At 40.5% G+C, this 144,179-nt stretch overlaps 3 protein-coding genes, 1 long non-coding RNA gene and 1 pseudogene across 10 annotated transcripts; 2 read left to right on the top strand and 3 right to left on the bottom strand.

Moving 5' to 3' along the window:
• The first annotated feature begins 28,981 nt into the window (after nucleotides 1–28,981).
• LOC125412122 (sialic acid-binding Ig-like lectin 9) lies at nucleotides 28,982–30,802 on the top strand. Its single transcript, XM_087900967.1, has 3 exons — nucleotides 28,982–29,816; nucleotides 30,061–30,339; nucleotides 30,503–30,802. The coding sequence occupies exons 1-3, from the start codon at nucleotides 29,366–29,368 to the stop codon at nucleotides 30,676–30,678; spliced, it is 906 nt and encodes a 301-aa protein (XP_087757093.1). The 5' UTR covers nucleotides 28,982–29,365; the 3' UTR covers nucleotides 30,679–30,802.
• A 424-nt stretch (nucleotides 30,803–31,226) lies between these two features.
• LOC148118270 (uncharacterized) lies at nucleotides 31,227–36,983 on the top strand. Its single transcript, XR_015736184.1, has 2 exons — nucleotides 31,227–31,339; nucleotides 35,339–36,983. It is a non-coding gene; the product is annotated as an uncharacterized LOC148118270 (long non-coding RNA).
• A 16,942-nt stretch (nucleotides 36,984–53,925) lies between these two features.
• LOC148118268 (CWF19-like protein 2) lies at nucleotides 53,926–83,462 on the bottom strand. Of its 7 annotated transcripts, XM_087901174.1 has the most exons (9): nucleotides 83,186–83,462; nucleotides 81,312–81,422; nucleotides 78,587–78,707; nucleotides 72,816–72,926; nucleotides 71,980–72,008; nucleotides 71,822–71,874; nucleotides 70,369–70,458; nucleotides 67,265–67,483; nucleotides 55,660–55,789 (listed from the first exon to the last, which is right to left on the bottom strand). In XM_087901174.1, exons 2-8 carry the CDS (start codon nucleotides 81,335–81,337, stop codon nucleotides 67,308–67,310), a joined length of 606 nt encoding a protein of 201 aa, XP_087757300.1. In that variant the 5' UTR covers nucleotides 81,338–81,422; nucleotides 83,186–83,462; the 3' UTR covers nucleotides 55,660–55,789; nucleotides 67,265–67,307. The 7 variants fall into 7 exon arrangements, 6 of the variants coding, with proteins under 6 accessions (XP_087757298.1, XP_087757303.1, XP_087757300.1 ...); XM_087901177.1 differs by lacking the exons at nucleotides 67,265–67,483; nucleotides 71,980–72,008 and adding an exon at nucleotides 58,294–58,348 and having other exon boundaries at nucleotides 55,609–55,789; nucleotides 71,822–71,941; XR_015736231.1 differs by lacking the exon at nucleotides 71,980–72,008 and having other exon boundaries at nucleotides 71,822–71,941.
• Nucleotides 79,010–80,222, bottom strand: LOC148118269 (isochorismatase domain-containing protein 1 pseudogene; annotated as a pseudogene).
• LOC146894770 (tRNA (carboxymethyluridine(34)-5-O)-methyltransferase ALKBH8-like) lies at nucleotides 81,338–135,619 on the bottom strand. Its single transcript, XM_087901180.1, has 8 exons — nucleotides 135,382–135,619; nucleotides 134,278–134,409; nucleotides 133,384–133,479; nucleotides 125,939–126,043; nucleotides 124,034–124,104; nucleotides 83,186–83,317; nucleotides 82,726–82,847; nucleotides 81,338–81,422 (listed from the first exon to the last, which is right to left on the bottom strand). The coding sequence occupies exons 1-8, from the start codon at nucleotides 135,536–135,538 to the stop codon at nucleotides 81,338–81,340; spliced, it is 900 nt and encodes a 299-aa protein (XP_087757306.1). The 5' UTR covers nucleotides 135,539–135,619.
• Nucleotides 135,620–144,179: the final 8,560 nt, after the last annotated feature.

The raw sequence follows: 144,179 nt of genomic DNA, 5'->3' as shown, positions 1-144,179 counted from the left end.
CACTTGAACGCATTGACACAGGAGACCACTTCCTAAATATAATCCCAACAGCACAGACTCTGAGAGAAACAATTAATAAATGGGACCCCCTAAAACTGACAAGCTTCTGTAAAGCAAAAGATACCGTCAGCAAGACAAAATGACAGCCTACAGAATGGGAAAAGATCCCACATCGGACAGAGGTCTGATCTTCAAAATATACAAAGAACACATAATCCAATAAAAAAAAAATGGAGTACAGACCTAAACAGAGAACTCTCAACAGAGGAATCTAAAATGGCTGAAAGACACTTAAGGAAATGTTCAACCTCCTTAGTCATCAGAGAAATGCAAATCAAAACAACTCTGAGATTCCATCTTACACCTGTAAGAATGGCCAAGATCAAAAACACTGAGGACAATTTATGCTGGAGAGGTTGTGGGGAAAAGGGAATACTTCTACATCACTGGTGGGAATGCAAGCTGGTACAGCCTCTTTGGATGTCAGTGTGGCGATTTCTCAGAAAACTAGGAAACAACCTTCCTCAAGACCCCGTAATACCACTTTTGGGTATATATCCATCCAAAGGATGCTTAATCGTGCCACAAGGACATGTGCTCAACTATGTTCATAGCAGCTTTGTTTCTCTTAGTCAGAACCTGGAAACAACTTAAATGTCCCTCGACTGAAGAATGGATAAGGAAAATGTGGTACATTTACACAAATGAGTGCTACACAGCAGAAAAAATAACGACAGCTTGAATTTTGCAGGAGAATGGATGGAGCTAGAAAACATTATTTTGAGTGAGTAACCCAGACACAGAACAACAATTATCACATGTACTCACTCATAGGTGGTTTTTAAACTTAAAGCAAAGAAAGAGATCCTACGAAATTACAATGCCAGAGAACATAGACAACAACAAGGACACTAAGAGAGACTTACATAGATATAATCTACATGGAAAGTAAAAAAAGACAAGATCTCCTGAGTAATTGGGAGAATGGAAACCTTGGGGGAGGTTTGAAGGGAGCAGGGGAGAAGCAGGGAAGGGAGCAGAGAAAAATGTAGAGGTCAATAAAAATCAATAAAACAGGAAAGAGGCATACAGTTGTTCTTAACTGAAAAGTAGCTTGTATTATTTGACGTTATAATATGTCATCAATATTTATCAATTTATGTCATTATTACTTACAACTCGTCACTTTAAATAGTTTTTAAGTAAAAGATTTAACTATCTTTGATACCTTTCTTCTTGAGCTCATAGTTGATGAATACAACACAATAAAATGGCTTTAATTTTGAAAATTAATTTGAAAATGCACATCATATTTAACATGGTGGTGATAAGATGGAGATTCATGCAGATCGAAATGAACTCTATTTCTTTAGGTGTTGCCAAAAATGATGGCATTCTGTTATCAAATACAAACAGGCCCAAACTTTGACCCTAGGAAGAAAGATGGAGCCCTGCATGTGATTGGTTCCCTGGCTGAGATTTTGTTGAAGAGTAAAACTATCAGTTTCTTTTTTCATATGTTGGAAGGTATTTGTGTAGTGTTTGTGTGATTGTGTATGTTCATGTGTATAGACATGTGGTTTGGAGGCCAGAGTGAGGTGCCTTCCTCTATGACTCCCCTTATTTTTGTTATTTTACTTTTAAGTGTATGGGTGTTTGCATATGCCTGGTTCCTGAAGAGCTGGAAGAAGGTGTCAGACTCACTGAAGCAGGAGTTAGGGATGGTTATGAGGTGCCATGTGAGTACTGAACTGAACTTAGGTTCTCTGGAAAAGGAGCCAGTACTCTTTACTGTTTAGCTATCTCTCTAGCTGCTGGTTCCTTATTTTTAGACAGATCTCTCATTATCTTGGAACTTACCAATTTCTAGACTGGCTACTGTGGCTGGTCTCCACAGGACTGAACAAGCCCTGGAGAGTCAGGTCCGTGATGCTGCAACCCACTCTAACACAATGGGTCTCTGCAGGGCTGGACAGCCCATGAAAAGCCAGACCTGTGACGAAGAGCTATGCCCTCCATGGGTGACCTCACCTGGGACAGACAGTCCCTGAAGAGCAGGGCCAGGGATGCTGTGCCCCCCCCCCCCATTTCCACAACTAGCCTCCATAGTACTGGAACGTTCTTGTGGAGCCAGGCCTGGGGAACCGAAGTCCCCTACTTCACAGCTGGACACCACAGACCTGGCGAGTCCCTGGGGATTCTTCCCCATGGAGCTGCATCTTCCTCTTGCATGTTTGCTCTCCTCAGGAGAGGACAGGCCCTTGGGCTCCAGTCCAGCTGTTTTCCCTCTTCCATGCCTGGTCTGTGATTCTTCCACATCTAGCCTGCCCAGGGCCTACCAGGGTAGGGAAGTTGCACGCTCTTCTGTGGCTTGACTCCCAATGGTAGGACAAGCAGTGTTGAGCCAGGCTGGGGAAGATGTGACCCCTCTTCCGTAGTTGGCCAGCACATGGCCCGAGAGTGCCTGGGGATCTGTGTCAGGTAACTGCACACCTCTCTTCCACATATTTCCTCACCAGAGGTAGCCATGCCCTGAGAAGTCAGGTCATATAAACTGCAAAACTTCTTCCATGGCTGACCTCCCCAGGGCCGGCCATAACCTGGGGTCCAGGTTGTGGAAATTTTGCTACCTCTTCCATGGCTCTCCTGAATACCCTCTTCCACAGTTGGCCTCTCAGGGCCTGCAAACCTGTGGAATCTGCATCCCCTCTTTCCATGGCCTGAAAAGCCAGGGACACTGTGTCCTTTCTTCCACAGATAGCACCACCAGCGCCTTCTAGGCTAGGAAATCTGTGCCCTGTCTTCAATGACTGGACTCCCCTGAACAGGACAGTCCCTGGGGAACCAGACCAGGGAAATTGCACCCCCTCTTCTATCCTGGCTTCAATTTGGCAGGCTATTCCTTCAGGAGCCAAACCAGGGAGTTGGCACATACTCTTCCACAACTGCCTTTGCTGGACTAGACATGCCTTGGGGTTTCAGGCCTTTGAAGCTATGCCCCTTGTTCCATGGCTGGTCTCCACAAGACAGGACAGGCCCGATGGAGCCAGGCCTGAGATGCTGTGCCCTGCTCTTCAATTGTTGACATTAGGAGGCCTAGACAGCCACTGGGGTGACCGCTGGGGAAGCTGTGACCACTCTTCCATGGCTTTCTTCTTCTTCTTCTTCTTCTTCTTCTTCTTCTTCTTCTTCTTCTTCTTCTTCCTCTTCCTCTTCCTCTTCCTCTTCCTCTTCCTCTTCCTCTTCCTCTTCCTCTTCCTCTTCTTCTTCTTCTTCTTCTTCTTCTTCTTCTTCTTCTTCTTCCTTTTTCTTCTTCATTTTTATTTTTATTTTTTTAAAAAAATTTCCACCTCCTCCCCTCCTCCCACTTCCTTCCCCTCTCCTTTTCCCAATCCCCCTCCCCTCCTTCTCCAGGCCAAAGAGCAGTCAAGGCTCCCTACTCCAAGGTCCTCCCTGCTCCCCCCAGGTCCAGGAAGGTGAGCATCCAAACAGACAAGGCTCCCACAAAGCCCGTCCATGCAGGAGAATCAAAGCCCAGAACCATTGTCCTTGGCTTCTCAGTCAGCCTCCACCGTCAACCACATTCAGAGAGTCCAGTTTGATCACATGCTCCATCAGTCCCATTCCAACTGGCCTTGGTGAGCTTTCATTAGATCTGTCCCACCGTCTCAGTGCGTACCCCTCGCGGTCCTGACTTCCTTGCTCATGTTCTTTCTCCTTCTGCTCCTCATTAGGACCTTGGGAGCTCAGTCCAGTGCTCCAATGTGGGTCTCTGTCTCTATCTCCATCCATCACCAGATGAAGGTTCTATGGTAATATGCAAGATATTCATCAGTGTGGCTATAGGACAAGGCCAGTTCAGGCACCATTTCCTCTGCTGCTCAAGGAACAATGGGGATATCTCCTTGGACACCTGGGAACCCCTCTAGAGTAAAGTCTCTTGCCAACCCTAAAATGGCTCCCTTAATTAAGATATATACCGCCCTGCTCCCACATCCACCTCTCCTTTATCCCAACCATCCCATTCCCTCAAGCTCACCCCATCCTCCCCTTCTCCCTTCTCCCCCCCATCTCCCCTTATTCCCACCTCACCCCCACTCCCGTGCTCCCAACCCCTGCTGGCAATTTTGTCAACTTCCAATATCCAGGAGGATAACTATATGTTTTTCTTTAGGTTCACCATCTTATTTAGCTTCTCTAGGACCACGAATTATAGGCTCAATGTCATTTATTTATGACTAGAATCCACTTATGAGTGAGTACACTTTCCTCTTTTTGGGTCTGGGTTACCTCACTCAGTAAAGTGTTTTCTATTTCCATCCATTTGCATGCAAATTTCAAGATGTCATTGTTTTTTTTACCGCTGAGTAGAACTCTAAAGTATATATGTGTGCCACACCTTCTTTATCCATTCTTCAATTGAGGGGCACCTAGGTTGTTTCCAGGTTCTGGCTATTACAAATAGTGCTTCTATGAACATAGTTGAACAAATGCTTTTGTAGTATGATTGGGCATCTCTTGGGTATATTCCCAAGAGTGGAATTGCTGGGTACTGAGGTAGGTTGACTCCCAGTTTCCTGAGAAACCACCACACTGATTTCCAAAGTGGTTGCACAAGTTTGCATTCCCACCAACAATGGATGAGTGTTCCCCTCACTCCACATCCTCTCCATCTTAGGCTTAAGTGTCTTCTGGCCACTTAAACTTCTTCTGTTTAGAATTCTCTGTTTAGTTCAGTGCCCCATTTTTTAATTGGGTTAATTAGCATTTTAAAGTCTACTTTCTTGAGTTCTTTATATTTTGGAGATTAGACCTTTGTCTGATGTGGGGTTGGTGAAGATCTTCTCCCAATCAGTAGGTTGCCGATTTGTCTTAATGACAGTGTCCTTTGCTTGACAGAAGCTTCTCAGTTTCAGGAGGTCCCATTTATTAATTGATTCTCTTATTGTCTGTGCTACTGGGGCTCTATGTAGGAAGAGGTCTCCTGTGCCCATGTGTTGTAGATCACTTCCCACTTTCTCTTCTATCAGATTCAGTGTGGTCAGATTAATATTGAGGTCTTTAATCCATTTGGTCTTGAGTTTTGTGCATGGTGATAGATATGGATCTACTTTCATTCTTCTACAGGTTGACATCCAATTATGCCAGCACCGTTTGTTAAAGATGCTTTCTTTCTTCCATTGTATAATTTTAGCTCCTTTGTCGAAAATCAGGTGTTCATAGGTTTGTGGATTAAGATCTGGGTCTTTGATTTGATTCCATTGATCAACATCCCTGTTTTTGTGCCAACACCAAGCTGTTTTCATTACTGTAACTCTGAAGTCAGGGATGATAATGCCTCCGGAAGTACTTTCATTGTATAGGATTGTTTTGGCTATCCTGGGTTTTTTGTTTTTCCATATGAAGTTGATTATTGTTCTCTCAAGGTCTATGAAGAATTTTGTTAGGATTTTGATGGGGATTACATTGAATCTATAGATTGCTTTTGGTAGAATTGCCATTTTTACTCCTCCCAATCCAAGAGCAAGGGAGATCCTTCCATTTTCTGGTATCCTCTTCAATTTCTTTCTTCAAAGACTTAAAGTTCTTGTCAAATAGATCTTTCACTTTCTTCGTTAGAGTAACCCCAAGATACTTTATACTATTTGTTGCTATCGTGAAAGGTATGTTTCCCTGATTTCCCTCTCTGCTTCTTTGTTCTTTGTGTATAGAAGGGCAGCTGATTTTTTGGAGTTGTTCTTGTATTCTGCCACATTGCTAAAGGTGTTTATCAGCTGTAGGAGTTTTTTGGTAGAGTTTTTGGGGTTGCTTATGTACACTATCATGTCATCTGCAAATAATGAAAGCTTGACATCTTCCTTTCCAATTCGAATCCCCTTGATCTCCTTATGTTGTCTTATTGCTATTGCTAGAACTTCAAGCACTATATTGAAGAGGTATGGAGAGAGTGGACAGCCTTGTCTTGTTCCTGATTTTAGTGTGATGGCTTTGAGTTTCTCTCTATTTAATTTGATGTTAGCTGTCGGCTTGCTGTACATTGCTTTTATTATATTTAGGAATGAACCTTGTATCCCTCATCTCTCCAAGACCTTTAAAGGGGTGTTGAATTTTGTCAAATGCTTTTTCAGCATCTAATGAAATGATCATATGGTTTTTTCCTTCAGTTTATTTATATGATGGATTACATTGATAGATTTGTGTATGTTGAACCAGTCTTGCCTCTCTGGGATGAATCCTACTTGATCATAATGTATAATTTTTTGGATGTGTTCTTGGATTCTGTTTGCCAGAATTTTATTGAGAATTTTTGCATCGATGTTCATGAGTGAGATTGGTGTGTAATTCTCTTTCTTGGTTGTGTCTTTGTGTGGTTTTGGTATCAGGGTGACTGTAGCTTCATAAAAAGAGTTTGGTAATGACTCTTCTGTTTTTATTTTGTGAAACACATTAAGGAGTATAGGTATTAGCTTCTCTTGGAAGTTCTGATAGAATTCTGCATTGAAACCATCTTGTCCTGGGCTTTTTTTTGGTGGGGAGGTTTCTGATGACAGCTTCTAATTCCTCGCGACTTACAGGTCTATTTAAACTGTTCACCTGGTCTTGATTTAATTTTGGTATATGGTACTTATTTTAAAAAGTGTCCATTTCTTTCACATTTTCCAATTTTGTGACATACAAAATTTTGTTTTTGTAGTAAGATCTAATGATTCTCTGAATTTCCTCAGTGTCTGTGGTTATGTCCCCCCTTTCATTTCTGATCTTGTTAATATGCTTGTTCTCTCTGTGTCGTTTGATTAGTTTGGCTAGGGGTTTGTCAATCTTGTTGATTTTCTCCAGAAACCAGCTTTTTGTTTCATTGATTCTTTTTTTTTTGAAAGTAATTTTATTAAATTATAAAAGTTTCCATTTCCGCCCCTCCTCCCACCACCCTCCCACTCCCCCCACTCCCTCTCCTCCTCCCTCTCCATCCCAAGAGCAGTCAGGTTTTCCTGCCCTATGGGAAGTTCAAGTTCCTCCCCCCTCCCTCCAGGTCCAGGAAGGTCAGTGTCCAGATAGGCTGGATCCGCAACATCCAGTATATGCAGAGGAGACAAGTCCCAGTGTCATTGTCAATGGCTTTTCAGAAAGACTCCGGGCCAGTCACATTCAGAGAATCCGGTCACAATCAGAGAATCTGGTTGGATCATGTCCTGGTTCAGTCCCAGTCCAACTGGCCTTGGTAAACTCTCATTAGATCCGTCCCCTTGTATCAGTGGGTGATCGCATCCCTCACAGTCCTTATTTCCTTTTTCATTTTCTTCATCCTTCTGCTCCTCATTTGGACCTTGGGGGGCTCAGTCCGGTGCTCCAATGTGAGTCTCCGTCTGTATTGCCACCCATCGTCAGATGAAGGTTCCCTCTGCTCTTGCCTTCTTTGCTCACGTTCTCTTTCCTTCTGCTTCTCGTTTGGACCTAGGGAGTTAAGTCCAGTGTTCCGATGTGGGTCTCTGTCTCTATCTCCATCCATCGCCAGATGAAGGTTCTATGGTGATAAGCAAAATATTCATCAGTATGGTTATGGGCCTAGGCCATTTCAGGCACCCTCTCTTCTGTCCAGAGAACAATCTGGGGATCTCTCCTTGGACCTGGGATCCCATTTATAATCAAGTCTCCTGTAAACCCTAAAATGACTCCCTTAGTTGAAATATATTCTTCCCTGATCCCATATCCATCCTTCCTCCCTCCCCCCATCCCAGGCCACCGAACTTTCCCCATTCCTTCCCTACTCCCTTCTCTCTAACCCTCTCCCCTTCCAACAACCCCCCCCCCCCCCCCGCATGCACCCGAGGTTACCTGGTACTCTTGTCTATTTCCAATCTCCAGGCGGATAGCTACATGATTTTCATCTTATTTAGCTTCTCTAGGATCATGAATAATAGGCTCAAAGACCTTTAATTATGGTTAGAATTCACATATGAGTGAATACACACCATATTCCTCTTTTTGGGTCTGGCTTACCTCACTCAATAAAGCGTTTTCTATTTCCATCCATTTGCATGCAAAATTCAAGATGTCATTGTTTTTTACCGCTGAGTAAAACTCTAATGTGTGTATATGTTCCACACCTTTCTTAACCATTCTTCTACTGAGGGGCACCTAGGTTGTTTCCATGTTCTGGCTATTACAAATAGTGCTGCTATGAACATAGTTGAACAAATGCTTTTGTAGTATGTTAGGGCATCTCTTGGGTATATTCCCAAGAGTGGAATTGCTGGGTCCTGAGGGAGGTTGACTCCCAGTTTCCTGAGAAACTGCCACACTGATTTCCACAGTGGCTGCACAAGTTTGCATTCCCACCAATAATGGATGAGTGCTCCCCTCATTCCACATCCTCTCCAGCATAGGCTATTGTTGGTGTTTTTGAGTTTGGCTATTCTGACAGGTGTAAGATGATATCTCAAAGTTGTTTTGATTTGCATTTCCCTGATCGCTAAGGAGGTTGAGCATGACCTTAAGTGCCTTTTGGCCATTCGAAGTTCATCTGTTGTGAATTCTCTGTTCAGTTCAGTACTCCATTTTTTAATTGGGTTAATTAGAATTTTAGTGTCTAGTTTCTTGAGTTCTTTGTATATTTTGGAGATCAGACCTTTGTCTGATGAGGGGTTTGTGAAGATCTTCTCCCAGTCGGAAGGTAGCCTTTTTGTCTTACTGACAGTGTCTTTGCTTTGCAGAAGCTTCTCAGTTTCAGTAGGTCCCAATTATTCATTGTTTCTCTTATTGTCTGTGCTCCTGGGGTTCTGCTTAGGAAGTGGTCTCCTGTGCCTATATCTTGTAGACTACTTCCCACTTTCTCTTCTATCAGGTTCAAAGTGGTCGGATTAATGTTGATGTCTTTAATCCATTTGGACTTGAGCTTTGTGCATGGTGATAGATATGGATCTATTTTCATTCTTCTACAGGTTGACATCCAGTTATGCCAGCACTATTTGTTAAAGATGCTTTCCTTCTTCCATTGTATACCTTTAGTTCCCTTGTCAAATATCAGGTGTTCATAGGTTTGTGGGTTAATATCCGGGTCTTCTATTCGATTCCATAGGTCGACTTCTCTGTTGTTATGCCAATACCAAGCTGTTTTCAATACTGTAGCTCTATAATAGAGTTTGAAGTCAGGGATGGTAATGCCTCCAGAAGTTCCTTTATTGTATAAGATTGTTTTGGCTATCCTGCGTTTTTTGTTTTTCCATATAAACTTGATTATTGTTCTCTCAAGGTCTGTGAAGAAGTTTGATGGGATTTTGATGGGAATTGCATTGAATCTATAGATTGCTTTTGGTAGAATTGCCATTTTTACTATGTTGATTCTCCCAATCCAGAGCAGGGGAGGTCTTTCCATTTTCCTCCTCAATTTCTTTCTTCAAGGACTTAAAGTTCTTGTTAAATAGGTCTTTCACTTCCTTGGTTAGAGTTACCCCAAGATATTTTATGCTATTTGTGGCTATAATGAAAGGTGATGTTTCTCTGATTTCCCTCTCTGCTTCTTTATCCTTTGTGTATAGGAGGGCAACCGATTTTTTGGAGTTGATCTTGTATCCTGCCACATTACTAAAGGTGTTTATCAGCTGTAGGAGTTTTTTGGTAGAGTTTTTGGGGTTGCTTATGTACACTATCATGTCATCTGCAAATAATGAAAGCTTGACATCTTCCTTTCCAATTCGAATCCCCTTGATCCCCTTATGTTGTCTTATTGCTATTGCTAGGACTTCAAGCACTATATTGAAGAGGTATGGAGAGAGTGGACAGCCTTGTTGTGTTCCTGATTTTAGTGGAATGGCTTTGAGTTTCTCTCTGTTCAATTTGATGTTAGCTGTCAGCTTACTATATATTGCTTTTATTATATTTAGGTATGATCCTCGTATACCCAATCTCTCCAACACCTTTATCATAAAGGGGTGTTGAATTTTGTCAAATGCTTTTTCAGCATCCAATGAAATGATCATATGGTTTTTTCTTTCAGTTTATTTATATGATGGATTACATTGATAGATTTGCGTATGTTGAACCAGCCCTGCATCTCTGGGATGAAGCCCACTTGATCATAATGGATAATTTTTCTAATGTATTCTTGGATTTGGTTTGCCAGTATTTTATTGAGAATTTTAGCGTCAATATTCATGAGTGAGATTGGTCTGTAATTCTCTTTCTTGGTTGTGTCTTTGTGTGGTTTTGGTATCAAGGTAACTGTAGCTTCATAAAAAGAGTTTGGCAATGATTCTTCTGTTTCTATATTGTGAAATACATTAAGGAGTGTAGGTATTAGCTCTTCCTGGAAGTTCTGGTAGAATTCTGCATTGAAACCATCTGGTCCTGGGCTTTTTTTGGTAGGGAGATTTTTGATAACAGCTTCTAATTCTTCACGACTGACAGGTCTATTTAGATTGTTCACCTGGTCTTGGTTCAACTTTGGTATATGGTACTTATCTAAAAAAATGTCCATTTCTTTTACATTTTCCAACTTTGTGACATATAAACTTTCGTAGTAAGATCTAATGATTCTCTGAATTTCCTCTGTGTCTGTGGTTATGTCCCCCTTTTCATTTCTGATCTTATTAATTTGCATGTTCTCTCTCTGCCATTTGATTAACTTGGATAGGGGTTTGTCAATCTTGTTGATTTTCTCCAAGAACCAGCTTTTTGATTCATTGATTCTTTGGATTGTTTTCTCTGTTTCTATTTTGTTGATTTCAGCCCTCAGTTTGATTATTTCCAGTCTTCTAGACCTCCTGGGTGAATCAGCTTCTTTTTTTTCTAGAGCTTTCAAGTGTGCTGTTTTGTCTCCAATGTGTGCTTTCTTCGTTTTCTTTAATTGGGCCCTTAGTGCTATGAACTTTCCTCTTAGCACTGCTTTCATAGTGTCCCATAGGTTTGAGTATGTTGTGTCTTTATTTTCATTAAATTCAAGGAAGACTTTAATTTCTTTCTTTATTTCTTCCTTGACCCAGGGGTGATTTAGTATTTGACTGTTCAACTTCCATGAGTTTGTTGGTTTCCTTGGGGTAGCACTGTTGTTGAATTCTAACTTTAATCCATGGTGGTCTGACAAGACACAGGTGGTTACTAATATTTTTTTGTATCTGTGGAAGTTTGCTTTGTTACCCAGTATGTGGTCAATTTTTGAGAAGGTTCCATGAGCTGCAGAGAAGAAGGTATATTCTTTCCTATTTGGGTGGAATGTTCTATAGATGTCTGTTAAGTTCATTTGATTCAATACCTCCAATAATTCTCTTATTTCTCTGTTAGGTTTCTGTCTGATTGACCTGTCCATTGGTGAGAGAGGAGTGTTGAAGTCTCCTACTATTAGTGTGTGTGGTTTGATGACTGCCTTGAGTTCTAGAAGTGTTTCTTTTACATAAGTAGGAGGCTTTATATTAGGGGCATAGATATTCAGGATTGAAACTTCCTCCTGATGAATTGTTCCTGTTATGAGTATAAAATGCCCGTCTCCATCTCTTCTGATTGATTTTAGTTTGAAGTCAATTTTTTTTTTGGAAATTATAATGGCCACACCTGCTTGTTTCTTAGGTCCGTTTGCTTGAAAAACCTTTTCCCAACCCTTTACTCTGAGTAGATGTGTGTCTTTGTGGTTGAGGTGTGTTTCTTGTAAACAGCAGAATGTTGGATCCTGTTTTCGTATCCAATCTTTTAGTCTGTGCCTTTTTATAGGTGAATTGAGTCCATTGATATTAAGTGATATTAATGACCAGTGGTTGTTGACTCCAGTAATTTTTTTTTGTGGGGGCGTAGTGGAGTGTATGTTTTTCCCTTCTTTGAGTTAAGCTCGTGAAGGGTCGCTAGCTGTCTGAGTTATTGTAGGCATTGTTGGCAATGTTGGATTCCTTGGGTTGCGATTTTCCTTCTATTACTTTCTGTAAGACTGGGTTTGTGGCTACGAATTGTTTAAATTTGTTCTTATCCTGGAATATTTTGTTTTCTCTATTGATAGTGAATGATAGCTTGGCTGGGTATAGTAGTCTGGGTTTGCATCCATGGTCTCTTAGTTTCTGCAGTACCTCTATCCAGGACCTTCTGGCTTTCATGGTTTCCATAGAGAAGTCCGGTGTAAGTCTGATAGGTTTACCTTTATAAGTTACTTGACTTTTTTTCCTTTGCAGCTCTTAATATTCTTTCTTTTATCTGTATGTTTTGTGTTTTGATTATTATATGGCGAGGGGATGTTTTTTTTTTGATCAAGTCTATTCGGTGTTCTGTATGCTTCTTGAACCTTCATAGGAATATCATTCTTTAGTTTGGGAAAGTTTTCTTCTATAATTTTGTTGAGTATATTTTCTGGGCCTCTGATCTGTAGTTCTTCTCCTTCTTCAATCCCTATTATTCTTACATTTCATTTTTTTATTGTGTCCCAAATTTCTTGAATGTTTTGTGATGAGAATTTGTTGAATTTGCCGTTTTCTTTGATCAGAGCATTTATTTTCTCTATGGTATCTTCAGACTCTGAGATTCATCCTTCCATCTCTTGTATCCTATAGGTTATGCTTGATTCTGTAGTCTCTGTTTGTTTACCTAGATTTTACATATCCAGCCGGCCCTTGTTTTGTGTTTTCTTCATTGCCTCCAGTTCAGTTTTCAATTCTTGAACTGTTTCCATTACCTGTTTGATTGATTTTTCTTGGCTTCCCAGTGTATCATTCAGGGATTTACTCATTTCTTCGAACATTTTGTTATACTTCTCATCCATTTCTTTACTCATTTCTTCAATCTTTTTGTTGTATTTCTCATCCAGTTCTTTAAGGGAGTTATTCATATCCTGTTTAAGGGACTCTATTGCTTTCATAATGGCACTTTTTTCCACTTCTTCTGAATTAAGAGGTTCAGGTCCTTCTATTGTAGGGTCATTGGGATCTGGTTATTTCATGTTGTTTTTTAGATTGTTGGAGGAGTTCTTGCCTTGGCGTCTGCCCATCTCTTCCTTCAAATGCTCTATATTGGATCTTCTGGTACCGGGTCAGGTTCCCTTGTTGGGCAGGGACTTCACTGACATTTTTCTAAACCTACTACGAAATTATATACAATAAGCACAAATATCCTATTCTAACTAGCTTAAGTCTTATATAATAAATAACTTGGCCGAATCATGAGAGGAAAGTAACTACATTTATATAGTCTTCAACCCCATCGAAGATCTGATAAAGGATATAATGTTACCTGAATAATTAGGAAGTGCAATCAAATAATTTCCAAAACATGCAACAAATCACAGAGACAACTGACTACCTGGGCAACCACCCAAAGTCACGTTTGCAGCATTGAAGCAACCAACTTTTTCTAAGGCCTAACGTAACTGACATACCATTTTCAAAGGCAAGAAACTTTTCAAAACTATCTTACCCTGTCTTGGCAGGATATGACAGTCCTGTTTTATCCATTTACAGATACTCTGTATCTCTATCAGTGGTTGAGGTATGGGCATTTCTTTACCCAAAGGCCAGTTCTGTCAAGAAGAAAGGTGGAGTGTCTTTGGTGCTCAACATTCTCTTGGGAATAGATCAGTGTTGTCTGGAGCGATTGTGTCTCACTACCTCGGAACTCTGAGTTAGATTAAAGGCCATTTTCTATAGCTCTTTGAAGAGGTTGAAGATTATCTATCTATACTGAATATAATCTCTATGTATCTAAAGAACCTGATTAGTCTAATTATAAATGACAAACATAGATAACTATTGATCTATATAATTCTCAATTATACAGATCTAACTTAAAGACTAAGATAATAAACAACTGTGCAATATATGAGGACAATATGACCTCCAAATGTAAACAATGTACAAGTATACATTGCAATATGGTAAATATGTATCAATACATAAACAATATGTGTATCTTAATCAGAGGTAGAAATGTACACTGCAATAGGGTAAATATACAATATTAATACAGTATATATTTATACATATATATATCAATACATAAAAATGGTTTAAACAGAGGTAAAAGCATGCATGCATGCAATAGTCAATATAATTTAACTTTGTATCAATATATACAAAAACAATAACTCATAAGTGCCAATCTATTATCCCATCATCCAATTATCCCTCTATTTTTCCCCAAAAAGATCCCTGAGCTTATAAAATTCCTTCCCCAACCCTCAACCATATACTAATTATAATCAACCCCTAAATGATGTCCCTAAACCCAAGGACAAACTTTACTGGGAAAGGGGACATTGTCCTCTAGAATTACTTCCAGCTGTCATGGGGGCGACATTCTTTCTGAGGGATCCTGTGAAAGTAAAACGATGGTTAAATTTCAAGATTAATGCCTGGTAAGATTGCAAATAGTCTCTGAGTATTTTGTGGAGGTCTGGCCAGAATGTTGTGAAAGATGTGCACCATTTCAGCTAACCAAGTTGGAATTATCTTATGCAGCTAATACTCAAAATAGGTCTTGTAGTAGTACTATCAGTATCATGACGTCATATCAACCAGGTGGAGTTGTTGTAAGGGGTCCCATCTTCTTCCTGGAAACTTCAAATGTCACTGCAGAAAAAACTCATTGTTCATTGTGGAAAATGTAAACATTAATCATATAGACATATACAGACATACATATATTCAATGAAAGGCATGATAGACATATTCAATGAAAGGTATGATAGATATGAAGAAAAGCGAAGATGTTTTCTAAACTCATACTTCTTTCTGTCCCATATCATGGCTCTTGACATGAGACAGAAACGCCAGAAACTCTGGGTTTTTCTTTTAACAACAGGCTTGGAATTAGAGAGGGACTGAGCCAGAGTCCAACTCCAAAACCAGCTCTATAAATTTAGAAATATAATATAGTATATCTTAGAGTTTTATACTTACAGAACCTGTTCAGTTTTCTTGATAGTCCCTATTGAGTAGTTATTTTTCCATCTGTCAGTATTCAAACATTCAGGGTCCCTTGAATTTTTCAAAGATGAGTGTTTTCCTGTGGAGATAAGAACAGAACCCTGCCCCCATTCTATATGTTTTTCTTACTACTTTTTGATTATGATCATACAAGATGATTTCCAAGAGGTTTCTCCTCTTCACATTGAACCTTTATTAATTTTGATGGTATCCACAATTTTTCTTCTGTGGAAACAAGAGCAAAGTGCGGGAGAATTGTCTGTATTCTGTCAATCATGTTTTAAATAAACACTGATTGGCCAGGCAGGAAGTATAGGTGGGTCAACCAGACAGGAAGTAGAGGTGGGGCGATGAGAACAGGAGCATTCTGGGAAGCAGGAAACTCGCTCCACATTCCTGCCCAGACCACTGAGAAGCAAGGTGTAACCTGCCAGCTGAGAAAGGTACTGAGCCATGTGGCTAATGTAGATAAGAACAATGGGTTAATATAAGCTACAAGAGTTAATAAGAAGTCTGAGCTAATGGGCCAATCAGTTTATAATCTTATGGAGATCTCTGTGTGATTTTCTTTGGGGCTTGCTGGTTGTGGGGTACCAGGCGGGACAGAAACCCCAACAAGCAGGCCCTCATGTTACACTCATCCATGGCTGGCGTGTGCCCCCTCTCCATGATTAACCTCCACAGAGTCCGCAAGCTCAGGTAAGCTGCACCCACCTCTTCCACATTTAGATTCCCCAGGACAGTACAGGCCCTATGGAACCTGGCTGGAGAAGCTGTGCCTGCCTCTTCCATGTCTGGCCTCACCAAAACTGGCCATGCCCTGGGGTGCCAGGACATGTAAGCTGCACCCCACTCTTCCAAGGTTGACTTGTCCAGGCCCAGCCAGGCCATGGAGAGACAATCCACAGAAGATGTGCCAAACTATCTTCCCACCGGCCACATCATGGTCAGCTGTGCACTAGGGAGCTATACTAGGAAAGCTGCACCCTTCATTCCTTGGTTAACCCATTCAGGACCAGATAGGTTCTGGGAAGCCAGGCTTGGGATGCCATCCATGCTCCTCTGTTCCATGGTTAGCCTCTGCAGGGCCTCTATGTCCCCGGGGAGTCAAGCAAGTGAAGGTGTAGCCCCCTATTCCTCAGCTGGTCTTGGCAGTGCCAGTTAGATTCCGGGGACCCAAGTCAACAAAGTTGCAATCCCCTCTTCCACAGTTGGCCTAAGCAGGGCCAAAAATGCCTTGGGGGTAAAGCTGGGTATGCTGTGGCTTGCTCAAACATGGCTAGCGTCTGCAGGGACAGACAGGCACTGAGAAGTAAGGCTGGAGAAACTGCACCCCTTTTCTTTCACAACTAGCCTCCGTAGGACCAGACAGACCTGTAAATCCATACCTGGAATACTGTCTGCCCCTCTTCCACAGTTGACCACAGCAGGTTCAGACAGATCCTGGGAAACAAAGCTGGGGAAGCTGTGCCCCTCTCTTCCTTGATGAGTCCCGCAGGGGAGGGCAGACCTTGGGGAGTCAATCTGGGAGTGTTCCACTCCCTTTTTCCACAGATAGCCTCTGCTGGGAAGGAAAGGCCCTGGGGAGTCAGGCCAGGGAAGCTGCACCTCACTCTTCCATGACTGGGCTTTGCATGGCCATATAGGTCCAGGGGAGCAAGGCTGGGGAAGCTAGACCCCATATTCCATGGCTTGCCTGAGAACCCTCTTCCTCAGTTGGCCTCAAAAGGACCATCCTAGCTCTGGGGTGCCAGGCCATGTGAACTGTGCCCCCCTCTTCCATGGCTGGCATATACCCCCTCCTTTATGACTTACATTGCCAGGACCTGTAAGACCAGGAAGCTGGGCCCCCTCTTCCATGGCTAATTACCCCTGGGTGTGCCAGACTAGCTAAGGTGTGCTCCCTCTTTAAAGGCTTCCATCCCAGGACAGAACAGTTCCTTGGGAGACATCCCTGGGAATCTGTGCCAACCTCTTCCATGACTGGCCTCTCCAGGAAAGCACATGCCCTGGGGAGCCAGGCCAGGGAAGCTGTGCCCCACTCTTTCTCGATTGTCCTCGTTAGGGCCGGCCATTGCCTGGGGCCAGGCCATGTAAGTAGCAACCCTTCTTATCAGCTGGCTTCCCCAGGTCCAGCCATGTCCTGGGGATCCAGGCCAGGGGCACTGTACTCCCCTCTTTCTCAGTTGGTCCTCTCAGGGCAGGGTTGGCCCTAGGGATCCAGATGCTGTGCTACCGTCTTCCACAGCTGGCTTCTGCAGTGGCACACAGAATATGGGGAGCCAGGTAGGGAAATCTGTGTCACCATCTTCCATAGCTGTCCCCTAAAAGACTGAAGAGGCCTTGGGGTCTATCTTTTCCACAGATCACCTCTACAGTGCCTAACAGGCCCTGAGGAGCCATGCTGGGGCACCTGTACCCCCCTCTACTATGTCTGGGGTCAGCAGAACCAGACAGGTCTTGGGGAGCCAGACCAGGGATGCTGCACCCTGCTCTTCCGTGGCTAGTTTCTATAGGGCATCAGGCCTTGGCCTCTTCCAAGGATAGCCTCTGCCTGTCCAGAGAGGCCCTGTGGGGGAAGCTTCACTTCACTTTCCATGATGGGTCTTCACAAGGCCAGACAAAGTTTGGGGAGCAGGAAAAGGATACTGTACCCCTTCTTCCAATGCTTGCCTCCACAGGGCCTGCCAGCCTGGGGAAGGTGCATACCCTCTTCCATGGTGAGCCTCCCCAAGACAGGACATGCTCTGAAGAGTGAGACAGGGGAAACTGTCACCTCTTTCACAGCTGGCCTTACCCGGCTTGAGAAAACCCTGGGATACCATGCCATACAAGCTGAACCACACCTTATGGCTTCCCTGGGACCAGACAGTCCTTAGTGAGTCAGGCTGGAAAATCTATGGCCTGTCTTCCATAGCTGGCCTCCATAGGGCCACACAGACTCTGGGGATTTAGACCAGTGAAGATGCACCCCCTCTTGCTCAGCTCACCTCCGCAGGGTTCACCAAGCCCTGGGGAGCTAGGCCATGGCAGCTGTGCCACTCTTCCATGGCAGGCCTGTACCCCTTCTTCTATTACTGGCATCACCAGGAACTTTAAAATTGGGGAAGCTGTGCCTCTTCATGCCTCCTTGCAAGCCCGAGAAGCTGTGCCTCCTCTTTGATGGCTGACTTCCCAGGACAAGCCAGTGACTGGGGAGTCAGGCAGGGGTAGCCGCACCCCACTCTTCTATGGCTGTCCTCTGTGGGGCAAGACAGGCTCTGGAGAACAAGGTCCAGGAAGCTGTGGACTCCTCTTTCATGGCTGGACTCACCAGAGCCAGCTGTGCCCTGGGATTCCAGGCCAGGTAACCTGTGACCCCTCTTCCTCTGCTGGTTTCCTAGGGCCAGCCATGTACTAGGGGGGCAGGTTGGAGAAGATGTGCCTCCTCTTCCACATCCAGCGTCCTCAGCATCTTGCAGACTGGGGAAGCTGAGCCTGCTCTTCTCCAGCTGGAGTCATTAGGGCCAACCACGACCTGGGGTGCCAACCCATGTAATATGCACCCTACTCTTCCATGTCTTGCCTCCCCAGTGGCAGTCATGTCCTGTGGAGTGAGGCCAGAGCAGCTGTACCCCCTCTTCCACAGCTGACCAATGCTGGGCCAGCCATTCCCTGGAGAACCTGAATGTGGATGCTCCACCCCCGTCTTCCATGAGTGGCCTCTGCAGGGCCAAACAAGCCCTGGCAAGCCAAGCGGGGAAAGGTCCACTCAGTTCTTTCATAGATGGCCACTGCAGGGCTGGAAAGACCCTTTGGAAACAAGTGGGGGAAACTGTGCTCCCTTCTTTCAGGGTTGACCTTCACAGGGTCACACAAACCTTGGGAGCCAAGCTTGGTTGGCTGTTCCCACCTTTTCCATGGCTGGCATCACCTATGCTGGCAATGCCCTGGGCTGCAATGCCATGAAATCTGCATCCCCTCTTCCATGAATGGCCTGAGCCCCCTCTTACACTACTAACTTCCTCACAGCCTGCAGGCTCATGGAAGCTGCACCCTCTCTTCCATAGCTAGCCTCCTCAGGGCCTGCCAAGCCAGGAAAGGTGTGCCTCATCTTCTGCAGCTTGCCTCCCCAAGACAGGACAGGCCCTGGGGAGCCAGGAAAGGAAATCTGCACCCCCTTCCATGACTGGCCTCACAAGGGCTGTCCAAGACCTCGGGTTCCAGGCAATGTAAGCTGTAACCTCCTTTTCCACAACTGGCCTACACAGGGATGTGCAAATTATTGTGAGCTTGGCTGGGGCAACTTGATCCCCCTCTCCCATATCTGGCTTCTGGCATGCTGCACAAGCCATGTGGCGCCAGGCCTGCATTGTTGGGACCTCATTCATGACTGACCTGTACCACATTTTCCATGGCTAGCCACCCCAGGGCCTGCCAGGAGAGGGAAGCTCTTCCATGGCTTTTCTCCTAGGACAGGACAGACCCTGAGGAGGGAGCCAGACCATGTGAGCTGTGCCTCATCTTCCATGGTTAGCATCCATTGGGCCAGCCATGTACTAGGCCATGTAAGTTGTTCCCCTTCTCCCATGATTTCCCTGAAACCCATTTTCCATTGCTGCACCCCTGGGGCCTGCAAGCCAGTTGAAGCTGCTCTCTCTTCCACGGCAAGCCTCCACAGGGCCCACAAAACTGGGGAAGGTGTGCTTCCTCTTCTGCAGCTGACATCCCCAAGACAGGACAGGCCCTGGGAAGCCAGGTGGGGTAAGCTGCAAGCCTCTTCCATGACTGGCACTCCCTGGACCGGCCATGCCCTTGGGTGCAAGGTGAATGCTGCATCCCCTCTTCCACTACTGGTCTCTGTAGGGCATGCAAGTCCCTGGAAGCTGTGCCCTCTGCTATACTGCTGGCCTCACCAGGACAGGACAGGACAGGTAAAATATACCCCCTTTCCACGACAGGCCTCACCAGGGCTGGACAGTTCCTGGGGAGTCATGACAGGGCAGTCACCTCCCTCTTCCATAGCTGGCCTCCACAGGACTGCATAGGTCCTGAGGATTCAGGCCATTGAAGATGCACCCCCTCTTCCATGACTGGGATCCCAAAGGCCCTATAATACCAAGGAAGTTGCAACAATGAATAAATGTGATCTCTTGAAAACAAAAAGCTTCTGTAAAGCAAAGAACACAGTCAATAAGACAAAAAGGCAACCTACTAAATGGGAGATCTTCACCAACCCCACATCAGACAAAGGACTGATCTCCAAAATAAATAAAGAACTCAAGACACCAGACATTAAAATGCTAAATAACCCAATTAAAAAAATGGGGTACTGAACTAAACAGAGAATTCAAATGGCCAAAAGATACTTAAGGACGTGTTCAAATTTCTTAACTATCAGGGAAATGCAAATCAAAACAACCCAGATACCATCTTATACCTGTCAGAATGGCTAAAATCAAAAACATTAATGATAGCTTGTGCTGGATAGGATATGGATTAAGGGGAACACTCATCCATTGATGGTGGGAATGCAAACTTGTGCAACTACTTTGGAAATCAGTGTGGCAGTTTCTCAGAAAATTGGCAGTCAACCTACCTCAGGATCCAGCAATACCACTTTTGGGAATATACCCAAAAGATGGTCAATCATACTACTAAATCATTTGTTCAACTATGTTCATAGCAACATTATTTGTAATAGCCAGAACCTGGAAATAACCTAGATGTCCCTCAATGGAAGAATGAATAATTCTTTCTAATGTGGCTCATCTACACATTAGAGTACTACTCAGCGGTTTAAAAAAAAAACCAATGACATCTTAAATTTTGCGTGCAAATGGATGGAATTAGAAAACACTATCCTGAGTGAGATCACCAGACCCCAAAATATGAATATGGTATGTACTATCTTATAAGTAAATACTAGCCATAAACAAAGGATATTGAGCCTATAGTTTATGATCCTAGAGAAGCTAAGTAATAAAGTGAACCAAAAGAAAAACATATATAGATCCACCTGGAAATTTGAAGCAGACAAGATCGCCTGGCAAAACTTGGGATCATGGGGGAAGGGGTAGAGGGAAGAGAAGAGGGGGAAGGAGAAGGGAGAAAGGGAGGGTTGGGGAGAGCTTGGGGAAGTGGGATGGTTGAGATGGAGGAAGGACAGATATGGGAGCAGGGAAGGCGATATCTTAATTGAGGGAGTGATTTTGGATTTGGCAAGAGGCTTGGCTCTGGTGGGGTTCCCAAGAGTCCACGGGGATGACCCCAGCTAGGACCCTGGGTAGTGGAGGAGAGGGTGCCTGAACTGGCCTTGTCTCATAATCAGACTAATAACTATCTTGAATGTCATCATAGAACCTTTGTCCGGCGACAGATAGAGACAGAGACAGAGACCCACATCAGAGCACTGGACTGAGCTCCTAAGGTCCAGTTGAAGAGCAGAAGGAGGGAGAACATGAGCAAGGAAGTCAGGACCATGAGGGGTTCACCCACTGAGACAGTGTGCCTGAAGCAATGGGAACTCACTAACTCCAGCTGGACTGGGAATGAACGAGCATGGAATCAAACTGGTACCTCTGAATGTGGTTGACAGTTGGGGCAGACTGAGGGGCCAATGACAATAACACTGGTATTTGTCTCTACTGCATGTACTAGTTTTTTGGGATTCTATTCTCTTTGGATGCACACCTTGCTTAGCCTGGATGTAGTGGGGAGGGCCTTGGACTTCCCACAGGGCAGGGTGCCTTGCCCTCTCTTAAGATTGGAGGGGGTGGGGGAGAGGGTGTGGGGAGTGGGAGGGAAGTGGGAGGAGGGGAGGAAATGGGAATTTTGATTGGTATTATTTTTAAGTAATAAAAAATAATAAAAAGAAGGAAGCTGTACCCTGTCTTCTATGGCTAGCCTCCTCAGGGACTCTCGGGACAGGGAAGCTGCATACACCTCTCCCATGGCTGGCGTTTCCAGGACAGGACAGGTCCTGGGGAGTCTGTCTAAGCAAGTTGCTTTCTCCTCTTCCTCTCTGTGGAAGGAAATGGCCTCTGCAATGAAGTACAAGCCATGGGAAACCAAGCGGGAGAATCTGTGTCCCCCTTCCACAGTTGGCCTCTTAAGGGCTGGACAGGCCATGGGGAGCCAGGCCAGGAAAGGTGTACACACTATTCCTTATCTGGCCTCACCAAGGCTGTCATGCCCAGGGCTGGTCATTCCCTGGGGAGTGAGGCCAGGGAATCTGCACAACCTTCTTCTATGTCTGCACTATGGAAAAAGTGCATCCTCTCTTCCACTTCCGGCCTCCATAGGTCAGACAATTCCTGGGGAGCCAGAACATGGAAATATCACCCCCTCTTCCATGACTGGCCTGTCCTTCCTCTTCCAGTACTGGCATCCCCAAGACCTGCAAGACTGGGTAAGTTGTGACCCACTTCCACGGCTAATATTCCCAAGGACTACAAGGCAAGGGAAGCTGTGTCTCTACTTCAACAACTAAACTCCCAGGACAGAACAGGCCCTGGGGATCCAGACCAGGGAATCTGAGCTGTAACACCTGATTCTGTGTTACCCCCTCAGTACAGTTCGCATGCCACTGTACTGTATGCGAGTCCAGGCAAGGAACTGGAGATTGAAAGAAACACACAAGAGACCTGGGTCATTCGAAAGGAGATCAGCTGAATGCCGTTTATTCAATTTAGGGGAAAACCTATATACCTGGCTGCTGCATAAGGATTTCCTCCCAGGCAGGTGGGAAATTACCATACTAAAGATGAAACAATACCCTACAGCTAATCACCAGGCTAGGGCAGAGGGAGCACAGGAACAAACAGGATGCTTAGCTGGCTAACCAGAAACTGTCCTCAAGATGCACCCCAGGAGCAAGGGTAGACCTGGGCCCTACACTGAGCTCTCCCTCTACCATGGCTGGCCTCCCCAACCATGGACAGGCACTGCAAAGCCAGGGCAGAAAAGTTGTACAACCCTCTTCCACAGCTGTCTTTCACATGGCCCAATAGGCTATAGGGAACCAGTCTGTGAATCTGTGCACCATTCTTACATGGCTGGACTCCTCAGGGAGAGTCAGGACCTCGTGGGCTAGGCTGGGGAGCTGTGCTATCCTTCTTTAATGTCTGGCCTCTGAAGGTCTGGAATGGACCTGGGGACCAAGGCCAGGGAAGCTGTGATCCACTTTAATGGCTACTTCAGGTCTGGACAGTCCCTGGGAAGCCTTGCTAGGGAAACTCTGTTCCTTCTTCTACAGATGAACTTTTCAGGTGTGCACAGGAATGGGGAGCCTGGCAAGAGTTTCATTACAACCTGTTCCACAGATGGCTTATGCAGTCCATGCAGGTATGGATAATGACAGTTCCTATCACTGCTGGCCATAGCATCTGTGGGTAGAGATGGATCAGGACAGTGACAGCCCCTATCAATACTGACCATAGATTCTATGGGTAGAGATGGGTTAGGGTAGAGACAACCCCATCAGTGCTGACCCTAGTGTCTGTGGGTAGAGATGGGTCAGGACAGGGACAGTTCCCATCAGAGCTGACCACAGTATCTAGTGGGTAGAGATGTGTCAGGATAGTGAGAGCCACATCAGTGCTGATAATTGTATCTAGTGAGAAGAGATGGGTCAGGGCAATGACAGCTCCCATCAGGGCTGATCATAGTCTCCTTGGGTAGAGATGGGTCAGGATAGTGACAGCCACCATCAGTGCTGATTATAGTATATGTGGGTAGAGATGGGTAGGATTTTCATCTCTCAGTGTTGGTGGTCATCTGTCAAGGTATAAAGTTGTCATATGACAGGGTAAAGAGATGTCATCTGTATAGGGTTTTCATCTCAAAGGGTTGCAATTTGACAGGGTATAGGGGTAATTGCCATCTGTCAGGGAATAGGATTGTCATCTCTCAGGGTATAGTGTTGTCATCTGTCAGGGTACAGAGTTGCTTGTGTTCTACAGGGTATTGGGTTGTCATCTTTTAGAGTATAGGGTTTGTTGTCATCAGTCAGGGTATAGGGTTTTCATCCATCAGAATATAGGTTTGGTTGTCGTTTATCTGTGTATAGAGCTGGGTATCATCGGTCAGAGTTTAGGTTTGTCATTTGTGAAGGGTATAGGATTGTCATTTTCAGGGTATAGGGTTGTCATTAGTCAGGGTATAGGGTTTTTGTCTGTTAGGGTATATGGTTGTCATATGCCAGAATAGAAGGTTGTCATCTTTCAGGTTATAGAGCTGTCATATGTTAGGGTATAGTGTTTTCTGTCAGTGTAATGAGTTGGTTGCCATCTGTCAGGGTATAAGGTTATCAAGTGTCAGGGTACAAGATTGGTTGACATCTGTCAGGCTATTGGATTGGTTGTCATCTGTCAGGAGTTTAGATTTGTCATCTGACAGGATGTAGGGTTTTTTTGTCAGGGTATAGGGTTGGTTGTCATTTTTCAGGTTACAGGTTGTAATCTTTCAGGATTATAGGGCTGTCATCTATCAGGATTTAGGGTTGGTTATCATCTGTCATGGTAAATGGTTGTCATCTGTCTGTGTATAGGGCTTTCATCTATCAGGCTATAGGTTTGTCATCTGTCAGGGTATTGTGTTGTCATCTATAAGGTTATAGGGTTGTCATCTGTAAGGATATATGGTTGCCATTTGTCAGGTTATGTTGTCATCTTTGAGGCAATCAGGATGGTTGTCTTCTACCTTGGTATAGGATTGTCAACTCTCAGAGTATAGGGTTGTTTGCCATCTGTCAGGGAATAGGGCTTTTATCTGTCAGGGTATATGTTTGGTTGTCATCTATCAGGGTATAGTGTTGGTTGTCATCTGTCAGGGTGTAGGGTTGTCATTTTCAGGGGTATATTGTTGTCATCTTTCAGGGTATAGGGTTATCATCTGTAAGGATATAGGTTTGGTTGTCATATGTTCAGGGTATAGGATTGGTTGTCATCTGTCAGGGTATAGGTTTGGTTGCCATCTGGCAGGGTATATGATTAGTTGTCATCTGTCAGGGTATAGTGTTACTTGACATCTGTCTTTGTATAAGGTTGTCCTCTGTCAGGGTATAAAGTTGTCATCTGTCAAGGAATAAAGTTGGCATCTGTAAGGGTATAGGGTTGTCAACTGTCTGAATATAGGGCTGTCATCTGTTAGGGTAAAAGGTTTACCTCTGTCACAGTCTAGTGTTGGTTATCATCTGTCAGTGTATAGTGTTGGCATCTGACAGGGTATAGAGTTTTTGTCAGTCAGGGTATTGGTTTATTTGCCATCTGTCAGGGCATAGTGTTGACATTTGTCAGTGTATAGGGTTGGTTGTCATCTGTCAGTGTATAGAGTTGGCATCTGACAGGGTATAGAGTTTTTGTCACTCAGGGTATTGGTTTGTTATCTGTCACTGCATAGTGCTGACATTTGTAATTGTATAGAGTGGGTTGTCATCTGTCATGGTATAGGATTGATTGTCATCTCTAGTTATAGGGCTGTCATCTGTCAGGTATAAAGTTGTCATTTGTCAAGGTATAGAATTATCATCTCTCAAGGTATATGGTTGGTTGTTATCTGTCAGGGTATAGTGTTGACATTTGTAAAGGAATTACTTTCTACTGTTGCTCTGTTTTCTAGTATGCACCGCCTCTTCAGCTGGTGACTCACCAGACCATGACAACCTGGATGGAGGTCTTTCGGACCATCATTGATAGACGGTCCCTCCGGTATGCCAGGGCTCTGAGAAAAGCCTGCAAATGGGTTGGAATACTTATGCTGGTTCACTGTCTGGTAGTGTAGGAGGTCCTTCTGTATTTGTGTTGCTTTCATTGGTTGAATAAAGAAACAGCCTTGGCCTTTTGATAGGGAAGAGCTTAGGTAGGTGTGGAAAAGAGAACTGAATTCTGGGAGGAAGAAGGCAGTGTGGCAGACGCCATGAGTCTCCTGCCCGAGACGGATGCTGGTTAGACTCATACTGGTAAACCATAGTCTAGTGGTGATACACATTAATGGACATGGGTTAAATCAAGATGTAAGAGTTGGGCAATAAGAAATTAGAGCTAATGGCCAGGTAGTAATTTAATTAATACAGTTTTCTGTCTGGTTATTTCAGGTATAAGCTAGCCGGGTGGCCAGGATGACAAGCAACCAGTCGGCCTGGGTGTAAGCCAGTCTGGGACTGGATGTAGCCTGTTCATCCTTACTACAGTCCGGTTTGCTCTCTAGAAAACAAAAACCACTGTCATATTACTAATAAAAATAATGTGATAAGTAAATAATAATGCTCACTTTTAGAAAGTCAGATCATCAAGAATATTAAAACAGTAACTGTTTAACTTTAGCTGGTTAAAACTGTTGCAAGGGTAGGGCTGCTTGTTTGTCCTTGTCGCCCAGCTAGCTTAATCCTGAAATAACCACACAGAAATTGTATTAATTAAATCACTGTTTGGCCCATTAGCTCTAGGCTTTTATTGGCTAACTTTCATATATTGATTTAACCCATATCTATTAATCTGAGCATTGCCACATGGCAGTGGCTTACTAGAAAGATTCTAACTGGCATCTGTCTCAGGCGAAGGATCTATGATGTCTCTCTCCTACTCCGCCTTTCTTCCTCCCAGCATTTAGTTCTGTCTCCTCTGCCTACCTAAGTTCTGCCATACCAACTAGGCCAAGGCAGTTTCTTTATTAACCAAAGAAAGCAACACAAAGATAGAAGGACTTCCTACACCATAAACCATTTTAAACCTTGCTACATATTTCTCTTGTCTTTTTTCCTGCATGTATATTTGGAATTTTAATGTAAATATTAATATAAAAATACTACATGTAGCTATACCTTCATTTTTGATAAAAATGAAATATAAATAATACTTTTCTGGTTATAACTTTTTTAAAATTAATTTTATTTTACATTTAAAATTTCTTTTTAGTAAATGTCTGTATAGATGGTATGTTGTATGGAAATATACCATGGTGTATGTGTAGAGGTCAGAGAACCCTTGTGGTTCTTTCTTTCTACCATGTGGTACTTGGGGATCAAACTCAGATCATCAAGGTTGATAGTAGGTGCCTTTACTTACTGAACCATCTTGCTGACCCTCGACTGCTTTTATACTGTCATTTTCATGGAATGCTTCATCCCTGGATATTTGGATATTTTTAATGTTTAAACTTTTATCTCTAAGAATGTAGTTTAGTACTTGGCTGGGGTGGAACTCAGTAACAGATTGTTTCCTGAAAATGTTGGGCTTTTGGCAGACTGTGCAAAGCAGAAACAGTATTTAGGCATGTACTTTGGTAAACAGTGGCTGAGAGCTTGCTGCAAGTATACACTTGGTTTTAAACCACCTGTATGACAGGTAGAAAAAGTATCTCATTGTGATCTGTGGTAGCAACAATAGTATCTTTACATCTGTCAAATTAATCCTTGTATTTTAAAAACTTGAGTTGGCCTGAAAATGTCCACTATTCTATTTGTGTCCATATCTTTTATTTATTTTACTTAAGTATTTAGGTTGAGCCCAGGGACTTTCACATGCTAATCACACTGATCCTTGTCCTTATCTTCTCCATTGTCCATATTTGCAACAAATTATTTCAAGTTTTAATATGTCCACATAGACAATAAACACTTCAGTGAGTTTTGTTATTGGCAAATGTGTTGTTTTGATGTGTTGCCTACATCAAAACTCAGAACCTTCTCATCCTCTCAGAGTTCATCAAGTGACTTGGTGCTTGTGTTTTGTTTCTGCTTCCTTGCTTTCCTGAAGATCAGTGCAAACACTAGCACTGCCAGGAAAGATTTACTTAACTTATTTTACTCTAAACTAGCTACCTGTAGAGTAGAGTGTGTATTCACATAGCAGTCTCACTTCTAATAGCTATGGACATTTCTATAAAAATTAGAAGTTTCTGTCCAAAATGTTGACTGTGCTGTAGAGTCTAGAAGTTCCTCCTGATGTATATTGTGCCTACTGGAAAAAGAGAATGTGCTAGTTTTCTGGCCCAGTAGAATACTTCTCTTAATATCTGTGTTTAAACTAGCAAGGATGCTTTGTTCTTAAACTTCACAGTACTTAGATGTGTTTTTTTTTTAAATTAATTTTAAGGTATGGAAGCCTGGTAAATGTCACAAAAGAATATTTCAAATTTTCTTTTGAAAACATATGCAGTCGGAATTCAGCTGGTAATAAACTTAAGCTTTTAAAATAGAAGAATGGTTATTACTGAGTGCTATTTCCATCAGTTTTAAAGTAGCTTGCTAATGGTAATTCATTGCACACTTAAAGAGGATGGAATGGCGGCTGTGGAGGCTGATACAGGGCAACTGGCCTGAGAACCCAGTGTCCTTCATCTGCTTCCACCCCAGCTGCCTTCAGGACTCTTTGACCTGGAAGGAAGCCTCGGATGCTGGTGTAGCCCTCTCTGTCTTCTCAGAAGTTTCATATTTCTTTGAGCTTTCCCTTGTTTGCTTGAAGATTTATATACTGTGAATAAATCTATTTCAAGAGTAGCCTTAGATATTAATGAAGACTTTCAGGTAAGAACATACATGTGTTCATAGAAGTTGGAGTATCCATTCCACATAAGGAAAATGTGGAACTCATGAGACTGTTGGTGTTAATACTTAAAAAAAATTAAAAAGGCTCTTTTCTTTTTTAGTTTTTTTTAATAGTTTTTTGTTTTTTTTAAATCACTTTTTCCAACTGCTCTGTTGGGGTTAGGAACCACTGCCATTCCGACTGGTGATTTTAGACTCAGCCTTCCCATCAGTCTCTTACTAATTATTTTAGTAATTGATTTATTCATGATTTAATTGATTTATTCATGGCAGCCGCCAAATCAACTCTAAATGATAAAAGTTTTATTTCTTTCCTTTGATTATTCTCTTTTGTTTTCTTTTCTTAGTTTGTGGTCAAGTAGTTTATTTTTTACCTCTTAGTATTTAGCATACTCATTTGCTTACAAGCAGGGGTCGGATCCCCTGACAAAAAGTCCAAGAGTCCAGTCTTGCACCCCCTGACCCTGCACCCACTTCCTCTGAGACAGGGTCTCACTATGTAGCTCAGGTTGGCCTAGAACTCCAGACCCTTCTTCCATAGCCTTTCTAGTGCTGGGATCATAGGCATGTGCTGTGAACACAGCCTTGTAGCAGCCCCTAAATGATGACATGGAAACCTTATTAGTTATGAATGCTCGGCCTTAGCTTAGGCTTGTTCTAACTAGCTTTTTTCTTTCCTTAACCCATTTCTATTAACCTCTCACAGAGCTGCCTCCATCCTCTCCTCCTCTGTTCCTCTCTGTCCGGGTCTCTCTGGCCTCTTGGCTGTCTGACTGCTGGGTTTTCATGTGTTCTCTGCAGACAGGAAGACTCAGGCCACCTGCAGTCTTTGGTTCCTCTTCTATGAGCCACAATCTGTTGATTTTCTGCAGCTTTCTCAGTTTCTAGAAAGCTGTGCCTGTGTCTCCCTCCGTTTGCTCACTGGCAGCCATCCAAGGACATCGTCGGGATGCCGCTGCCCCGACTGCTGTTTCTGCTCTGGGTCTGCGAGTGGGCACCTGGAAAACACTTTCCTCTCCCTACGGTGTCCATGTTTACCTACGAGACATATAAGCTGGAACTGAAGTCCAGCGTAGTGAAAGTGCAGAAGGGTCTGTGTGTCCTCGTGCCCTGCACATTCTTTGAACATTCCGGGAACCGAAGCTCAGACAAGGTCTTTGGCTACTGGTTCAGAGCAGGGGCGAATACAGACCATGATTCGCCTGTGGCTACAAACAACCTAAATCAACTGGTGAAGAATCAGGGCCAGTTCCATCTCTCCGGGGACCCAAGGAACAACAATTGCTCGCTGGACATCAGAGATGTGCAGAGGACCGACAGCGGTTCTTACTTTTTCAGGATTGAAAAAGACTCCTTCGAGTGGAATTACTACAAGAATCAGCTCTCTGTGCAGGTGACAGGTAAAGTACTGGCTCCACACTGGCCAGAGAGGAAGCTCGTGGGTGTCGCAGAGCAGCTCGAGGATCCCGGCCTGAGAGTCACTGGGGATGGAGGAGAGTAACAGAGGAGTTGGGTGGGAGCCTGTGTCTCTCAATGGCTATCCTCCCTCATCTGATCCTGCATGTCTTTCTCTCCTCACCAGCCTGTGTCTCTCAATGGCTATTCTCCCTCATCTGATCCTGCATGTCTTTCTCTCCTCACCAGCCCTCACTCACACCCCCAACATCGACATTCCACAAATGCTGGAGTCTGGCGTTCCTAGCAATGTGACGTGCTCTGTGCCCTGGGCCTGTGAACGGGGGACGCCTCCTATCTTCTCCTGGATGACAACTGTCCTCGCATCCCTGGGCCCCAGGACTACCCTCTCCTCAGTGCTGACCCTCACACCCAGGTTCCAGGACCATGGCACCAACCTCATCTGCCAAGTGGTCTTCCCTGGAGTCGGTGTGACTGTTCAAAAGACTGTCCAGATCAGTGTCTCCTGTGAGTTCAACCCAGGGCTGGGATTCATGGTGACGGTGTCATAGGCTGGGGACTGAGATAGACACAGTTCCTATACAGCTCAGATTCTGTGCTTTCTGGACAGTTGTGGGGAATAGGGCTGAAACCTGAGACTTTGTTTTGTTTTTTTTTTTTTTTTTCCAAGATACTACACAGAACACCACAACCCACGCCCCTGGAGGAGCTGGTCCAGGTAGGGGGAGTCATCTTGGGTTGCAGGAACAGAATCTCTTTAGCTCAGAGCAGGGTCCATCCTTCCTTATCCTGGCTGCTCTTGTAGACTACCAAGTTTCAGTCCTCGGCACCCACATGGCAGCCTGAAGCTATGTGTAACTCTAGTTCCAGAGGGGCTGAAAGCCTCTTTTGGCTTCAGAGGGCATCAGGCACTCATGTATGCACATACACACATGCAGGCAAATAAAAAATATAAAAATTTTGAAAAGTTCTTTTTGTGTGCCCATTACTACCATATACAAACATGCTCTTCAGTTCTGTAAGTCCTTGATATTTTCAATTGCAATTGTTGGTTTTGACTTTTGATGCAGAATCTTGCTATGTAACCTAAGCTGACTTTGAACCTATGGTGCTATTTCTTCGTCCTTCTGAGTAGTGAAGGCTGTTGGAATTAAGCAAAGTGACTGGGCACTGCTGTTGGGGATTTTTCTTGATTGACTCATTTAAGGTGGAAAGACCCACTCTAAATCCAGATCTTTCGAGATGGGGAGATCTACCTCCTTCCTCAGCCAAGGAAGAAGGCTGTCTCCCCCGGCTGGGTCCTGCCATCTGGGTGTTTAGCTCCCTCCCAGCCACCCTTACAGCCAATGACTGGGGCTCAGGGGAGGTGACTGCTGTACCTGGTCCCCTTCATGCCCACATTGAAGGCTCTGGTCTCCTCACTCAGCATAAAATCCCAGAGGAAGAAAGTAGAGAGGCCAGCAACACAGGTGGACCACGCGGAAACTGCCATGGGCTAGTCTCTCAGGTGAGTGATGTGGAAGCCACCCAGCACTGGTATCCCTCGGGACTCTTTCCTGTGATGTACCAGGTATGGCCTGGCTTAGGATGGCCACTGGTGACCTGCTACCCTCCTCCCATGGTGCTCCTGGATCAGCAGCTCCATCTCTTTCCAGAACTATCTTAGAATCTCTGCTGTCACCTCTCTGAACCCCTCACCCCATGTCCCATACTGACCCAGTTATCCACCCAACCTTGATCATCCCTGAACTTTATCTTTCCCTGGCTGCTGACTCTTTCTCACCTCCTGCCTCTGTAGCAGGGCCCCAGAACCTAGTATACCTGACTCCATGATGGGACTACCATTCAGGCCATAAAACTCAGCACATTGTCAGCACCACCTACCAAAATTAAAACAAAGATCTAATCCATCAAAGTTCATAGTTCTAGGAAAGTTTCTAAAGGTGTTAACATTGCCTTTTAGCCTCTGCAATTCTGCTTCTAGTTAACTGTTCTTGTTAACCAAAGTATGTCAACCAAGAACAGTGTTTTGGGGCTTAAAGGCTCACACTGAGAATGTCTTGATGCTGCACTGGGATTCTGAACACCAAGTGTAGTCTCTGGTCAACTAATATAGATTTTTCTCTTAGTTTAAATCAAGTAGTCTGCTCTGGAAGGTATCCCCACAACATTTATGGAAGTTCTACCAAGATCCCGAGACTAGACTTTGAGATACTGGGGGTCTCAGAGCTGCCCCTCAAAATGAGAGAGTGTGGTGGCCAAAGAGCTCCTAGGGGGTACACAACCTGAGTTCCAGGTCCGCAAGACTCTCTTGGATTAGTTACTGCCTAACACTTCAGAGAAGTTGGACACCTCCACTCCAAAATGAAACCAATGAGAAAGTCACCCTGCCTGTCACCAGCAGAGTTAAGTCTGCCTAAGGGGCCTTCTGTTTGGACACAGGACAGATCAGACATGGCTGCTGATCCAGTGTCCAGGAACCATGTGAGACGTCATTGGATTGTGGTGGTCACCCCTGGTGGTTCTCTCTCTCTCTCTCTCTCTCTCTCTCTCTCTCTCTCTCTCTCTCTCTCTCAGATGGGGAGGGTCTATGTGTTTTTGTCAGTTGTTTCCCTGTATTGATCAGTGGCTTTCTTTGGTGTGAGAATCCCCTGGCTTGAGATCTGTGGCCCTCTTGTTGGAGACCCAAATCCATTTGTCTTTGTCAGGTTGCCCAGAGAAATATCCTACCTGAAAATATCCTGAAAAAACAACCTCACCTGTCTGCCCCATTCCAGGACTGAGAGTGCTTGCTTGTTTTGTTGCTTGACTCCTGCTCAGTGTTGGTCCCTGTGGGGAGATGGAGGGGGCTGGGCCTCTCATCCAAAACACCTGCCATTTAGTACACAAGGAAAGAGAATATACTTCCCAGGTGACCATTCCCTTTGCTCTGTGCCTGCTCTAAGCAGCCCTAAAGAAGGGGGAAGTTCCCCCTGGATGAGCCCCAAGGAAAAGAGGAAGCTCTGTTCCTTTCTCTTTCATGATTTATGTCTTCTTTTCAATTAGTGATCTGTATAGTTGGAAAACACCATTCTCTGAAAAAAGTAAAAAACCCAACCCTGGGCTAGACTGGGGGATCAATGCCAGACAGTGCATCTGAACAAAACAGATTTTTCCCTTATGACCAACACTGTCCAAGGAAACTTTACACAATTTCCACTAGGTTCTTTTTAGAAGAATTAAAGACAAGTGCTAAAAAGATTTCTCTTGTCACCTAGTTGACTCCAGATATTAGAAAAAACTTATAAAAGTTTTAAAATGCTAAAAATATAAATAGGTCCCAATTGCAGGAGGTAGCTCAAAAGGTGTTTGACAACAAACAACTGATTGGGATGAGACCTTTAGTGTAAACCAAAAGCCACTGTCACCTTCTCTGTAATGAGACTCAGTTAGACTGACAGACACCCAGCAAAATTGTGGTGTCTTACCCTCCTAGCTGCAAGTTCTGCCTCCAGTCAAAAGATACAGTGGGTTATTTCTCAGATTGAAGACAAAGATTCCTGAGGTTATGGGTGGAAATCAACTCCCAGGACTGATCCAACACCAAGTTCCTAAAATTGTTCAGCTAACCAGTTCAGCTACTCCAGATTATAAACAATACCCAATGACCCTGGAAACGAAAAGGGAAATTGCAGTCCATGTTGCCTGGCTTGGAGAGATGGGCATCCTGGTGTCCTTTCTAGTTACCCTGGAATACACCTCTCCTACCTGTGATGAAACCTGAGTCCTCTGGTTCTCATGAGTCTGATTCTTCTAGAAAATCAAGTGTACACTGTCTTAGACATTAGCCTCCCACTGGCAGAGGAGAGTCAACCATGTTTGCTTTTACATAGACAGACCTAGAGGGGTGATACAGCAGGCAGTATACTTGGACCAGGTTGTCCCAAGGATTTAAAGACACTAAATGTATTTCTCCTTCCCTTCTGTCAGGGATTTCCTAGGAAAATAGATTGTAAGGGGGCCACTGAGGGGCTGCCGCAAGAGTTACAGACATTGTGCTAGTGAATACCAACTAAGAAAGCCCAGCTCCACACATAAGAGGCTGCCGATCTTGAGTCCCAGTTGAGAGCAGGCAAAGGGAGCCTGTCTCAGAGTAAGATGCTGCTGTCCTTCAGATCCCAGCTCCGAAGACTGAGACAGGCTTGAGAGTCACTAAGCGCAGCTAGGTATTTCTGCTTCTGGATGCCAGAGTCTGGAAATAGCAAGGGCTCTCTCTACACACCAGCACAAAGAGGGGCACTCATTGAGCCCCAAACCTGAACTGAGACCTACCAAAAAGCATTTGAGACTTATGAAACATTCCTGATGTCTGCTATAGCCCTAGCCCTTCCAGATGTCTCAAAAGATTTTCCATCTGTTTGCCCACAAACAAAAGACATTACAAAAGAGGTCTTAACCTACTCTCTGGGGCCACGAAAATCTTGCTGTCCAACGAATGGCATGAAGAGCAGAGGGGCCTTCTTGATACTTTGATGACATACCCCAACCCAGTGCTGCTTGAGACTCCTTGATAAAGAAGAAACGGATGGTTCAAACCCAAAGGTTGATGGAGGACAACAGAGGGAAATAGCATTCTCCCAGAAACAATTGGTGGGACTCTGGGACTGACCTTTCTCAGGCTACTCGCCTGAGATTCACAGAGCAGTGTTGCTCAGACTAGCTAGGTTGTTATAGCTAGCTCAGGATGCCTCAGCCAGATTACAGTCTTGTGTCTAAGTAGATCCACCAACACTGGTATGCTCTGAGAATACTGACTTCACAGTGATCATGCCAGGGGCAGATAAGAATACTTGCTGGTTTTTGTAGAAATCAGCCATCTTCTCTGGGTGGGTAGATGCATTCCCCACCTGGGCTGAAACTTCTCAGATAGTAAGTAGAAGCTTAAAAGCCCCTCCAAAGACTGGTTGCCTGATTTGGCCTACTCCTAGCCAACGAGACCTGACAGTGGCCTGGCTTTCAAAGCCAAAACTTCTCTGTTAATAGCTAAAGCTTTAGAAATACACTGAAAACTTCATTGTGCATATAGAACTCAGAGTCCTGGGAAGGTAGAAAAAAAATAGGATGTTACAAAGAAAAAAAATAAAACTATAATGAAACTCTCTTGAGAGTCCAGAGAAGGGTGGATAGACCCCTTTCCTTGGCTTCAGACCTACTGTACCCCATTAGGAAGGGATTTACCTCACGAGACTATATTTGGAAGACCTCCTCCACTGCTTCCCAGGCCCAGAGACCAGCAGTTGGCAGAACCTTCTAACCATTTTTTTTTCTAAAGTCACAACAGAACCCCCAGTCCTCCAAAGAGTGTATTTGCTGGGTTATCTGAGAGACCCAACTGACCTCCAAGTACCAGTTGCTCCTTGCTGGAGTCTGCTGATACTCCCTGGTTCTAGCAGGTAGCCAAAGGGGCACTGGAACCACTTAGAAATGACCCTACAAGGAGATTCTCTTTATTCTTGTGGCTGTGAAGGTAGCCGGCATTACACAACGGATTCACCACACCCAGGTCAAGCAAGTAGAAGCCATGGATGATGATGCCAACTGGATTGTCTCTGGACTATGGACACATTAAAACTAAGGTTTCATTGGGCCCCAGGCCTTTTCACTCCCTGCCTCTCTACCTCCTCCTGAGTCTTATGCTTTGTTCTATGGGTATGAAGGGTATGAGTATAGAGTTATGGTCTGACCCCCACGGACCTCAGGTATGGACCTAGGACTGAGAAAGACAGATACAGGATATGTCTTGGCTAGTTGACTATAGGCCAGCAAACTATATTCATCTTGACCTTTGCTCGCTGATCCACACTTTATTGAATTGAATTGGTTGTATTGAAACAAAGCAAAGATATGGGGGATTATCTTTTGAGATAGAAATACTGAGTTTACAATTCTATGCATGCCCTAAGGCTGGGCCCCTTAGGTGCCAGGAACAAAGGTTTTTCCAATTCAAAAACTGTAGTTAGAAAAACCTGAAAAATCCTTTTAAAAGATTCTGGTCTTTGGAAAACTTGGGGGATCACTCTATACCATAGGAAGGGACCCTGGGAATAGAGTTATTCATTCCCAGCCAGAAATCAGCCAGGATTGCTAGTTATGCTTAGATACCCAGCTCCCATACTACATAGGAACTAACTAGCCTGTCAGCTTATTGAATGACAACTCACTGTGACTGGGGACAACCCAAATTATGGGGACTTACAAGAGACTAAAACTTATCTACTATTCCTGAATCTTTAACCTAGGCAATTTCCTTTATTCTGACACCTGCTATTCAGCCTTGTGGGTTAACACATCTGGACACCAAGCCCCTGAGACTAATTGGTAGGCACATACCAATGATTTGACTAAATGTGCCCCTTCTAATGCTTTCCAAACTAAGTGACAGGTTGATCAGGATCTAGAGGTTTTAAACAGCTCTGTTTCTGGACTAAAGCTACAGTAATATACAGTTAGATACTGAAATGGTCCTAAAACACTGGAAGGGCTTCGGCTTACTGTTCCTAAGATAAAGGCAACAACAAATAGCTTTGGAAGAAACCTGTTGTTCCTATGCTAATTAATCAGGAGTAATTAGAAAAAAAATCTCGCTGTGGCTAGAGAGGAAAAAGACTCAAAAAGAGAAGAGACACAGACAAAAACCAAATAATTGACACAAGTCTGTTCTCCTGGTTTGCCCCCCACCCCCACAGCAGCTCTCCACTCTCAGCACTGGCTGGGTCTCTACTTCTGATTGGATTAACACAGGGGCCCTGCATCTTAAACTAAAATAGTATGAGTTCACACTTTGACTGATTCATTAAGACTGCTGGAGAATGTGACAGGGCCCCAGACCTTACCACAGCTGATTTCTTGAGGAGTACCACTCAGGCCGTAAAATTCAGCATTGTCAGTACCACTGACCAAAACAAAAATAAAGACCTAGTCTATCCAAGTCCATGCCTTTTGGCTTCTCTAATTTTGCTTCTGTAATTCTTCTTGTTAGCCAGAGTGTGCCAACCCAGACCAGTATGTCTGTGCTTCAAAGCTCACACTGGAGAAAGTTCAGTGTTACACTGGGATTGCAAATACCCAGGGTACCTGCCAGCCAGCTAATAAAGATTTTCTATTAGCTTAAACCCATGCCCAAGCAGTCTTCTCTGGTGGATACCCCACAATACCTTCGTGTCTCCCTAGTACTGGCTCCAGGATGTACTTGTGGATGCAGCTGTCACCCTCTCCCTCCATGGTCTGAGTACTTTGTGTTCTTGCCATGGATAGAGACTGAAAACCATGACAGCTTGCACTGGGGGCCTCATGGTGTCTTCACCCTGAGCTCCCCCATCCTTCATGATGATCCTGTCACCCTGCCTACCCTCCTGCACCAGAGACTGTGCCTGTGCTGGGCCCACTCCTCAATACCCTTCCACCTTCCTCAGGCTCGGCCTGCATGGTGTGGGAGATTCTTCTGCTATGTGTTGCTTTTATTGGTTAATGAATAAAGAAACTGCTTTGAATCTATAGCAGGGCAGAACAGAACTAGGCAGTGAAAACTAAACTGAATGCTGGAGAAAAAAGGCAGAGTTGTGAGATGCCATGTAGTTATCAGAAGGAAAAGACACCAGCTGACAGCTGGAACCTTGCCAGTAGTCTACGAGCCTCATAGTAAAATCTGAAATAATAGAAATGGATTAATTTTAGATATAACAGCTAGCTAGCAATTCACTCAAGCTATTGGCCAAACAGTATTGCAAATAATAAAGTTTCTGAGTGATTATTTCAGGCATAAGCTGCCATGAACGAACGAGAAGCCTCTGCCTATGTCTGTGTGTCACTTTGGGTGATGAGGGCTTGTGATGCACACAGGGCTCTGTGTAGGAGTGACACCAGACACTAACTGTGCACTATCTTGGTGAATAATACTGAGTTCCTTCCAGGAACTAGCACTTTTGTAAGGGCTAGAGATGCACCACCATTTCTGTCAGGAAGAAATTGTCAAACTCATTATCATAACTGGAATGAAAAAGTAAACACAACTAATTAGGACAAATCAGGGGATGATGGGTGAAGTTCAGAAAAATCATGCAGGAGAGGGCCTGGTGACTGGGGTCAGTCTTCTAATCTGAAGGCATCAGGGGTGATGGCAGGACTAAAGATGTCTGGTGCATTTCCTGGAGGGAAGTGCCCCAGGGGGAAAGACAGTGCAATGGCTTAGAGGCAGAAACAGCTTGCTTAGCTCAGCAGGTTGTGTGGGGACCTGCGTTTGGTTCATCATGTCACCCATAGAAAAAGATGGTTGTTCAGAGCAGAGAATGGCAGGATGCCATACGAGAGGACTTCAGGGTGAGGCAAGAATGTAAAGCCCTTGATGAGAACAAAGCTATATGCATTTTCACCTTAATAGGCTTCTATGGCTGCCCTGATGAGAACCACACAAGGCAGATTGTCTTAGGATTCCTATTGCTGTGAAGAGACATCATGATCGTGGCAATTCTTATAAAGAAAACAGTGAATTGGGGTGGCTTGCTTACTGTTCAGAGGTTTCATGATGGGGCACGTAGGGGTGTGATAGCAAACGTGGTCCTGGCTACATCTTGATCAGAAGGCAGCAAGAAGTTGACTGACATCGGGTGATAGCCTGAGTATATGAAATCCCAAAGTCTACCCCCACAATGACACACTTCCTCCCACAAGGCCACACCCACTCCAACAAAGTCACACCTCCTAATATGAGATTGTGGGATTATGGGATTATGGGGGCCACACAAGCTACCACACAGATCCTAGGGCTGCAAAGAGAAGGGTATGGCCATAGGTTTTTCACCACTGTGACAAAACACCCGAAGGCTGAAAGGGTTGGTATGAATCAGGGTTTGAGTCCGCACTACTGTTTGGCTCTATTGCTTTTGGCCGATGGTGACAGAGTACACTACGGGGCAAATGCATGTTAAAGGAGGTCTGCTTTCCTCATGTTTGCTGGGAGGCAAGGGAGAGCAAGGTTTGGGGAGGGACCACTCCATACTCAGACTTTACTTAAGGAGAAGGAGCTGCTGCATCCTAGAGGAGGTGATGGTGGCCTGAACCAGGCAGGTCCTATGTGTGTTTAATCCATGTGGAAGGTCAGGAGAAGGGATTTTAGATGCCGTGTGTGTATGATGGGGCATTCACTTGCTTAGCTGAGCAGTCTTGCATTTTGAACCAATTCCATTTATGTATTTTAGCTTATCCTGTTCTTGGGGTACGGGTAGGTCATTTTCAAGTTTTACTAATCTGTGGTCCAAACCTGCCATTTGTTCTCTAGTGGTATTTGTAGGAGTTTTTTAAAAAAAGTGATGGGTTCATTTTCAAAATGAAAATGCCTTGATCCAGTTTAAGTCTAGCTACAGGTGAACAAAAAGATTGGTCCCCTGCTATAGTGTGGTAGTCTACCCACCCCGACCCAAACTAAAAGAGTAGAGCAGAGAGTTACTAACAGCCAAGCTTGCCTGCCACCTGCAGATGTGACAAGGTCATGTGCCCAATAAGCTTTCAAATAAACAGGATGGTCGTGAACGACCTGGCTTCACCATGCTGTGTTTTACCCACAGGCACAGCGGGTGCACCTCAATCTACTGCTATTTCAGCCAGCAATTGCTGCTTGGGCTGCAGTCTAGCGGGATTTTGTTCCCACAGGAGCTGCCTCTGCTGCTGCCACTAAAGGTAGCTTTAACTAAATCTCTACCGTTCTTTCTATTAATAAAACTCGAGACTAAAAGGCTGGGGTAATACCCTGCTAGCTCAAAGAGGTTGAGTGGCATCTAGTTAACCTTCTGTCATTGCTAGTATCTTCCAAAGGGCCTGTTCTTATGCTCAGAAAAGCAAAAACAAAGAAACAAAGATAAACGTGCGCCACTCAAAACCCCTTGCTACAATTTCTGGTGAGTCTCTCTCTCTCTCTCTCTCTCTCTCTCTCTCTCTCTCTCTCTCTCTCTGTCTCTTCCACATGCCATCTGATGTTCTGTGATTACTTTCTGTCAGCTAGTTGCTAACTTAGCCTTCTGACCCAAGGTTAATTTTATTTAATTAATGCAAAAGCAAACTCAGGGTTCATAGTGATCGAATGAATATCCCCCAACAATGTTGCTTCTCCCGTGCTTGCTATTATGAAGTGAGAGCCCAGGTTTCTCACAGCATTGATTAACTCAAGTCCCACATTTTATGCTTTTATCTATTCTGGGCTGTTCCTGTATAGGGCCCAAGACCACTCACAGGGATTGTTCTCATGGGGCCATGGGAACTGGGGTGAGACTTAGTTGGAGAGAGGTCAGCCAGGTTGGAAGAAGGGATGTGGGCTGGGGGAGTATGGGCACCCCTATGAGAAGTGTAGTCAGATAAACAACTAAATGATGTAATTTTGGGGAAAACAGGTGGATCTGGAGATTGGCATGCTGAACAGAGTAAGCTGAACTGGAAAGGCACAAATGCTATGTTTCTCTCATACATGGAATGTAGGTTTCTTTATGTGCACAGACACACACAACATGAAAGTTGATCAGAGACAGAAAAAAAAGTGACAGGGAAGATGGGAGAAGATAATGGGAATGCATATGAGCAGAAATGTGTGGTGGACTTCCTAGACTGGAAGATTAGTAAACCTTCCCTTTACAGACTGAGCACACACTGATAAATACAATTTAAAATGGAAAAGGCTACGGCAACAGTGAAGATCCTGTCTTCCTTCTTCCCTGGGCCGGCCAGGGCTGTTTAGTGGATGCGGCCCCATGAGCCTCTGATGCTCCTGACACAGTCACGCACAGCAGGTGTCTAAAACACAGATGGTTCCCTCTTTCAGTGCAGCAGACCAGGAACTGAGATTGGAGTGTCTGTGGTAAAGTCAGTGTCACATGGATAACTGTCCCTGTAGAGAGAGCTAGAAACTGGTTTTTACCTCTTATCTCTCCAGGTGGTGGAGGCCATTGACATGCTGGCCTCCTGTCCTGACACTCCTGGCTCTGCCTCTGTAGTCATATGAACCCCCTTGCACCTGCAACCCAAGGGACATTAGTGATTGAATGTGAGGAAAAACTGTGATGCAGGATAGTCCCCACTGTGCGAGATCCTTCATGGAAACATAGAACCCCGGGTTTCATCCTGAGTACTGCAGAAACTGGGTGGGTGTTGTGTCTCGTGCCTGTCATTTTAGCATTTGAGAGTTGGAAGTAGAATGATCAGGAGTTCAGGCTCATCCTCACCTACAAAACTGTTCAAGGTCAGCCTGCATCGCATGCAACCCTACCCTAAAGAAGACTGTAAACAAGTAGAAAGAGACTGCCTTGTTTCCTTTTTAAAGCAGTGGCCTCACAATAAAGGAATAATAATTGCATTTGAAAATAGTTCAGGGAGCTGGGTTGCGGTGGCACACACCTTTAATCCCAACAATTGGGAGACAAAGACTGGCAAATGTCTGAGTTCAAGGCCAACCTGATCTACAGAGTGAGTTCCAGGACAGCCAGGGCTACAGAGAGAAACCCTGTCTTGAAAAACCAAAATTAGTAGTAGTAGTAGTAGTAGTAGTAGTAGTAATTGCTATTATTTGGGGATATGGACAGACAGCTCTCCAAATCCAAACACATACACAGTTAATACACACATGACAAAATGCTCAAACATAACTAGGCATTCTAAATATAAGTCAGAGTCTCTAACTGGAGGCTAGGAACGCAGCACAGGTGGAAGAGAACTGGTCCAGGATGCACGGAACCTCGGGTTTGGTCCTGGTAACATAGAAAACCAGCATGGTGGCTGTGATGGTTTGAATGAGAATTGCCCCCATGGGCTTATGTATTTGGATGATTGGTTACCAGGAAGTGACATTATTTGAAAGAATAGGAGGTAAGATCTTGTTGGAAGAAGTGTGTCACTGGGAGTGGGCTTTGAGGTTTTCTGAAGCCGAAGCCAGGCCCAGTGACTCTCTCTCCCTGCTGCCTGTGGATCCAGATGTAGAATTCTGAGCTCCTTCTCCAGCAGCATATCTGCCTGGATGCTACCATGCTTCCTGATATAATGGCAATGGACTAAAACATTGATACTGTAAGCAAGCCTAAACTTGCTTTCCTTTATAAGAGTTGTTGTGGTCATGGTGTCTCTTCACAGCAATAGAACACTGGCTAAGAGAGTGGCCCATGCTTGTAATCCCAGTATGTGGAAGATGGATGCAGGAAGATCAGAAACTCAAAGTCATCCATGACTGTAGGGCCTTGCTACCCTTGCTACCCTTGCTCCCTGGGGTGCATCTCGAGGACAGTTCTGGTCAGCCAGCTATAGCATTCCTGCTAGTTCTGTGCTCCCTCTGCCATAGCCTGGTGATTTAGCTGTAGGGCATTGTTTCACCTTTGGTATGGTAATTTCCCACCTGCCCGGGAGGAAATCCTATGCAGCAGCCAGATCCCCCCATGCCTGGGAGGAAATTCCTATGCACCAGCCAGATTCCCCCCTACCTGGGAGATAATCCTTTGCAGCAGCCTAGGTATATTAGTTTGGCAAAAAGCTAAATAAAATGACATTCGGCTGATCTCTTTTCGAATGACCATGGTCTCTTGTGTGTTTCTTTCAATCTCCAGGCCTTTGCCCAAACTCGCATAAGGTACAGTTGCGCGTGAACTGTACCGAGAGGATAACACAGAATCGGGTGTTACACATGACTACATAGTGAGTTCAAGGGCAGACTGAGGATCATAATTACATGCATAATTACATAAATAAAATCATGACCTTTATGTTGGTCCCAGGAAAGCATATAGAATGGACATCATCGCGTTAGGTGATGTAAGCCAGTAAGTATGAAATGTTTTCTGCTGTATGCAGAGTAGAAAAAGTTACTGCTAAGGAGTTTGTAGTCTCTGAGAAAAGACCATAGACTCAATCCAATTATAATTAAAAAATATATTTGTTACTGCCAGGATAACAGGACCACAATCTCTGAGCCAAATTTGAGATAGCCGTGAGAAAAGGGGTGAGGGGAGGATATTTTTTATACTAAGCTATGCATTTTTATTCATTTTACATACCAATCACAGTTTCCCTCCCTTTCCTTCTCCTGCCCCCGCACCTTCCTCCCATCCCTTCTGCACTCCTCAGAAAAGGTAAGGTCTCCCATGGGGCTCTACAAAGCCTAGCATATCCAGGTAAGGCAGGAACAAGCCCTTCTGCCCTGTCTGAGCAAGGTATCCCACCATAGGGAATGGACTCCAAAAAGCCAGTTCATGCACCAGGGATAAATCCTGGTCCCACTGCCAGTGGTCCCACAAAAAAACCCAGCCATATAACTGTCATCTGCATTCAAAGGACCTAGTTCGGTACTGATGGAGGAGGGTTAACTGTCTATGTGTTACTTTCATTGGTTAATAAAGAAACTGCCTTGGCTTTTGATAGGAAAGCAGCTTAGATAGGTGGAGTAGACAGAACACAATGCTGGGAGGAAGAAGGCAATGAGGCAGTCGCCATGACTCTCCTCTCTGAGACAGCTGCAGGTTAGAATCCTCCTGGTACCACCACCACCACCTCCGGTGCTACACAGATTATTAGAAATGGGTTAGATCAATATGTAAGAGTTAGCTAATAAGAGGCTACAGATAATGGGCCAAGCAGTGTTTAAAAGAATACAGTTTCTGTGTAATTATTTTGGCGTAAGCTAGCCGGGATCCGAGTGGGAACGCAGCCCACCTTTCTGCTGCTCCTCACCACTACACGGTACCATGTAGGCTCCCCAGCTGTTGATCCACAGTCCGTGAGCTTCCACTAGCTCAGGTCAGCTGTCTCTGTGTGTTACCCTGTCATGTCCTTGACCCCACCTTGCTCATATGATCCCTCCTCCCTTTCTCCTGCTGGATTCCAGGAGCTTGGCCCAGTGTTTGGCTGTGGATCTCTGCATCTGCTTCCATCAGTTACTGGATGAAGGTTCTATGATGACAATTAGGGCAGTCATCAATCTTATTACATGAGAAGTCTGGTTCAGGAACCTTCTCCACTATTGATAGGAGTTTTATCTGGAATAATCCTTGTGGATTACTGTGAATTTCCCTAGCACCAAGTTTCTCCCTAACCTCATAATAGTTCCCTCTATCAAGATATCTCTTTTATTGTTCTCCCTCTCCATCCTTCTCCCAGCTTGACCATCCCACAATCTCTCCCCTTTACTCCTCACCCCAGTTAACCCAGGAGATTTCATCCATTTCCCCTTCCCGGGGGGATCCATGCATATCCCTCTTAGTGTCCTCCTTGCTACCTAGATTCTCAGTTGTGGATTATAGCCTGGCTATCCTCTGCCCTACATCTAATATCCACTTATGAGTGAGTTCATACTATGGTTGTCTTTCTGAGTCTGTGTTACCTCACTCAGGATGATTTTTTTCTAGTTCCATCCATTTGCCTGCAAATTTCATGAGTCATTTTTTTTAACACTGAGTAATACTCCATTGTGTAAATGTACCACATTTTCTTTATCCATTCTTCAGTTGAGGGGTATCTAGGTTTCTTCCAGGTTCTGGCTATTACAAATAATGCTGCGATGAACATAGTTGAGCAAGTTTCCTTGTGGAATGATTGAGCATCCTTTGGGTATATATCTAAGAGTGGTATTGCTGGGTCTTAAAGTAGATTAAGTCCCAGTTTTCCGAGAAACTGCCATACTTATTTCCAAAGGGGCTGTACAAGTTTGTACTCCCACCAGCAATGAAGGAGTGTTTCCCTTACTCTACATCCTCTCCACGATAAGCTGTCATCATGGTTTTGATCTTAGCCATTCTGACAGTTGTAAGATGGTATCTCAGAGTATCTATGGTATCTATTCTGCATTTGAGGTGAGGATTTCTAAAGGTGAAAACCACTAGAAGACCATCAATATCTATGTAAGCAATCAAAGACAGGTCTGTGCTGCCAAGTTAAGTGGTGAAGGCAACTCAGAACAATCTTTGGGAACCTTTTTAAGCAGGTCACAGAAACCAAAAAAAGTAGTCATATCATAACAAATAGATGGCCACGACTGTAGACTTTTGGGTGAGGGTCACTGAGTCAGGGTTTCTTGGAACTTATCTTCCAGGGACAGGAATCAGGAACAAATACTAGTGGGTACCAAGATCAATGCTTGGCATAAAATGGGGTTCCTTTAGCCATCGCAGCACAAGAACTGAAGTAAAAGAGCGACAGCTAGGGATAGTGGGGGAAGGGGTTGGTGGAGGGGGACTGAGCTGTAAGAGAGAGCAGAGGAGGGTAAATATCAAGTCACAGGCTAGGTATGCATGGAAATGTCAACATGACCCTCAAAATGAACATATGCCAACAGTAACTTAAAACCACAATCAAATACCACTCTATGCCCATTTCAAGAATAACTTTTAAAAATGGGAAGTGGCTTAAGGGGACAGAGGAACTGGGACTCAGGGGCACTGCTGCTGCGAATGCTTTGTGATGCAGCTGCCACAGAAAGCTCCACAGAACCCCAAACAACCACAGATACAGGAGCATCTGATCCAGTGGCTCCATCTCTGACTATGTGTCCTCACGGGTGAAACTGGGTTCTTCATGAAGCTTCCAAGATCTGTAGCCACGTCATTGTTGATCATTGCAGGTCATAGCAGGGAGCAGCTGGGTACCAGTACAGAGCTATGTATGTCCAAGGCACACACAAGGGAACGTTACTCATCTTATGCTACAAGACTTGACTATATTGTTAAAAGAAGCCAGCGGTCAAATGGGAGAGGAATGGTGTGTGTTCACTCAAAGGAGGAGACTGGGAGAGTCACGGATAAGGAAGCTAGCAAGTCACTTTGCTATATATTTTCTTTATAACACACTTTTAAATTTAAAAAGTATGCAAAGGTCTAAGCCAGATGGAATACCAGCACCAAAAGGGAAAAGTGGACACTAGTCCCATCTCTAACCCTGAAGTTATCTCCAATTGATAACCGCTCACAAAGGAAAAACATCAGTTTTCCCCAAGTGAGACTCACTGAGGACACAAATACACTTAAAGTCTAGTCCTGTGCCCTATAATAGATAACCAACCCAACACTAACTTGATAATATATTTGGAGGGCTTTGTTTTGTTTTAGCTTTTTACCTTACTGGTCTTTTGGTTTTTATTTTGTTTATGTGAATTTTCTGTGTGTGCCACTGTTGTGTCTCTGCATCTCTATGTGTTTCCTGTGCTTTTTCTTCATTTTGTTTCATTTTTAAAATTTTTTTTATTTTCAGTTCTTCTTGGTCCTGATGTGATTTCAGCTTTCCTTTTCTAATAAAGAAAAATGATATGACTGACAAGGAAAATTTTAATCAGCAAACATCTGTGAATTTTAGGACTTGTGTGAGCTCTTGGAGTTCCTGAGGAGTTTTATTGACAGTTCTTTGGATTGCTCCTTAGTTATCAAATAGTGAGACTTTTCTGAGATTGTTCAGCTATGGTAGAATTTATTTTGGGACCCTAATCCTGTAGTTCTTAGTTAATATTGGCATCCTCAAAATCAGTGGTTCTCAACCTGAGGGTCGAATGACCCGTTCACAGATGTCACATATCAGATGTCCTGAATATCAGATATTTACAAGTCGTAACATCAGTTTGCCAAGTTTTCTCTTTTAAAATGGATATAGTATTTCAGAACACATACATAAGTCTTTTTTTAAAAGAATTTTGGAGATATTTATTGACCTGCAAATTTCTTTTTTATTATTATTATTAAAAATTTTCACCTCCTCCCATTTCCCTCCTACTTCCCCCACTCCCCTCCCCCCCACTCTCCAGTGCTAAGATAAGTCAGGGTGTCCTGCCCTGTGGAAAGATCAAGGCCCCCCCTCCATCCAGGTCTAGGAAGGTGTGCATCCAAACAGACAGGCTCCCAAAAAGCCAGTACATGCAGTAGAATCAAAATCTGGTGTCATTATCATTGGTTTCTCAGTCAGCCCTCACTGTCAGGCACATTCAGACAGTCCGATTTGATCACATGCTTGTTCAGTCCTATTCCAGCTGGCCTTGGTGAGTTCCCATTAGATCAGTCCCACGGTCTCTGTGGGTGGGCGCACCCTTTGCAGTCCTGACTTCCTTGCTCATGTTCTCGCTCCTTCTGCTCTTCATCTGGGCCTTGGGAGCTCAGTCCAGTGCTCCAATGTGGGTCTCTGTCTCTTATCTCCGTCCATTGCCAGATGAAGGTTCTTTGTCAATGGCTTCTCAATCAGCCCCCATTTCAGCCACATTCAGAGAGTTCGATTTGGTCGCATGCTCATTCAGTCCCAATCCAGCTGGATTTGGTGAGCTCATATTAGAACAGGTACACTGTCTCAGTGGGTGGACCAACCCCTCACTGTCCAAACTTCCTTGCTCATCTTCTCCCTTTTTCTGCTCTTCAATTGGAGCTTGGGAGCTCAGTCTGTTGCTCTGATGGGGGACTTTGTCCCTATCTCCATCCGTCGCAGGATGAAGATTCTATGGTGATATTCGAGATAATCATCAGTGTGTTAGTGGGCAAGGCCAATTCAGGCAACCTCTACACTGCTGCCCAAGGACCTAGCTGGGGACATCCCCGTGGACACCTGGGATCCCCTCTAGAGCCAAGACCCTTGCCAACCCTAAAATGACTCCCTTAATGTAGATAACTTCTTCCCTGCTCCTATATCCACCCTTCCTACATCTCCACCCTCCCACTCCCCTAAGCTCTCTCCAGTCTTTCCCCTGTCCCTTCTCTCTCCCCCTCTCCCCTTCTCCCACCCCTCATGCTCCCAAACATTTGCCCAGAAATCTTGTTTGCTTCCAATTTCCAAGAGGATCTATGTATGTTTTTCTTTGGGTTCACCCTGGTATTTGGCTACTCTAGGTTTAATGTCCTTTGTTTATGGCTAGAACCCACTAATGAGTGAGTACATACCATATTCATCTTTTTGGGTCTGGGTTATCTCATTCAGGATGTTTCTATTTCCATGCAAAATTCAAAATGTCATTATTATTATTTTTTTTTAACCGCTGAGTAGTACTCTACTGTGTATACTTTCTTTATTCATTCTTCCATTGAGGGGCATCTAGGTTGTTTCCAGGATCTGGCTATTACAAATAGTGCAGCTATGAACATAGTTGAACAAATGCTTTTGTAGTATGATAGGGCATCTCTTGGGTATATTCCCAAGAGTGGAATTGCTGGGTCCTGAGGGATGTTGACTCCCAGTTTCCTGAGGAACCGCCACACTGATTTCCACAGTGGCTGCACAAGGTTGCATTCCCACCAGCAATGGCTTAGTGTTCCCCTTACTCCACATCCTCTCCAGCATAGGCTATCATTGGTGTTTTTGAGTTTAGCTATTTTGACAGGTGTAAGATGATATCTCAAAGTTGTTTTGATTTGCATTTCAAATAATACATAGCCACAAATCTAGCCTTACAGAAATAGAAGGAAAATCACAACCCAAAGAATCCCAACAATGCCCACAATAACTCAGACATCTAGCGTCCCTTCACCAGCACAACTCAAAGAAGGAAAACACACAAACTCTACTACCAAAAAAACCCCAAAAAACAAACAAACAAACAACAACAACAACAACAACAAAAACAAAACCAACCGGAGTTAAGAACCACTGGTCATTAATATCACTTAATATCAATGGTCTCAATTCACCTATGAAAAGGTATAGGCTAAGAGATTGGATGCGAAAACAGGATCCAACATTCTGCTGTTTACAAGAAACACACCTCAACCACAAAGACAGACATCTACTCAGAGTAAAGCGTTGGGAAAAGGTTTTACAATCAAATGGAACTAAGAAATAGGTGGGTGTGACCATACTAATTTCTAACAAAATTGACTTCAAACTAAAATCAATCAGAAGAGATGGAGATGGACATTTTATACTCATAACAGAAACAATTCTTCAGGATGAAGTTTCAATCCTGAATATCTTTGCACCTAATATAAAAGTACCCAACTCAAGGCACACATCAAACCACACACACTAATAGTAAGAGACTTCAACACTCCTCTCTCACCAATGGACAGGTCAATCAGACAGAAACCTAACAGAGAAATAAGAGAATTAATGCAGGTAATAAATCAAATGGACTTAACAGACATCTATAGAACATTCTACCCAAATAGGAAAGAATATACCTTCTTCTCTGCGGCTCATGGAACCTTCTCGAAAATTGACCACATACTCGGTAACAAAACAAACTTCCACAGATACAAAAATGTATTAATAACCATCTGTGTCTTATCAGATCACTATGGAATAAAGTTAGAATTTAACAATAATTTTACCCCCAGAAAGCCTACAAACTCATGGAAGCTGAACAGTCAACTACTGAACCACCCCTAGGTCAGGAAAGAAATAAAGAAAGAAATTAAAATCTTCCTTGAAGTCAACAAAAATAAAGACACAACATACTCAAACCTATGGGACACTATGAAAGCAGTGCTAAGAGGAAAGTTCATAGCACTAAATGCCCATTTAAAGAAAACGGAGAAAGCACACATTGGAGACTTAACAGCACACTTGAAAGCCCTAGAAAAAAAAGAAGATGATTCACCCAGGAGGAGTAGAAGACTAGAAATAATCAAATTGAGGGCTGAAATCAACAAAATAGAAACACAGAAAACAATCCAAAGAATCAATGAAACAAAGAACTGGTTCTTTGAGAAAGTCAACAAGATTGACAAACCTTTATCCAAACTAATCAAAAGGCAGAGAGAGAACATGCAAATTAACAAGATCAGAAATGAAAAGGGGGACATAACAACAGAAACTGAAGCAATTCAGAGAATCATTAGGTCTTACTACAAAAGCTTATATGCCACAAAGTTGGAAAATGTAAAAGAAATGGACTTGTTTTTAGATAAGTACCATTAACCAAAAATTAAATCAAGACCATGTGAACAATTTAAATAGACCTATTAGTTGTGAGGAAATAGAAGCTGTCATAAAAAACCTCCCAACCAAAAAAAGCCCAGGACCTGATGGTTTTAATGCAGAATTTTATCAGAACTTCCAAGAAGAGCTGATACCTATACTTCTTAATGTGTTTCACATAATAGAATCAGAAGATCATTGCCAAACTCTTCTTATGAAGCTACAGTCACCCTGATTCCAAAACCACACAAAGACCCAATCAAGAAAGGGAATTACAGACCAATCTCACTCATGAAAATCGATGCAAAAATTCTCAATAAAATTCTGGCAAACCGAATCCAAGAACACATTAGAAAAATTATTCACTACAATTAAGTAGTAGGCTTCATCCCAGAGATGCAGGGCTGGTTCAACATACAAAAAAATCAATCAATGTAATCCATCATATAAATAAACTGAAGGAAAAAAAAACATATGATCATTTCATTAGATGCTGAAAAAGCATTTGACAAAATTCAACACCCCTTTATGATAAAGGTCTTGGAGAGATTAGGGATACAAGGTTCATTCCTAAATATAATAAAAGCAATATACAGCAAGCCGACAGCTAACATTAAATTAAATGGAGAGAAACTCAAAGCCATCGCACTAAAATCAGGAACAAGACAAGGCTTTCCACTTTCTCCATACCTCTTCAATATAGTGCTTGAAGTTCTAATAATAGCAATAAGACAGCATAAGGAGATCAAGGGGATTCGAATTGGAAAGGAAAAAGTCAAACTTTCGTTATTTGCAGATGATATGATAGTGTACATAAGAGACCCCAAAAACTCTACCAAAAACCTCCTACAGCTGATAAGCACCTTTAGTAATGTGGCAGGATACAAGATCAACTCCAAAAAAATCAGTTGCCCTCCTAATCACAAAGAACATAGAAGCAGAGAGGGAAATCAGAGAAATATCACCTTTCACCATAGCCAAAAATAGCATAAAGTACCTTGGGGTAACTCTAACCAAGGACGTGAAAGAACTATTTGACAAGAACTTTAAGTCTTTGAAGAGTCATTTTTAAGTCATTGAAGAGGATATCAGAAAATGGAAGGATCTCCCATGCTCTTGGATTGGGACGATCAACATTGTAAAAATGGCAATTCTACCAAAAGCAATCTATAGATTCAATGCAATCCCCATCAAAATCCCAACAAAAATTTTCACAGACTTTGAAAAATAATAAAGTTTATATGGCAAAACAAAAAACCCAGGATAGCCAAAACAATCCTATACAATAAAAGTACTCCCGGAGGCATTACCATCCCCGACTTCAAACTCTATTACAGAGCTACAGTAATGAAAACTGCTTGGTATTGGCACAAAAACAGAGATGTTGACCAATGGAATCGAATCAAAGACCCAGATCTTAATCCACAAACCTATGAAACACCTGATTTTCGACAAAGGAGCTAAAACTACACAATGGAAGAAAGAAAGCATCTTTAACAAATGGTGCTGGCATAACTGGATGTCAACCTTCAGAGGAATGAAAATAGATCCATATCTATCACCATGCACAAAACTCAAGTCCAAATGGATTAAAGACCTCAATATTAATCTGACCACATTGAACCTGATAGAAGAGAAAGTGGAAAGTAGTCTACAAGACATGGGCACAGGAGACCACTTCCTAAGTAGAACCCTAGTAGCACAGACAATAAGAGCAACAATGAATAAATGGGACCTCCTGAAACTGGGAAGCTTCTGTAAAGCAAAGGACACTGACATTAAGAAAAAAAAAAAAGGCAACCTACTGATTGGGAGATCTTCACCAACCCCTCATCAGACAAAGGTCTGATCTCCAAAATATAGAAACTAGACATTAAATTCTAATTAACCCAATTAAATATGGGATATTGAACTGAACAGAGAATTCCCAACGGAAGAAGTTCGAATGGCCAAAAGACACTAAAGGTCATGTTCAACCTCCTTAGTGATCAGGGAAATGCAAATCAAAACAACTTTGAGATACCATCTTATACCTGTCAGAATGGCTAAAATAAAAAACACCAATGATAGCCTTTGCTGGAGAGGATGTGGAGTAAGGGGAACACTAAGCCATTGCTGGTGGGAATGCAACCTTGTGCAACCACTTCGGAAATCAGTGTGGCAGTTTCTCAGGAAATTCGGGATCAACATACCCCAGGATCCAGCAATACTACTCTTGGGAATATACCCAAGAGATGCCCAATCATAGTACAAAAGCATTTGTTCAACTATGTTCATAGCAGCATTATTTGTAATAGCCAGAATCTGGAAACAATCTAGATGCCCGTCAATGGAAGAATGGATAAAGTGTGGAATATATACACATTAGAGTACTACTCAGCGATAAAAAACAATAACATCTTGAAATTTGCATGCAAATGGATGGAAATAGAAAACACTATCCTGAGTGAGATAACCCAGACCCAAAAAGATGAATATGGTATCTACTCACTCATAAGTGGATTCTAGCCATAATTAAAGGACATTGAGCCTATAATTCGTGATCATAGAGAAGCTAAATAAGAAGGTGAACCCCCCAAAAAACATATAGTTATCCTCCTGGATATTGAAGTAGACAAGATTGCCAGGCAAAAATTTGGAGCTTGGGGGTGGAGTGGAGGTAAGGGGAGATGGGGAGAGAGAAGTGAGAAGGGGAGAATGGGGAGAGCTTGGGGAAATGGGACGCTTGGGATGGAGGAAGGGTGGATATGGGAGCAGGGAAGTATATGTCTTAATTAAGGGAGCCATTTTAGTGTTGCCAAGAGACTTGACTCTAGAACGGTTCCCAGGTGTCCAAGGAGATGTCTCCAGTTTGTTCCTTGGGCAGCTGAGGAGAGGGTGCCTGAACTGGCCCTATCCTATAGCCACACTGATGAATATCTTGCATATCACCACAGAACCTTAATCTGGTGATGGATGGAGATAGAGACAGAGATCCACACTGGAGCACTGGACTGAGCTCCCAAGGTCCAAATGAGGAGCAGAAGGAGGGAGAGCATGAGCAAGGAAGTCGGGACAGCAAGGGGTGCGCCCACCCACTGAGATGATGGGGCTGATCTAATGGGAGCTCACCAAGGCCAGATTGACTGGGACTGATGGAGCATGTGATCAAACCAGACTCTCTGAATATGGCTGACAAGGGGGGCTGACTGAGAAGCCAAGGACAATGGCACTGGGTTTTGATTCTACTGCATGGACTGGCTTTGTGGGAGCCTAGTCTGTTTGGATGCCCACCATCCTAGACCTGTATGGAGGGGGGAGGACTTTGGACTTTCCACAGTGCAGGGAACCCTGACTGCTCTCTTTGGACTGGAGAGGGATGGGGAGGGAATATGGGGGATGGGAAGGGAAATGGGAGGTTGTGGAACATTTTAATAAAAAAAATTAAAAAAAAGAAATTAAAAAAAAGAAAAAAAACTTGAGTATATTTCAGCTTTCCTGCTTCTGATGGCTGTGGTCACTGATCTCTGTAATTATGCTCTTCTCACCACACTCTCACATTTTCACTCCTATCTCAGAACCTTACTCAGAAACTAAGAGTCTGACAGCCTTCTCTTGCCCTTCTGTGCTATAATGCCAAACTGGCAAGATCAGAGACAAAGGTACAAATAGTATATTAAATGTGTTAGTTTCTGACACATTTAAACTCTAAATTAAGGACAAAATATGTTCTACTCATTTAAAGTACCACTCTGGGTTTTAGGCTTCTAAAAATGCTTGTCAATATATTTTTTCCAACAAAATAAAAATATACACAAACACATTTTTGTCTGTAAGAATAATGAGCTTAAATCTTTAACTCATGTGACCAACTATTAGATGATGTTTTCCTATAAGATAATCACAGGCTCAAAAAAGTATGAAGGAGAAATACTAAAGATGATCCTATGAGAGAAAATGAAAGAATGGTTAGAAAAGGAAAGCTACCAATGATGCAAATAGAGAAAAAGAAACCAACAACACAAAAGCACCACTAACTACACTTACTTAAGGAAACAAGTTGTTTTTCAAACAACTTCAGTTAAGGGAAAGTTGTTTTTCAAAAATGTATGTATCTAGTAAAAGTTTAATGGGCTACAGAGCTTCCAGATAAAAATGGATAAATCTAGTTATATTCAAATTCCAGGTTAGCAACAGGGTTTTCTGTTTGTTATTTAAATCATAAATATGTCCAACTGCTTAAAATAATATTTTTTATTTACTAAGTCAAGCAACAATAGTTATATGATGAGGATTACAACTTCAATTCCCTCAGTTTTCACAGTTGAAAAATGCAAGGCTCAGACTATGATCTCCTCTGGTTCTAAAATTAGGTTAGTAACCTTCTATAGTTCTGAAGTTCACTGGCTTTAAAATTCCTAAAATCCTAGCATTGGTTTAACAATCAAACATATCTCACAACAACATCCAGACACACTAATAGGTTTCAGTATTCCTTCTGACACTTTCTGGCATTCTTGCTTTCTTACCACTAGTTGATCACTCAGAAATATTTTTCTTCCAAATATATAGGGATGATTTCTAAATTCTTTTTCTCTCCAGCTAATCATGGAATTCATAAAAAGTTACAAACTTCTTCTAACATCAAATTAACTAATCTGAAAAAAATAAAATCAGACCACAGGGCCTGCATTACATTCCTGTATTATAAGTACCAGAAATCTACAATGTCAGAAGACATAACAGAAATGAAGCAATTCAACAACTAGATAGAATGGTAACAATGTATGTATGGAAGCTTTGCACACATGACTCAACTACATTCAAAGGAAACAAGACCAGCACATTGTGCCCAAATGCTAAGTCAGTATTAATGATATCAATACTTAATGACATCATCCACTGGCAATTGGGGACTTGAAACAAAAAGGCACCCAAAATAAAGCCCATGTAGTTTGATTTCTTCTAATCCCTCCAATGGTTACTCAATCAATATTTTTCCTTTCAGTGGCACATGGCAAGAGTGTGGAGGTCAGAGGACAATCTTTAGTGTTGGTGCTACCTTCTGGGTTGTTTGAAACAGAGTCTCTCATTTTTGTTACTGTACACATTAATTTTCTCTAATTCCTGCCATGGTTACCCAGTCATATAACAAAACTTCTGCTTCAGTTTCCAAGGCTATCTGGCTCATGAGCTTCAGTGGCTTCTCCTGTTTCCACCTCCCATCGTTCTGCTGGAGCACTGAGTTTATAGATACATACTGCTACGCCCGCTCTCTCAGTTATCTCCCCAGAGCTTTAATCCATTTTAAGGATTTAAGTGGAAGTTAGTCCTTATCTTTAGAATACATTTTTTAACCTTCAAAAGAGTCACCCCTATGACAAAATCAAGTTTTGTATAATTCACCAAGAACCTAACTGAAAAGACACAAATACTTATAATACCCAGAAAATGCTGCCTTTATGTTCTGCAGATGTTCTCATCTTGGTGGGTCACCCCTCAAGCTCTCAGCCTGCAACAGTTCTCTCTTATCTCCTGGAGAGCACTGATCAGCACTGCGGCTCCAGGTTTCCAATGGCTTTTGATCTGAATGCTTTCGGTCTCCTCCTTGCCTACCATACAGGCTCCAGGAAGTCAAATTTTCTTCACTGTTCTCTATGGATTTTTGAAAATCACAATGCAAAGAAGCCTGAACCACTAATGTAGAAGATGAAGTAGACGGTTCAAAATTTCTCCTCTTGTTGTAAAGTGACAGTTCATCCTCATCAGAGGGTCTTAAGAATTTAGGTCTCAAATTTCCAGAAGATTCTTGCCTTTGTCTTAGGGCAGATTCTCTTATACAAGTTTCCAAAGATCCAGATCGGTTCGTTGTGTCAGGGAAACTAAACTCACAGTCGCCAATGCTCTTCTTTGCAACTTCTGTAGCAAAATGTCTGTCTTTTGAGTCCTTCTTACATTTCACTAAGTTTGAAATGCTACTTGCTTGATTACACTGCGTACTATCTGAATATGCAGGCTTTCTCCACCGTTCCCGTCCATAATCTTCTCTTTCGCATGCAATTTTTTCAGCTTCTTCTAATTTTGAATGAAATATTTCCATTGACTATAAAAGAGAATAACATATCTACAATTAAGAAAAGTTCAGTGTCTTGTCTCCCACATACCACTGTGTTATGATGCATTGTAAATGGTACAATAGTACCAAAGTAGACAGAACCATAAAAATCACCACATACCAATAATACTTTAGAAAGCATAAGTAGATAAAGAAAAATAATCAAATCAAATTAAAAGATTTCAAAATGGGATGCACTGAGAACAAATGTTCTACAGAATAGAATATCATACAGACACCACAGATACAACTTATAAAAATTCCTAAAATGATGGGGGAAAGTTTGGGTACACCGAATGAAATAAATTCTCAAAAATCAGACTGACTGCCAGTCTGAGCCCAAGGACCTGGGCTGGCCTTCTTCTTATTTGCTGGGAAGGCCCCATCTGAGCACATCTGCATCAGGCAGGCTCGTCTGTCCTCCCACCAGTTGGGGCTCAGGATACCCTAGTAGAGCTCTGGTGATAATCCAGTGAGGATGGTGTACTATAAATCGGAGGGCTTGAACCAGACCAAGGACTTATTGCAATGAGCAGTTGCCAGTCAAGCTGATGGGACAAAGGTGTATTCTGTATGACACACGATAGCCTCCAATGCCACCAGGATAGATGAAAAGATGATAGTCAGAAGGAAAAGCAGACATTTTTCTGTTCCTGGTGTGGTTTTTGTTCTGTTTTGGTTTACTGTAGAGAGTTTTTTGTTCTTGCTTTTCTTTGCTTGCTTGCTTATTCTGTTTAGTTTTCTTTCCTTGTGGGGATGCAAAAACGATGAGAGGGTACATGGAGGGAGGTGAACAGAATTGGGGTACTTGATGTGAAACCTCCAAAGAGTCAATAAAGAAATGTTTAAAAAGAGAGAATAGAGTAATATAAAAAGGATAAGCCACATAAAGATGGAAAACACACAGGGAGTCTGTGTGGGAATTGCAGCCCCGAGTTACATTTCCCTGCCCCCATTTGAGGTGCTTATCTGCAAAAAAAAAAAAAAACCATAATAACTCTGCTTAAGAAAGCATAAATCCTCTGCTCCTGGATTTGGGTAAGGAAGTTTGAGTGCACGTGATCATTCCTTGATCCCTGCTGGGGTCAGGTGACAGTCCCTTCGCAGCCCCCTCCTCTTTTGGTGCCAGGGTATAAAAGTCAGCCCCAGCAGAACAATGAAGAAGCTGTTCCACCTCAACCTCGTGCTCTGAGTTCATTCAACCTGGACACCCTCCGCCGAGACTCTTGGTTCCAGCCCGCACTGGCGCGGTAAGTCTGGATCCTGGGGGAAAATATCAAATTGACCAGGAAATTTTATATAGTTTGGGAATCAATAGCAAGCAGATGCATGTTTTAAGAGGGGGGAAAAAGACATGTAGACATTTGATTCTAGAGACTCTTATAACTGTGTTTTAGTCTTCCAAAGAAAAGGATGATGGAAGAAAAGCATGAAAAAAATAGAGGATTCCACATAACTGATTTTCTTAAACAGAATGGCCTTTTTAGATGTGGATAGAAGGAGAAAGACTATTACATCTAATTCTACTCAAAATAAAAATCTTTGCAAAAACTTGACAGGGAAAGGATTATGCAAGTGGGAATTGATTCACAGACAAGGTATGCAATTAAAACATTACCCGAAAAGACATCATGATAGCTTAAAAAAATACATGCTAAAGTATAGGTCCACTGCAAAATGCTACAAAATATGAAACTCTGGAGTCAACAAAACATCAACAATGCTTATCTCTAAAGGTGTACTACAGAGAATCCTCTGCATTATTTAAAATTCCTTCCAATGAGAAAAATTCTACTTTAATATTAAACATACACACATTTCATGTTTTAAACACTTGGGTTTTACATTCATTGTGTTAATCTTAAAAAGATGTAGGCTAAGTTTGCAATTTGGCTCAGAGGCTAAAGGCAATTGCTAACAAGCATCATGACTTAAATTCAATACCTGCGACCCACATATATAAGATAACAATATAATAGAAGGAGAGAAATGACTCCTTTAACCCCCACATGGGCACTGTGGCATGTGTACATCCCTGAGTACACATACAGAAATAAGTGTAAAATATTTTTAAGCAACATCCTTGCATAAGAAGCAGAAAATTACTTAAAAGAATGAAGATAAATCTAATAATATTTGATTCAAATTGCTTCATTATTCAAAACAAAGATATTGTTTTCAAATAACTATGAAGACAATACATATCTTCTTAAAGCACAAATACTTAACCCATATTTTTCAGCTACAATATCCACAAAATTTCTGTTTTCTCTTTGAGCTTGTTCTTTCATTCTTTGATAAGACTTTCTTAGCCAGCTTAATCCACCATCCTCTACTCCTGACGCTAAATTCCAATAATAAACATCAATCGTATTTCTAAGGTGATTATTAAAAATCTTACTGTTTCTATCACTTTTAAAGTATAAAATTAAATACTTTTTTGATTAAAGTTATAATCACAATTAATATTCACCATACATTTAAATACCTACCTATACAAGCTACAAAGGCTTGTAATGATGAAAAAAGGAAGGAGAAACAAACTACCTGTAAGTAAATACCAATTTTAGAGAACAAGCATAAAATTATATATGTTAAGGTTAGTTGTTTGTTTAATGAGAAAGGGTCTTACTATGCAGCCCTAAATGGTCTGGTAGACCAGGTTGTTGGCCTTGAACTCAGAGACATCTGTGCCTCTGTCTCCTAAATCCTGGATGTAAAAGCAGAAGTCACCATGCTTAGCCTAAGCATTATTCTATGGAATTTTCTCTGACCTTCCGGTTAGACTTATTGTAACACATATAGGGGATTGCCCCGCCCAGAAATAAGAAATAACTGTACACAGTGAAGAAAGCAACACAATAAATAAGAAAGTTATAGAAGAAATGTCATTAAGTTAAACTTTATTTGTGATTAGCAGCTATGAACATTTGAATGCCTTCAATGTGTGTGTGTATGTTTTGTCCTATTTTCAGTTGATACAAAGAAATTTAATTGATTACTTAAATTAAAAGTCTGTTCCTGATATTCCCTGTTCTAGTAAGGACAGCTTTAGATCCTGCTAGCTCTAGAGCCAAGAAATACAAGCTCTTGGAGACAAGCACAAGAATCTTCCTATCAGAACAGCCTACCAATAGCCCAACATGAAAAAAGTCAAGATCAGAGAGGGACACGGGGATCATGATCTATTCTTTTTTTTTTTGAAACTCTTTTTTTTAAAAAAAAATATTTATTTATTTATTATATATACAATATTCTGTCTGCATGTATGCCTGCAGGCCAGAAGAGGGGCACCAGACCTCAATACAGATGGTTGTGAGCCACCATGTGGTTGCTGGGAATTGAGCTCAGGACCTTTGGAAGAGCAGGCAGTGCTCTTAACCACTGAGCCATCTGTTCAGCCCTCATGATCTATTCTTAAATGGACTACTACACAGCCTCGAGAATGAATGAACTAGTTATTCATAACAATATGGAGGAACTTCAAATGTGGGCAAAAGAATTAAAAAGATGAAGAGCACAAATCATCTTTGGTGGTAGAAAATAGGACAGTGGCTCCCCCTCCAGCGACAGTTACTAGTAGAGGAGGAAAACGTTTCTGGGGTGTTAAGACTGCTGCTTCTCCATAACACTCATTCTGTTTCACTTGTGGTTTAGGTACTTTTCTATGTATGTCAGACTTGGAAAAGAGGCTTAGGAAGGAATAGAGGTTAGCAGCATGATGTATTGTCTCCATCAGATGATCCAAGAGCTCAGTTCCCACACTTACATAAGTTGGCTCACAATTGTCTATAACTCTAGCTCCAGATTTGACATAACTGGCCAGCATTGACACCTCCTGCTGTGGGAGTTCCTTCAGCTCCTTCAGCCAATCGCCGCTGAGTTACCAGCCCATTGGGGCGTGGTCTCTCCCTTTAAAAAAAGCAGCGGCTGTCCTCCACTCTCTCTTTGTCTTCCGGCTCCGTTTCCGGCCCCTGGACTCCTTTCCTGTTCGCGCGGAGGGGCTGTTGTCTGGGACGGTAATCTGTAAGTTTTTTCCCCTTTGAATAAATAACCATTATATTAATCATAATTCCAAACTGGTGTGGGATTGTCTGTGACTTACGCCTTCATCTGGCGCCCCACGTTTGGTTGTAGAACCCCCCCTTCCCCCCCACTCAACTGCTTGCTACCAGCTCGGCTAGTCACGAGACCTCCCTCAGCTGCGGCCTGTGCCCTGTGTGTGGAGCCAGCAGTTCAGTTAAACCCCACGCCTCCCAAGCTCCACAGGCTCGGGACAGTCTCTGCCTGCCTGGTTTGCTCTTTTCTGAGTTGTTTTCAAATTTCCCTTGTAAGTGCGGCGCTTTAGTGGCGTGAATCAGAACGACTCGGTCACGTGGAGGCATACGCGGCTTCCGGGTTGCTCTTTTCTACCCCTGGATTCTGGGTTTCTGGTTCCGTGTATGGAATTGATTTAATTAAACTTTCTTTCTTGAGCAACTTATATTTCCTAGTTTTTAACAAATACTAAGGCAGACACTGAAACAGGACCTGTTTAAGTCACCTTTGCAGTGGTTCTAGTCGCAACTTGGCAACAGCGCCACCAACTAGACAAGAGGTAATATGGCAGTTTTTGTTTCCAACGCCAATTTTACTGTTTTCTTTATTAATACAATGGATTATGTCATGCAAGGTTTATATGACTATGGGAATATATTAATTTACTTGTTACTAGGTTTCAGTTTTCTTTTCAATATTTTATCATTAAGAAAGATACGACTTTTACGGACTAATATTGAACAACTAGTTGAAAGGATTAAAATTATTGAAAATCAGGGGTTATCTGAACAAGTGGATACTATGATAGACAAAATTGACTCCATGTCCAAGGGTACTAGGAAGTTACCTGAAAGGGTACAGGCTGTTGAATTTGACGTTCAGATGTTACCACAAAGTTTTGATAAGGTAACAGATAGAATGAACCTCCAGAATGGGAACCAAAAAACTGATACCTTAGTGAAATTACTAGAAACACGGGTAGGTCAGGAGATTCAGGATTTAAGGGATACAATGATAAAAAGATTAGAAATGATTGAAGAAACTATTGGAGCTGGTGAACAGAGTAAGAAGGCACAAGGACAGGATACAATGCCACCACCAGCTGTTAGAACTGGCTTACCCAGGGTCCTAACAACATACCCTGTAATTTATTCTGACAAAGGGTTAACTTCCAAAGGCTCAAAGGGAGTTAAGGAAGCTAGATGGACACCAATAGCAATGAATGATTTAAAAGAAATTAAGCAAGCTGTCGTTAACTTTGGCTTGCACTCTGCATTTGTTAAGGAAATGATAAGGACTTGGGCTTCTAATGTCAGAGCTACCCCCCATGATTTCTCTCAGCTAGTGTCTGCAGTTTTAGATGATGGGCCTTCCTTGATGTTTGGAATTTATTTCAGAGAAGAATCCAAACATATGGAACAGCAAGGAAGAGCAAAAGGTGTGGAGGTTTCCCAAGATCAAATTCTTGGTGTAGGAGCATATGCTGATCCACAGGTCCAAGCTCTTTATGATGAAGAAGTGCTGTCCTTATGTCACAAAGCAGCCTTGAATGCTTTGAATAGAATACAAGATCCAGCAAAAAGGGTCGAATCATATACCAGGGTTAGGCAGGGACAGAGAGAACCCTTTACTGACTTTGTGCAAAGATTAATTAAGGCTCTGGACATAGGGGTAACAGACCCAGAAGCTAGACGAATACTTCTTGAATCTCTAGCTTTTGAAAATGCAAATACTGAATGTAAAAAGATAATTGGGCCTTTAAGATCTAGATCAGCACCAATGGAAGAATGGATACAGCATACAATGAATGTTGAGATGTTTAGCTATAACGATGAATCCTGGGTAGGAGAAGCGATTTCCAAAGCTATGAGGAGACATCAAACTACCAGGTGTTTTAATTGTGGTAAATTAGGACATCTGAAAAGGGATTGCAGGCAAAGAAATCCTAGGAATAATATCTCCTCTGGGAATGACAAAAGTAGGAGATCTCAGCCTTCAGGTATATGCAGAAGATGTGGTAAAGGCCGACATTGGTCCAACGAATGCAGGTCAACAACAGACAGACAAGGCAACCCGATACCATCGGGAAACTCCTTGAGGGGCCTCTCGCAGGCCCCCAAGCCAAAAGTGGCCCAGTCATTCCCAGTTACAGTCGAAAATGTGTCTCACCAAGAAAATTAAAAACTCCAATGTCTGCCGTAAAAAGTAATACTGGTCTAAATGATGAATTACATGTGGAGAATGAGTCAAAAAATTCAGGAGGACAGAGTAAACGTATATTTTGGCAAACGTATATTAACGATCAAAGACCAAAGCTAAGAGTCTGTATAAATGGCATTTTTATTGAAGGCTTATTAGACACAGGTGCGGATGTAAGTATAATTACTCCAGAATCCTGGCATCCGAATTGGCCTCTTCATGAGGTAGATGTTTGGTTCCTGGGAATTGGAACCCTATCTCGTGTAAAACAAAGCACAAGATGGGTGGAATGCATAGGGCCTGAAGGGCAAATAGGAAGATTAAGGCCATATATAGCAAATATTGCAATAAATTTATGGGGCCGTGACCTGCTACAGCAATGGAATACCCAGATTAACATTCCTGTAGTTCCAGGAACTCACAATTCTGGGAAGGATATAATGAGGTATTATGGAAAAAGGTCACCAGCCATTCAGGCTGTACAAGAACACACAGCCAATAGCAAACCTTTAGAGGTACCAACAGCCCTACCTTTAAAATGGCTAACTGAGAAGCCAATATGGATCAAGCAGTGGCCTCTAGCTGAAGATAAGTTACAGGCTTTGGAACAGCTGGTACAAGAGCAACTAGATGCTAACCATATTGAAGAATCAACCAGCCCTTGGAATTCTCCTGTGTTTGTTGTAAAAAAGAAATCTGGTAAATGGAGAATGGTGACAGATCTAAGAGCTGTCAACAAGGTAATTCAGCCTATGGGTCCGCTACAATCTGGAATTCCTTTGCCTTCTCTATTACCAAGAGGATGGCCTCTTATAGTTATTGATTTGAAAGATTGTTTTTTCACTATACCTTTGCAAAAAAAGGATAGAGAAAAATTTGCCTTCACAGTGCCTACTTATAATAATTCTCAGCCTACTAGGAGATATCAATGGACTGTCCTCCCACAGGGGATGCTCAATAGTCCCACATTGTGTCAATATTTTGTTAATAAGCCACTGGAAATAATTCGTAAGCAATTTCCCAAGTCCATAATTTATCATTACATGGATGACATTTTATTATCTGATTCAAATAAAGATACTTTGGAAAGTATGTTTGAAGAAGTAAAGAAAGTTTTGCCTAGGTGGGGATTACAAATTGCCCCTGAAAAGATTCAAAGAGGAGATTCTATTAATTACCTAGGCTACAGAATAGGGTTAGAGAAAATTCGAACACAAAAGGCACAAATTAGGAGAGACCGGTTACGGACTCTTAATGACTTCCAAAGATTGTTAGGAGATATTTCCAGTCTACGACCAGCTGTTGGGATAACACCTGATCTAATAGTTCATTTAAACAAAACCTTAGATGGTGATAAGGATTTGAATAGTCCCAGAAAATTGACAGTTGAAGCAGAAAAGGAACTGACAATGATTGAGGAAAAATTACAGGAGGCACATGTGGATAGGGTCAACCCGAATCTTAGTTCCATCCTAGTCATACTGCCTTCCAGAATTTCTCCTACAGGGATTTTAATGCAGAGGGAAGATATTATTTTAGAGTGGATATTTATACCTCATAAACCAAGTAAAAAATTAAAAACTTCTGTAGAAAAGGTTTCAGAATTAATTATAAAAGGTAAACTGAGACTTCGTCAACTAGCAGGTATAGACCCAGCAGAAATTATAGTGCCTTTTACTACTGAGGAAATAAGAAAGTTATGGGAAGATAATGAACCATGGCAAAGAGCTTGTGCTAATTTTTTGGGAGAAATTAGCAGCAACTATCCCAAAAGTGATAGACTTAACCTCATAAAGAGAACTTCTTGGATTCTTCCTAGAATTGTACGTGATGCTCCAATAACTGGAGCTCGGACATTTTATACCGATGCAAATAAATCAGGGAAAGCAGGTTATAAATCGGAAGAATTGAGTAAGGTGGAACAAAGCCCTTATAATTCTGTCCAGAAGGCAGAATTATATGCCATTCTTATGGTGCTAAGGGATTTTAAAGAACCTCTTAATATAGTTACAGATTCACAATATGCAGAAAGAGTTATCTTGCATATTGAAACCGCTGAATTCATACCAGATGACACAGAGTTGACTTCATTGTTTATCGAGGTACAGGACATAATTAGGAATAGGCTTTGTCCAATGTACATAACACACATCCGGTCCCATACCGGTCTGCCTGGGCCTCTAGCACAAGGTAACGCTGAAATTGACCAATTATTGATTGGAAGCGTTCTGCAGGCCTCAGAATTTCATAAAAAACATCATGTCAATAGTAAAGGCTTAAAGAAAGAGTTTTCCATTACATGGCAACAAGCTAAGGACATTATAAAGAGATGTCCTACTTGTTCTTTCTATAATCAAACACCATTGCCTGCAGGGAGTAACCCAAAGGGTACTCAAAGGAATGAAATCTGGCAGATGGATGTGTTCCACTTTATGGAATTTGGTAAATTAAAATATGTACACCACACCATAGACACGTATTCAGGTTTTCAATGGGCAACTGCCCTGAGCTCAGAAAAGGCTGATTCGGTAATCACACATTTATTGGAAGTTATGGCCATCATGGGTATACCTGCACAAATAAAGACAGACAATGGTCCAGCATATGTATCTAAGAAAATGAAACGCTTCTTTGCTTATTATAATATAAAACACGTTACAGGTATACCAAATAATCCTACAGGTCAGGCAGTTATAGAAAGATCAAATCGTACTATAAAGGATATGCTAAACAAACAGAAAGGGACGAAAGATACCCCCAGAAATAGATTGCATAATGCTTTATTAACCTTGAATTTTCTTAATGCTAATGAGAAAGGAACAACAGCAGCAGAGAGGCATTGGATAATGGAAAAAACTTCTGAACTAAACCAACCTGTTTATTTCAAAGACGTGCTGACCTCTTAATGGAAGCCAGGAGATGTGCTACGTTGGGGAAGGGGTTTTGCTCTTGTTTCCACAGGAGAAGAAAAATTGTGGATACCATCAAAATTAATAAAGGTTCGATTTGAAGAGGAGAAACCTCTTGGAAAGGAGAAATGACAGCATCTACAATGATGATAACCGTACAGGTGGTAAGAAAAGCATATAGAATGGGGGCAGGGTTCTGTTCTTATCTCCACAGGAAAACACTGATCTTTGAAAAGTTCAAGGGACCCTGGATATTTGAATACTGACAGATGGAAAATAACGGCCCAATAGGGACTATCAAGAAAACTGAATAGGTTCTGTAAGTACCATATACTAAATCATATTTCTAAATTTATAGAGCTGGTTTTAGAGTTGGACTCTGGCTCAGTCCCTCTCTAATTCCAAGCCTGTTGTTTAAAGAAAAACCCAGAGTTTCTGGAGTTTCTGTCTCATGTCAAGAGCCATGATATGGGACAGAAAGAAATATGAGTTTAGAAAACATCTTTACTTTTCTTCATATCTATCATACCTTCATTAAATATATCTATCATGTCTCTCATTGAATATAGGTATTCATGTATATGTCTATATAATTAATGTTTAAGTTTTCCACAATGACCAATGAGTTTTTCCTACAGTGACATTTGAAGTTTCCAGGAAGAAGATGGGGCCCCATAACAACAACTCCACCTGGTTGATATGACGTCATGATACTGATAGCGCTACTACAAGACCTGTTTTGGGTACCAGCTGCACAAGACGGTTCCAACGTGCTGAAATGGTGCACATCTTGTACAACATTCTGGCCAGACCTCCACAAAATACTCAGAGACTATTTGCAATTTTAAAAGACATTGATCTTGAAATTTAACCATCATTTTACTTTCACAGGATCCCCCAGAAAGAACGTCGCCCCCATGACAGCTGGAAGTAATTCTAGAGAACGACGTCCCCTCTCCCAATAAAGTTTGTCCTTGGGTTTAGGGACATCATTTAGGGGTTGGTTATAATTAGTATATGGTTGAGGGTTGGGGGAGGAATTTTATAAGCACAGGAATCCTAAAAAAAAAAAAAAAAAAAGGAGGGATAATTGGATTATGGGATAAACAGATTTGTACTTGTGAGTTATTGCTTTTAGACAAACATATTGGTATCGATTCTTATATATTGATACAAAGTTAAATTATGTTGACTATTTTATGCATGCATGCTTCATGCTTCTACCTCTGTTTAAAACATTTTTATGTATTTGTATATATATATTGTATTGATATATGTATATTTACCATATTGCATTGTACACTTCTACCTCTGATTAAGATACTTATATATTGTTTATGTATTGATATATATTTACCATATTGCAATGTATACTTGCACATTGTTTATATTTGGAGGTCTCATTGTCCTCAATTATTGCACACTTGTTTATTATCTCAGTCTTTAAGTTAGATAGATATTGAGAATTATATAGATCAACAGTCATCTAAGTTTGTCATTTATAATTAGACTAATCAGGTTCTTTAGATATATAGAGATTATATTCAGTATAGATAGATAATCTTCAACCTCTTCAAAGAGCTGTAGAAAATGGCCTTTAATCTAATTCAGAGTTCTATGGTAGGGAGACACAATCACTCCTGGCAACACTGATCTATGCCCGAGAGAATGTTGAGCACCAAAGACACTCCACCTGGAGCCTTTCTTCTTGGCAGAACTGGCCTTTGGGTAAAGAAATGCTCATACCTCAACTACTGACAGAGTTACAGAATATCCGTAAATGGATAAAACAAGACTGTCATATCCTGCCAAGACAGGGTAAGATAGTTTTGAAGTTTCTTGCCTTTGAAAATGGTATGTCAGTTACATCAGGCCTTAGCCAAAGTTGGTTGCTTCAACGCTGCAAATGTGACTTTGGGTGTTTGTCCAGGTAGCCAGTTGTCTCTGCGATTTGTTACATGTTCTGGAAGTTGTTTGATTGCACTTCCTAATTACTCAGATAACATTATTTCCCTTCTCAGATCTTCGATGGGATTGAAGATTATATAAATGTAGTTACTTTCCTTTCATGACTTGGCCAAGTTATTTGTTATACAAGACTTAAGCTAGTTAGAATAGGATATTTGTATTTATTGTATATAATTTCGTAGGTTTGTACTTATTGTATATGTAGTTACTTTCCTTTCATGACTTGGCCAAGTTATTTGTTATACAAGACTTAAGCTAGTTAGAATAGGATATTTGTATTTATTGTATATAATTTCGTAGGTTTGTACTTATTGTATATAATTGCGTAGTAGGCTTAGAACTCTCTTACATAAACAAAAGGGGGAGATGCTGTGGGAGTTCCTTCAGCTCCTTCAGCCAATCGCCGCTGAGTTACCAGCCCATTGGGGCGTGGTCTCTCCCTTTAAAAAAAGCAGCGGCTGTCCTCCACTCTCTCTTTGTCTTCCGGCTCCGTTTCCGGCCCCTGGACTCCTTTCCTGTTCGCGCGGAGGGGCTGTTGTCTGGGACGGTAATCTGTAAGTTTTTTCCCCTTTGAATAAATAACCATTATATTAATCATAATTCCAAACTGGTGTGGGATTGTCTGTGACTTACGCCTTCAACCTCCATTCATAACACCCCAACTTCTGACACCTCCATTCATAACACCCCAACTTCACATGTATGCATAACTAAAAGTAACAAAAATAATTTTTAAATTTAAAGACAGAACTAAAAGCAAAAGATTTTTAAATTATATTCATATTAACTGTATTAGTTTACTCAAATCTCAACATTTACTAAGCAATCTCTTCTAATACAAAGAGGTCTTTCTTTACAGATCTAAAACACTTTGTGATTCAAGCCCAGATCTCTCATGATGGCACTTTTCGTTCAAAATGTTATTTCACTTGGGCTTTTTTACTTATATAGCATATATTATATACTGTCAGCACTCAAGGAACTTAGCCCAAATCTGTGGTCAGCATAGTTATAAGTGAAAATCCACAGCAATTTATGTCTTTATTAATATTCTGGCTACATAATTAGATCCTGATCAAATAACAGCTGGGCATCATGAAAATCTCTCCTCAACTGTCACTATGATGTTAGAAGTCCAGAGAGGAATTCAGGAACACAGTAGTAAGACTGCTTCCCCTATGCTGCTCTGTGTGACACCTAACTGGAATAAAAATCAGTTAGGAAACCTATCTGGAATAAAAATCCAACAAATTCAATCACAACCTGAATCCTAACTTTGAGAATATCTGTGCCTCATCAACTGTGATTGATAAACTTAACAGTCTTATTAATATTATCACCAGGATAGATACTAATATACTGTTGAGAAATGACCCAATTTAATATGTTAAAGAAAACAGAATTTGCAGCAGCATCCTCAGATTCAATCAATAAGTCCCTAATAAATACTTAACATTTAGGAAAACTGTTAAACATACCATAGTCAAAAACCATAAGCATAGTTTTTTACCTGTCTGTGCTGAAAAAAATTTCTATCAGTAATTAGAGTAAATTCAGTGGTATGGCACACTTAATATATAGCTGAATCCCACACCTAACTTTTCAAGTAAGTGTAAAATTAAGTTTTAATTTCATGGTTCTAATAAGTTATGCTATGCTATAATAAACAAAATACAACCAAACACTAGAAATCTCTCCCATTTCTCTCTAAAGACAATACAGAGGAAAAAATAAAACAAAATAAGCCACCAGGAAACCTAGATTTCAGTCTTGCTGCTACTACTAAATACAAAATATTTATAACATCAAAAAAGAAACTATTCGTCTTTGAATTTTCGCATCTTCATGCTAAATAAAGTATCCAATTAAACCACCTCTAGAGAGGTCCTTTCAACTTAAAGATTCTGACAGAAAAGTCCAAAAAGAGAAGAGGAGGAAGAATCAACCAGAACTCGCTGAAAAAGCCCATAAATCAGTGTCCACTATGCACACACACACACAAAATCAGTCTTCTCAAAACTCTGCAGTAAGGAATGCTTCAATGTGAATCTGAGGCCGGGTCCCTTACTACTTACATGACTACAGATAATTCACCTGACCACTCTAAGTCTCAGACTGAGCTCACTCATTGTTCCCTACCTATTAACTTTCTAGGAAGCTGTATTTCAAAGAGAGCTTTATATGACTACCATTACTATTATTTAATCTGGTAGGAACATTTCTGCCCATGCAAAAAAAAAAAAAACCAAAATAAAACATGCTGCTGTAGAATAATCCTTTTGTTCACTGTGAATGAAGATTGGATTGGTTTAATAAAAAGCTGATTGGCCAGTAGCCACGCAGGAAATATAGTTGGGACAACCAAATTAAGGACACTGGAAAGGAGGGCAGAGTCAGAGAAGCTGCCAGCCAGATGCAGAGGGAACAGGAGATGAACATGCCATGTTAAAAAAGGTACTGTCTTGTGGTAGAGTATAAATAAGGAATATGGGTTAATTTGAAATATAAGAGCCAGTTAGTAATAAGTCTGAGCTATTGGCTAAGCAATTAAAATTAATACTAAGACTCTGAGTGGTTATTTGGGAACAGGAGGTCAGGACAGAAAAACTCCATGTACAACACACGGGTGCTATAACTTAGTAAAATTACTAATTAAGAATTCTAAAGATGTCTTTGAGTGGATTCAGTGGCTTCATGCCCACACAAAGAATCTTTAAGAAACAGCCAAATAAAAATGAGTTATAAATAAAATAAAATATCTTACTGATAAATAACTAAGACAAAAAAATAACATCATTATTTATAATATTACTTTATTCTGGTTAAATTGCATTTGAACTTATCACTGAATTGGCAATACTGAGCACTAGTGATACTCAAAAGATTTTGTCTCCGTTGAGTAGAAAACAATAGCACTCTCCTCCTAAGCACAACAAAAATTTTGTGAGTCCTGACAAATGAGGTATTTCTAAAAGCAATAAAATTGAATCATTAATGTTTATACATTATTTGCATAAATTTTAACTAAATACATTTTTGTATTTTGCTATAAAATTTAATAAATTGAATGCAATATAAAGTTTCATATAACCATGCTTTGTCTTAGCCCATTTAAAAGAGAAATTTGCAAATGATGGCTATTATGAACAATATATACTGAATTATCTTGCTGCAAAATACATAATAGTAAACTTTCCATAATAACTTAAGTAATATTTCAAAAGACTGCATATATTTCATAAATATTTTGTTATAAATAAACTCAAGCCATTCTCTTAGAAACATTAAACTTTAAGAATTTGTACTCTTTGATTAGTATATATTACCTGCACAAAATAGTGGGTTTCATTATGACATTTTCACACAAGTACATAAAATACTCAAATGATCTTTACCACGCTCATTATTAGAAATTGAGATATGCGCACAAGTCTACAAAAAATATAAAGATACCTTTAGTAACCGCCAGTATACATTTTCTGATGTAAGACCCGTCCCACCATCCTTCCAGTACGGATTCAATTCCCTTTCTAGCAGTTTGGACTAGAACAAAACATTTTGAAAGGTTAGAATGTAAACGTCAATCACCATGGAAATGACTAAATCATTTGAGGTGGCTAATTGTTGGATATAAAAGTGTCAACATATCATGTAAAAATCTTAAGACATATTATGGAACTTGCCGATAACAATGTCTAACAATGTCATGTGTCTTTATTGAACACCTACTGTTTCTCAGAACCATCAAGTCTAACTCAGAGACTTAGACAAGACATTCCAAAAATCATGCCCTCCGATGTTACACAAGTAGCAGCTTGATTACAATACAATCCCACACTTATATTTAAAATTAGACTGAGAAAAAACAAAAAACAACACTGACCACAGAACTCTCAAAATCTCTTGCTACATGTTTCACCTGTTGATCTGTATTACATTCAAGGGAAATCATAAGACAATCTCAAAGCATTTCTATACTTTGTGGTCTCTAAGGATTTCCCATTGTTTTCAGGACATCAGTGTGAAAACAATAGCATAAAATGCTTGTTTAATACTTCCTGTGACGTTCTAAGCATCTTGAAAGCATTCTTAGAAGTAATTTGTGTACACACTGAAGGCTCGGTTGATAGTTCAACTGTAATTCATGACAGTCATGCAACAGATAATCATTGCTCAACTACATTCACCTAGATTTACACATATAAGATGATTTTTAAAAGATAATTTTATGTACCTGTGTTTAGATGTAAATGTGTGAACATGTGTACAAATGCCTGCCCAGGCCAGATGTATTGGCTCTCCTAAAGTTGGAGTTACACACAGCCATGAATTACGCACTGTGGGTTCTGAGAATTGAATCTGGGTCCTCTGGAAGAGCAATACATGCTCTTAACCACTGATCCATCTTTCCAGCCCCAATCTAGTATACATCTCTTAAAAAAAAATCTATTTTTTACTTAACGTGTATGAGTGCTTTGTCTGCATGTATGTCTGTGTGCCACATGTATGCAGTGCCCCCAGTGGCCAAAGGAGGACAATAAACCTCTAGAACTGGAGTTATAGATGGTTGTCAGCTGTCATGTGGGAGCTGAAAACCCAATTTGAGTTCCCTGGTATAGCAGTCTGTATTCTTACTGAACATCTCTCAAGCTCTAGGATGCTTTTAAACAGCTTTTCTACAAGAAATTTACTTTTTAAAAATTAGTTTCACATTCCTTAGTTATCACTGTTATCAAATACCATTTAAAAACATACTTTAAATAGTATTACAAATATGGTTTTTTGAATTTTGAGGCAATTCAAAAATGAAAACACTGAATTTTATTCAACTGAATATTATTTATTGAATTAAAACATTGAATTTTAAGGCAATTCAAAAATGAAAACATTGAAACTGCTCTCTTACCTGCTCTAGTGCTTGGGCTTTCTCCTGCTCTATTTTCCTTAGGGTTTCCTTTTCTGCTTTGAGTGATGATGAAGACACATTTTTAACAGACATAAAATCAACAGTCATCCACTCATCCCACTGTTTAAAAGAATGAAGCCATTTTAATCTGTACTTACGACCTTCTTAATATCAGAGACTGTAGGCACTAAACAGAAACCAAAATAAGTGGTTAGCCACTCTCAAGAAGCGTCTTGTTTTTTGCTATACCTTAGTCTCTCCCTTATAAAAGTGCGGTAAAGAACTCACCATTCAAGTTTATTTTAAGGAGTAAATAAAATATATATAAATGGCAGCCAACATAGGGTCTGACACACAAAATGAAATGTTAGCTCCTGTTCACTTTTCCTCCTGTATCTATGGCTAAGTGGGTAAATTATATTCATTCTTAGTCATATGAACCAGAACTCAAAATTTACTTGCTATTCAACTATAAGCATTACTAAGCAAATTGCAACATAAAGGAAAGAGAAAGAAAAGCTGAAACTGACACATCCAGAAGATTCACAGAGTTCTAGTATTTGGTAAATCCATTAAAAGAGGAAAATGCTGGGTCTGGAGAGATGGCTCAGTGGTTAAGAGCTTTGCCTGCTCTTCCTGAGTTCAAGTTCCAGCAATCACATGTGCTCACAACCATCTGTAATGAGATTTGGTGCCCTCTTCTGGCCTGCAAGGATACATGCAGGCAGAACACCAAATTCATAATAAATAAATAAATCTTTTTTTTAAAAAAAAATAGGAAAATGCCAATAATCATAGGTGAGGGAGCCCTGAAGGGCTGCAGCACAGATAAGCATCTACCTTCCATAGCAGAAGGCTACAGCATTCAGCATTTCTGTGGAAAGGCTTCATAAATTACTGCTAAAGTATAATTCTCCTGAAGAAGTTATAATCATCAGTTTAATATCCATTTGTACTTAGAAGCCTTTTCTCTCTAAATCAGGTGGGTGCTTACCTGCATAGCATGGCTGTCACATTCTTTTTCTAGACTTTTGTCTTTCACTTTCCAGGTCTTTTCTTTGCCAGGTACCTGGGAGGGAACAGCCTCAACCCACTCTACAGAGCTCTAGAAACATTTAGCATATACATAACATTCACAATTTGCATACTTATATATAAAATTCTGATGTTAAGTGGAAATAATTCAGATTATTAGAAGAGATACTTTCATTGCTTTTCCCTTTTGAAAATAATACAGGAAAACCTCAAGAAATAACATGAAAATCCTACTTTGGTTTGAGCCCAAAAGACATACCAAATTCATTCCTCTTCTCATGAGTTATATCAAAAGATAAAATAAAAAGCTGGGAAGAAAAGCACCAAAGCAAGGCTCAATTTCTACCAATATCCAAATGAACTCATAAGTTTGTCTAAATAACTCCAGGGAATAACAACCATGTAATTCCCTGTTTGCCCTTTGGGGATTTCCCTAGACCTAAACTGCAGAGATCTCTAATAACATCTGGGCTGGTGACCCTGCTCTATCACTCTCCACCTTATTCCCTTGTTAAGAGTCTCTGAATGAACTTGGCCTCAGCAGCCAGTAAGACCAAGAAAACCTCCTGTCTCAGCTTCCACACAGTGCTTGGGTTATAGGCATGTGAATACATGCCAGTTTACATGGGTGCTAGTGGCTGAGATTTAGGGTCCCATGCTTGTACAGCAAACACTTTTATCAATTGAATCGAGACCCCGAAAAAAAACTGACGCTCTTCTCTCTTCCATGAAATTCCTCAAAATTCCTAAAAGCATTTTTGAAGATTTGTTTGTATACTGGTTGGTTTTTTGAGTCAACTTGACATAAGCTAGGAACGAGCCTCAGTTGAAAAAATGCCTTGAGGAGATCCAGCTGTGAGGCATTTTCTCATTTAATATTCATTGAGGGAGGGCCCAGCCCATGGTGGATGGTGTCATCTCTGGGCAGGAGGTCCTAGGTTCTATCAGAAGTTGGGCTGAATGGGCCAGGGGGAGCAGTCAGCAAGCAGCACCCCTCCATGGCCTCTGTATCAGCTTCTGCCTCCAGGATTCTGCCCTGTTTGAGTTCCTGTCCTTTTGTGATGTACAGCAATGCTGAAATGTAAGCAAAATAAACCCTTTCTTCCCCATCTTAACTTTTGGTCATGGTGTTTCATCGCAGTAATAGAAACCTTAAGACAAATTGGTACAGCTTAGTGGGGGTATTAGTGGGACAGACCTGACTATGCTTTGGTGAGGACTGTTTAAGGACATTGGAACTTTGGGCTAGAAGAACCAGTGAGTACTAAGAGCTCAGTGGGACACTCTATGAGCTTGGAAGATAAGAATGTTAAGAACAATGCAGAAGACGGAGGCCTGACTTGTGAAATTTCAGAGAAAAGTTTAAAGGGCCATGTGTTATTTTCAATTAAGATCCTGTGGTTCTGGTTACCTGGGGCTGAAGAATGAGTTGTGATCAACAAGATAGCAATACTACTAAAGCAACATTTTGCTTTGCTAGGATACTGGATGCTGGCTCTTTAGAGCTAAGAAATTAATGGTGATTCAGAAAGATACCAGCATCACTGAGGTGAAGTCTTCTAGGAAATGTTTCCTGACAGCACAGGGAAACTAGGTTTAAGAGACGGCCAAGGTTGTACCTCGTGCTGGCATCTGGACTTGGATATGTGTGAGCATCACCCAGGTGGTACTGTTTTGGAAGGCATGAAGGGGTCATGGAAAACAGCTGAGGTTTCGCACTATGCAAGGCCAGGAAAGACCACTGGTGAAGGTGCAGTCTCAGTGGCAGCTGAAGGTCCAGGACTGAAGGGGTCATGCAAAGAAGCACGAAGAGAGCCTAGTAGAGGCTATTGGTGAAAGTGCAGCCCAGTTGCAGTGAGAGATCCTAGCATTTTGAAGATGCCAGTACCATGGAATGACCATGAGGAACAGCAGAAGCAATGGAGTAGAGCCAGTCAGTGAACAGAAGACAAGTTGTATGTCTTGTAGAAGGCAGAGCTAGAGAAGTGATTCAAGCTCTTTGGAAGAGTTCAGAAGATCATGAGTGGATCCCAAATATTGAACAGTTGACATTTTGTTTTGCTTTGATAGTGATTTCTATCAGGAATCCCGATTTCTCCCTCTTAAAGTAAGAACATTATTTTACAGGAGTCCACAGTTGAGAGACTTTGAATTTTGAAAAACCTTGGATTTTAAGATTGGTTACTAAAATTTTAATGTGTTTGAATTTGTAAAGACAGTGGAACTTTTATGTTCTTAATGTGAGATCTTGGGGATGAATAATAAAGGAAGAGCTGGGGTTTAGTAGTGATGTCAAGTTGACAAGGGGTCATTTGTACTGGGTGGTTTTTGTGTGGTCTGTGTTCTAGAATCATCAGAGGGAGGAGCCTCAGCTGAGGAAATGCCTTTTTGAGAACCAGCTGTAAGGCACTTTTTCATTTAGTGATCAATAGGAGAGGTCCCAGCCCATGGTGGGTGGTGGCATCCCTGAGCTGCTGATCCTGGATTCTATAAAAAGATGAGCTGAGCAAGCCAAGGAAAGCAAGTCAGTGAGCAGCTCCCTTCTATGGCCTCTGCATTAGCTCCTGCTTCCACGATCCTGCTCTGTTTTGAGCTCCTGTCAGAATTCCTTCAATGTTGAAAAGCAATGCTAAACTATAAGCCTAATAAATGCTTTCTTCCCAACTTGCTCTTTGGTCATGGTATTTAATCGCAGCGGTAGAAATCCTAAGACAATTTGTGTGTGTGTGTGTGTGTGTGTGTGTGTGCGTGCACGCAGCACATGGTCTAGATATCCTGGAGCTGGAACTACAGTTGGCTGTTGTGAGCCACCCAATGTGGGGGTTAAGAACTACTGGACTTCAGTACTCTGAAAAAGGAGCAAATGCTCTACTGATGTGGCTCTAGCCACAAGTATATCTGTGATATAAGAAATATGTAAAACATATTTATGTTCTGTCATATTAACTGCCAACTGTTTCCCAAAGCAGATTCTATTTACTCATTCATGCCTTATTTTATATTGAAAAGTCATAACTTGTTCATATTTACATATGACTAAAATAAAAATATTTACACATTTTTAAAAATAATCATTTCATATATAGATATAAAATAATCATTATATATAAAGTAGATACACACACACACACACACACACACAGTTTAGCCTAACTCAAATTTATATTGTCAAGTCACTTTAGTGCCTCAATCGCAGTTCTTGATGCCATGCACTAAAATCGGGATGTACAGCCTGAAATAATTGGCACTTTTGGGGGGTTGGGGGGAAAGAGGGCCATTTTGCTACAATAAAGTTTGAGTTCTGGTGTGTCCTGTTACAGGAATTCTATAGTGAGCATTTTCTCTATGTGACTAGTGACTTGACCTCATTAGTTTGAGCCACTGGGAACTTTATCACCCCGTTCCAACTAGTGCAGAAGCCATCACCTCCTGCAATTTCAGTTAACTAGACACTAATGAAACTAGAGTTCACCTTACTGATCCTTAATTGGTTTAGGTAGTAAGTTCTATGACCACAGAAACCACAGTCACTTTTGCCAACTTGCCAACTTTGGATGGACCCACTCTAATAACCAGACCACTGTTACCTTCTTCATATCCTCCTGGAGTTTTTTTTTTTCTTACCAATTAACATTTCCTATACGCAGGACAAATGATCTCTCATCTTACCTTACCAAAAAGAGGTCACTTTCGCTTTCTATCTCTCCCCCAACCCCTGGCAAAGTTACTGACAGTTGTGCTAGATCGATCCTCCTGTCAATGCTCCTGCTGCTGGAAGGTCCTCCTCCAAGGATTTTGGTCTCAGTCTTTCTTTCTGAGTTGCTTCAAAGTAAGGGCCCTGATGGCCTAGAGATGTGTGAGCTTCAGCATTTCGAATCCCTTTCTTTTCGGATGGGGGCGTTTCCTTCCTTATGTATGATTAGAGCAGCGATTCGTCCTCCAACCCCCTTTCTAGGACAATATGACTGAAGAAGGAATTGCCCAATCAAACAGTTCTCTAAGCTCATAACTATCATACACATTAATCTAGTGACAATTCTTCAAACTTCATAAATGGCTGCAACATCTCCAAGCTCAACAAAATATTCCAGTCTTTATCTCCAGAACTTCAACTGTTGATGACTCACATTCAAAATTTTCAAGATGTTCTTCAGTTCAACCCTCAATATTTACTCTTTATTTTCTTCCTATATTCTCCATCCTTTATTCAGATTTTCCAAGCCCTCCTGAGGTTCCACCTTCTCACTAATATAATTTTGATTCTCTACACACTCTTTTGCCCCCATTATATTCATTTTCATGGTTTTAATTCCCGTTTTTCTTCTTCCTTTATTTATTTGTACAACCAAAGCTTTAGTGACTTAATCACCATCTTGAGTGTTATGCTAAACTCAAGAACAATAAATCCTTCATTTCCACAAAGCCTGTTTCGCCTACTGAATTACTAAGCTGGGTTACCTGGCATCATCAAGTCAGGAATTACAGAATCATCTTGCCCACCCACCCAAGCTGATTTTCAACTCCAAAACACTAGTCAAATATTCCATGTAGCAAACACTACATCACTGCCCTATGAGCATACCTCAGCCCTAGCCCCAATAGTTCTAGTCAAAACAGTTATTTGTCAATGAATTTGACAATGAAGTCAAATGGGCTGATGTAAAAGCAAAGAGAACTGGAAAGACATTGTCAGGATCTATGTGTTGAAAAGTGGAATTAAAAAAAAAAAGGACCAGTTAGGATTATAAAGCGCTTACAACTCCAATTCCATCTGTTACTGGGATTAAGCTTACTCCTATATTTAAATGTCTTACCTGAATATTTGTGCCTGATTAATACGTCCTTCCAACTTCTTCAAGTTCACTAAATTGTTTAGTTTCTATAACGTGCAAAAAAGAATTTCAACTAACACATGCCCCCCTTTCCATCTTTAAAACAGGAGTCTTAAATCAGATCTTATTGTCACCTTCACAACTGAATCACCAAATACAGCTCTAGGACCCCCATTTTCCCTGCTCCCCTTCCTTCTCCAGTCTCTATCCACCACATATTTGGAGCACTACAGGGAAACCTGATCATAGCACTTATCTTGCATGGTTTCCTGTCACTAAGACTATGTAATCTCTCTTCCTTCCTGCTAATAAAACCCAATTTTGTCTGGAGAAATAATCGTCCCTAAACATTTCTTTGCCATCACTGTCTACACTAACCCCTTTCGTCTTGAAAATAAGTTATGACAGATTTGGCTGGCTTGCTTTTTTCTGTGTCCTCACTAAGTAGAACTGGCTACTCAAAACTCTCTTCTATTTGGCTGAAAAGATAAATAAATAAATTCTACTTTGAAGACTTAGATGTTACTTTCTATGAAGAAAACAGAAATACCAAAGGAAAATAGACTCCAGTGTTTTAAAATTCTGCTCCCTTATTTTTCTAACACAATTCTTTGCTACTTTGACTTCTAATTTCCAACCACTTTTATACAAGTAGTTCTCTCTCCTTCCCATGTGGTACTTCAGTATTGGTGTGCACCTTTCAGTTTCCCTGCACAGTTCATTACTGTTACATCTCCAAACAACAAAGGTCAATAATGACATCCCATTTTCTAAAACCAACAATCTACATTACCAGGAACTCCACATGGATGTCTTGTAAACATTTTCTATCGCAACATTTTTCCTTCCAGCCCACTGCTCTGCACAGGTGCAGGGCTCCGTTGCGCTGTTTACTCACTGAGGAACGGTCAGTTGACTCATTCTTTTCTTCACGTTTCTGCTTCTTGCTCTTCTTTTTTTTCTCTTTCTTCACTCTTTTTGAATGCTTTTCCTTTTTCTTCTTTTTCTTCAGAGTGTTCCTAATAATTTTGAACAAGTATAAACATAATTTAATCTCATCTAATTTTAATAGTAAGGCATTTTGAGTAGAATGGAAAAAATCCATGCTACAAAAAACTTTACATCTTTCATGAAAAGAAACAAAAATCATGACTATCCATAAAAAAATTCTCTAAAAAACTTGCATAGACTTTCTGTATGATGAGCACTACTAATCAAAGTAGTAGCTCAGATTTCTTACCAGAGGAGATATGAAAAAAAGTTTTAGTTAAGTTATTTGGGTTTTTTTTTTTTCAGATCATTACGACAGATGAGTTTTAAGAAAACTTCACCAGAGGGAGCACTTTGGAAAGATATAGTCAGAGTATATGGTGTAGACAAAACAGGCACCTCCATTGTAATTTGAATAATAAATAAAAGCCCATTAAGAAACAAAGAAGATAAGCAGCACCGGAAGCCTGGACATCTGGAACTAAATGCTGCACCCAATGGTCTAGCCAGTTAAGTGTTACTAAGAGCTGCAAAGGAGGAGCTGCTGTTGACTTAATATTTTAGTTTTAGCAGAGACAAGCGCTTGTCTGGCTTGCAGCCCTGTCGGGGATCCCGATCTTCAAGCATCCCATACTTTGGAGAGCAGACCAGACTCGGGGGTACTCGCCTTAATTAGGTTCTGAATTTCCTTGAATTTCGGGTGGTCTTTGTCAGCCACCGGCTGTAGCAGAACGGCCTCACTGGTGGTCACGATGATCCCAGTTTGTGCAAGACGCTCAAGAGCAAACATCCTGTCCATCATGCTTCTTGAGGAGGTGGCATCAGTAACGATGTGAACCTCAATGCCTTGGCCGACCAGCTCCAGGGCAGTTTGCTGGATACACACGTGCGTTTCTACTCCAAACAGTACAACACTGCGGACGCCAGGAATCTCGGCTAAGGCCGCTTCCACTTCCGGTAACACCATAGAAAACTTGGTCTTCGGAAGAAAAAGTTTGACACCGTTAAGTCGATTTCTTGCATCGTGCTGCCAAGGCCTTTGGGGTACTGTTCTGTTATGATAACGGGAATTACTAATATCCGAGCTCCTTGTAACAGTCTCTGTCCCACACTAATAATGTCTCCAAAGTACTTGATTGCTGGTCGGAATCTTTCCTGCATGTCACAGCAGAAAAACACAGTGCTGGGAGGCGTGAGGTTTCCCAGGGTCGTAAGCTGGATCTGCAGCGGCACCAGGTGCAGCTTGCAGCGCTCGCTCACCGCGAAGCCCTTGGGCAGGTCCACGTACTGACCCCACTCCTCGGCGAAGAGCTGCACCACGAATTTGCGGTGCATGTCGAGCTGGTCGCCATAGAGGCTCAGGAACTTCTGGATGAGCACGTCGTAGCCGAAGCCGTGGGGAAACGACGCGGGCCGCGCGAACACCGAGAAGCAGAAGAGCACCGGCATGCCGCCGCCCCCCCCGACGGCGCCCCCGCGCCCACACCGCCGCCGGCCAGCGCGGCCACCGAGGGCTCCGCGCCATGTTCCCCCCGCGCGTCAATTAAGTTATTTGTATGTGACAGGTATTATCAAATACATATAGATATATACATACAACCATTAAGTTACTTGTATGTGACAAATATTATCAAATATATAGAGATATATACATACAACCATTAAGTTTTAGTGAAAGGCAGTGCAGGACCAGGACCACAGAAACTAATAAACATTGACATTTAAAATTTTCTAAAAAACAGACTTTTAATATTCTTACAAGAAAAAAAGTGAGTGGATGAAGGGTATATAACCTCAATTAAATCTTTCCATAATGTATACAAAGATCAAAATACCAGTGTCCTCTGTAAATATAAACAATAAACATCTGCCAATTAAAAATAAAACAAACAAACAATAAATAAATAATCCTACACCAATTGTGGGGGCACATGCCAGAAGGCAAACTTTTAAAACTTTGTAACGGGAGGAAAGGAGGCTCAATAAAAATAAATAAAATAATTAAATAAAAATAAAGATACGAAGCTTAAAGCATGTACTTTCAGATCTAGAAGCTTCCTACAAATAGTCCACAGATTTATAACTAAATCTACCAGCCAACACAAGTAACAAAATCTTTTCATATCATCATGAACTTGTGGTGAAGACAGATATTTTGTGGTCTAATGAGATAAATTTCAATAATGCTAACCACCTGATAGTGAACATATTACTGACAATATGAATTCAATTCACAGAAGACACAAGGCAGGAGAGAACTGACTCAGGCAAGTTGTCCTTTGACATGCACACATATGTCAAAACACACACACACACACACACATGCACACACACACACACACACACACACACGAGGGGGGGACAGAATACAGAAACATAAAGAAAGAACTGCTCCTCAATATTAACTTGAAACATACTTTAAAAGGAAAAGACATAAACTAGGCATAGTGGCACATGCCTTTAATCCCAACACTTGGTAGATAGCAGCAGGCTGATTTCTGTGCTTTTGAGGTCAGCCTAGTCTACATAATAAGTTCTAGACCAACCAGGGCTACAAAGAAAGACCCTTCCTAAAAACACAAATCAAGAACACAAGTCCTATTATTACTTCAAGCACAACTGGTAATATTCACCTGTGAAAACTGTTCAATTCACTCATTCACATCAGGTAACATCCATGTATCTTCACCTCGAAATTGCTTAAGTTCTTTGCACCTTTGTTCTTTTTTGAAATTACTTTTAGCCTACAAGGAAAGAATACAAAGGATAAGGTGACAATTGACAGATCCACTTTTCATATATAAAAAGAAAAATTGGTAGCACTTTCATATAAAGATTTCTAATGAATAAACGGTCTATTTTGACAATAAATTTATTTCTACTAATATAAAAAAAGATTTTTAAAAACCTAACAACAGCTTTTCTTTGGAACTACCAACCTTCAGTAAATCATGGTACAAATCACACACAATATCCTGCCCAGGTCTAGCCTATGTCCTCGTTTCTCCCTGTCACAAATATGACTTGGAATCACTTTAAACTTCATCATTCCTGGGGTAGTTCTTTAGAAAGTTATGAAGCTAAATTTTTCCAGCTTTAATAAGCAATATCTGTACCCCAACACTTTGTCTCAGGAAAAAAAATATAGTTATCTTCTTAAAAAGAAAGGATCAGCTGGGTGGTGGTGGCGCACACCTTTAATGTGAGTTCAAGGCCAGCCTGATCTACTGAGCAAGTTCCAGGACAGGCTCCAAGGTTACAGTGAAGCCCTGTCAAAAAAAAAAAAAATAGCCAGGCGGTGGTGGTTCACGCCTTTAATCCCAGCACCCCGGAGGCAAACGCAGGCAGATCTCTGCTGTGAGTTCAAGGCCAGCCTGGTCCTAGTTCCAAGACAGGCTCCAAAGCTACACAGAGAAACCCTGTCTCGAAAAAAAAAAAAAAAGAAAAATGAAAAAAAAAGCAAAAAAAGAAAGGATAGGGGCTGGAGAGATGGCTCAGAGGTTAAGACCACTGACTGCTCTTTCAGAGGTCCTGAGTTCAATTCCCAGCGATCACATGGTGGCTCTGATCTGGTGCCCTCATCTGGCCAGCAAGCAGACAGACAGAACACTGTATACATAATAAATAAATAAATCTTAAAAAAAAGGAAAGGATCATACTGCTTGTTTCTAGTCAGTTGTCAACAACAGTCAAACAATGCAAGGTTTTCTCAAGTAGTTTCTTCTGCTTACTCATCCACCTCTCAAATGTCAAAACTGAGTTTGATCATAAAGTAGATACCTATAAAACTCATCACAGCTTACAAAGAATTTTCTACCAAAACTACTGGAAATACCAGACCAACAATAATAAAGAACATTATTATAACTATTGTGAGAACAATGAATAATCACAACGGTTTACCTGTCCAAAACTAGCTGCTCACTTATTCCCTTAAAATGTGATTTGAAGAGTCATTCTTCCTGTCTTTTCTCTATTTCTTCTGTACTATTTTTATATGCGCTCTTTCACCTTAATCCCCCATCCCCCCCCAAAAAAAATCGTTACCAAACATTCTGTTCTTCAACTAGGGTTGGAGGAATCACCAGTGTATTCAGAAGACCTACCTCCAAAATAGCCATTGCCATGACTCGGGTTGCGACATAACTGGTGGAGTCAGATGTAACACACTACATTAAAAACTGAGCAACCCAGGTGGCAGAAATGTCAAGAACAGATGGTGTAAAAGCTAAAGAAACTGGAAGGAAACCAATCGCATCACTCTGCAAAGAAAACGAGCAAATGGAACCGGCCAGAGCATTTAGAAGACACTGCATTGGAAAGAGACATCGAAGTAACGATAGGAGTAGGTGAGCTATGTCCCAGGAGTCTCAAGTCCTACAACTCTAAATAAGTTTCTGAGATCTGTCTAAAGACAGATTCTCTGGGAGTGCTGGCCTAGCATATAGGAAGTTCTCAGTGCAAGCACTAGTTTTAAAAGGAAGAAAGCCCTGAAAAGTGGCGGTACCTGGCGTAACACTTCGGCCCTGGCAAGCCGGGTCTGTTCTTTTCGGTCTTCGATACTCGTAGCACTTTCAAATCTTCCACCAAACGCCGCCATAGTTATTACTGTCGTAAAGCGAGGACGCCGTAAGGAAACCTACTGCAGCAGCAGCAGCAGTCCAGGGCGTTACTATGCCAACGGAGCAGGCACAGATTCAGAAAAAGGTTTAGTAGCCTGGAAGCCTGCTGGAGGACTGACATTTTAGGTGAACTGGATTCGCTAAACTCTGAGTTAATATCAACAGGAGTTATTAAGCATCCTGCACTATATTAACTCCTTTCTTTTTTTTTCTTTTGTTTTCTGCCCTATATCTGTACAGTTCCCATCTGTATAGCTTAAGTACTTTGGCTTCTTAACTTTTGCTGTATTCTTCTGATCATCTTATTGCTGTGATTAAAAAACCAATATGATTTATTTGATATAGTAAACCATCTTTTCACTTACATATGTAGATTTTTGTATAGAAGGTTTTAAAAATAATGAGCATGGGAGAAAAAACAGTTCTTTTTCCATGTTGCCGATTATTACTTGTAGTTTTAGAAGATCAGTGAGTAACATTCTTGAGTTTTCTTCTCAAAGCTGTGGAATTAAAAAAAAATGACGACCAGCGAGGGGTTCTGATCCTGTGGAGGGGTAAGTGTGTTGACCGCCATACAAGTCTGGTTAGGGAACACACAATATTCCCGCCATCCTTATCTCCCTGGCTACTCCAAAGGGGCAGCTTCACCCAGCTAATCCCTCTCTCCTGCTACACCATCCCAGCTTTCGGTCTGGAACCCCTCCCCTCCCCTCCCCTCTCCCTTTTTCGGGGCTTAAATTCCTCCATCTCAGCCGGGGTGGGCACCGCGGGCCGGGTCAGGCGGTGAGTGCAAAGAGACGGGAGTCCCTTTGTTCGGATAGCCGGCCGGCAGCAACCTAAGACTGCAGGCAGGGAGTCTTCTGACCAGCAAGGGGCTCTGATCCTGTGGAGGGGTAAGTGTGTTGACCGCCATACAAGTCCGGTTAGGGAACACACAATATTTCCGCCATCCTTATCTCCCTGGCTACTCCAAAGGGGCAGCTTCACCCAGCTAATCCCTCTCTCCTGCTACGCCATCCCAGCTTTCAGCCTGGAACCCCTCCCCTCCCCTCCCCTCTCCCTTTTTCGGGGTTTAAATTCCTCCATCTCAGCCGGGGTGGGCACCGCGGGCCGGGTCAGGCGGTGAGTGCAAAGGGACGGGAGTCCCTTTGTTCTGATAGCCTGCCTGCAGCAAGCTAAGGCTGCAGGCAAAGTGATTCCTGGATAGCAAGGGACACTAATCCAGTAGAAGAAGACCCAGCAGAGGGAAGAGCCATTGGAGAGCATCTGAAGGAAGAGATGGGCAGGCGCCAAGGCAAGAATTCCTCCAACAATCTGAAAAACAACATGAAAACACCAGATCCCAGCGATCTTATGACAGAAGGACTTGAACGCCCTATTCCGGAAGAAGTGGAAAACAGTGTCATTATGAAAGCAATAGAGTCTCTTAAACAGGGTATGAATAACTCACTTAAAGAAATAGAAGAGAAATTTAACAAAAAGATGGAAGAAATGAGTAAAGAAATGGAAGACAAATATAACAAAAAGTTTGAAGAAATGAGTAAATTCGTAAACGACACCCTGGGAAACCAAGAAAAAACAATCAAACAGGTAATGGAATCAGTTCAAGAATTGAAAACTGAAATGGAGGCAGTGAAGAAAACACAAACCGAGGACCGTCTGGATATGGAAAATCTAGGTAAACGAACGGAGACTACAGAATCAAGCATAACCGATAGAATACAAGAGATAGAAGAACGAATCTCAGATTATGAAGACACCATAGAGAAAATAAACGCCCTGACCAAAGAAGACAGCAAATCCAACAAATTCTCATCACAAAACATTCAGGAAATATGGGACATAATAAAAAAACCAAATCTAAGAATAATAGGAGTAGAAGAAGGAGAAGAATTGCAGATCAAAGGTCCAGAAGATATATTCAACAAAATTATAGAAGAAAACTTTCCCATCCTAAAGAGTGATATTCCTATGAAGGTGCAAGAAGCATACAGAACACCGAATAGACTGGATCAGAAAAAAACATCCCCTCACCATATAATAATCAAAACACAAAGCAGTCAGATTAAAGAAAGGATATTAAGAGCTGCAAAGGAAAAAGGTCAAGTAACCTATAAAGGTAAACCTATCAGACTTACACCAGACTTCTCTATAGAAACCATGAAAGCCAGAAGGTCCTGGATAGAGGTACTGCAGAAATTAAGGGACCATGGATGCAAGCCCAGACTACTTTACCCAGCCAAGCTTTCGTTCACTATCAACGGAGAAAACAAAATATTCCAGGATAAAAACAAATTTAAACAATACGTAACTACTAATCCAGCCTTACAGAGAATATTAGAAGGAAAATTACATCCCAAGGAATCCAACATTGCCAACACTGACTACAATAATTCAGACATCTAGCGACCCTTCACTAGCACAATTCAAAGAAGGAAAACACATACACTCTGTTACCCCCCCAAAAAATGACTGGAGTCAACAACCAATGGTAATTAATATCTCTTAATATCAATGGACTCAATTCACCTATAAAGAGGCACAGACTTAGAGATTGGATACGAAAACAGGATCCAACATTCTGCTGTTTACAAGAAACACACCTCAACCACAAAGACAGACACCTACTCAGAGTAAAGGGTTGGGAAAAGGTTTTCCAAGCAAATGGACCTAAGAAACAAGCGGGTGTGGCCATTCTAATATCTAACAAAATCGACTTCAAACTAAAATCAATCAGAAGAGATGGAGATGGACATTTCATACTCATAACAGGAACAATTCATCAGGAGGAAGTCTTAATCCTGAATATCTATGCCCCTAATGTAAAGGCACCCACATATGTAAAAGAAACTCTTCTAGAACTCAAGGCAGTCATCAAACCACACACACTAATAGTAGGAGACTTCAACACTCCTCTCTCACCAATGGACAGGTCAATCAGACAGAAACCAAACAGAGAATTAAGAGATTTATTTGAGGTATTGAATCAAATGGACTTAACAGACATCTATAGAACACTCCACCCAAATAGGAAAGAATATACCTTCTTCTCTGCAGTTCATGGAACCTTCTCGAAAATTGACATCCAAACTAATCAAATGGCAGAGAGAGAACATGCAAATTAATAAGATCAGAAATGAAAAGGGGGACATAACCACAGACACAGAGGAAATTCAGAGAATCATTAGCTCTTACTACGAAAGTTTATATGCCACAAAGTTGGAAAATGTAAAAGAAATGGACATTTTTTTTAGATAAGTACCATATACCAAAGTTGAACCAAGAACAGTTGAACAATCTAAATAGATCTGTTAGTCGTGAAGAATTAGAAGCTGTTATCAGAAATCTCCCTGCCAAAAAAAGCCCTGGAATGCAGGGAACAGAATCACAGATAAAGGAGGAACTGCAGGAAACGCCTCCAAAGGCTACATGCAAAGTCCTCTAAAGGTATCTTTGAGACCCATGCTGCATGGGCACAGGGTGAAATTCCAAGGAAATCAGCGGAAGAGCAGTTGGGAAGTTAGAAAGCAAAGCGAAGGTTTTAGCAATCATACAATGTTGGAGACCGAAGATGATCTTAGGGCCTTCGAGGTACAATGGCACAAATATAAAGCAAGTTTAACTTGAAACTAGGAATAGAAAGAAGTGACTATAAACTGGCCACAATAGAGCAGAAAGTCAATCCCTAAAGAATTAAATTGATCAGTTTATATGTACTTGTTGGTCTTAATTTACTGCTCTCTGGAAACAGACAAAAGAATCTATACAACTTAATATAACCTGTCCAGAAGTTATAATAATAATTTATATATTATTAATATATAATTAATTAATTATAAGCATATATTAATAATAATAACCACAACTGATGTTTGCATAACTAGGCCTATGGGCATGGTTTCTCAGGATAAGTGACCAAACAAAACTGAGGAGGGGATGTGTACTCTTTCTCTTGGGTGGTTGGAGCAGGAGCAAGCCTTGCAGTTGGTCCTCATCACCCTCATCACCTCATCATCGCAGAACATTAGGACAATGGCAGCTGAATCAGCAGCTGCGTCTAAGTCATTCTGTATTCATGAGTCTGTTTTTCCATTGTACCCCTTAATAAATTATTAATCATACTTTGTGGGTTTTTGCATCAAATAACAACACTAATAACAAGATCCATAATAATCTTGATGCATATTCAAAGCAATCATGATCAAAGCCCAAAAACCAGAGGTAAAGACAGACTAGAAAAATAAACCCCCAAGCCAGAAGAAGGCACAAGGTGTCCACCTCTACCACTTTACACCTTACTCCCTTTAGACAAAGGGTTTCTTGAATCTAGAACGAGCTAGACTGCCTGCTAGACTACCTGCCAGTAATGCCAGAAATCTTCCTATCTCTGTCAGTCTCAGCACTGGAGTTACAGGTGTGCATGTGAGGAACATGCCCAGTTTTCATGTGGGTGCTAGGGTCTGAACTCTGGCCTTCATGCTAGCACAGAAAGTGCTCTGAAGTACGAGTCACCTCTCTAGCCCCAAGAATAATTTAGTATATATAAAAGAAAGGGTGTATAACTACTGCTGGTGGGGAAGCGGGGAAGAGAAAGAGGGAGCGGGAAGGACAGAAGGAAAAGAAGCAGAGGAAGGAGGAGGAGGAGGAGGGGGGAAAGAGAGATATTGATTTAATGAGATTCTTCCACTTTTTCAGTAGGAAAATTAACAGAACTTTCACTTTTTAAATTCTGGAGTATGTTTTTCACAGTTATTTAGATTCTTTGTAAATATCACTTCCAGAAAGACAAGGAAGTAGCAAAATACTTTTCACTTCAGAAAGACTGCCTGTGAAGGTCTGTTTTCAACTGCTTATATATTCTCAGAAACTTGACCCTCAGTTTTTACAGACACAAAAGGAGATATTTATTATTATTTCCATTAGGTTTAGACACTTTTTTGCCACCTATTAACCACAAGGTATGGCCTCTGTCTCTCCAGAGATACTCTGTTCACTATTATCTATCCTTTTATAAAAGATGTAAAATTATATATCACAACTTTCTAAGACCATGCAGTGTTTCAAGAAGGCAACTTCTACAAAATTTGAGAGAATTCAAATTCCATGAGTAAGCTCCACATCCTTCCATCACTCAGGTATTTCAGTGGTGTGGGAGGCCCTTCTGTAGATGCACTGCTTTTATAGGTTAGCTTTGGCCTGAGATAGGGCAGAGTAGAGCTAGGTGGGGAAAACTAAACTGAATGCTGGAAGAAAGAAGGTGGAGTCAGAGAGAAGCCATGTAGCCTCAGCCAGGGACAGACACGCCAGGACCTTGCTGGTAGGCTACAGTCACGGGGCGATACACAGATTAATAGAAATGGGTTAACCCAAGATATAGCTAGCTAGCAATATGCTTAAGTGATTGGCCAAGCAGTGATTTAAATAATAGAGTTTCTGTGTGATTATTTCATGGTCTGGGCAGCCAGGAACAAACAAGCAGTCTCCTACAACATTTTACTTTTTATATAGATTAAAACCAAGATAACATATTTAACATGTATATTATTACTGGTCTTATCAATTGTTCTTTTAAGTTTCTCACATTTCTGCCAGTTGATTTGCTACTTGCTATAGTAGTATATATATATATATATACTATATATATATATATATATAGTATATATATATGCCAAGTGATGTACTACTTGGAAATAAGACTGGGTTTATACAATTGTTTTCATCCTAATGTTTTGTATTTATTAACCTCTATTTTCTGTAATATACTGGCTGATATGCCATAGAAAAATACAGTTATTCTATATCCAATGTAATTAAGAATTAAGCATTATGAATTAATTAATAATTATTTAATTAAGAATTAAGCTAGGGAGATGACACAGTAGGTAAAAGCTCTTGCTACTACCCAATGACCTGAATTCACCTCTGGGAGGAGAGAATTCACTCTTAAAGTTGTTCTCTGATCTACAAATGTATACTTTGGCAACTGTCATCAATACATACACACACACACTCTAAAGTAAATAAATTTAAAAATTTTACATATCACCATTTCAATTACTTTGTAATGATCTAGATTATAGATATGTTAAACCAACTATTAACATGTGTCCAGTAAAAAATAAAACAAGAAAAGATTTTTTCCATCTTAAAAATGAATAAATAAAACCTCAAAGACTTTAAAATAACTAAGCTAATATGTTCAAAAAACTAGAAAAAAATTCAATGAAGACATAAAATAAATTCCAGACACAAGAATTTTAATGGTAAATTACATATATCTTCAGAAATAATTATTAAGTTAGAATTCAAATCAGCATAAATTACCAAAAATGAAGCAGAAATTTAAAGGAGGGTAGCAAAATATAAAATATATTATCAATTCAGAATTCAAAATATAGTCAAAATAATACTTTTTAAAGAGTTTAATGACAAAAAGATATGCTGCCAGATCGGAGGGGTGAGTGTGCTTCAGGCCGTGGCAGGGTCCCGGTGAGGAGGAGCTTGGGCATTCCCCGACCCCATAGACGCCCAGGTCGCCCTGCAGTGCTGGCTACCCCCTCCCACCTGCCATCCCAGCTCCAATCCAGGTACGAATTCCTATATTTCTCCCTTCCCCCTGGGGCCATAAAATTTCCCCAGCTCAGCTGCCTTGCAAGCTGGGCCTGGGCTGTAGGCGCATCCCGGCTGGAGGCAGTTCCTGGGTCTTAAAGGCCTCCCTGAGGACAGGTGGACCAGGTGCCAGCTCAGCCACATTCCTGACCAGCAGGGGCCCTAACTTCTAGCAGAGGGCCATCGGAGGGGTGAGTTTGCTTCGGGCCATGGCAGGGTCCCAGTGAGGAGGAGCTTGGGCGTTCCCCAACCCCATAGAAGCCCAGGTCGCCCTGCAGTACTGGCTCCCCCCTCCTGCCTGCCATCCCAGCTCCAATCCAGGTACAAATTCCTATATTTCTCCCTTCCCCCTGGGGCCATAAAATTTCCCCAGCTCAGCTGCCTTGCAAGCTGAGCCTGCATTGTAAGCGCATCCCGGAAAGAGGGAGTGCCTGTGCTTCAATAGCCTGCCTGAAGAAAGGTGGGCATTCTGTCAGTGAAGTCCCTGCCCAAGAAGGGAACCTGACCCGGTAACAGAAGTTCCAATAGAGAACATTTGAAGTAAGAGATGGGCAGACGCCAAGGCAAGACCTCATCCAACAATCTGAAAAACAACATGAAAACACCAGATCCCAAGGACCCTACAATAGAAGGACTTGAACACCTTAACCCAGAAGAACTGGAAAAAAGTGCCATTATGAAAGCAATAGAGTCCCTTAAACAGGATATGAATAACTCCCTTAAAGAATTGGATGAGAAATATAACAAAAAGTTTGAAGAAATGAGTATAGAAATGGATGAGAAATATAACAAAAAGTTTGAAGAAATAAGTAAATCCGTGAATGAGACCCTGAGAAACCAAGAAAAATCAATCAAACAAGTAAAGGAAACACTTCAAGAATTGAAAACTGAAATGGAGGCAATGAAGAAAACACAAACTGAGAACCGGCTGGATATGGAAAACCTAGGTAAACGAACGGAGTCTACAGAATCAAGCATAACCAATAGAATACAAGAGATAGAAGAACGAATCTCAGATTATGAAGATACCATAGAGAAAATAAATGCTCTGGTCAAAGAAAACGGCAAATCCAACAAATTCTCTTCACAAAACATTCAGGAAATCTGGGACACAATAAAAAAACCAAATCTAAGAATAATAGGGATTGAAGAAGGAGAAGAACTGCAGATCAAAGTCCCAGAAGATATATTCAACAAAATTATAGAAGAAAACTTTCCCAACCTAAAGAACGATATTCCTATGAAGGTTCAAGAAGCATACAGAACACCGAATAGACTGGATCAGAAAAAAACATCCCCTCGCCATATAATAATCAAAACACAAAACATACATATTAAAGAAAAAATTTTAAGAGCTGCAAAGGAGAATGGTCAAGTAACTTATAAAGGTAAACCTATCAGGCTTACACCGGACTTCTCTATGGAAACCATGAAAGCCAGAAGACCCTGGATAGAGGTACTGCAGAAACTAAGAGACCATGGATGCAAACCCAGACTACTATACCCAGCCAAGTTATCATTCACTATCAACGGAGAAAACAAAATATTCCAGGATAAAAACAAATTTAAACAATACGTAGCTACTAATCCAGCCTTACAGAGAATATTAGAAGGAAAATCACTACCAAAGGAATCCAACATTCCCAACACTGCCTACAATAACTCAAACATCTAGCAACCATTCACAAGCACAAATCAAAGAAGGAAAACACATACACTCTACTACCTAAAAAAAAAAAAATGACCGGAGTCAACAACCACTGGTCATTAATATCACTTAATATCAATGGACACAATCCACCTATAAAATGGCACAGACTTAGAGATTGGATATGAAAACAGGATCCAACATTCTGCTGTTTACAAGAAACACACCTCAACCACAAAGACAGACACCTACTCAGAGTAAAGGGTTGGGAAAAGGTTTTCCAAGGAAATGGACCTAAGAAACAAGCGAGTGTGGCCATTCTAATATCTAACAAAATCGACTTCAAACTAAAATCAATCAGAAGAAATGGAGATGGACATTTCATACTCATAACTGGAACAATTCATCAAGAGGAAGTCTCAATCCTGAATATCTATGCTCCTAATATAAAGGTACCCACATATGTAAAAGAAACTCTTCTAGAACTCAAGGCAGTCATCAAACCACACACGCTAATAGTAGGAGACTTCAACACTCCTCTCTCACCAATGGACAGGTCAATCAGACAGAAACCAAACAGAGAATTAAGAGATTTATTTGAGGTATTGAATCAAATGGACTTAACAGACATCTATAGAACACTCCACCCAAATAGGAAAGAATATACCTTTTTATCTGCAGCTCATGGAACCTTCTCGAAAATTGACCACATGCTCGGTAACAAAGCAAACTTCCACAGATACAAAAAAATATTAGTAACCACCTGTGTCTTCTCAGATCACCATGAACTAAAATTAAAATTCAACAACAATGCTTCCCCCAGGAAGCCAACAAACTCATGGAAGTTGAACAGTCAACTACTAAATCACCCCTGGGTCAAGGAAGAAATAAAGAAAGAAATTAAAGTTTCCTTGAATTTAATGAAAATAGAGACACAACATACTCAAACCTATGGGACACTATGAAAGCAGTGCTAAGAGGAAAGTTCATAGCACTAAGTGCCCAATTAAAGAAAATGGAGAAAGCACACATTGGAGACTTAACAGCACACTTGAAAGCTCTAGAAAAAAAAGAAGCTGATTCACCCAGGAGGTCTAGAAGACTGGAAATAATCAAACTGAGGGCTGAAATCAACAAAATAGAAACACAGAAAACAATCCAAAGAATCAATGAATCAAAAAGAAAATCAACAAGATTGACAAACCCCTAGCCAAACTAATCAAACAGCAGAGAGAGAACATGCAAATTAATAGGATCAGAAATGAAAAGGGGGACATAACCACAGACACAGAGGAAATTCAGAGAATCATTAGATCTTATTACGAAAGTTTATATGCCACAAAGTTGGAAAATGTAAAAGAAATGGACAATTTTTTAGATAAGTACCATATACCAACGTTGAACCAAGAATAGGTGAACAATCTAAATAGACCTGTCAGTCGTGAAGAATTAGAAGCTGTTATCAAAAATCTCCCTACCAAAAAAACCCAGGACCAGATGGTTTCAATGCAGAATTCTACCAGAACTTCCAGGAAGAGCTAATAACTATACTCCTTAACGTATTCCACAATATAGAAACAGAAGAGTCATTGCCTAAGTCCTTTTATGAAGCTACAGTTACCCTAATACCAAAACCACACAAAGACACAACCAAGAAAGAGAATTACAGGCCAATCTCACTCATGAACATCGACGCGAAAATTCTGAATAAAATACTGGCAAACCGAGTCCAAGAACACATTAGAAAAATTATCCATTATGATCAAGTAGGCTTCATCGCAGAGACGCAGGGCTGGTTCAACATACGCAAATCTATCAATGAAATCCATCATATAAATAAACTGAAAGAAAAAAACCATATGATCATCTCACTAGATGCTGAAAAAGCATTTGACAAAATTCAACACCCATTTATGATAAAGGTGTTGGAGAGACTGGGGATACAATGATCATACCTAAATATAATAAAAGCAATATACAGCAAGCCGACAGTTAACATCAAATTGAATGGAGAGAAACTCAAAGCCTTTCCACTAAAATAAGGAACGCGACAAGGCTGTCCACTCTCTCCATACCTCTTCAATATAGTGCTTGAAGTTATAGCAATAGCAATAAGACAACATAAGGAGATCAAGGGGATTCGAATTGGAAAGGATGAAGTTAAACTTTCGTTATTTGCTGACGATATGATAGTATACATAAGTGACCCCAAAAACTCTACCAAAGAACTCCTACAGCTGATAAACACCTTTAGTAACGTGGCAGGATACAAGATCAACTCCAAAAAATCAGTGGCCCTCCTATGCACAAAGATAAAGAAGCAGAGAGGGAAATCAGAGAAACATCACCTTTCATGATAGCCACAAATAGCATAAAATATCTTGGGGTTACTCTAACCAAGGAAGTGAAAGACCTATTTGACAAGAACTTTAAGTCTTTGAAGAAAGAAATTGAGGAGGATACCAGAAAATGGAAAGACTTCCCCTGCTCTTGGATTGGGAGAATCAACATAGTAAAAATGGCAATTCTACCAAAAGCAATCTATAGATTCAATGCAATCCCCATCAAAATCCCATCAAACTTCTTCACAGACCTTGAGAGAACAATAATCAAGTTTATATGGCAAAACAAAAAACCCAGGATAGCCAAAACAATCTTATACAATAAAAGAACTTCTGGAGGCATTACCATCCCTGACTTCAAACTCTGTTACAGAGCTACAGTATTGAAAACAGCTTGGTATTGGCATAAGAACAGAGAAGTTGACCTATGGAATCGAATAGAAGATCCAGATATTAACCCACAAACCTATGAACACCTAATTTTCGACAAGGGAGCTAAAGGTATACAATGGAAGAAGGAAAGCATCTTTAACAAATGGTGCTGGCATAACTGGATGTCAACCTGTAAAAGAATGAAGGTAGATCCATATCTATCACCATGCACAAAACTCAAGTCCAAATGGATTAAAGACATCAACATTAATCCGTCCACTTTGAACCTGATAGAAGAGAAAGTGGGAAGTAGTCTACAAGATATAGGCACAGGAGGCCTCTTCTTAAGTAGGACCCCAGTAGCACAGACAATAAGAGAAACAATGAATAAATGGGATCTACTGAAACTGAGAAGCTTTTGTAAAGCAAAGGACACCGTCAGTAGGACAAAAAGGCTGCCTTCTGACTGGGAGAAGATCTTCACCAACCCCTCATCAGACAAAGGTCTGATCTCCAGAATATACAAAGAACTGAAGAAACTAGACACTAAAACTCTAATTAACCCAATTAAAAAATGGGGTACTGAACTGAACAGAGAATTCACAACAGATGAACTTCGAATGGCCAGAAGACACTTAAGGTCATGCTCAACCTACTTAGTGATCAGGGAAATGCAAATCAAAACCACTTTGAGATACCATCTTACACCTGTCAGAATAGCTAACTCAAAAACACCAATGATAGCCTATGCTAGAGAGGATGTGGAGTGAGGGGAACACTCATCCATTGTTGGTGGGAATGCAAACTTGTGCAGCCACTGTGGAAATCAGTGTGGCGGTTTCTCTGGAAACTGGGAGTCAACCTCCCTCACGACCCAGCAATTCCACTCTTGGGAATATACCCTAGAGATTCCCTAACATACTACAAAAGCATTTGTTAACTATGTTCATAGCAGCACTATTTGTAATAGCCAGAACCTGGAAACAGCCTAGGTGCCCCTCAATAGAAGAATGGTTAAAAAAGGTGTGGAACATATACACATTAGAGTTTTACTCAGCGGTAAAAAACAATGACATCTTGAATTTTGCATGCAAATGGATGGACATAGAAAACGCTTTACTGAGTGAGGTAAGCCAGACCCAAAAAGAGGAACACGGTATGTATTCACTCATAAGTGGATTCTAACCATAATTAAAGGTCTTTGAGCCTATTATTCGTGTTCCTAGAGAAGCTAAATAAGAAGATGAACCTGATGAAGATTATTTAGCTATCCGCCAGGAGGTAGGAAACAGACAAGAGTCCCAGGTAACCTTGGGTGCATGGGGGGGTGGGAGGGTTGTTGGAAGGTGAGAGGGTTAGAGAGAAGGGAGTAGGGGAGGAATGGGGAAAGCTCGGTGGCCTGGGATGAGGGGGAGGGAGGAAGGATGAATATGGGATCAGGGAAGAATTTATTTCAACTAAGGGAGTCATTTTAGGGTTTACAGGAGACTTGATTATATATGGGATCCCAGGTCCAAGGAGAGATCCCCAGATTGTTCTCTGGACAGAGGAGAGGGTACCTGAACCGGCCTTGGCCCATAACCATACTGATGAATATTTTGCTTATCACCATAGATCCTTCATCTGGCGAAGGACGGTGATACAGACGGAGACCCACATTGGAGCACCGGACTGAGCCCCCCCAAGATCCAAATGAGGAGCAGAAGGAGGAAGAACATGAAAAAGGAAATCAGGACTGCGAGGGATGCTATCACCCACTGATACAAGGGGATGGATCTAATGAGAGTTTACCAAGGCCAGTTGGACTGGGACTGAACGAGGACGTGATCTAACCAGATTCTCGGAATTTGGCCGGATTCTCTGAATGTGGCTGGCCCGAAGTCTTTCTGAAAAGCCATTGACTATGACACTGGGACTTGTTTTCTCTGCATATACTGGATTTTGGGGATCCAGTCTGTTTGGATACTCACCTTCCTGGACCTGGAGGGAGGGGGAGGAACTTGAACTTCACACAGGGCAGGAAACCCTGACTGCCCTAAGGGACGAAGAGGGAGGAGGAGAGGGAGTGGGGGGAGTGGGAGTGTGTTGGGAAGAGAGGCGGAAATGGAAACTTTTATAATTTAATAAAATTACTTTAAAAAAAAGATATGCTGCCAATATTTAAACACTTAATACCTAAATAAATAAATCATTAAATAAGAATAACAAACAGAATTTTTCAAGTAAAAGAAAGCTAGTCTTTCAGAAACCTTTAAAAGTGCTTTAAAGAAGGAAGACTAGAAAGAGTAAATCTTGAAAAGTACAAATAAATATTACGAGCTTAAAACAACAAAATTTATATAAAACAATAACACAGTTGAAATCAGAGGAACTAAGTGTTGTTCTGATATCTTACATTGCTAGAAGGGCTAAGCATAACAACTCAAGGTAGCCTAATATCATGGGTAGATTTTGAGTACCATGATAACCATTAAAAATAACTAAAGAGTATATAAGCAGAAAGATAAGGGAAGAGGAAAAACTACATGACATCAGTGAGGTAAGTAATCAAAGAAAACTGTTATCAGTTTTTGCCATTGTGGTAAAATGCCTGAGAAAAGCAATATAAAATGGAGATGTATTTTACTTCATAGACTTTCAGGTTTCAGTCCATGGCCATTTGGCTTCTTGTTCCTAAGGCTATGATGGGCTCTTCAGAGAAGATAGCATTCTGACAGAGCTACACACCTGATGGCAGCCAGGTAGCAGAAAGAGGAAGGGGACCGTGAAGAAATATGCCATTCAAAGTTCCTTAGTCCAAATCAGGCCCCACTCCCTCAAAGTCTATATAGCATGAAGGATTCAATGAATTAACACATTGGTGTAGTTAGTACCCTCATGACCCCATCACCTTCCAATAGAGCCACTTCGACTTGGGGTCAAGACTTTAATACATGAACCTTTCTAATTTATTTTTGGAGGCTACTTCATGTTGAGACCTTGACAAAAAATAAGAAAATAAAAGAAGAAAATTAAGAAATAGCTTATTTTGATTCACACACATACAAACTTTCTCTGTCATCTTAATTACAAGTGTTACAGAAGGAAAAGCAATACTCACCGCAGTTGAAAAATGATGAATGACAGCAATGGAGATGCAAGCATCAAAAGATCCACTTCGGAATGGAATAGACAGTGCATCACAGACTAAGGACTGAAACTCCCTCTCTCTACAAATGTCCAAAATGTTCTGGCTATGATCACACCCAATCTATGATAGGGAAAGAAATGTGTAACATTTAGTTTGCATATCACAGAGGTTTATTTTAGACTAATCACACAAGCTTTATCTATATAAGCAAACAATCAGATTACAAGGCGTAAGAGTCTGTACAAAGGCATGACTATAGTCAGGAAAATCAGTCATTACCAAATAAAAAAAAATAATTTACGTCAGCTATGGCCGTGCACACCCAGCATGCTAGAGGCATGGCAAATCTCTACAAGTTCAAGCCCAGCCAGTATTACACAGTGAAATCCTGTTTGTTTTTGTTGTTTGGATTTTTTTTATTGTTGCTAAAGAATACTCCAATTTTTAAAGTTATTGAGTCTTTTTTCTGTTAAACCTCTAGCCCTACAAAGAATGTAGTGTAAAACTGTGCTTGTTTAAACCTTTCTGTATAAGATAACCAACCCAAATGAATGGAGCCACTGACGGCAGCAAGCAGAGCAAACATTCCACTTTCCCAAACAGGTAAAGTCCAATGAGTCCCATGACCACCTGATTCCGTGAAAGTGTCTGAGGGCTTCCCATATTCAATACAGCTTTATCATTTCTGTTTAAACTTTCCTGTTTAGTAATATATATACAAAGTATAGCAATACTATATTTGCTATATCTCCTAGGTATAAATCAACATGGGAATGTCCCAAGTGGCTATTAATAACAGCATCAGTACTATTCTTAGCTTTCCCTTTGGTTTAAGATCCATGTCTGAACGATCACATTTGTGTATTTCCAAATATATATATATATATATATATATATATATATATATATATATGTATAATTCATCTAGTAAACACAAACTCAAAATAGAAACACCATTCAAATAATACACAGAATTTTATGTTGGTCACATTTCTTTATACTTAAATTCAGTTAAAAAATAATCAGAGGACTGAAGTAGGCCCAGTTGTTACCAACAACTGAATTTGACTAAAAGTCAACAGAAAGGCATCCAATATGACTATAAAACAAAGCTTTAAAAATAGGGCTCAATGATTATTCAGAAGAAAGTTGCTAAGAACAATAAAGAAAACCATAGCAGAAGTCAATCCAAATAAGAGGAAATGTCTCTCTTTCTCTCTTCTCTTGCTAGATGCTTTTGACAGTTTGGATATAGCACACCTTTTCACTAACAAGAAAGCACAGGCAATATGTCACATAAGTCCCACTACTAGAGAAGTCACCCATGCCTGGCTCAAGACTTTTATCTTTCACTTGTTTTGCTGGAGCCTTCCACAGACCATAGTTAAATCATGTCTTTTTTTTCCCTCCTCCTTTCATAAATACCAAGAATAGTATCAAGTACTTGAAATTCTTCATAATAATGCCACACAATGTCCACAATAGAGCAGAAAGATGGCCTATTTATAAGCAAAAACAGGAAATCTTGCAAAGCTACATATTTCATTGTCTTAAATGGAGATCAAGAACATAAAAAAGTTACATTAGGCTTAAAAATATTGTCTTACTCTTTCCTATTTGTGTATGTATTGCGTGTACACATGTGTTGCAGAAGAGCCGCTTGTTGGTTCCTGGCCGCCTGGCAAGCTTAGACCCAAAAACAATCACACAGAAACTGTACTTACATCACTGCTTGGTCCATTAGCTCTAGCTTCTTATTGGCTAACTCTTACATAAGAATTTAACCCATTTCTATTAATCTGCGTATTGCCAGGTGGCTGTGGCTTACCAGCTAAAGTCCCCAGCATTTACCTCCGGTGGCTCCAGAGCTTCTCTCACTCTGCCCTTCTTCCTCCCAGCATTCTGTTTAGTTTTCTCCAGCTAGCTAAGCTCTGCCCTGCTATAGGCACAAAGCAGTTTCTTTATTCATTAATGGTAATCAGAGCATACAGAAAGAAATCCCACATCACACATGTGTTCATGTTCATGGGCAGGCATGCATATGTTAGTCTTTGCATTCCACCTTGCAATCTTGTGTCTCTGGTTTACAGCCAGGTACAGCAGGCTAGCTTACCCACAACCTTCCAAGAATATTCCTGTCTCTATCTCCCATCTCACTGGAGGAGGGTGTGAACTATAGACACCTGATACCATATCTGGATTTTATGTTTATTCTGAGAATTTCCACTCAAGTCCATTTGTGTGTGTGATAAGCACTTTACTGACTGTCATCTCCCCAACTTAAACTTCTTTATTTTTAAAATTTTCAAAGAAAAATAAAACAAATCAAAACCCTAAATATTTGACTATGGATGTATAAGTAAAACAAAAGAAATCATTAAAATTAAGTTCCATTTTCTACTATTAAAAACATAACTTTTAGAGCAAGCAAGTAATTGATGCTTACCTTACCAGGTGAGAAAGGAAAAAAAAAACAAAGAAACCAAAGCATGCATACCCTTCAGCGTGTCAGAGTGGAAAGTGGCCAGCACAGAGTAGGACTTCCAATCTCTTCTAAAATCAAAATGTCTCACAGCTGAAGCACGATTAATAAAAACTCAGAGACAGAAACTGGGGTTCAACCTAAAGGTCAGAAAAGCAAAAGAGCCAGCCACTAGCTTTTATCTTTACCTCAATCTGAAATGGTGATTTTGCCTCCTGGAATCTCAGAATAAGACTGAGACTAAGAGCTGTCTCCTCCCATTTTGTTATCCTCTCTAGTTTGGGGATTAAGGGCGTGCATCGCTACCACCTGGTTTCTATGGCAAACTAATGTGGCTACTGGCATTAAAGGTGTATGTCATTGTGGCTACTGGGATTAAAGGTGTGTGTCATTGTGGCTACTGGGATTAAAGGTGCATGTCATTGTGGCTACTGGGATTAAAGGTGCATGTCATTGTGGCTACTGGGATTAAAGGTGCATGTCATTGTGGCTACTGGGATTAAAGGTGCATGTCATTGTGGCTACTGGGATTAAAGGTGTGTGTCATTGTGGCTAATGGCCAATGTGGTTGTTTTACTTTTTTGATCCTCAGGCAAGCTTCAATTATTAAACTACAAATGAAATGCCACTACAACAGTGATGGCAGTGTGATAAAAACTCTCCTTATATAATGTTGCTGACAGTGAAAACTGGCAAGTCATTTAAAAAGCAATTAGCAACATTATCTTTAACTATTATCATAACAATGTCTACAACTTTTAGCTTAATAATCACTCTTCTCAAAGGCATTTTTAGAAATAATACAAATTATAGAAAAAGCTAACCAGACTAAGACCCACTGACCTATTTATTTGGAATTCACCTAGACAGATTCTTTGTAACATATTTTAAGTTAGTTATATTTCTATAGTAGAGATGATGGAATTTTCTGGCAAAGAAAGTATAGAATATAGTATAGAATACTGTAACATGAGGGCCGGCTTGTTGGGGTTTCTGTCCCGCCCAGTACCCCAACAAGCCAGCAAGTCCCAAGGAAAATCACACGGAGTCTACATTAGGTTATAAACTGATTGGCTCATTAGGTCAGGCTACTTATTAGCTCTTATAACTTATATTAACCCATTATTCTCATCTATGTTAGCACATGGCTCCATACCTTTCTCAGCTGGGCACGTTACATGCTGCCTCTTCGGTGATCTGCGCAGGAGTGAGTTCAAGGTGTGGTAGCATACACCTTTAATCCCAGTACTGGGGAGGCAGAGACAGGAGGATCTCTGAGTTCAAGGACAGCCTGGTCTACAGAGTTATTCCAGGACAAAGATATACAGAGAACCAGTCTCAAAAAGTAAAAGTAAAAATAGGAAGAAATAGAGGTTAAAATAAAGATGGAAAATATACAGAGAATCTTGATACTGTATGCTATTATGTTCTCTTTGAATTGTTTGAATGCTGAGGCAGAAACAACAGCTGCTAAAGGACTTTTGTTTATAAATGCTGCTGAACTAATCCAAGATAGGTATTTTGAAAATACCTTGGCTTCAAAATTGAAGTCAAAATGTATGTTACTTTGGAGAAGAGATTTTGCTTTTGTTTCCACAGAAAATGAGAGGCTCTGGATTTATTCAGAGTTAAGAAAAATCATCTTTGGCCAAGGAAGACCTCCTGAGCAATCTCCGGTAGGAAGAGATGGCCCAGATGACAGAGTTCTACATCCAGAACAGATTCAAGACTGCTGCCTGAGATGATCAAGACTCACAGGATACTCCAGTCAGGACTTGATGATAATTCTAAATTTTCTTTAGGTCCCCATAAGATTATCAGCGCCCACAACCAGCAGGAAGTAGCCTGAAATACTACGCCCACATTCCCAACAAATGGACTATGGGTATTTTCCTTTGTTTAAAAAAAAAAAAGAGGGAAATGATACGGGAGAATTGTCTGTATTCTGTCAATCATTTTAATAAAACGCTGATTGGCCAGGCAGGCAGTATAGGCGGGAAAGCCAGACAGGAAGTAGGGGTGGAGCAAAGAGACTGGGAGTATTCTGGAAGCAGAGCTCCCTCAGCATTCCTGTGCAGACCACGGAAGAGGCAACATGTAAGCTGTCACACTGAGAAAGGTACTGAGCCCATGTGGCTAACATAGATAAGGATAATGGGGTAATATATGTTATAAGAGTTAACAAGAAGCCTGACCTAATGGACCAATCAGTTTATAACCTTATGGGGTCCTGTGTGTGATTTTCTTTGTTGCTTGCCAGCTGTTGGGGTACTGGGAGGGACAGAAACCCCAACAAGCCGGCCCTCATGTTACAGAATACTAAGGCCAGAATAGACTACAGATTTAAAAACTTGATCTTCTTGTCTCCTAAATCTACATTTTCTCTTCTGTCATAATATCTTTCAACACACATGTCTGCATATAGTAAGAACCTTTTGTGTGTTTCTTATCATAGCATACATACTCAATAGGAAATCTACCATCCTAACAAAACTAAGTTCACAATAAGTTATTTGGATGTGTGCATGCATGCACATGCTGTTGGAGGTGAAACCTAGAACCCAGAACTCACACTGTGCCACTGAGCTAAGATCCCAGTCTATCAGTTATTTAAAACAGCACTAAACTAAAACAACCATATATACAGAAATGTCATCTTTATAAATATTCTAAACTCAAGAAACGTAGAGACAATTAATGTAACAGTGAGGATAAGTGATACGTATTGTCAAATTCCATAAACTATAATATAAAATATTTATGGGAAAAATAATTAGAAAATATATACATTATAAACTGCTTTATTAGGGTAATAAGAATACAGGTAGATAAATATCTTTCAACAATATTCTAAATAGGGCTTTGTTTTTCTTAAAATTACACACCATTTGGGCTACAGAGATGGCTCAACAATTAAGAGCCCTTGCTCCTCTTGCAGAGGATATGGGTTTGATCCCCAGTACCCATACATGGTGGCTAGTTATCTGTTACAAAACTCCAATTCCTGGGGATCCAATTCCCATTACTGGCACTTAATAACAACAGTTTTGCACATAGTGCATGTACACACATACAGACAAAGCACAAACACACATTTTTAACAAGAATATATATGTATACACATATACACAAACAATTTTTAAAACTATGAAGAAAACATTACAGCTAGAGAAAAAATTCAGTGGTTAAGAGCATACACTGCTCTTAAAGAGGATTTAGTTCGGTTCCCAGCACCCTCATCAGATGGCTCACAACCACCTCTAACTCTAGCTCCAGGGGATCCAATGACCTCTTTTAGCCTACATAAGCATTGCACTCACATACCTAAATCCATGTTCAGACACATAAATTACAACTTTTAAATACTATTTATAAAGGAAGAGATTCAATTGTAGAGAAATTAAAATGGCAATACACAAAGTACAGAGAAACACAGTTTAAAAGCAAGAAAAGGATATACTAAAGTCTACATTTGAGTTCCAACTTCAGTGTAGTATAATTTGAGGTTGGATATTGTGACATCCACCTGTGTTCATCAAAAAATTGGACTGTAATTTTCTTTTTGTTGTTATGTCTTTATATGGTTTTGGATCAGTGGAATACTGACTTAACAGACATCTATAGAACACTCCACCCAAATAGGAAAGAATATACCTTCTTCTCTGCAGCTCATGGAACCTTCTCAAAAATTGACCACATACTCAGTAACAAAGCAAACTTCCACAGATACAAAAAATATTAGTAACCACCTGTGTCTTGTCAGATCACCATGGATTAAAGTTAAAATTTAACAACAATGCTACCCCCAGGAAGCCAACAAACTCATGGAAGTTGAACAGTCAAATACTAAATCACCCCTGGGTCAAGGAAGAAATAAAGAAAGAAATTAAAGTCTTCCTTGAATTTAATGAAAATAAAGACACAACATACTCAAACCTATGGGACACTTTGAAAGCAGTGCTAAGAGGAAAGTTCATAGCACTAAGTGCCCAATTAAAGAAAATGGAGAAAGCACACATTGGAGACTTAACAGCACACTTGAAAGCTCTAGAAAAAAAAGAAGCTGATTCACCCAGGAGGTCTAGAAGACTGGAAATAATCAAACTGAGGGCTGAAATCAACAAAATAGAAACACAGAAAACAATCCAAAGAATCAATGAAACAAAAAAGCTGGTTCTTGGAGAAAATCAACAAGATTGACAAACCCCTATCCAAACTAATCAAATGGCAGAGAGAGAACTAATGCAAATTAATAAGACCAGAAATGAAAAGGGGGACATAACCACAGACACAGAGGAAATTCAGAGAATCATTAGCTCTTACTACGAAAGTTTATATGCCACAAAGTTGGAAAATGTTAAAGAAATGGACAATTTTTTAGATAAGTACCATATACCAACGTTGAACCAAGAACAGGTGAACAATCTAAATAGACCTGTTAGTTGTGAAGAATTAGAAGCTGTTATCAAAAATCTCCCTACCAAAAAAACCCAGGACCAGATGGTTTCAATGCAGAATTCTACCAGAACTTCCAGGAAGAGCTAATACCTACACTCCTTAATGTATTCCACAATATAGAAACAGAAGAGTCACTGCCAAACTCCTTTTATGAAGCTACAGTTACCCTGATATCAAAACCACACAAAGACACAACCAAGAAAGAGAATTACAGGCCAATCTCACTCATGAACATCGATGCGAAAATTCTCAATAAAATACTGGCAAACCGAATCCAAGAACACATTAGAAAAATTATCCATTATGATCAAGTAGGCTTTATTCCAGAGATGCAGGGCTGGTTCAACATACGCAAATCTATCAATGAAATCCATCATATAAATAAACTGAAAGAAAAAAACCATATGATCATTTCATTGGATGCTGAAAAAGCATTTGACAAAATTCAACACCCCTTTATGATAAAGGTGTTGGAGAGACTGGGGATACAAGGATCATACCTAAATATAATAAAAGCAATATACAGCAAGCCGACAGCTAACATCAAATTGAATGGAGAGAAACTCAAAGCCTTTCCACTAAAATCAGGAACGCGACAAGGCTGTCCACTCTCTCCATACCTCTTCAATATAGTGCTTGAAGTTATAGCAATAGCAATAAGACAACATAAGGAGATCAAGGGGATTCGAATTGGAAAGGATGAAGTTAAACTTTCGTTATTTGCTGACGATATGATAGTGTACATAAGTGACCCCAAAAACTCTACCAAAGAACTCCTACAGCTGATAAACACCTTTAGTAATGTGGCAGGATACAATATCAACTCCAAAAAATCAGTTGCCCTCCTATACACAAAGGATAAAGAAGCAGAGAGGGAAATCAGAGAAACATCACCTTTCATGATAGCCACAAATAGCATAAAATATCTTGGGGTTACTCTAACCAAGGAAATGAAAGACCTATTTGACAAGAACTTTAAGTCTTTGAAAAGAGAAATTGAGGAGGATACCAGAAAATGGAAAGACCTCCCCTGCTCTTGGACTGGGAGAATCAACATAGTAAAAATGGCAATTTTACCAAAAGCAATCTATAGATTCAATGCAATCCCCATCAAAATCCCATCAAACTTTTTCAGAAACCTTGAGAGAACAATAATCAAGTTTATATGGCAAAACAAAAAACCCAGGATAGCCAAAACAATCTTATACAATAAAAGAACTTCTGGAGGCATTACCATCCCTGACTTCAAACTCTATTACAGAGCTACAGTATTGAAAACAGCTTGGTATTGGCATAAGAACAGAGAAGTTGACCTATGGAATCGAATAGAAGACCCGGATATTAACCCACAAACCTATGAAAACCTGATTTTCGACAAGGGAGCTAAAGGTATACAATGGAAGAAGGAAAGCATCTTTAACAAATGGTGCTGGCATAATTGGATGTCAACCTGTAAAAGAATGAAAGTAGATCCATATCTATCACCATGCACAAAACTCAAGTCCAAATGGATTAAAGACATCAACATTAATCCGTCCACTTTGAACCTGATGGAAGAGAAAGTGGGAAGTAGTCTACAAGATATAGGCACAGGAGGCCACTTCCTAAGTAGAAACCCAGTAGCACAGACAATAAGAGAAACAGTGAATAAATGGGACCTGCTGAAACTGAGAAGGTTCTGTAAAGCAAAGGACACTGTCAGTAAGACAAAAAGGCTGCCTTCTGACTGGGAGAAGATCTTCACCAACACCTCATCAGACAAAGGTCTGATCTCCAAAATATACAAAGAACTCAAGAAACTAGACACTAAATCTCTAATTAACCCAATTAAAAAATGGGGTACTGAACTGAACAGAGAATTCACAACAGATGAACTTCGAATGGCCAGAAGACACTTAAGGACATGCTCAACCTCCTTAGCGATCAGGGAAATGCAAATCAAAACCACTTTGAGATACCATCTTATACCTGTCAGAATAGCTAAACTCAAAAACACCAATGATAGCCTATGCTGGAGGGGATGTGGAGTGAGGGGAACACTCATCCATTGTTGGTGGGAATGCAATCTTGTGCAGCCACTGTGGAAATCAGTGTGGCGGTTTCTCAGGAAACTGGGAGTCAACCTCCCTCAGGACCCAGCAATTCCACTCTTGGGAATATACCCTAGAGATGCCCTATCATACTACAAAAGTATTTGTTCAACTATGTTCATAGCTGCACTATTTGTAATAGCCAGAACCTGGAAACAACCTAGGTGCCCCTCAATAGAAGAATGGTTAAAAAAGGTGTGGAACATATACACATTAGAGTTTTACTCAGCGGTAAAAAACAATGACATCTTGAATTTTGCATGCAAATGGATGGAAATAGAAAACGCTTTACTGAGTGAGGTAACCCAGACCCAAAAAGAGGAATATGGTATGTACTCACTCATAAGTGGATTCTAGCCATAGTTAAAGGTCTTTGAGTCTATAATTTGTGATTCTAGAGAAGCTAAATAAGAAGGTGAACCTAAAGAAAAACATATAGTTATCCTCCTGGATATTGGAAGTTTACAAAATTGCCGGGCAGGGGTTGTGAGTAAGAGGGTGGGGGTGAGGTGGAGATAAGGGGAGATGGGGGGAGAGAAGGGAGAAGGGGAAGATGGGGAGAGCTTGAGGGAATGGGATGGTTGGGATGAAGGAGGGGTGGATATGGGAGCAGGGAAGTATATATCTTAATTAAGGGAGCCATTTCAGGGTAGGCAAGAGACTTGACCCTATAGGGGTTCCCAGGTGTCCAAGGAGATGTTCCCAGCTTGTTCCTTGAGCAGCAGAGGAAAGGTGCCTGAACTGTCCTTGTCCTATAGCCACACTGATGAATATCTTGCACATTGCCATAGAACCTTCATCTGTTGATGGATGGAAATAGAGACAGAGACCCACACTGGAGCACTGGATTGAGGTCTCAAGGTCCAAATGATGAGCAGAAGGAGGGAGAACATGAGCAAGGAAGTCAGGATTGCGAGGGGTATGTTCACCCACTGAGGCGGTGGGACAGATCTAATGGGAGATCACCAAGGACAGTTGGAATGGGACTGATGGAGCATGTGATCAAACCAGACTCTCTGAATGTGGCTGATGATGGAGGCTGACTGAGAAGCCAAGGACAATGGCGCTGGGCTTTGATTCGACTGCATGGATGGGCTTTGTGGGAGCCTTGTCTGATTGAATGCTCACCTTCCTGGACCTGGGGGGAGCCGGGAGGACCTTGGACTTCCCATAGGGTAGGGAACCCTGACTATTCTCTGGCCTGGAGAAGGAGAGGGATGGGGGAGGGAGAGGGGAGGAGAGGGAAGTGGGAGGAGGTGGAAATTTTTAATAAAACAAAGTAAAAACAGAAAAAAGAAATCAGAGAAACATCACCCTTTGCAATAAACACCCACAAACAACATAAAATATCTTGGGGTGCACTAATCAAAGAAATGGGAGACTAGTATGAAAAAACTTTAAGTCTTTGAAGAAAGAAATTGAAGAAGATATCAGAAAACAGAACGATTTCTCATGCTCCTGGATAGGTAGAGTCAACATAATAAAAATGGCAATCTTACAAAAGCAATCTACAGATTCAATAAAATCCCCATCAAAATTCCAACACAATCCTTCACAGACCTCAAAAGGACAGCTCTCAACTTCATATGGAAAAACAAAAAAACTCAGGATAGCCAAAACAATCCTGTACAAGAAACAAACTTCTGGAGCATCAACAACCCTGAGTTTGAGCTCTACTGTAGAGCTATAGTAATGAAACAAGCTTGATATTTTCAAAAGAGACACGTGGACCAATGAAATTGAATCGAAGACCTAGATATTAAATCATACACCTATGAACACCTGATTTTTGACAAGGAAGCTAAAATTTTACAATGAAAAAAGACAGCACCTTCAACAAATAGTGCTGGCATAACTGGATGTCAGCACGTAGAAGAAGGCAAATAGATCCATATCTATCCCACGCACAAAACTCAAGTCCAAATGGATCACACACCTCAACAAAATGATCGGCACTGAACCTGATAGAAAAGATAGCGGGAAGTAGACTTCAATGCATGGGTACAGGAGACCACTTCCTAAGTATAACACTAATAGCACAGACTCAGAGACCAACAATCAATAAATGGGACAACCTGAAACAGTGAAGGCAAAGGACACAGTCAAGAAGACAAAGTGGCTACCTATAGAATGGGAAAAGCTCTTAACCAACTCCACATTGGATAGAGGACTGATCTCCAAAATACACAAAGAACACAAGAAACTAAACATTAAAATACCAAATAATCCAATAAAAAATGTGGTACAGATCTAAACAGAGAATTCTCCACAGAAGAATCTCATATGGCCAAAAGACATTTAAGGAATTGATCAACATACTTAGCAAACAGGGAAATGTAAATCGAAATGACTCTAAGATACTCTGTTACACCAGTTAGAAAGGCTAAGATCAAAAACAGCAATGAGCCCACTGCTGCGGGCCCTTTGTCTCCTGAGTCCTGGGAAGACCAGCTAGCCCTGTTGCCCTGCTGAGCAGTTCTTCCCAGAGAGGTGAGTGGGTGCTAGCCTGGGCAGCCTGCCTGCCTGTCTGGGAAGGGAGCACAGCCCTCCCCCCCTCAGCTTCTGCGGCAGGGTCTTCGGTGTTCCAAGGGACCCCTCCCCTCCCCCCACTGCTGCGGGCCCTTTGTCTCCTGAGTCCTGGGAAGACCAGCTAGCCCTGTTGCCCTGCTGAGCAGTTCTTCCCAGAGAGGGCTGAGGAGCTCTATCCAGAGAGTGCTGTGAAGTCCTACCCAGAGAGTGCTGAGGAGTTCTATCCAGAAAGTGCTGAGGAGTTTCATCCAGAGTGGAAGAGATGGGCAGGCGCCAATGCAAGAATTCCTCCAACAACCTGAAAGGCAACATGACACCGCCAGAATCCAGGGAGCTCGAAACTAGAAGAATTGAATACCCTACGCCAGAAGAAATAGAAGAAATTGACTCTAAGCGCTTCTTTATGAAAATAATAGAGGAAATTAAACAGGAGGTGAAAATCTGCCGTAAAGAAATGGAAGATAAGTATAACAAAAAAATTGAGGAAATGAGTAAAGAAATGGAAGAGAAATATACCAAAAAGTTTGAAGAAATGAGTAAATCCATAAATGAAATTCTGGGAAACCAAGAAAAAACAATCAAACAGGTAATAGAAACAGTTCAAGATTTGAAAACTGAAATGGAGTCAATGAAGAAATCACAAACCGAGGGCCGGCTGGCTATGGAAAATCTGGGTAAACGAACAGAGACTTCAGAAACAAGCTTAACCAATAGAATACAAGAGATAGAAGAAAGAATCTCAGACTCTGAGGACACCATAGAGAAATTAAACACTCTGTCCAAAGAAAACAGCAAATCCAACAAATTCTCATCACAAAACATTCAGGAACTGTGGGACACAATAAAAAAACCAAATCTAAGAATAATAGGAGTAGAAGAAGGAGAAGAATTGCATTTCAAAGGTCCAGAAAATATACTCAACAAAATTATAGAAGAAAACTTTCCCATCCTAAAGAACGATATTCCTATGAAGGTTCAAGAAGCATACAGAACACCGAATAGACTGGATCAGAAAAAAACATCCCCTCGTCATATAGTAATCAAAACACAAAGCATTCAGACTAAAGAAAGGATATTGAAAGCTGCAAAGGAAAAAGGTCAAGTAACTTATAAAGGTAAACCTATCAGACTTACACCGGACTTCTCTATGGAAACCATGAAAGCCAGAAGGTCCTGGATAGAGGTACTGCAGAAACTAAGAGACAATGGATGCAAACCCAGACTACTTTACCCAGCCAAGCTATTGTTCACTATCAACGGAGAAAACAAAATATTCCAGGATAAAAACAAATTTAAACAATACGTAGCTACTAATCCAGCCTTACAGAGAATACTAGAAGGAAAATCACAACCCAAGGAATCCAACATTCCCAACACTGCCTACATTAACTCAGACATTTAGCGACCCTCCACAAGCACAACTCAAAGAAGGAAAACACATACACGCTACTACCCAAAAAAATGACCGGAGTCATCGATCACTGGTCATTAATATCACTTAATATCAATGGTCTCAACTCACCTATAAAGAGGCACAGACTTAGAGATTGGATACGAAAACAGGATCCAACATTCTGCTGTCTACAAGAAACACACCTCAACCACAAAGACAGACACCTACTCAGAGTAAAGGGTTGGGAAAAGGTTTTCCAAGCAAATGGACCTAAGAAACAAGCGGGTGTGGCCATTCTAATATGTAACAAAATCGACTTCAAACTAAAATCAATCAGAAGAGATGGAGATGGACATTTCATACTCATAACAGGAACAATTCATCAGGAAGAAGTCTCAATCTTGAATATCTATGCTCCTAATATAAAGGCACCCACATATGTAAAAGAAACTCTTCTAGAACTCAAGGCAGTCATCAAACCACACACACTAATAGTAGGAGACTTCAACACTCCTCTCTCACCAATGGACATGTCAATCAGACAGAAACCTAACAGAGAAATAAGAGATTTACTGGAGGTACTGAATCAAATGGACTTAACAGACATCTATAGAACACTCCACCCAAATAGGAAAGAGTATACCTTCTTCTCTGCAGCTCATGGAACCTTCTCGAAAATTGACCACATACTTGGTAACAAAGCAAACTTCCACAGATACAAAAAAATATTAGTGACCACCTGTGTCTTGTCAGATCACCATGGATTAAAATTAGAATTCAACAACAATGGTACCCCCATGAAGCCAACAAACTCATGGAAGTTGAACAGTCAACTACTAAATCACCCCTGGGTCAAGGAAGAAATAAAGAAAGAAATTAAAGTCTTCCTTGAATATAATGAAAACAAAGACACAACGTATTCAAACCTATGGGACACAATGAAAGCAGTGCTAAGAGGAAAGTTCATAGCACTAAGTGCCCACCTAAAGAAAACAGAGAAAGCACACATTGGAGACTTAACAACACACTTGAAAGCTCTAGAAAAAAAAGAAGCTGATTTACCCAGGAGGAGTAGAAGACTGGAAATAATCAAACTGAGGGCTGAAATCAACAAAATAGAAACACAGAAAACAATTCAAAGAATCTATGAAGCAAAAAGCTGGTTCTTGGAGAAAATTAACAAGATTGACAAACCCCTATCCAAACTAATCAAACGGCAGAGAGAGAACTTGCAAATTAATAGGATCAGAAATGAAAAGGGGGACATAACCACAGACACAGAGGAAATACAGAGAATCATTAGATCTTACTACGAAAGTTTATATGCCACAAAGTTGGAAAATGTAAAAGAAATGGACATTTTTTTAGATAAGTACCATATACCAAAGTTGAACCAAGACCAGGTGAACAATCTAAATAGACCTGTTAGTCGTGAAGAACTAGAAGCTGTTATCAAAAATCTCCCTACCAAAAAAGCCCAGGACCAGATGGTTTCAATGCAGAATTCTACCAGAACATCCAGGAAGAGCTAATACCTATACTCCTTAATGTATTCCACAATATAGAAAAAGAAAAGTCACTGCCAAACTCCTTTTATGAAGCTACAGTCACCCTAATACCAAAACCACACAAAGACACAACCAAGAAAGAGAATTACAGGCCAATCTCACTCATGAACATCGATGCGAAAATTCTCAATAAAATACTGGCAAACCGAATCCAAGAACACATTAGAAAAATCATCCATTATGATCAAGTAGGCTTCATCCCATAATGCAGGGATGGTTCAACATACGCAAATCTATCAATGTAATCCATCATATAAATAAACTGAAAGAAAAAAATCATATGATCATTTCATTGGATGCTGAAAAAGCGTTTGACAAAATTCAACACCCTTTTATGATAAAGGTGTTGGAGAGACTGGGGATACAAGGATCATACCTAAATATAATAAAAGCAATATACAGCAAGCCGACAGCTAACATCAAATTGAATGGAGAGAAACTCAAAGCCTTTCCACTAAAATCAGGAACACGACAAGGCTGTCCACTCTCTCCATACCTCTTCAATATAGTGCTTGAAGTTCTAGCAATAGCAATAAGACAACATAAGGGGATCAAGGGGATTCGAATTGGAAAGGATGAAGTGAAACTTTCGTTATTTGCAGACGATATGATAGTGTACATAAGCGACCCCAAAAACTCTACCAAAGAACTCCTACAGCTGATAAACACCTTTAGTAACGTGGCAGGATACAAGATCAACTCCAAAAAATCAGTGGCCCTCCTATACACAAAGGATAAAGAAATGGAGAGGGAAATCAGAGAAACATCACCTTTCATGATAGCCACAAACACCATAAAATATCTTGGGGTTACTCTAACCAAGGATGTGAAAGACCTATTTGACAAGAACTTTAAGCCTTTGAAAAGAGAAATTGAGGAGGATACCAGAAAATGGAAAGACCTCCCCTGCTCTTGGATTGGGAGAATCAACATAGTAAAAATGGCAATTCTACCAAAAGCAATCTACAGATTCAATGCAATCCCCATCAAAATCCCATCAAACTTCTTCACAGACCTTGAGAGAACAATAATTAAGTTTATATGGAAAAACAAAAAACCCAGGATAGCCAAAACAATCTTATACAATAAAGGAACTTCTGGAGGCATTACTATCCCTGACTTCAAACTCTATTACAGAGCTACAGTATTGAAAACAGCTTGGTATTGGCATAAGAACAGAGAAGTCGACCTATGGAATCGAATAGAAGACCCAGATACTAACCCTCAAACCTACGAACACCTAATTTTTGACAAGGGAGCTAAAGGTATACAATGGAAGAAGGAAAGCGTCTTTAACAAATGGTGCTGGCATAACTGGATGTCAACCTGTAGAAGAATGAAAATAGATCCATATCTATCACCTTGCACAAAACTCAAGTCCAAATGGATTAAAGACATCAACATCAATCTGTCCACTTTGAACCTGATAGAAGAGAAAGTGGGAAGTAGTCTACAAGATATAGGCACAGGAGGCCACTTCCTAAGTAGGACCCCAGCAGCACAGACAATAAGAGAAACAATGAATAAATGGGACCTGCTGAAACTGAGAAGCTTCTGTAAAGCAAAGGACACTGTCAGTAAGACAAAAAGGCTGCCTTCTGACTGGGAGAAGATCTTCACCAACACCTCATCAGACAAAGGTCTGATCTCCAGAATATACAAAGAACTCAAGAAACTAGACACTAAAACTCTAATTAACCCAATTAAAAAATGGGGTACTGATCTGAACAGAGAATTCACAACAGATGAACTTCGAATGGCCAGAAGACACTTAAGGTCATGCTCAACCTCCTTAGCGATCAGGGAAATGCAAATCAAAACCACTTTGAGATACCATCTTATACCTGTCAGAATAGCTAAAGTTAAAAACACCAATGATAACCTATGCTGGAGGGGATGTGGAATGAGGGGAACACTCATCCATTGTTGGTGGGAATGCAAACTTGTGCAGCCACTTTGGAAATCAGTGTGGAGGTTTCTCAGGAAACTGGGAGTCAACCTCCCTCAGGACCCAGCAATTCCTCTCTTGGGAATATACCCTAGAGATGCCCAAACATACTACAAAAGCGTTTGTTCAACTATGTTCATAGCAGCACTATTTGTAATAGCCAGAACCTGGAAACAGCCTAGGTGCCCCTCAATAGAAGAATGGTTAAAAAAGGTGTGGAACATATACACATTAGAGTTTTACTCAGCGGTAAAAAATAATGACATCTTGAATTTTGCATGCAAATGGATGGACATAGAAAACGCTTTACTGAGTGAGGTAAGCCAGACCCAAAAAGAGGAACACGGTATGTATTCACTCATAAGTGGATTCTAACCATAATTAAAGGTCTTTGAGCCTATTATTCGTGATCCTAGAGAAGCTAAATAAGAAGACGAACCTGATGAAGATTATTTACCTATCCGCCAGGAGGTAGGAAATAGTCAAGAGTCCCAGGTAACCTTGGGTGCATGGGGGGGGGGGGTGGGAGGGTTGATGGAAGGGGAGAGGGTTAGAGAGAAGGGAGTAGGGGAGGAATGGAGAAAGCTCGGTTGACCGGGATGGGGGGAAGGGAGGAAGGATGAATGTGGGATCAGGGAAGAATATATTTCAACTAAGGGAGTCATATTAGAGTTTACAGGAAACTTGATTATATATGGGATCCCAGGTCCAAGGAGAGATCCCCAGATTGTTCTCTGGACAGAGGAGGGGGTGCCTGAACCGGCCTTGGCCCGTGACCATACTGATGAATATTTTGCTTATCACCATAGATCCCTCATCTGGCGTTGGATGACGATACAGATGGAGGCCCGCGTTGGATCACCGAACTGAGCCCCCCAAGATCCAAACGAGGAGCAAAAGGAGGAAGAAAATGACGAAGGACTGCGAGGGATACTATCACCCACTGATACAAGGGAACGGATCTAATGAGAGTTTACCAAGGCCAGATGGACCGTGACTGAACGAGCATGTGATCCAACCAGATTCTCTGAATGTGGCCGGATTTTCTGAATGTGGCTGGCCTGCAGTCTTTCCGAGAAGCCATTGACAATGACACTGGGACTGGTTTCCTCTGCATATACTGGATTTTTGGGATCCAGTCTGTTTGGATGCTCACCTTCCTGGACCTGGAGTGAGGGGGGAGGAACTTGGACTTCCCACAGGGCAGGAGACCCTGACTTCCCTAGGGGACAAAGAGGGAGGAGGAGAGGGAAGGGGGGAGTGGGAGGGCGTTGGGAGGAGGGGCGTAAATGGAAACTTTTTATAATTTAATAAAATTACAAAAAAAAATAATGAGAAAAGAAGGAAAAAAAAAGAAAACAAAAACAAAAACAGCAATGATAGTTTGTGCTGGAAAGGATGTAGAGTAAGTAAGCAGAACACTCCTTCATTGCTGGTGGAAGCATGGTGCGGGAGAATTGTCTGTATTCTGTCAATCATATTTTAATAAAATGCTGATTGGCCAGGCAGGCAGTATAGGTAGGAAAACCAGACAGGAAATAGAGGTGATGCAATGAGAACAGGAGAATTCTGGGAAGCAGGGAGGTTCCTCTGCCATTCCTGGGCAGACCACCGAAGAGGCAACATGTAAGCTGTCACACTGAGAAAGGTACTGAGCCCATGTGACTAACATAGATAAGGATAATGGGGTAACATAAGTTATAAGAGTTAACAAGAAGCCTGACCTAATGCGCCAATCAGTTTATAACCTTATGGAGTCCTGTGTGTAATTTCTCTTTGGGATTTGCCGGCTGTTGGGGTACCGGGCGGGACGGAAACCCCAACAAGCTGGCCCTCATGCTACAAATGGCGCCAACGTGTGGACAACTGTATCCACATAAAGCCTGAGACAGCTTGGGAATTAATTCTAGAACAAAATAACAGCATTATGCATGGTTTGTTGGTAGCAGCAATTTCTCGTGTCTGCTCTGTTTGCTAGAGGCAAGCAAATGCTCTCATCTAAGAGACGCTTCCTGACTCAGCTTTAGCTGCAAAACCTTGCAGCTCTTTTAAGAGGTCCTGCCGCGAAGTACTTAAACGGTGTTGATGAAAAGCTGAATGCATGCTTTTTGGTTTTAAGCTGTAGCAGGAAAAAAGCTGTGCTGTTTTAAAATGTCAGCTTTCTGGGCTGTCCTGCCAAGGCAATCTCTGACTCTTTCAGGCAGGCAGTCCTACTGAGTGTGGTCTGTGAACGAAATGTTGCAGTTTGCTTGCTGGCAAGGACCTTGAAACGCCATAGAGTTGTGGCAGTGAACACAGCTCTGGCTGGTATCTCAGCCGTGAGGCTGGAAAGCTAAAAAATGAGCTGGATCTAGCCGTCAAAGCCACGGCTCTCCATATTGCTTAGTAAATTAAAGGCTTATGTAGTCAGAAAAAGAGAGATATACAGTCAAGAGAGATTCAAAGAGAAAAAAAAAAAACCTCTAACTGGTTTACAGTGTGTTAAAAATATATGCAGGCTAAAGGTTAAAGTCATTAAAAATAAAAAAAGAAAGAAAGGGAGAAATAGGGTGTGGTGGTACACACCTTTAATCCCAATGCCTGGGAGGCAGAGGCATATTGACCTCTGTGACTTCAAGGGGCAGAGGTAGATTGACCTCTGTGACCTCAAGGTGTGGTAGCACACACCTTTAATCCCAGCTCTGGGGAGGCAGAGACAGAAGGATCTCTGTGAGTTCAAGGATTGCCTGGTCTACAGAGTTATTCCAGGACAAAGATATATACAGAGAACCTGTCTCAAAAGCCAAAAGTTAAAAGTAAAAATAAAAGAAATAGAGGTTGAAATAAAGCCGCATAAAGATGGAAAATACACAGAGAATCTTGATACTGTGTGTTATTATGCTCTCTTCGAATTGTTTGAATGCTGAGAAAGGAGCAACAGCTGCTAAAAGATATTTGCTTATAAATGCTGCTAAATTAATCCAAGATAGATATTTTGAAAATACCTTTGCTTCAAAATTGAAGTCAAAAGGTATGCTACTTTGGAGAAGAGATTCTGCTTTTGTTTCCACAGAAAACGAGAGGCTCTGGATTTATTCAGAGTTAAGAAAAATCACCTTTGACCAAGGGAGGCCACCTGAAAGATCTCCAACAGGAATAGATGGCCCAGATGTCTGAGTTCTTCATCCAGAACAGGTTCAAGACTGCTGCCTGAGATGATCAAGACTCACAGGATACTCCAGTCAGAACTTGATTATAACTCTAAATTTTCTTTAGGTCCCCATAAGATCATCAGCGCCCCCAACCAGCAGGAAGTAGCCTGAAATACTACGCCCACATTCCCAACAAATGGATTATGGGTATTTTCCTTTGTTTAAAAAAAAAAAGAAGGAAATGGTGCGGGAGAATTGTCTGTATTCTGTCAATCATATTTTAATAAAACGCTGATTGGCCAGGCAGGCAGTATAGGTGGGAAAACCAGACAGGAAATAGAGGTGATGCAATGAGAACAGGAGAATTCTGGGAAGCAGGGAGGTTCCTCTGCTATTCCTGGGCAGACCACCGAAGAGGCAACATGTAAGCTGTCACACTGAGAAAGGTACTGAGCCCATGTGGCTAACATAGATAAGGATAATGGGGTAACATAAGTTATAAGAGTTAACAAGAAGCCTGACCTAATGCGCCAATCAGTTTATAACCTTATGGAGTCTTGTGTGTGATTTTCCTTGGGATTTGCTGGCTTATTGGGATACTGGGCCGGACAGAAACCCCAACAAGCCGGCCCCTCATGTTACAGAAGCACAAACTTCTACAGCAATTTTGAAAACCAGTATGGCAGTTTCTCAGAAAATTTGGAATCAATGTACCTCAAGATGCAGCAATACCACTCTTGGGCATATACCCAAAAGATGCACACCCATACCACAAGGATATTATTCTTAACAGTCAGAACTTAAAAACATCCTAGATGTATGTCAACAGAAGAACAGATAAAGAAAATGTGGTACATTTACACAATGGAGTACTACTCAGTGAGGTAAAACAATGAAATTTGCATGCAAATGCATGTAACTAGAAAAAAAGCATTCTGAATGAGGTAACCCAGACCCAGAAAAATAAACATTTTATATACTCACTCATAAGTGGATATTAGATGTAAAGCAAAGGATAACCAGACTATAGCCCACAACCCCAGAGAAGCTGGTTAACAAGGAGAACCCTAAGAAAGACATACATGGATTCCCCCAAGGAAGGGGAAATAGACAAGTTATCCTGAGAAAATGGGGAGCGTGCAGGGTGTGTGCAGGTGGGTGGGGGGAGTCGACAAGGAAGAGCAAAAAGGGAGGGGGGAGGAGAAGGAGGGAGGATGAAAACAGGAGGGAACAGAATGCTGGAGACTGGGGAAGGACAGAGAGGGAGAGCTATGAAAAAGATAACTTGATTGTGGGAGCCATTATGGGTTTAGCATGAAACCTGGCACCAGGCAAATTCCCAGGAATCCACAAGGATGACCCCAGCTAAGACCCTACGTAATAGTGGAGATGGTGCCTGAACTGGCCTTCCATTGTAATCTGTAACCAGATTTATGAATACCTGAATTATCATTATAGAACCTTCAACCAGCAACTGATGGAAGAAGAAAAAGGAGACGAGTCAAAGTGAAGGACAAGTAGTAATATGAGCAAAGGGGTCAACACCATAATCGGGATACCGAGAGAAACAGCTGACCTGAGCTAGAGGGAGCTCACTAACTCCGGACTGATAGTAGGGGAACCTGCATAGGACCAAACTAAGTCCTTTGAATGTGGGTGACAATTGTTTGGATTGCGCAGTCTGTGGGGCCACTAGCTTTGGCTGTGGGACCAAGATTTATCCCTAGTGCTTGAACTGGTCTTTTGGAACCCACTCTTTTTGCCAGGATACCTTGCTCAGCCTAAATATGGGGGGGAGGGCCTTGGTCCTGCCTCAAAGCTACATGTCAGACTTTGTTGACTCACTATGGGAATCCTTACCCAGTCTGATAGGGATGGGGTGGGGGGAAGATGGAGGGAGCAGGAGAGGCGAGAAAGTAGTAACTGGGATAGGTATGTAAAATGAGAAAAGACAGTTTTTAAAAAATAATAATAATTAATTAATTAAAGTTTAAAAGGAAGGAAGGAAGGAAGGAAGGAAGAAAGGAAGAAAAGGAGGCTGCCACAAGTAGACAGGTCCCAACGGTACACTACAAGAAATTATCGGAAATTTCTTAAAAACAACTGTGGATGGCTGCTGTGCCAAGGGTAAGAAAACTTACACCCAGGTCATGGGTATAAGGACTTCGTTTTCTGCCAAAAAAAAATGAAGGTTTCAAGCAAAGAAACAGTGGACAAGCCTTGATGAGTCTTTACCTAAATGGATGGCTCCAAGTTTGAAAACCATTTTAACAAGATTAACTCATTTTATTCCTACCATAATCTTTTGGTCAGGAAAACAATTTTAATAACCCCACTTGATAAGTAAAATAAAAGTTCAGATTTAGAGCCCTACTTTGAATAGCAGGATAATCTGAAATGTTAATTTTGAAATTTTCAAAATCTCAAAATTTTACTTCCCCTCAAACTATCTTTTAAGGTAAAATCTGTGCCTGTAATAACTATAACTCATATCCTTCCTAGCTATTACATAGAAAGTTTTAACAAAAAACTTAATCATTCCATCAGTAGATAAAAGCACATCTCCAGAGATAAGAAATGGAAATACTGATCAACAAGATTTCAGTTCAAAAAACACAAGATTCCCCTCCCTTACAACATTTAATTAAGCACTTCCAGTGTTTAATTTCATATTTTCTTGGGAGGGAGGCAAATCTCTCCAGGAGAAAGAAGCAAACCCCTACCTTTGACATACCTTCTTGCTTACCGTTTCCCAGGACAGCAACAAAGCTGGCTCACTTGTCCCTGCCCTTTCTTCAACCTTATTCAGAACCAGTGTGTATTATCTACCAAGCTCCTTCTGGTCTAATGTTACCGGGCCAGCCTTTTTGATGCGGGAGAATTGTCTGTATTCTGTCAATCATATTTTAATAAAACGCTGATTGGCTAGGCAGGCAGTATAGGCGGGAAAGCCAGACAGGAAGTAGGGGTGGAGCAAAGACACAGAGTATTCTGGAAGCAGAAGCTCCCTCAGCCATTCCTGCGCAGACCACTGAAGAGGCAACATGTAAGCTGTCACACTGAGAAAGGTACTGAGCCCATGTGGCTAACATAGATAAGGATAATGGGGTAATATAAGTTATAAGAGCTAATAAGTAGCCTGACCTAATGGACCAATCAGCTTTATAACTTATAGAGATCTCTGTGTGGTTGATTTTCCTTTGGGGCTTGCCGGCTGTGGAGCACTGGGCGGGACAGATACCCCAACACGCCGCCCCCGTCATGTTACATATGGCACCCACGTGGATAACTGAATCCACAGAAAGCTTGGGAAAGCTTGGGAAAGAATAGAGTAAAGTATGGCTTCTTGGTAGCAGCAATTTCTCGGGTTGGCTCTGCTTGCTAGAGGCAAGCAAATGCTCTCATCTAAGAGAGGCTTCCTGACTCAGCTTTAGCTGCAAAACCCTACAGATCTTTTAAGAGGTCCTGTCACAAAACACTTAAACAGTGTTGATGAAAAGTTGAATGAATGCTTTTCAGTTTTCAGTTGTAGCAGGAAAAAAGCTGCGCTGTTTTAAAATGCTGGCTTTCTGGACTGTCCTGCCAGGGCAATCTCTGACTCTTTCAGGCAGGCAGTCCGACTGAGTGTGGTCTGTGAGCAGAATGCTCCAGCTTGCTTGCTGGCAGGGATCTTGAAACGCCATAGAGTTGTGGCAGTAAAAATGGCTCCAGTGGTACCTCTACCATGAGTCTGGAAAGCAAAGAAATGGACTGAATCTAGCCGTCAAAGCCACGGTTTTAGACTCATGTGGTCAGAAAAAGAGAGATATACAGTAAAGAGAGATTCAAAGAGGAAGAAAACCTCTAAATGGTTTACAGTGTGTTAAAAATATATGCAGGCTAAAAGGTTAAAGTCATTAAAAATAAAAAAGAAAGGGAGAAATAGGGTGTGGTGGTACACACCTTTAATCCCAATGCCTGGGAGGCAGAGGCATATTGACCTCTGTGATTTCAAGGGACAGAGGTAGAGATTGACCTCTGTGACTTCAAGGTGTGGTAGCACATGCCTTTAATCCCAATACCTGGGAGGCAGAGACAGACAGATCTCCGTGAGTTCAAGGTGTGGTAGCAAACACCTTCAATCCCAGCACTGGGGAGGTAGAGACAGGCAGATCTCTGTGAGTTCAAGGACAGCCTGGTCTACAGTGTTATTCCAGGACAAAGATATACAGAGAACCTGTCTCAAAAAGTAAAAGTAAAAATAAAAGAAATAGAGGTTAAAGTAAAGCCACATAAAGATGGAAAATACACAGAGAATCTTGATACTGTGTGTTATTATGCTCTCTTCGAATTGTTTGAATGCTGAGGAAGGAGCAACAGCTGCTAAAAGACATTTGTTTATAAATATTGCTGAACTAACCCAAGATAGTTATTTTGAAAATACCTTGGCTTCAAAACTGAAGTCAAAAGGTATGTTACTTTGGAGAAGAGATTTTGCTTTTGTTTCCACAGAAAATGAGAGGCTATGGATTCATTCTGAGTTAAGAAAAATCAGCTTTGAACAAGGGAGGCCACCTGAGAAATCTCTGACAGTAACAGATGGCCCAGATGTCTGAGTTCTTCAGCCAGAACAGGTTCAAGCCTGCTGCCTGAGATGATCAAGAGTCACAGGATACTCCAGTCAGAACTTGATTATAACTCTAAATTTTCTTTAGGTCCCCATAAGATTATCAGCGCCCCCAACCAGCAGGAAGTAGCCTGAAATACTACGCCCACATTCCCAACAAATGGACTATGGGTATTTTCCTTTGTTTAAAAAAAAAAAAAGAAGGAAATGATGCGGGAGAATTGTCTGTATTCTGTCAATCATATTTTAATAAGACGCTGATTGGCTAGGCAGGCAGTATAGGCGGGAAAGCCAGACAGGAAGTAGGGGTGGAGCAAAGAGACAGAGTATTCTGGAAGCAGAAGCTCCCTCAGCCATTCCTGCGCAGACCACCGAGGAGGCAACATGTAAGCTGTCACACTGAGAAAGGTACTGAGCCCATGTGGCTAACATATGGAAAATGGGGTAACATAAGTTATAAGAGCTAATAAGTAGCCTGACCTAATGGACCAATCAGCTTTATAACTTATAGAGATCTCTGTGTGGTTGATTTTCCTTTGGGGCTTGCCGGCTGTGGAGCACTGGGCGGGACAGATACCCCAACACGCCGGCCCCTCATGTTACACCTTTTCCTCTAAACAGTCAGTGCGAATAAGAACACTGTATTTCCACAACTCAGAGGTGAAGTATGCAATGGCCATAGACCTACAATGAAGTCTGCCATCATTGTTCTCATTAGGGAGCTGAAGACATGCTGATCTCACTTGTCATTTTTTTTTAATTCCACAGCTTTGAGAAGAAAACTCAAGAATGTTACTCACTGATCTTCTAAAACTACAAGTAATAATCGGCAACATGGAAAAAGAACTGTTTTTTTCCCATGCTCATTATTTTTAAAACCTTCTATACAAAAATCTACATATGTAAGTGAAAAGATGGTTTACTATATCAAATAAATCATATTGGTTTTTTAATCACAGCAATAAGATGATCAGAAGAATACAGCAAAAGTTAAGAAGCCAAAGTACTTAAGCTATACAGATGGGAACTGTACAGATATAGGGCAGAGAGACAAAAGGAGGAAGAGGGAAGAGGAAAGGAGGGTGAGAGGCAAATAGTACTTGCCTTCAGGTGAGACATCAAATATTGAATAACCCTAGTCAGATGCTTTCATATTTCAAAAATTATTTTGGATTTATTTTTTTATTTCTGTCTGAAAGTCCATGTGAAACTTGTATATACTATAAGTGTTACATCTCTGAGAGGAAAGGTATTCTGGCAGTAGGAATACCAAAATCATACCACCAAACAAACCTAACACAAAATAATTTTTGGGAAAGACACAAGAGGGTGTTTGCCTCTGTTGAGAGAAAAGCAGCAAAGAACTGAACAGGACATAGGCCTTATGGGTTTTTGGGGGAGGAAGACCTCTCCAGGGCAGCCTGATCTTGAGGCAAGTTCAGGAATTGCTGTAATTCTTTAGCCTGATCTTGGGGGCAAACTCATGAATTAATGGAATTTTGTGACCTGATCACAGGCTTTTTTTTCCTGTAGGGTAGAGGTTAGCCACCTGCATCTTCAGACAGAAATAGCCATTAAAATAAAACTGTAAAGTAGTCTTGAGGGACAGGGCCTGGGCCACATGCCTCAAGAGACTAGGTCTGGCTATCAGAGTAGTCAGGGTCTGGTCCCTCATTCATTGAGAGGCTTATATTCACCACATTAAAGCATGGTTCCACATGTATAGCAGCTCAAGCAAAGTGCAAGAGAAAGCAAGTACTGAATAAACATGGGCCTTTCCTTCACCTGGCGGGGCAGAAATTATCCGTTGCTAACATTTCTGAAAGGCTTGACTCAAGTTACCCAAGTATTATAAAGATCTACCACGTGGCCGGATGTGGTGACACATGCTTTTAATCCTAGCACTCAGGAGGCAGAGGCAGGTGGATCTTTGTGAGTTCCAGGCCAGTCTGGTCTACACAAGGAGACCAAAGCCAAAAAGATTACATCTAAAACCACAACAGCCAAATAAATAAATAAATGAGTAGTTTATGTATTTGTATTTCAGTTCTGTCATTATCTCATTATCCTGCTTCATACAGTGACTATCATTTGCCATCAGGTGACAATGAAACAAAGGCAGGTCAAAAATTGGCCAAACAGTACCAGAGAAAATCTATCTATATTTCACCCAACTGCTAATTTGAAATGTATCAATAAATGTATAGACTTTCCTGGCATCTGATGACAACTTTAAAAAAAAAAGGAGGGGTGGTCATTTAGGAACTAATGTGCTAACAAAGTTATTTCCTTTTAGAAATTTTAATTCATTTTAATTAGAATGGATATTCCCATATGGGGAAACAAGGCATTGTGCAAGGTAAAATAGGGTAAAAGCTGATTTAAAAACAAAAAGAAAGAAAAAAAGAGAAATGCTTCAGCACTTACTTCTGACCCCAAACTGAGAGAAATAATCTCATCCTCAAATGCAGAATGTGTGTCAATATGGGCAGGAATTCCTGAGATAGAAAACATGACAATATCACTTCATCGTCTGTCGTAGGTTTAGACTACACGCATGGAGTCTCACATAATTACGGTGAAAAGATTGTTTGGTTTTTTAGAAGGTACTATAATCTCACTTAGAGGGAAACAGAATGAATATGACTCAACAAAATTAAACTAAATCTAAAACAGGATAACTCAACATCAAAGTAAAATGACATTGAGAATTGACTTTAAATAAAGTCTCAGGAGTAACTGCTTAAATAGGACACTTTCCATTCACAGTTCAAGAGGTCAATGTGGAAGACAAATACAAGTCATTCTTTTCCATAAACACTTGGATTCTCAAAAACTTGGACAACAGAGGTCATTAATACACTAAAGACTTAGTGTATTAATAATTAAGATACCACTTCTTCCATTCATCAGTCTGGCAAATGAGTAGACATTGGTAAAGACACTGTAACTCAGAGAAAAGATACAAAGAAGAAAGATATATCCTACTAAAGAATGTATAGACTGGTGGAAAGCCAGATAGGAAAACAAGAAATTCAAATACTTACAATATTAACACCACAGTACACATCTGAAGTCCTAGCCCCGCGGGAGCTGGGAAAGGAGCAGCTCACGTTTTAATCAGTCTTTGAGGGCTGGGAATGTAGCACAATGACTGGGTTCCTGTCCAGCAGGACTAAGCTGTGGTGATATTTTGTTTGTGCTATAATAATAAAGTTTGCTGGAAGATCAGAGTGCAATGCTAGCCACTAGTTAACCACAGAGGCCAGGCACTTGGGAAAAGGAAAGAGAAAGTGATTGATATGGCTCAGCAGAGAGAAGAAGTGATAATAAGGCGAGGTACAGAAAGGAACTCAACCCCTTTCAGCTGAAAAGTTAGCTAGGCAAGAGGTGGCTGTGGCTGGCTCCTTTGTCTCTCTGATCTTTCAGTATTTATCCCAATATCTGACTCCAGGTTTTTATTATAATTCATGCTACACTAGCTCCTATGTTTAATCCTCAGCATAACAATAAAACATTCCCTTTGTGGTGGGGGGGAACTCACTTAACTACAAATATCGGGTGAAAATGCTACTAATAACCTACCTATACCTAAGATTTTCACTGACAAATACTCCTAAAATTATCTTACACATTCTAAAGCAGCAGGAGAAAAATCATCCAACTAGTTAACTTTCTTCCTTTCTGTGGCTAACATGCTTCTTCTATTATGCATTTCTTGTTTCCCAAGCTACCAACTCCCTCTCTGACATGTTGAGAGAGGAACAAAAACTACAAACAGCAATGTACATCCATTTAGTTATGTTTTATAGTGGAAGCTCCTCAAGAAATGGAGGTACAGACTACAAGTAATAAGAAGTAATACAGATACTGAATATTATTGAAGCAGTCTAAAACTTAATTTTAGCCAAAATAAAAACAAAAAACACTGAATTTTGATCTTGAAAAGTTTCATAACCTTCTTATTTCTGAAATACACAACTGGGATATTAAAGAAGAAACAAATGGGGCTGGAGATATGGCTCAGTGATTATGAACACTAGATACTCTTCCCAGAAGTCCCAGGTTTAGTTTCCAACACCCACAAAGCAGCTCAGAACCATTTATAACTTCAGTTCCATGGGACATGATAGTTTCTCTTCTGACCTCCTAGGGCACTACAATCACATGAGATTCACAGACATGCATACAGTCAAAACTCTCTCTCTCTCTCTCTCTCTCTCTCTCTCTACATATATATATATATATATATATATATATATATATATATATATGAATGAAAATAGATACCCTAAAATAAAAGAAAATGCGTTTTTAAAAAGAAACACCTACCATGCCCAGGCTCATACTGATTTATGGTCAACTGATCAGGTTTATGTTTAATGTAACCTTCTTTCAACCATTTTTCCAAAATGCTGTTGCAAATATCAGGAAGACCTAAAGTTTGTAACCAGAGAAGCAAAACACACTCAGAAACTATATATTTTTATTTTTATAAAATAAATTTATATTTAACTGAAAATATAAAAGTAACACTGATACTAATCTGAGCTTTTAGTGTTGTTGTCAAAGCAAAAAAGATGAGAAATCACAGGCAAAACAAATTAAAAATAGACCTGTAAGAATATTTAAAGTTTTTACACCATTGACACAATCAAATAAAAAGCACAAAATAATAATTTTACTAATAACAAATTTGACGTTTTGTAAAGTGATAATAAGCTTAATATACATTGAAATGCCCTTATCCAAAATCAGTGTTTAACCTTATACCGGGCTGAGAGTAATCTTTTTTTTTTTTTATTTTGAAAATGCTGCTGCGTTTTTACTTTTTTTAGTGCAGGATTATATATTTTTTTACAATCAAAGAACTTGGCAAAGGCATACATCATCAAATCATAAAACAGAAAAGAACAGCATAAAACAGTTTACAAAAAAAATCTTTGAAGATGCTTTGACTTGAGCACAAGGACTTCTACTTTCTCATATTTTGTAAAATAAACTCTTTTTTCTTGCCTTCAGAGAGACTATTGCCCTTGAGCTAGACCATCTTTATCAGCTTGCAGGTGGCTAGCTGGTTTGAGCTAAGTGACCTTGTGTGCCTGGGTGAGAAAAAAGGCTACTATCTCCCTGGGAAAGCTTTCTGCTAGGAAATTTCTAATACATAGTCTTGAATCCTGAGAGTAATCTTATATCTTATTTTTGATGTGCTTGTGTTTTCACTATGACTCATCACATAGGCTTAGATATGGATATTTTCCATTGGGAGCATCATATCTGCTCTCAAACATCCTCAAATTTTAGAGAAATTTGAATTTTATATTTTCAGATTTACAGAGACTCAACCGATAGACTTTATGTTAGAAATTAAATTGAATACTTTGTCAATTTTTAAATATCTACATGGCACATGTGAGAAATATAGTATAAGTGGATGATAGAGAACTACTTTTATAATATAAAGCTATTCATCTTCAACTATGTACTTGAATAGATACACACATTTTGAATATGAATTCATTTCATAAAAAGTGAGAAGAATGTGTGTTAACCTGATTAGAGCACATGTTTCTAAAGGGAAGAAGAAGAGAAAGAGGATAGAAGTAAACAGGAAAACACAAAACAAAATTCTAAAAAAAGAAAAAATATATGCACTCAAATAGGAACTATAAACGCAAGCATCACCAACAGAATATAAGAAGTAGAAGAAAGAATCTCTGGTGTTGAAGGAACTATAGAGAAATAGATACATGGGTCAAAGAAAATGTTGTATCTAAAACATTCCTGACACAAACATTCAGAAAATCTGGGACACTATGGAAAGACCAAACCTAAAAACAATAGGAAGAGAAGAAGAAGATTTACAGCACAAACACAGCCCAGAAAACATTTTAAACAAAATCATAGAAGAAAATATTCCTAACCAAAAAAGGACATGCCCATAAATGTACAGGAAGCTTACAGAACACCCACCAAATAGATTAGATCAGAAGCAAAAGAATAGTCACCACATAATAATCAAAACATAAAACATACAGAACACAGAGAGAATGCTAAAAGCTGCAAGATAAAAAGGTTAAATAACATATAAAGATAGATACATCAGAATAACACTTGATTTCTCAAGGGCAATTCTAAAAGCAGAGATGCAAGATCAGACTACTATACCCAGCAAAACTTTCAATCATCATAAATGGAGTAAACAAGATATTCCATGACAAAGTCAAATTTAAAAAAATTTCTATCCACAAGTCCAGCCCCACAGAAAGAACGAGAAGGAAAACTTCAATGCAACGTGGTTAACTAAACCCACAAAAACATAGGCAATAAATAATCTCACATCAGCATATCCCAAAGGAGAACAACACACACACACACACACACACACACACACACACACACACATTTGCACACACTACCAACAATAACAATATAAGAAAATAGCATCTCTCAATGTCAAAGGACTTGATTCCCCAATAAAACGTCACAGACTAACAAAATGGATGTGAAAACAAGATCTGTCTTTCTGCTGCATACAAGAAACACACACCAACATCAAAGACAGATGTCACCTCAGAGTAAAGGGTTAGAAAAAGATTTTCCAAGCAAATAACCCCCAAGAAACCAGCTGGTCCAACTATCCTAATATCTAATAAAGTAGACATCAAACCAAAATTAATCAAAAGACATGGGAAAGGACATTTCATACTCATCAAAAGAAACATCCACCAGTATGACATCTTAATTCTCAATACCTTTCCCCAAACACAAGGACACCCACGGTTGTTAATATTAATATTGGGAGACTTCAATACCCTGCACTCCCTATTGTACAGAACACTCAGACAAAAACAGAGAAAACACTGGAGCTAACAGATGTTATGAACCAAATGGATCTAAAAGATAACTACAGAATACTTCAAGCAAAACAAAAGAATATACCTTCTTCTCTGAACCTCATGGAACATTCTCCAAAATTGGCCATATACACAGTCACAAAGCAAGTTTCAAAAGATAAAAGAAAATTGAAATAACCCCCTGCAACCTATCAGAACAACATGGATTTAAGTTGAATTTCAACAACAAAAACAGCAGAAAAACAACAAACTCATGGAAATAGAACAACTCTCTAATGAATGACTACATTGTAAAGGAAGAAATAAAGAAAGAAATTAAAGAATTCCTACAAATTCAATGAAAATGAATGCAGAATATATTCAAACGTATGGGACACAATGAAAGCAGAGCTAAGAGAAAAGTTTACAGCACTAGTGCTTTTATCAAGAATTTGGAGAGATTGTATACTAGCAACTTAGTAGCACACCTGAGAACTTAGAACCAAAAGAAGCAAATACCAAGAAGAATAGATGGCAGGAAATAATCAAACTGAGGTCTGAAATCAATAAAATGGAAGCAAAGACAGCAATAAAAAGAATCAATGAAACGAAGAGTTGGTTCTTTGAAAAAATTAGTAAGACAGACAAATCCTTCTACTAAATAACTAAAAGACAGAGAAGGAACATGCAAATCAACAAAATCAGAAGGAAAAGGGGGGACATAACAATAGACACCAAGGAAATCCAGAAAATCATTAAAAACCTATACAACACACAACTGGAAAATCTAAAAATGACAGACAAATTTCTTAATAGATTTCACTTACCATAGTTAAATCAAGATCAGAACTAGAAATAGTCATTAAAAGTCTCTAAACCAAATAAAGGCCAGGGCCAGAATTCTACCACATGTTCAAAAAAGAGGTAATACCAGTATGCCTAAAATTATTACACAAAACAGAAAAAGAAGCAACAATGCCAAGTTTATTATGAGGCTAGTCATCCTGATACTGAAACCACACAAAGACTCAACAAAGAAGAGAATTAATGACCAATATCCCTCAACACAAAAATATTCAACAAAATACTTGTAAACCAAATCGAAGAACACATCATAAAGAATATCAACCACGATAAAGTAGATTTTATCCCAAAGATTCAGAGATGGCTCAACATACAAAAATCAGTCAATATAAACAAACTGAAAGAAAAAAACAATGATCATCTCACTGGATGCTGAAAAAGTGATTGAAAAAAATCCAACACCTCTTCATTATAAAAGTCTTGGAGAGATCAAGGATATAAGGGATATACATCAATGTAATAAATGTAATGTATAGCAAGCCAATAGCCAAAAACAAATTAAATGGAGAGAAAAATCAAAGCAATCCCACTAAAATCAGGAACAAGAAAAGGTTGTCTACTCTCTTCATATCTAGTCAATATAGTACTTGAAGTTCTAGCTAAAACAGTAAGACATCTAAAGGAGATCAAGGGGCTACAAATAAGAGAAGGCAAAGTATCACTATTTGCAGATGATATAATAGTATACATAAGCGATCCCATAAATTCTACCAGGGAACTCCTACAGTTGATAAACACCTTCCACAAAGTGGTTGAATACAGCATTAACTCAAAAAGATCAGAGCTCTGCTATAAACAAAGAATAAACAGGTAGAGAAAGAAATCAGGGAAACAATACCCTTCACAATAGCCACAAATAATATAAAATATCTTGGTGTAACTCTAACCAAGCAAGTAAGAGACCTTTATGACAAGAACTTCAAGTATTTAAAGAAAAAATCAGAGAAGATAACAGAAGGTAGAAGGAGCTCCCATGCTCACGTATCAGTAGGGATTATGTAGTAAAAACAGCCCTATTATCAAAAGCAATCTACAGATTCAATGAAATTTCTATTAAAATCAAAACATAATTCTTTACAGACCTTAAAAGAAAAATACTGAACTTCAAATGAAAAGACAAAAAAAAAAAGAATGGCTAAAACAATCCTGTACAATAAAAGAACTTTTGGAGTTAGCACCATCTCTGACTTCAAGTTCAACTACAGAACTATAGTAATAAAAAGCACATGGTATTGGCATAAAAACACATTGGTCAAGGTAATGCAATTGGAAACCCATGCATAAATCCATACATCTATGAACACTTGATTTTTCTCAAAGTAGTCAAAATTATATAATGGAAAAAAGAAGTCATCTTCAACAAATGGTGCTGGTCTAACTGAAGGTTGACACAAGAATGCAATTTGAGACTTATCTATAAAGCTGCACAAAGTTCAAGTCCAAGTGGATCAAGGACCTCAACATAAGTTCAGGTACACTAAATCTGACAGAAGAGAAAGTGGAAGACACTTTTGAATGCATTGGCACAGGAGAAAACTTTCTGAAAAGAACACCAAAATCACTGACACTAAGATGGAACCTCACGGAACTGAAAAGCTTCTGTAAGGCAAAGACATCATCAGTAGGAAAAACAGAAGCCTACAGAATGAGAAAAGATCTTAACAACCCTATATCTTACAGAGGGGTAATTTCCAAAATGTATAAAGAACTCAAGAAATTAGACATCAAAAAATCAAGTAAGTCAATTTAAAAATGGGATATAGATCTAAAGAAAGAATTCACAACAGAAGAATCTCAGATATCCAAGAAACACTTTTAAAATGTTTAATATCCTTAGTTATTAGGAAAATGCAAATCAAAAGACTCTGAGATTTCATCTTACACCTATCAGAATGCTAAGATCAAAATCGCAACTGATAGCTCATGCTGTGGAGGATGTGAAGCAAGGCGAATACGCCACTCATATAGCCACTTTGGGAAATCAGTATGGTGATTTGTCAGAAAAATTGGAAATCAATCTACTTCAAGACCCAGTTATATAAATGTTAGGCATATATCCAAAGGATGATCAATCATACCACAAGGACAAGTGCTCAACTATGTTCATAGCAGCTTTATTTCTAATAGTCAAAACGTGGAAACAACCTAGTTGTCCTTCAACAGAAGAATGGATGAAGAAAATGTGGTACGTTCGCACCATGGAGTATTACTCAGCTGTTAAAAACAATGACATCATGAAATTCATAGGCAAATGGAAGAAACTAGAAAAAAAATCATCCTGAGTATAGTAACCCAGACCCAGAAAGACAAACATAGTACATACTCACTTATAAGTTGATAATAGCTGTAATGAATAATCTTGCTACAATTCGCAGACCCAGAGAAGCTAAGTAATAGGGAGAAAGTAACTTGGATCTCCTTGGGAACGGGAATTAGAATAAATTTTGTGGGTGGACTAGGGGTGGATGGGGATGGGAACAGAAGTGATGAGGAGGCATGGGATGGAGAAAGAAAGTATTTAAAGAGATGACTGGAAAATAGAGGCATTTCAGAATGCAACGGAAACTCTGAAGAATCTACAAGGATAACCCCAACTAAGACTCCTAGCAATAGGAAATAGCCTGAACTGGTCATCTCCTTGAATCAGGCAAGACTTCCATTAGAGGGATTGGGCCACCAAACTAGCCATATAACCTTTGACTTATAACCTTTCTTGCCTATAAGATGTGCTGGGATTAAGGTAGTGAAGAAATTGTGAGAGTGGCCAACCAATGACAAGTGCAGTCTGGGAACCATGCACGAGAGTGAGCTCACCCGACACTGCCTGAAGCACCAGGACCCAGAGGCTGAGGGGCCCAGAGATCTAGGACAGAAGCAAACACGACTGAAGAAAAAGATGTCAATGTAATGATACCTAATGATATTCTGCTATACTCATAGATTGGTGTCTAACCTAGAAGTCATCAGAGAGGCTTTATCCAGCCACTTGTAGAAACAGATGCAGAAACCTACATTCAACCATTATGCTAAGCTTGCAGAATCCTGCTGAAGACAGGGAAGAAAGATTGTGGGAGTCAGAGGGGTCAAGGACACCCACAGAATCAACTAACCTGGTTTTATAGGAGCTCACAGAGACTGGACCAAAAATTAGGGAGTCAGACCTAGGCACTCTATATATTTGAGTATAGCTTGGTGTTCTTGTAGGACACCTAACAGTGGGACCAGAGGCTATCTCTAATGTTTCTGCTGGCTTTGGGGACCCTATTCTTCTTACTGGGTCATCTTGCCCAGTCTTAATACAAGAAGAGGTGCTTAGTCTTACTGCAACTTGATATGTCATGTTTTGTTGATATCCATGGGAGGTTTGCCCTTTTCTGAATAGAAATGGAGCAGTAGATGGGGAAGCAGAAGGGAAGTGGGGGAAGAGGCTGGGATGCTGTGGGACAATGGTCTTTTAATCTTTTACCTGGTATTGTTTTAATAAAATGCTGACTGGCAAGTAGCCAGGCAGGGCAACCAGGCAGGTACTAGAGGCGGGGGATGAGAAATTCTGGGAAGAAGAAAGAAGCAGTCTGCAGTTGTCACCCCGATGCAGAGGAAGCAAGATGAGAATGCCTCGCTGATAAATGTACCAAGCCACACGGCTAACAAAGACAAGAATAATGGGCTATTTTAAGATGTAAGAATTAGTTAATAAGAAGCCTGAGCAAATAGGTCAACCAGTTGATAATGTAAACTTCTGTATGTTTCTTTGGGACTGAATGGCTATGGGACCAAGTGGGACAGAAACCTCTGTCAACACTGGGAGAAGATGAAGGAGAAACTGCAGTCAGAATGCAAAATAAATAAACAAATGAAGGAAGGAAGGAATAGAAGTAGACAAGAGCTTCGACTTCATCTGTATACTTGAACTTTTATAACTAAACCAGGTCACTTATTGAATGAAAATGCTCTAAATTTAACCAATCACCTCAAAAATTGACCTACAGATGACATGCACCTCAACTACTGTAGATTTCTTATATATCACATCATTCTTCCCATGCCAGTACCCGCTGTGTATTAATATGTACTTACCACCAGGTAAGGGCTTATCTTTATTCACAGTGTTGTTCTCATAGTGGAATTCATAACCAAAATGTTTAACTCTTCTGTGTTTTAGGGACTTTTGAACTGTATAAAGAAAATAAACTGCTTGAAAGAAAAGGACAGCACACTTCATATTTTCACTCAACATTATAAGGAGTTGTTAGGTAATGACAACTTCTCCTAATTTCTAAATTGCCTGTTTTAATAGCATTACCATTTTGTTTATATTATTTGTTTCATTATGCTTAAAACACCTATTAATGTGAGAGGAATATGCATATATCCTGTCACTCACAGGGTTGCTAGTTATCTGGAAAGAGGTGAAGCAGCTCTGATGGGATGTCCTATACCAATTAGTGCCAGAGAAAATGTTGGAATCCAGGTCAGTCTACAGCCTTCTCAGAGACCCTGATGAAACAACTAAAGGAACACTAGCTCTGTGTCCTTGCCTAGCAGCAGATCTGGCAAGGTCTAGTCCAGGGCCAACAACAGGGCCACGAAGGAGTCAAGGTTTCAGATTCTGGGAATCTGACTTCTCCCCATTGAATAGACTATATTATCAGTCCCAGTCCTGAGTGCTTAGCCTGTGACACATGAGTCAAGTTAAGAAGTAAACAAGATTTTAAACAGTGGAAGATCTGATAAAAGCTATGTTAACATTCCTCAGACTAGAGTTTAGAACAAGTCGCTAATACAAATGTTATATATAATACTGTTGTTAAGAACTGTTAGTGTGGCTTGCCTAGCACCATGTCCAAGCTACTTCCAGTGATCTTGAGGAAACAGTAAAATGCCAATAAACCTATGGTGTACAATGAAAGCAAGAGCAGAAACAGGATATTTTCCAAAAATCTAATTTATGGACATTGTAGTTTTACTTACAATTCTGATTGCCTGTGTCTGCTGTCCAATTAACACTTTCCAAAAGCATTTTCTCATCCTCAGAAGAAATGATTTCTTCTACCACCAAGAGGCCTGGAGGCAAGGTTTGAAGCCCCAACTTTTTCCATTGTGCTACAGGAAAACAAATTAAAATACTCATATACAAAATCTGAACTCCTGGAAAAAATAAATTTCTGCACCAATGTCAGAAAAGCTCTAAATCACCATTTTCAGAAGAATGCTGAAGGCCCACAGAAAGTGCAAAAACAAAGATCAAGATCAGAGTTGTACTGTACTGTAGTTTTTATAGTTCATTTTAACAAAGAATGGCACTCAAATCTTCTGTTTGCACATGATTGAGTCACTTTGTAAACCCCATTTAAAGAACAGGTTTTTCATATACTTATAAAATGCTACTAAAAATGTCAAGGGTAAAAACAGTACAAAATGGGAATGGAAACCGCAAGATCGATTCATTTAATACAGAAAAGGCTTTAACAAAGTTCAACACTCGTTTATGATACAATCTCTGAAGAACTAGAAAGTACCATACCCCAACATATAAAGACTATATTTAACAAACCTATGGAAAATTATGCTAAACAGAGAAAAACTGAATATATTTCCTCTAATATCAACAGCAATGAGACAAGGGTGTCCTTTCTCCACTAGGATTCAATATAGGGTTTGAAGTCTTAGCTAGATCAACAAGAGGAAGAAATAGAAGGGGTTCACCTAGAAAAAGAAGCCAATGTATCTATAATTGTGTCTAACATCCTTATCCAACATAAAATATTAAAATTCTTTTGGGTATATAACCAGGAGCGGGATAGCTGGATCATATGAAAACTCTATTTCAAACTGTCCACATTCTTACCAGCAGTGAGTAGGGGCTCCTCTCTTTCTGTATCAGCCTTTGACCCCAACAGGCACAGCACAAGCAAACACATCAGCATATACATATGTATATACACAACAGCATATACATGTGTACACACACACACACACACACACACACACACTCACCCTCCCACACACAGAGAAATTGATAGAGACTCCATAAGAAGAAAGCTCACGCAAAAAAAGTAAGCAACTTCAAGGTACCTTTTCCCACATAATTCGAGTACAGAATGATCTTCTGCCCCAAATCATCAATGATTTCTTTTCCATTGAGGTTAGCATATGCTTTCTTGGATTCTTCGATAGTTTTGTATATTACAAATGCATAAGGTTCATTAGGTGGCATTAAGAGAGCTTCCATGGGTCCACAATTCTCTAAAGCCAAAAGCAGTTGCTTCCTACTCACACCATCACCAAGACCACCATTGGCAACAACCAGGCTCTTTAAAAAAAGGGGGGGTAGTGAGATAAGTAAAAAGCAATTGATATGACCTATTTATTTGAAAATGAAATAAAATCATTATTTCAGAATATTGTAATTAAAATTGTTTTTTCCCTTTGGTTATTTGGTTTGCTAGCTTCATACAAAGTATATAAACCAATTTACTGAATATTTTGGAGGAAAAGTTTTCCTATGCTATAAACATTTATTTTTAAATAGTTTGAAATGGTGATATATTCATTTCTTCATAACCAGAAATGAAGGTTAAAATCTAACTTCCTATTATGTTCAGAAATACAAATCAACATAATGAAAAAGAAGGAATGAAGGCTAGAGAGAAAACATGCAATCAGAGTCACATGATATATTTTACTAAAGAATAAATGATTTACATTCTTTGACCTATTTAATGCTAATTAGCATAATCTCTAAAACAAAGTAAACTTATTGGGTAATATGAGACACACTTTACAGAGCAAGAAACTATTGAGCAGAAAACCAGGTTAAGGGATTAAGGGAGCACTCTGGGTCTTCTGGAACCCATACTTCAAATATAATTATTCCACCATGTTTACCAAAAAGTAAAACTGAGGAACTGGATCAAAGAAAATTTAATTGCATGTTCAGAAACCATGAGAAGTTTCCTGTTCAAATAAATTAATTCAGTCAAAGTAATTTAGTCATATTGCAAGTAAACTTTTTACCTTTATAAATTTCAAGATTACTTCCTGTCCCTTTGCAGACTTAAGTCATGGGATATGAGGGAATGAGGAAACTCTCTTTTCCTTATTTTGAGGTTTATAGTCTAGTACCCTTATAGTTTCTATACTTAAAACCCGCTTAAATGGTGTTAGCACAATTTATCACCTATTATTTCTGAATCTTCTTTTAGTGTGTGTGTCTGTGTGTAGGGAAGGAAGGGGATGTATGTGGGGTGTCTGTGTCAGTGTGCAGGTGCCACAGCACCCATGTGAAGATTAAAGGACAACTTTCTGGAGTTATTTCTCTCCTTCTATCTCATCAGGTCCAAGGACAGAACTCAGCTTGTTAGGTTTGTGTAGTAGGCACCTGTATCACCTGAGACATCTCACTGGTGTAACCAATTACATCTAAAAACATTTAAAAAAACAAAAACGAATGGAATGGTTTATTCTTTTTAATTTCATCATTTATACCAAGTGTTGAAAATGTCCTTAAAAGAATATTTCAAAATTTACAAGTCATGTAAATTTCTGTAACACAGCCTCAACTTGGTTTATTTAACAAACTATTAAAATGTGAGACCCATTCTTAGCTCATAAGACATGTTTGTTCTGAGTACAACAGTTTGCTGATTCTATGAGTTGTACTAAGTTCAAGATTAGTAAATTAATGTTCATTTTATTACACAATATGAGGATATCTACAACATTCCTTGAAAAAGATGTAACAGTATTATCATCAAACTGGATAATAAAAAAGATAAAACTCTCTTCCCCAGAGGACAGCCATATACATTTGCACAAACAAGTATAAGAATACACATAATAAACTCACTATTACAATACTACATTAAACAGCAAAAAATTTATTCTCATATTACTTTATCATGGACTTCATTCAATAAGATGTTTTCACTAAAATATTGTAACAATTTAGTTATGTGTGGCCACCACTACAAAGAAACACTCCCATTTCCCTAAATCTGAGTCACAGACAAAAGGAAAAAAAGTACTTTTTTCTATTCTCATGTACTTAATACAACATGATTAAGAAGACCAGCAACCAATTAATTCTTAGCAGATTCTGCAGCAAGCCCAGTTAAGCGTCCTCTAATTTCTCTCTAGACAAAATCAATTCAGTTTAACACTAGTGAGAACAACAGAACCCACAGGCTCAGTCCTGCAAGCCTGCTCCCCTCAGCAGGAAACTATCACTTACACTTCTGACAAAAAGCTATAACTCAGTTCCTGAGATTACCTGCTCAGGGGCTATTCAATTACTAGAACATCTCATAGAACTCAGTGAAACACTGCTCACGGCCACTCATTCATTATATAGGTTATTAAAAGGCAGCAATCCACTGCCCTCCCTGAGGACACCACCCTCCAGCAAATTACACATGCTCCAATATCCAAAAGCTCTCAATTCTGTCTCTTTATAGTTTTATGGCACCTTCCACACAGGCATGACTGAATATATCATGGGCCACTGGTTGTTATGGTTTATATATGTGAGATGTCCCCTACAGTCAATTCTTTGGATACCTAATCCTCATTGGATGGCACTGTTTGAAGAGGTTATGATTATATGTAGCCTAGCTGACTGATACTGGATAGTAGAGGTGGGGCTTGTAGGCTGTAGCTCCATCTAGCTTCTTCTCTAGCCAATTCTTATCTATCATTTTAAGATGACTAGGCACTTCGGACACCCAAGGCCATAGGACCCAGTACTGCAGTAATGCCTTTTCTACTATAATAGACTGTAGTTTCAAAATGGTGATTAAAAAAATTCCTTCCTCCTTACTCTGTCAGCTATTTTGTTGTAGTAATAATAAAAGTAACTATCACAGTGATAAGCTTCCCTTCCCCAGAGAAAGCTTGGCTAAGATCCAACTCTCCAATCAAACTTAGGTGTCTGCAGTGGGCAGAGGTCACTCAGAAGCCATTAGTCACTTCACTAGTAAATAAAAGAAAACTAAATTCATTCCTGAGGGTCTTTAGTATGAGTTTTAGGTATGGCATATATACTATATCCAGTTTAGAAAAAAGCCAAGGCCAAAAGTAATGTTCATATCTAAACAAAGAGAGAAGTGAGTTACATTGAGTTATAATCTAAAGCCCAGGAAACCTCACAATAGCTCATAGCATCTCACTTAATTATTTCCAACAGAAAAGAAAAGGTTTTCTAAATAAGGACTAATGAATATAGTTTATATTATATAACCAAAATACTTTGTAAAATAGGGAAGGTAAGAAAAAAGAAAGATTATATTAAGATATTGAAGATATACCTTCAAGTTTCTATTCAACCATATACTAGTTTATTTATATTGAGGGAAATTAACTTCTCAAAGATGATAGTTTTCTCAACTAGCTCATAAAGACTTTTAGAGAATTAATTAAACATAATAATGAATGTTAAGTTTGCTTTATTAACTAAAAAGATTTAATATATAATTGTAACATGCTCTAGTTCAGTGGTTCTCAATCTGTCGGTCACAATCTTTAGAAAACCCATACTTCTGATGGTCTTGGGAACTGAGCCACTACGCAGTGGCAAAATCATTGTTATGAAGTGGCAATGAAAACATTTCATGGTTGTGGGTTCCTAAGACCATCAGAAATATGTTTTCCTATAATTGTGAAATACATGTTGAGAACCGCCCTATTTCAATCCAGACTAACAACATGAATTCAAACTACAGACCATACAAATAGAAAATGAGCACATCCTATCACACGTATACTTAATACAGGTGCAACATATCAATGAACAAATTGCAGCTTTGAGCTACACTTCACAATATTAACATAATACATTAGAAGATTGATACAGCTATATTCAAGTGATAATAACACTTTAAGGTCACCTGAGTGGGATAAGATACTGCCTGGATGCCTTCATGTTCAGCAACACATGCCTGGCTTTACTCTGTTTCCTTAAGAACTTCTTCTCAACTTTGTTAAGTTTTAAGCCACCTTTATGATTGATGTTCATAGTAATACTGTAGAGAAGAGGGATAAAAAGTGTAAATCTTAAAAGTCCTGAAGAAATAATTATGTTATTAATATTTTCTATGTTTATAAAAATTTGTTTTGTTAAAAAATTAGTTTCAACAACCTAGAAAAGTGAAAACCACTTTTCTTTAAAAAAGTGAAATACTTCAGAAAGTAAAAGAAATTCATGACAAGTCATCTGTTAGCTTAAGTCCTCCATTGTGATGTAAACTGTGGGAGAACAAGAATGCCAGCATATGGTACATACCCAGGAAATATGGCGGAAGAGTAAAGGAATGTTGAGTGAGCATTTATGCCTATTATGACCTTAGTGCCCTGACCATACAACTTTAATACACTGCATAGCTTTGTGGGAACTTCTAAGTTAGCTGAGCAAAACAAATACATACCAAAAAAAAAAAGAGAGAGAGAAAGAAAGAAAGAAAGAAAAAGAAAATATATGACATATCTTCATATAATTAACTACTAATAGAATTTCTGTTGCTTGTATCATAACTACAGACAAAAACACAAAATTAATGTAATTGAAAAAATTGTGAAGATTTCAAATTAGAAAGATCAGAACATACGGATTTTTTTAAAGGAGGTATTCAGTGAGGTAACAGCAAAGGATAAACAGAAATGTCCATCAACAGCAGTGAAATATCGTAATAAATTGACAGGTTTTGTTTTTTTCTTCCTTTCTCCTTATTTTGTTGTTCTGTTTTGAAACAGGGTGTCACATATCCCAGGCTGGCCTCCAACTTGCTACAAGGCTAAGGCTGACCTTGAACTTCTGATACTACTGCTCTGTATTTCAAAGATGTACAGGCTGGCTGGTATTACAGGTGTGCATCCCACAAGTCCAGTATATGCTTATTTGTTTTGTTTATTGAGACGGTTACTCACTATGCAGCCCTAGCTGACTTAAGACCCACAAAAGCTATCCTGCCTCAGCCTTTGTGTGCTGGGACTACAAATTTGCACACCACACACATAACTATTTTAGAGCAGCAAGTGTTTACTGAATCTCTAGTTCAGTGCTACACACGTCAAAGTTAACAAACAAAATAAACTTAAATAAAATTACATTTTAAATTAACTGGGGGAACAGTCAAAATTAATTACTAGACTTCATTTAAGAAAAGAAGAAAAATAGCATTAGTTCAGTTTCCTAGAACACAGAGTACATGTTGGACAGTAAAGTGAGTAAGGCAGGCTGGTTGGACAAAACAGGTCAACTGTAATGAGAATGAGAAGACCTGCAATATCCTATCTGCAGCAAGCAGAAATGCTGATCTAATTTACACTGGAGACATAGAAGGAAAGACATAGGGAGAGGGGAGAAAGAAAAAAAAAAGTTCCACAAGATCAACAGGCCTTGGTGATTACTGAGATGTGAACAGAGGAATCAAGGTCACTGCACAGTTGCTTGGATGCACCTTATGTGTGACAGAAGTTAGGTCACTGGATAGTAGCCATGATAGTAGTTCGGTGACCTCCAGTCTGAGCACGTTCTCTGTTGGTAAGGAGAGTAGAGAGACATAAAGGCTCTGCTACTAGCTAAGCACCAGTACATCTTGCAGGATCCTACCCCAACTGGCAACTGTACTGTGTCCACCCCTAAGTCAAAAAACAGAGAGCTGTGACTGGAGAGACAGCTCAGTGGTTATAAACACTGACACCTCTTCCTGAGTACCCGGATTCAAGTCCTAGCACACACATGGTAGTTCACAACCATCTATAACTCCAGTTCCAGGAGATCTGACACACTCTTCTGCCTTCCTTGGGTCCCAGACATGCAAGAAGTGCACAGATACACATACAGGCAAAACACACGAACAGAAAATAAAAATAATATATATATTTTTAAAAAGCTATCAATCAACACATATAATGTGAATCTTTTGATTGTAACACACTTATTAGCAAACACTAAGAACAAACCTAAATTTTTATCAAACAAGACTTCACATACATGTTTTTAAAATATGAGAAATCAGTGATATGAGTTGGTTCCAAGAGAGGGAAACGGGTATGTGAGTAAGGAAAGATAGTCTTTCATGGCTTTTGAATTTTTTTGAAAGTAATTTTATTAAATTATAAAAGTTTCCATTTCCGCCCCTCCTCCCACCACCCTCCCACTCCCCTCACTCCCTCTCCTCCTCCCTCTCCATCCCTAAGAGCAGTCAGGGTTTCCTGCCCTGTGGGAAGTTCAAGTTCCTCCCCCCTCCCTCCAGGTCCAGGAAGGTGAGTGTCCAGACAGACTGGATCCGCAAAATCCAGTATATGCAGAGAAAACAAGTCCCAGTGTCATTGTCCATGGCTTTTCAGAAAGACTCCATTTTCTTTTTTTTTTAAGTAATTTTATTAAATTATAAAAGTTTCCATTTCCGCCCCTCTTCCCAACACCCTCCCACTCCCCCCACTCCCTCTCCTCCTCCCTCTTTGTCCCTAAGGGCAGTCAGGGTTTCCAGCCCTGTGGGAAGTTCAAGTTCGTCCCCCCTCCCTCCAGGTCCAGGAAGGTGAGTATCCAAACAGACTGGATCCCAAAAATCCAGTATATGCAGAGGAACCTAGTCCCAGTGTCATTGTCCATGGCTTCTCAGAAAGACTCCGGGCCAGCCACATTCAGAGAATCCGGCCACATTCAGAGAATCTGGTTGGATCACGAGCTCGTTCAGTCGCAGTCCAACTGGCCTTGGTAAACTCTCATTAGATCTGACCCCTTGTATCAGTGGGTGATAGCATCCCTCGCAGTCCATCGTCATTTTCTTCGTCCTTCTGCTCCTCATTTGGACCTTGGGGGGCTCAGTCCGGTGCTCCAATGTGGGTTTCCGTCTGTATCGCAGATGAAGGATCTATGGTGATAAGCAAAATATTCATCAGTATGGTTATGGGCCAAGGCCGGTTCAGGCACCCTCTCCTCTGTCCAGAGAACAATCTGGGGATCTCTCCTTGGACCTGGGATCCCATATATAATCAAGTTTCCTATAAACCCTAAAATGACTCCCTTAGTTGAAATATATTCTTCCCTGATCCCATATTCATCCTTCCTCCCTTTCCCCCATCCCGGTCAACTGAGCTTTCTCCATTCCTCCCCTACTCCCTTCTCTCTAACCCTCTCCCCTTCCAACAACCCTCCCACCCACCCCCCCATGCACCCAAGGTTACCTGGGACTCTTGACTATTTCCTACCTCCTGGCGGATAGCTAAACAATCTTCATCAGATTCATCTTCTTATTTAGCTTCTCTAGGATCACGAATAATAGGCTCAAAGACCTTTAATTATGGTTAGAATCCACTTATGAGTGAATACATACCGTGTTCCTCTTTTTGGGTCTGGCTTACCTCACTCAGTAAAGCGTTTTCTATGTCCATCCATTTGCATGCAAAATTCAAGATGTCATTGTTTTTTACCGCTGAGTAAAACTCTAATGTGTATATGTTCCACACCTTTTTTAACCATTCTTCTATTGAGGGGCACCTAGGCTGTTTCCAGGTTCTGGCTATTACAAATAGTGCTGCTATGAACATAGTAGAACAAATGCTTTTGTAGTATGTTAGGGAATCTTTAGGGTATATTCCCAAGAGTGGAATTGCTGGGTCCTGAGGGAGGTTGACTCCCAGTTTCCTGAGAAACTGCCACACTGATTTCCACAGAGGCTGCACGAGTTTGCATTCCCACCAACAATGGATGAGTGTTCCCCTCACCCCACATCCTCTCCAGCATAGGCTATCGTTGGTGTTTTTGACTTTAGCTATTCTGACAGGTGTAAGATGGTATCTCAAAGTGGTTTTGATTTGCATTTCCCTGATCGCTAAGGAGGTTGAGCATGACCTTAAGTGTCTTCTGGCCATTCGAAGTTCATCTATTGTGAATTCTATGTTAAGTTCAGTACCCCATTTTTTAATTGGGTTAATTAGAGTTTTAGTGCCTAGTTTCTTGAGTTCTTTGTATACTTTGGAGATCAGACCTTTGTCTGATGAGGGGTTGGTGAAGATCTTCTCCCAGTCAGAAGGCAGCCTTTTTGTCCTACTGACAGTGTCCTTTGCTTTACAGAAGCTTCTCAGTTTTAGTAGATCCCATTTATTCATTGTTTCTCTTATTGTCTGTGCTGCTGGGGTCCTACTTAGGAAGAGGCCTCCTGTGCCTATATCTTGTAGACTACTTCCCACTTTCTCTTCTATCAGGTTCAAAGTGGACGGATTAATGTTGATGTCTTTAATCCATTTGGACTTGATTTTTGTGCATGGTGATAGATATGGATCTACTTTCATTTTTTTTACAGGTTGACATCCAGTTATGCCAGCACCATTTGTTAAAGATGCTTTCCTTCTTCCATTGTATACCTTTAGCTCCCTTGTCGAAAATTAGGTGTTCATAAGTTTGTGGGTTAATATCTGGGTCTTCTATTCAATTCCATAAGTCGACCTCTCTGTTGTTATGCCAATACCAAGCTGTTTTCAATACTGTAGCTCTATAATAGAGTTTGAAGTCAGGGATGGTAATGCCTCCAGAAGTTCTTTTATTGTATAAGATTGTTTTGGCTATCCTGGGTTTTTTGTTTTGCCATATAAACTTGATTATTGTTCTCTCAAGGTCTGTGAAGAAGTTTGGTGGGATTTTGATGGGGACTGCATTGAATCTATAGATTGCTTTTGGTAGAATTTCCATTTTTACTATGTTGATTCTCCCAATCCCAGAGCAGGGGAGGTCTTTCCATTTTCTGGTATCCTCCTCAATTTCTTTCTTCAAAGACTTAAAGTTCTTGTCAAATAGGTCTTTCACTTCCTTGGTTAGAGTAACCCCAAGATATTTTATGCTATTTGTGGCTATCATCAAAGGTGATGTTTCTCTG

This window comes from Myodes glareolus, chromosome 23 (assembly GCF_982192425.1).
Source record: "Myodes glareolus chromosome 23, mMyoGla1.1, whole genome shotgun sequence".
NCBI classification, from domain to species: Eukaryota; Metazoa; Chordata; class Mammalia; order Rodentia; family Cricetidae; genus Myodes; species Myodes glareolus.
The sequence above is the reverse complement of the archived record's forward strand: the minus strand, read 5'-3'. Positions and strand labels throughout refer to the sequence as shown.

Excerpts from the sequence above, each read along its gene's own strand:
- LOC125412122 (XM_087900967.1), top strand. The coding sequence starts at position 29,366 with ATGCCGCTGCCCCGACTGCTGTTTCTGCTCTGGGTCTGCGAGTGGGCA. Across the intron at positions 29,817-30,060 it reads GCTCTCTGTGCAGGTGACAG|CCCTCACTCACACCCCCAAC; the intron begins GTAAAGTACTGG and ends TCTCCTCACCAG. Across the intron at positions 30,340-30,502 it reads TGTCCAGATCAGTGTCTCCT|ATACTACACAGAACACCACA; the intron begins GTGAGTTCAACC and ends TTTTTTTCCAAG.
- LOC148118268 (XM_087901172.1), bottom strand. The coding sequence starts at position 81,337 with ATGAGTGAATTGAACAGTTTTCACAG. Across the intron at positions 72,927-78,586 it reads AGTCAACTGACCGTTCCTCA|AGCTCTGTAGAGTGGGTTGA; the intron begins GTGAGTAAACAG and ends AAATGTTTCTAG. Across the intron at positions 71,942-72,815 it reads GTGACAGCCATGCTATGCAG|TGGGATGAGTGGATGACTGT; the intron begins GTAAGCACCCAC and ends TCTTTTAAACAG.
- LOC146894770 (XM_087901180.1), bottom strand. The coding sequence starts at position 135,538 with ATGGAAGCTCTCTTAATGCCACCTAATGAACCTTATGCATTTGTAATA. Across the intron at positions 133,480-134,277 it reads AGACACAGGCAATCAGAATT|TTCAAAAGTCCCTAAAACAC; the intron begins GTAAGTAAAACT and ends TTCTTTATACAG. Across the intron at positions 81,423-82,725 it reads GTTGAAGAACAGAATGTTTG|GCTAAAAGTAATTTCAAAAA; the intron begins GTAACGATTTTT and ends CTTTCCTTGTAG.